This window comes from Syzygium oleosum, unplaced genomic scaffold (assembly GCF_021117445.2).
Source record: "Syzygium oleosum isolate NSW1041296 unplaced genomic scaffold, Sole_v2.1 Sole_v2.12, whole genome shotgun sequence".
NCBI classification, from domain to species: domain Eukaryota; kingdom Viridiplantae; phylum Streptophyta; class Magnoliopsida; order Myrtales; family Myrtaceae; genus Syzygium; species Syzygium oleosum.
Window position 1 is genome coordinate 6,991,297 of NW_026607496.1, and position 112,763 is coordinate 7,104,059.

The 112,763-nt window shown below is 39.3% G+C and overlaps 6 protein-coding genes and 1 non-coding gene across 9 annotated transcripts; 3 read left to right on the forward strand and 4 right to left on the reverse strand.

Annotated features, from left to right (window-relative positions):
• The first annotated feature begins 19,561 nt into the window (after nt 1–19,561).
• On the forward strand, nt 19,562–22,063 carry LOC115672256 (uncharacterized). Its single transcript, XM_030594026.2, has one exon. It carries the CDS (start codon nt 20,405–20,407, stop codon nt 21,914–21,916), a length of 1,512 nt encoding a protein of 503 aa, XP_030449886.1. The 5' UTR covers nt 19,562–20,404; the 3' UTR covers nt 21,917–22,063.
• Nucleotides 22,064–27,495: 5,432 nt separating this feature from the next.
• LOC115672255 (heat shock cognate 70 kDa protein 2-like) lies at nt 27,496–30,638 on the reverse strand. Its single transcript, XM_030594024.2, has 2 exons — nt 30,296–30,638; nt 27,496–29,389 (listed from the first exon to the last, which is right to left on the reverse strand). Exons 1-2 carry the CDS (start codon nt 30,507–30,509, stop codon nt 27,654–27,656), a joined length of 1,950 nt encoding a protein of 649 aa, XP_030449884.1. The 5' UTR covers nt 30,510–30,638; the 3' UTR covers nt 27,496–27,653.
• Nucleotides 30,639–37,139: 6,501 nt separating this feature from the next.
• Nucleotides 37,140–37,211, forward strand: TRNAH-GUG (transfer RNA histidin (anticodon GUG)). Its single transcript has one exon. It is a non-coding gene; the product is annotated as a tRNA-His (tRNA).
• A 1,288-nt stretch (nt 37,212–38,499) lies between these two features.
• LOC115672318 (uncharacterized) lies at nt 38,500–49,796 on the reverse strand. Its single transcript, XM_030594104.2, has 6 exons — nt 49,715–49,796; nt 43,202–43,514; nt 42,128–42,335; nt 40,857–41,196; nt 39,749–40,591; nt 38,500–38,993 (listed from the first exon to the last, which is right to left on the reverse strand). Exons 1-6 carry the CDS (start codon nt 49,794–49,796, stop codon nt 38,869–38,871), a joined length of 1,911 nt encoding a protein of 636 aa, XP_030449964.2. The 3' UTR covers nt 38,500–38,868.
• Nucleotides 49,797–58,724: 8,928 nt separating this feature from the next.
• Nucleotides 58,725–60,633, reverse strand: LOC130139426 (probable copper-transporting ATPase HMA5). Its single transcript, XM_056316378.1, has 4 exons — nt 60,583–60,633; nt 59,842–59,964; nt 59,265–59,744; nt 58,725–59,141 (listed from the first exon to the last, which is right to left on the reverse strand). The coding sequence occupies exons 1-4, from the start codon at nt 60,631–60,633 to the stop codon at nt 58,725–58,727; spliced, it is 1,071 nt and encodes a 356-aa protein (XP_056172353.1).
• An 18,774-nt stretch (nt 60,634–79,407) lies between these two features.
• LOC115672329 (copper-transporting ATPase HMA4-like) lies at nt 79,408–87,191 on the reverse strand. Of its 3 annotated transcripts, none has more exons than XM_030594115.2 (9): nt 86,839–87,191; nt 85,668–85,958; nt 84,170–84,915; nt 83,554–84,025; nt 83,252–83,419; nt 82,239–82,493; nt 81,437–81,559; nt 80,668–81,153; nt 79,408–79,974 (listed from the first exon to the last, which is right to left on the reverse strand). In XM_030594115.2, the coding sequence occupies exons 2-9, from the start codon at nt 85,923–85,925 to the stop codon at nt 79,552–79,554; spliced, it is 2,931 nt and encodes a 976-aa protein (XP_030449975.1). In that variant the 5' UTR covers nt 85,926–85,958; nt 86,839–87,191; the 3' UTR covers nt 79,408–79,551. The 3 variants fall into 3 exon arrangements, with proteins under 3 accessions (XP_030449975.1, XP_056172483.1, XP_056172484.1); XM_056316508.1 differs by having other exon boundaries at nt 85,668–85,952; nt 86,816–87,191; XM_056316509.1 differs by lacking the exon at nt 86,839–87,191 and adding an exon at nt 86,513–86,533.
• An 8,744-nt stretch (nt 87,192–95,935) lies between these two features.
• LOC130139419 (uncharacterized) lies at nt 95,936–99,417 on the forward strand. The gene is made up of 2 exons (XM_056316354.1): nt 95,936–96,317; nt 99,047–99,417. Exons 1-2 carry the CDS (start codon nt 96,108–96,110, stop codon nt 99,224–99,226), a joined length of 390 nt encoding a protein of 129 aa, XP_056172329.1. The 5' UTR covers nt 95,936–96,107; the 3' UTR covers nt 99,227–99,417.
• Nucleotides 99,418–112,763: the final 13,346 nt, after the last annotated feature.

Sequence of the window (112,763 nt, forward strand, 5' to 3'; positions counted from 1 at the left end):
CTTCGTGAACCTTCCCCGGTCTATTTAGCACGTGAAAATCGAGTTGGCCAGCTGGAGAATATCCAGCTGGCGCCAGAGAATCATCCCAACCGATTCAAGGTTGGTAAATAACAAACTTTGGGCAGGAAATCGAGCTACAAAAACAAAGAAAAACTGAACATTGACTGGAAGGTGCTCGGTGAAATGCTAGAGAGAGAAGAGAGAGAGAAAGGAGCGAAATCAAAGAGAATGATCTAGAGAGAGAGGGTCGAGGGTCCACTCACGAGTGTCCGGCGCCATCATAGACGGCGAAACGCCGTCGAATCGTGGATAGACCGCGACCCTCCCCTAGTCGTTCGAGTCGAACGAATTGATCGCGAAGCCCTGAAAACGAACTTTGTCCGGTATGCCGAGAGACACTCCGGCGAATTTGAAGCTACTAGGTTGAAGATCAAGTGTTAGGGAACAGTTCCACGGTCGTGGATCGTCTCAAAAACTCCATCTGATCATCGATCGAAGAAGGTAAACTTTGATCATGATCACTGTTTTCCAGAATTTCCAGAATGAGTTTTAGCTCAAACTTGTGTGTTTCTTCGTGATTTTGTTACGTTTGATGCTCAAAGCATGTTCTGATTTCATTTTTATCGTTTGTTTGCACTTTTGATGATTGAAAACGCATTAAAACCGAGTCGGCCACCTCATGAACCAACTCGCTGGAGCTCAAGGAACCTCACCGGAGCATTGCCGTGACCTTAGGTCACTCAAGTTGGTCTCTCTCAACCTTGCTTGATGTTTTTGTTCGTTATTAGAATCGACATAGACGGCTAGGATGGTTAGGATTAAGATTTGTATACTGGAAAAGCTTGCCAAAAACGGTTTGCAAGTTAAGGATTTTAGACCGACTTTTCGCCGGCCGGCGAACGTCCAGCGGCACTCTGGTTAGGCTGGATCAGTATTAGAACATATGAGCTTGGTTATGGATCAAAAGAAATGGCAAAACATTCGCCGGAGAAGGGCTTGAAGTGGCGGCCTTGAAAACATTAGGTTGGAATTCATGCACATTAGGTGCTCAACCAAATGCCCCAATGAAGAACGCATTAAACGGCGCCGTTTAAGCGTAGTGCCCGCCGGAGGAAGTGATCGGGGACCGGCGCAGGCGCGGCCCGGTTCGGCCAATCCGATTCATTTTCCCGGCGGGAAAATTCAAAAATATTAAAAAAAATCTAAAAAAATAAATAATCAATAAAAATTAGAAAATTCATAAAAATAAAAAAAATCAGAAAAATCTAAAAAAAAATTCAGAAATTCGGAAAATTCAAAAAAATAGAAAATTTAATAAAAATTCAAAAAAAATTTAGAAAATTCATAAAAAACCAGAAAATTCAGAAAATACAAATAAAAAAATGTAAAAAAATTCAGAAAACCTAAAAAAATTGGAAAATTCAAAAATTCATAAAAATTTTCAGAAAATCATATAAATCAATTCTCGGTTAATGAAATTCTCAGAAATTCAATTTCCAAAAAAAAAATCAAAAAATTTCAAAAATTCACAGAATGGTTCAAAAATATTTTGGCCAACCTTGAAAAGTGAAATTTGAATTTTTTGAAGTGTCCAAGTGGCATTTTTAGAAAATCTCAAATTCAGAGGTTATAACCCCTAAAAAAACCCTAAAACCCTAAAAAGACACAAATCATAAAATGAACAAGCCTTTAGGGCTTCATTAGGGTTTGGATGTTTTGATTGATTTTTAGTTTTAAAGACAATTTAGGATTGTTTGGTTTAATTTGCCTTGATTGCGTATTTAATTCTTGATTGATTTTCTCCGCGATTAGAATGGATAGAATTAGGGGGTAAGCCTCGAAAACTTACATGACACGTTAGACATCGTATCGTTCTTAGGTACCGAAAGGGCGCTAGGGATCTCAATTTGGGATCATTAGCATAACCAAGTCCTTGTACTAGGAATCTCTGGTTCGTAGAATCGTGGTATTTCTCCCATACCCCGATTAGGTTTCTAGTCAACCTATCAATAATGACTAGTGGCAACTCAAAATCAAAAACATAGATCAAATAGGAAATTACCATCCACTGTCACGTGAGATATGGTCTGGGAGAAACCCTTACACGGAAATACCTCCTTAGCACGCGAAGCCCGAAAAAAAAATGCGCGGCGCGACAGGCTTGGCAACTCTATTGGGGAGTTACCTTTTCTAAGTGGACTTAGGCCTAGATAGAACAATACGCTTGTGATTTGTGCTTGCAAAGATCCCAAGTACGTCCTGCTGACAATTGTGTTAAATGTTTTTGCAGACGGGAGGTAAAAGGGGTGCAGTCTGTGTTAACCTTTGTTTTGCAGGATGGTGTCGAGAATGAATATGAAATGATTATTTTAGAAGTGCTGTTTGATTACTAATTGCTATGCATGCATTTGAATAGCTTAGGCACTACACCATTAGCACACACCACCCGTGGCCCAACCCCGGCTACAATTAGGATTACCCTTTTTTTTTATCGGAAAATTAGGATGACCCTTAGGAGGTATGTGTTTAGGCGAAACTATAAGCCGATTGCTCATTGGATTGTTTAAATGCAATACCGATCACCGAGGTGGAATAATATTCCATTACTTTAGGCCGATTGCCTATTGGAATGGAATCCCTTGTCCATTAAGGTGGTGACCATGAGCCTTTAGCATATCCTACCCTTTTAGGCGTCAAAACTTCACTAGTTGCATTCGCTTGTCTTTGTGGTTAGTATACCGAAAACCAAACAAAAACGTTCTGGTAATCAAGTATCGTTCCATTCCATTCTTTTACAATTATGCAAGTTAGTTGGTACATTTTCAAAAAAAATGCCTAAATGACATTCAATGTTTGGTCTAAATACCCTTTCATATTATAATGCATGATTAGGATGTCATATTCCATTTGACCACTCTTTCATTTTTAGATGAAATGTATAGGTCCGTGACGGATTTTTCATGTAATTCAAGTGCTTATTCGTTCATTTCAATGTATTCGAAGTTGTAAACCATAGTTTAGGACTTTATGGTCTAAATGGAGTATGACAGAATGGGCATTTACATCACATATTGAATTTGTCCATGATTTCAAGTATATGCTCTTTTAAGGTCTAAACGGACTTAAAGTGACATTTGCATTACTTTCTAGACATGCAAGTGCATTTTACCTCCGTCTTACCTCAAAAGGACATATGATTAAAATTGAGGCATTAAGATTGATTCGTAATCCATGGTAATTAATAACAAATTTTTTTGCATGATTAAGCTCAATAGGAAAACTAGACATCCAAGTAATTCCCATTCCTCGGAAGGAGCTCGTTGCTTGGTGGAAAGGCATGTCCAAGGACAGCCAAACTTATGTACAAGAAAGGCTTGGATACCTTCTCAAGCTCATGAATGTAGAACATCAAGTCAGCTTAGTCCAAGCTTTGGCACATTTTTGGGGGGTTTCCACTGCCGCATTCCAACTTGGAGAACATGAATTGATACCAACATTAAAAGAATATCAAGTCGCCATTGGAATTAATTTTAAGCCTAGGGTCATAGAGCCACCTGTTGGACTTAATCCTGTGAGCCTTCTAGCTGAATTCCTTAACCTCAAAACTTCTAAAATCGAAAAGCTAATCAAGTCAAACACGAGTAGATTCCTATTATCCTTCCTAGTAGCCAACTTTTCAAAACTTCCTAGGGAAATGGGAAACACTTCAGCACGGGTATTCATTCTAGCTTTCTTCGACTTTATTATATTCCCTGTGTCTAAAACGGGATTAGACCCTTTAGTCGCTGTGATCGCGAGACAAGCCTGTCTTAAGTGGGACTTCTCCAATATGCTTCTTGCCCAAACTGTCATTTCCTTAAACACATACCAAAATCGTGGGAGGAGTATCTTTCAAGCTTCTACTGGTCTTTTGTCATTATGGTTCATCTCACACATTCGACCATGGTGTCGTTTCATGAACATTCGTGAAATTTGTTCAGCGATAAATCCAATTGAACGATATATTCGTTTCCAAAGCAAATTACCCAAACAATCTTTCTTAGATTGGGCCAATTTCATTAGAGCCCTAACTCCTGATCAAATTCAATGGCAGATCAATTGGCCAAAGATTGACAAGGTGAAGATTACAAGCCGAGAGGGGAATGCAGTACCATTGCTTGGTTTGAGTGGAGGAGCAGCTTATTGCCTTCTAAAGGTTATTAGACAATTCGGGATACTTCAGCAAGTTCCACCGACATGGAATCCCGAAGAGTTCACCTTTGATATCCCAAGTGGAACTATACCCGAAGAGGAGAAAAATAGCCTTCAAGCCAAAATTCACAAGAACATCCTATCTTTGGATAACCCACTTGAACAACTAATCAAAAGGCCAAAAAGCTTGGAAGAAGATATGAAGATTTGCATGGCCTCCAAAGAATACATCAAATGGATAGAAAATAAGCGTCCAATTGATGTCGAGCTATATGTCCCATTGAGCATTGTACCGGATCTTGTAGATGAATATGTTCCAGAATATATTATTACAAGCATGCCTGGAGTGGAACCCTACATCCCTGAAGAAGTCGTGATCGATGTCGAAGAATGGGAATCTCGAACCAAGGAATGGGAGGAATACCAAAAGGCGGAAGCTACCTTCGTTAGCAAGAAGCCTAGGATTGGATGATTTAAATTCCCATTTGAGTTTAAAATCACGATGTTAAACAATTTCAAATTTTATATGCAATGATGGGTTGATCACTTTCTAAACATGCATAGATAATTTCAGAGCATGCATTCAAAATATAAAGGAATCACCATGGATTACAATTCTTTGAATTGTATGATTCCTTGAGAAAGACATTGATGAAGAATTTTATACAAGGCTAAGACTTGTACGAAAATTTTTATCTTTGGCAATCTCATGAAACCATACAATTAAAAGAATGTAGGGTTTCATGATCATTTTACTATGCTAACATCGAGTTTTTTTGCATAGCAGGTTTTCTAACAACGAAAGGTAAAAGACCTCGAACTTGCTTGCAAATAAGAATGGTGAAAGAAGAAACTCGTACTCGACTAACTGAGGTTGAGAACTAAATGACCCAGATGGCCGCCATGATGGCAAAAATGAAGGCTCTTATTCTCGCATCTCGAGGATCTTTTCCTACTACTCCAAATGTGGGAACTTCAAATGCTACTGAAACACCGATTGAAGACCCAATCAGAAACAAAGAACCAGTTCAAGAAAATCCTCCAAAACCTACACCTGAGATAGTAAATTTGGAAAAAAACGATCCAACCAAGAAGGCATCCAAAACAAAGGATGAAGAAGAGGCCAAGAGATTGGCCAAAATTGAAGAGTGCTTAGCAAGTCAAGGTTATGAACTTCAAAGATTTGACAAGTTCTCGCCGTATACGAAGGTGGTTGTTCTAGAAAATTATAAAGAACTAGAGTTCGTGAGCAAGTATGATGGCACTGGTTGTCCCAAAAACCATTTGAAGTATTATCTCCGTAAGATGGCGAGATATTCAGATAACACGCCACTTCTTATTAGCACATTTCAAGACAGTTTGAGAGGAGCGGCCCTTGCATGGTATACAGCCCTCGACATAGAAGATTTCACTGAATGGGATCATTTGGCGGGAGAATTTCTTCACCAGTACAAGTTTAATGTTGAAGTACTCCCAACTAGAGAAGATCTCGTCAGAACCGAGAAACGGAAGAATGAAGGGTTAGAGCCTATGCTTAGAGATGGAAAGCTGTTGCCTCACAAGTAAAGTCCGCCATAAGTGAAGACGAGCTCATTGAGCTCTTTCTAAAATCATTGCCAATTGAGTATTATGATAAGCTTCATGTATCAGGCTGTCGAACATTCACCATGTTAGTAAAAGTGGGTGAGAGAATTGAATGGGGATTGAAAGAGAAGAAGGCTCAAGAAACAACAGCACGAATGCCTTACCCGGGAGAAAAGACAAAGAACCCATCCGAGAAGTGGCTGTGATGTCTAGCCCAAATACTCATCAAGCATCATTTCCTAAGCAATCAAATATCACTTGGAAAAACCCAAGGCAGTTCGAGCCAAAGAAAAGGTCCGTGAGGCAATATACACCGTTGCCCCGACCCCTGTCAAAGCTATTACCAATGCTTCTAAAAAGGCATTTGGTTGCCAAAGAGGTACCGAGGGACAATCCTGCAAGATTTTCTTGGTACGATGAATCAAAAACCTGCACCTATCACATGGGAGAAAGGGGACACGATGTAGATAATTGTCCCACTCTAAAGTACAAGGTTCAATAGCTCATTAACAAGAAGATATTGAACTTCCAAGAGCCCGAGCCAAATATACATCAGAATCATCTTCCTGAGCACAATACAGTAAACATGATCCAGGATGAAGAAACAATGATCAAGTCTGACGATAAAGATGAATATGAAGTCAAGATTAAAACTTCTCGATTAGGAGATGTCTGCTTTCGTCAAGAAGCGCTCCTTAGAAATGAGATTGTAGATAAATTGGGAGAAGACTCCGGAAGGTATAACTTCCAGGTGAAATATACCCTACCGCCATGGGCATTCAAAAATGAAGTAATTGTGCCTAATGGCTGGGGTGGTATGGATGACGAAATTGGTCCTGAGGAGAAAACTCCGTCTAAGAAGGAAATACTTCAAGATAAAACAGATGAGGATGTAAAGGAGAAAGGAAAAGTCCGATAGGGTGAAAGGCGTTTCATCCAGAAATCATCCAAGGAAGGCGAAACCGTAGACTTACTCGGTCAAGACAGCAGTAGATATAATTACCGTGTCAAATATCCTTCACCACCATGGGCATTTAAAAATGAAGACATTATACTTGATGGATGGGGTGGCATAGACAAGGTCCCGGTCAGCCAACTAAATCTCGAAGAGAATGAAGATCGAGAAGAGAAAAAGAAGAAAAAGACTCGCCGAGGTGATAGGCGATTTGTCTGTAAAGCACAAAGACAATGTGAAGTTGTTGATCTCCTGGGTCAAGATAGTGGCCGATATAATTACCGTGTCAAATATATACCCTCTCCGTGGGCATTCAAGAATGAAATGATCACACCTGATGACTAGAGTGGAATGAATGCTAACGAAGCCAATAGAAGCATGGTATCCATGATTACACCATTTCTGATCAAGCTGGATGAGGTAGATAAATATAAGGAGGAAGAAGGTCCTATCGAACCAATCACTATCCAACTTCCCATTGATCAACTAAAAATTGAAGGAGAAGAAATATAGCTTGTGATCATCACTCTCCCTCCAAAAGAAGAGTTTGATACTAGATATGTACCTTGGGATTACTCTCTTAAAGAAGTAGATGCCATAACCCGATCGAGGAGATGCTATGTCCCAAAAGAGGGTGAGCATGAAAAGAAAGGAGTAACCGAAGAAGATGTCAAACAATTGCTTTTAGTCATGAAGATAAGCGAATTTGAGGTAATTTGAATAGCTAAGAAAGATGCAGGCACAGATTTCTCTGTTAGATCTCTTCAAGACTTTAGAAAGCCATAAAATGGTGCTTCTAAAGCTTTTCAATGAAGTGCACGTCCTGGAGATAATTAATGAAGTACAATTGGAAGACTTTGTTGGCACTATTCTTCTGAAAGATCAAATTGCCTTCTCCGATGAAGATTTCCCAATCGACGGGCGTTCCCATAATAAGGCGCTATATATTGCCGTCAAATGTCGGGGCAAAGAGATATCACGTGTGCTAATCGATAATGGTTCCGCACTTAATTTGTGTCCACTAACCATATTGCATCGCTTGGGGATTAGCGAAGAGCTCATCAAACCGTCTAAAGTAACTGTGCGCTCGTTTGATGGAATGAAGAAAGACGTTATTGGCGATATCGAGCTCGAGGTAAACATAGGCCCTGTGCCTTCCCTAATTGATTTCCAAGTAGTGGATATTCCGAGAATTTTCAACTTGTTACTCGAAAGACCTTGGATTCATATGGCTGGTGCTATTCCTTCAAGTCTCCATCAGAAGGTCAGGTTCGTCATTAATGGCAAGATGATCACCGTGCATGGGGAGACGGATTTCACCACTTACAAAGAGAGGGTAATACCGCATGTCGAACCCGAAGTGAAAGAAGAACCAAGCTATCATTCCTTTGAAATGATCTCAATGGTGCAAATCCCTGCCGGTTGCATCATGAAATCGCCAAAATTCTCAACATCATCCATTATGTCTCGAAAGGTGCTATGCCGGTATGGATTTACTCCTAGTAATGGTCTTGGATTGAAATCCCAATGAATCAAGAAACCTATCACTCCGCTTGCCACAAGAATGAAACACGGAGTAGGTTATATTCCAGATAGCTCTAAAGATCACCATGGAGGCCAAGGCCGAGGTCAAAAGAATCATGGAGGCTATAAAAGCCAAGGTGATCGCATCATTAATCCATCCGTATGGAAGGGTAAAGCTAAAGAGCTTCCCTATCATCATATTCACATCAAGGAAACTTTTCCTAGACCTTCCAAGCTGCTTCAAGAAGAAAACTTACATGCAGAGGAAGAATCTATTCTGCCTGGTTTATTCGAAGAGAATACCATCAACGTCATCATAACTGATGCAGAAGATACTTACGCACTGGAGTAGGAAAATTTTCTTGAACTTTTGCTACTAGCCAATTTCATTGCATTTTATTGATTACAGTTTCAAATTTCTTGTGATTTCATTTGCAATTTTAGTTCGGTTGCAATTTACATTCCTGTTGATATAGATGTAATCACGTCTTTCAATTCAATAAAAGTGGTCAAATGTTTTGTTAAGGACATGTAAAAACAAAACCAAACCTTTGTTCCACATATCAAAGGGTAATGGTAACTTTGTTCCATGACATGATGCATAAAGAAATCGAAGTATATGTGGATGACATGATTGCAAAATCCAAACAAGGAGAAGATCATGTTGAAGTGCTTCGCAAGTTGTTCGAAAGACTCAGAAAATACAAGTTGCGACTGAACCCCAACAAGTGATATTTGGGGCAAATTCTAGCAAACTGCTAGGATTTGTGGTCAGTAGTAGAGGCATCGAAATAGATCCCTCTAAGATCAAGGCAATATACAACTTAAAGACTCATTCTACGGTAAAAGAAGTGAAAAGCCTATTGGGGCGATTAAACTACATTGCTCGTTTCGTATATCAGCTTTCTGAGACTGCTAAACCATTCTTCAAATTGTTGAAGAAAAATGCCAAAGTGAAGTGGGATGCGGAATGTCAATAAGCCTTTGACAAGATCAAAGAATATCCGGTATGCCTACTAGTGCTGGTACCACCAATCTATGGGGTTCCGCTGATCTTATATTTATTTTTTTTTTGCTAGAAGCTGATTTTATATTTGACGATTCACTATGAATCGTTAGGAGCAATGCTTGTACAAAGAAGACCAAATGATGGTAAAGAACAAGCCATTTATTACTTGAGCAAGAAGTTCACAACATCATAAATGAATTACTCGGTAGTCGAAAAGACGTGCGATGCATTGATTTGAGTATTACACAGATTAAGGCAATACACCTTCCATCATCAAATTTTGCTAATAACTGAGAATGATCCGATCAAGTACCTTCTTGAGAAATCCTCCTTGGTCGGGAAATTAGCAAATTGGCAAGTCTTGTTATCTGAATTTGACATCAGAAGTTCATCCCAAAAGTCAATCAAAGGACGAGCAATAGCAGACATGTTGGCGAAAAGTTCGCAGAATGTCGCCAATCCCGAAGAACAGCTTGATAGTCATATATTAACAATGGTCGACGATAAATGGACCATGTATTTCGATGGTGCAACCAACTTATCTGAATTAGGAACTGGAGCAGTACTGATCTCCCCAAAAGGCCAATACTATCTGGTATATGCGAAACTGGTATTTCCATGCACCAATAACATCGCTGAATACGAAGCATGCATTCTCGGCTTACAATTAGCCCTCTCAATGAAAGTAAAGAGGTTGCAAGTATATGGAGATTCTATGCTCATCATACTGCAAACAACTGGTGAATGGCAAACTCGAGATGCCAAACTAATTCCTTATCACAGATACTTAGAAGAGATGATAGAAAAATTCGAAGAAGCAACGTTCGATTATCTCCCAAGAGCTCAGAATCATTTTTACAGATACTCTTGCAACTTTTTCATCCTTACTACAAGCTGAAGATGGTATGGATATAAAACTATTGAGAATTAATATTCTTGAACAACCAGCTCATTGCATGATGGTCCGGGCACAGTTTGACAACGAACCATGGTTTCATGACATCAAAAGGTATCTTCAATAGGGAGAATTTCTTGAAGGAAGCCAACCAGGTGACAGAAAATTTATAAGGAAGATAGCCAATAAGTTCTTCCTTAGTGGTCAAACCCTCTACAAGAAATTATTTGATTCAACCCTACTAAGATGTGTGGATGCTGCAGAAGCTGAACAGATCATGAAAGAGATTCATGAGGGCGAATGTGGACCGCACATGAATGGACATCTTCTAGCCTGAAAGATTATGAGGTTGGGATATTATTAGATGACAATGGAAACAGATTGCATCCAGCATGTGAGATGTTGTCATCAATGTCAAGTTTATGAGGACAAAATCAATGCACCGCCAAATGAGCTACATCAAATGTCTGAGCCATAGCCATTTTCAATGTGGGGCATTGATATGATTGGTCTAATCAACCCCAATGCCTCAAATGGGCACCGGTTTATCCTGGTTGCTATTGACTATTTCACCAAATGGATTGAAGCAAACTCATATACAAATGTTACTGCCAAGAATGTTGCAAGATTCATTAGGCGGGATATCATTGCTAGGTATGGAGTTCTAGAAGCAATAATTACGGACAACGGCTCAAATCTAAATAACAAGATTGTGGATGATTTGCTTGAACACTTCCACATCCGATATCTGAACTCGTCCCCATATCGTCCACAAATGAATGGAGCAGTTGAAGCAACAAATAAGAATATCAAAAAGATATTGGCCAAGACAGCTGAAAATTACCGTGATTGGCACAAAAGGTTGTCGTATGCTTTAATGGTATACCGAACTTCAATTCGAACATCAACTGGAGCAACCCGTTTTCCTTGGTTTATGGAATAGAAGCAGTGCTACCTGTCGAAACAGAAATTCCTTCATTAAGGATACTATCCCAATTGAAGCTTTCAGAAGCTGAGTGGATTCAACAAAGATATGACCAACTCAACATGATCGATAAAAGGAGATTAAGAGTTATATACCATGGGCAAGCCTATCAGAAAAGAGTGGCCAAATCCTTTAACAGAAGGGTGAAACCAAGGCATTTCAAAACAGAGGATTTAGTAGTGAAGAAAGTCATCTTCAATAATTAAGAACCTCGTGGCAAATTCACTCCGAATTATGAAGGTCCATACATTGTCAAGATAGTCCTTCTTGGAGGAGCATTGATTCTTGTAGATATGGCTAGAACAGAATTGGCATATCCTATAAACACAGATGCTGTCAAGATTTTCTACCCATGAAATGAAGATGAACATTCAAGAAGAGATTTGGGTCACTTTAGAACATGTGCATATCATGCATATCGTGCATACCATGCATTTCATGAACATGTTTATCTATTTTGCAGAAGAAAGCAAAAGGAGTCCGAACCAGTCGATGGTTTCAGAATCCCCAACGAAGTTGTCAAATAATAGAGGGAAGTATTATTTCCAATTCAATTTTTCGTTGATATTCCCTAATGTGCTTTTCTTGTTATCATCTCCAGGGAGATAAAGAAAATGGAGCAACAAAAGAAGAATCTCCAGTGGAATCAAAGCAAAAACATGCAAACAAGAGGGATCTTGGTAAGTTGATCAGACAAGTATCCCTAAATCGTGAGTGCATCTGTTAAAGAAGTTGCCTTCCTAAGAGAAATCGAACTTTTTCTTCCCCAAGCGGAATGACACTAAGACTAAGCAAAACAAACAGATTGTTTTGAAAAGAAAATACCTCAGAAATGTTTCAAATCAAAAGTTTTGAAACACGCTTTCTTTGAAAATGGATTAAGTATCAAAATTCCCTAAAAAGGGATAATTTGACAAAAGGCTTTGAAAAATTTTAAAGAAAAAGTTTGGATCAAATCGAATGGAAAGACCTTCAAATGATGAAAGGTAAACCGTATCCAAACACGTTCCCTATACACTCAAAGTCAAAGTGAAGAAGTGAGTGAGAAAAAAAACTTATCCAAAGGAAATAGGGAATGTTCGCAATGATTACATGAATTGAAATGATGAAAGGCAGTCATTTCACTATCTCAAACACATACTCATCCCCTGTAAACTAGATTTGAGCTGAAACAGTGGAGAAGCTTTTCCAAAACAATCCTATTAAGAACCACCCCATATTGGGGCAAATCAGGAGGTTTATGGTTGACAGTTATGGAGAATAGGATCAAGAAAGATTTTATTGCATACTCTTGCATCAATCTTTCTATGATAACTTCGAATGAAGTCATATGGAAGCTCAAAACATCCCAAGAGGAAGAACAGCACTTCAATTTTTATACCCAAACACATTACCTTTGGCAAAATCCAATTGAGCCTGAATATTCATTTCAGAACCCTAAATTGATGATCATCTCTTCACACTGGAGTATGAGCATATGATCCACTTTGAATAAATAAGAAACAAAAGGGATAACACAGAGTCCTTAGAATTCAAAAAGGTCAAAGGCAAAAGAATCAGGGGCATAAAAAAAAGTAGTGTACCTGGTAAAAGCAAGGCCAAATGCCCAAGAAAAATGAAAAAAAACGAAAGAGAATTCAAAAGAAAGCTCAAAATGACAAAAAAAAATCATGACAAAGCAGAGCCAAGATTGTGAGAGATCATAAATCACAACAAGTGAGTCTAAGTGAAAAAAGAGAAATCCTGATAAACATTTAGAGGACTCTGATGTTCATAAAAAAGAAAAATCCCTAGTGAACAAAAGAGGAAAAGGGTGGTGATGCCAAGAAGATCACCAATTTCATAAAAACCCTGAATTCAAACAAATGAGCCTTTTGAACTTACCCAATACCAACAATACAACCTCTCCCCAAAGACTCTTCAGATTGGGATGTTAAGAGTAGAAACGTGACTTTATGACAAGAAGTCATCGCTCAAAGAAGTGTATGCAATAATATCTTGTCTTGTCATCGAGGTTCTTAACTTGTAGACCCGAAGTCAGATATGATGAAATCCTTTTTCTTGGCCTCAAAATGCCTATCCTTTGAACAGCCATTGACCAAGCCAACATTACAACCTTTTGAAAGACCTTATCGGATCAATTGGATTGTATACACTGCGAACATCTCCGAACACCTAAGGATTGATTAAGAGAGATAAAATTGAGGGATATCAGACAAGTTCCATTTCAATCAGATAAAGAAGAGACCAAGTTCATAAATTGAAACAAATCCTTTCTAATGAAGGTCTTCCAAACGATCATTTCAAGCATTTCTTGAAAGATTGCAAGCACTTTGTTCAAATAATTCCTTGAAAAGGAAATTTGATTGTCTGAAATGCATTAATATAAGGAATGCATGTTTCCAAACTAGGTTTCAAAAGTTTTTGGTCAACTTAAAATCAAGTTTTCAAACAGTTTGCAGTAAGCTAAAAAATCACACTTCAAACAATTTGTGGTAAACTAAAAAAAACCACGCTTCAAACAGTTTTGATTAATTTCAAAATCATTTTTTTCAAAATAGTTTTTGGTCAACTAAAAACCATACAAAGGTTAGTGAAACCTCAAAATCACATATCTCATGGTCAAGGCATTCATTGTTTAAAGCCTTCCCAAAGTCCTACTAACGAGGAGTCCCTAGGCAAATTCAAAGTCCTATAGGCGAGGAGCCCCTAGGCAAATTCAAGTCCTACAGGCGAGGAGCCCCTAAGCAATTTCCAAAGTCCTACAGGCGAGAAGCCCCTAGGTAAATTCAAGTCCTATAGGCAAAGAGCCCCTAGGCAATTTCCAAAGTCCTACATGCGAGGAGCCCCTAGGCAATTTCCAAAGTCCTACTGGTAAAGAATCACTAGGCAAATTACCAAAGTCCTAGAGGCGAGGAGCCCTTAGGCAAATTTCCAAAGTCCTACAGGCGAGGAGCCCCTAGGCAATTTCCAAAGTCCTACTGACGAGGAGTCACTAGGCAAATTTTAAAGTCCTACTGGTGAGGAACCACTAGGCAAATTTCCAAATCCTTAGGCGAAGAGCCTCAGGTGTTCATGGTTCGTGGGTTCATCCTTAAACCCCGAAATCATAATAATCATCATAATCATCACCGTCATTAATTCATACTCTTGGATAAGCAGCAAAGAGACGCTCACAAACAGGTAAGTTTCTCTCCCTCAATCATTAAGAACCTCTCAAAATGTGTTCAAAAAAGAAAACTTTTGGATTAGATCACGAATTTCAAATGTAGGATCCCTAATCAGTTGTTGTGAAATTTTCATTAAGTCAACTAAAAATTCAGGTGTCACCTTATCTTTGAGATCAACCTCTAACGAGCTCAATCTCAAAGAAGGGCAGTTGTTGACACCTGATTTTTAACTCATTTTTTTCTATTTTCAAAAATCTCAAAATTAGGACTAGGAATCTTGGCCAAGCCTAGAAACCTATTTCTAGACCAAAAATAAATTTTTTAACATTTTCCTGCATTTTTCCTTAATTTCTTTTAGTCAAAATAAGTGAGAAAATCAAGAAAAATAGCAAATGGAATCAAAAAATTCCATAAAAATAGTCATTAGTCTTATTTTAAATTCAATTTCATAAATACATCATCAATTTTGGAAAATATCAATCGGGTATGTGTTTTTCCTAAAATTGGGCAAAATTAAACCCGAATTGAACCAAAAATGCAATTAAATATTTTCTAGTCATTTTCAAGTTATAGTGTCCTCACAACAAATAATTCTGGGACCTTGAATTACATAATGGTTGGTCCAATTGTACAATTTGTCATAGAAATAAAAAAATCCCCAAAATTCAATTGAAAATTAGGAATTTTGAACCCAAATTGGGAATTGTGCCCAATTCGAAATTGTCGAACCATGAGACCATCATTTCTAGGGTTAATATGACGTGGGTAATTCAATTTTGGCACCAATTTTGCCTAATCAAGTCATTAAGGTATTGAATTGAACAAAACCCTATTAACCCGAATATAAAAATTTAAAAATTTCGAACATGATTATGACAAAATTGGGGAAAATCATATATTTGAGTTCAAAATGTGATGAGGAATTCAATTTTGAAAATTAGGTCAAAATCGAGCTCAATTTGAATTTTTAGTCGAAACCGGGATTACCGGGTCGACCGGGTCAACCCGACCCGACCCACCCGACAACCTATCTTCTTCGCCCGACTCACCCAAAATGCACAATAAACCCAGAAAATTACAGTTCAAACCCGCGACTTCGTGAACCTTCCCCGGTCTATTTAGCACGTGAAATTCGAGTTAGCCAGCTAGAGAATATCCAGCTGGCGCCAGGGAATCATCCCAACCGATTCAAGGTTGGTAAATAACAAACTTTGGACGGAAATCAAGCTACAAAAACGAAGAAAAAACTGAACATTGAGGGGAAGGTGCTCGGTGAAATGCTAGAGAGAGAAGAGAGAGAGAAAGGAGCGAAATCAAAAAGAATGATCTAGAGAGAGAGGGTCGAGGGTCCCTTCACGAGTGTCCGGTGCTGCCATAGATGGCGGAACTTCGGCGAATCGTGGATAGGTCGCGACCCTCCCCTAGTTATTCCAGTCGAACGAATTGATCGCGAAGTCTTGAAAACGAACTTCGTCCGGTGTGCCGAGAGACACTCCGGCGAATCCGAAGCTACTAGGTTGAAGATCAAGTGTTAGGGAACAGTTCCACGGTTGTGGATCGTCTCAGAAACTCCATCTAATCATCGAACGAAAAAGGTAAACTTTGATCATGATCACTGTTTTCCAGAATTTCCAGAATGAGTTTTAGCTCAAATTTGTGTGTTTCTTCGTGATTTTGTTACGTTTAATGCTCAAAACATGTTCTGATTTCATTTTTATCGTTTGTTTGCACTTTTGATGATTGAAAACGCATTAAAATCGAGTCGGCCACCCCATGAACCAACTCGCCGGAGCTCGAGGAACCTCGCCGGAGTATTGCCGTGACCTTAGGTCACTCAAGTTAGTCTCTCTCAACCTTGCTTGATGTTTTTGTTTGTTATTAGAATCGACATAGAAGGCTAGGACGGTTAGGATTAAGATTTGTATTCTGGAAAAGCTTACCAAAAACGGTTTGCAAGTTAAGGATTTTAGACCGGCGAACGTCCGGCGGCACTCTGGTTAGGCTGGATCAGTATTAGAACATATGAGCTTGGTAATGGATCAAAAGAAATGGCAAAACATTCGCCGGAAGGTCGCTGGAGAAGAGCTTGAAGTGGCGGCCTCGAAAACATTAGGTTGGAATTCATGCACAGTAGGTGCTCGACCAAATGCCCCAATGAAGAACGCATTAAACGGTGCCGTTTTGGCGTCATGCCCGCCGGAGGAAGTGATCGGCGACAGGCACCGGCGAGGCCCGGTTTGGCCAAGCCGAACCGGGTCGAACCAGGCCAGTTCGGTTCATTTTCCCAGCGGGAAAATTCAAAAATATTTAAAAAAATCTTAAAAAATCTTTAAAAAATTAATAAAAATTAGAAAAGTCATAAAAAATAAAAAAAATTCAGAAAAATCTAAAAAAAATTCAGAAATTCGGAAAATTCAAGAAAAAAATAGAAAATGTAATAAAAATTCAAAAAAAATTTAGAAAATTCATAAAAATCCAGAAAATTCAGAAAATACAAATAAAAAAATGTAAGAAAATTCAGAAAATCTAAAAAAATTGGAAAATTCAAAAATTCGTAAAAATTTTCAGAAAATCATATAAATCAATTCTCGGTTAATGAAATTCTCAGAAATTCAATTTCCAAAAAAAAATCAAAAATTTCAAAAATTCACAAAATGGTTCAAAAATACTGTGGCCAACCTTGGTTAGTGAACTTTGAATTTTTTGAAGTGTCCAAGTGGCATTTTTAGAAAATCTCAAATTCAGGGGTTATAACCCCTAAAAAACCTTAAAACCCTAAAAAGACACAAATCATAAAATGAACAAGCATTTATGGCTTCATTAGGATTTGGATGTTTTGATTGATTTTTAGTTTTAGAGACAATTTAGGATTGTTTGGTTTAATTTGCCTTGATTGCGTATTTAATTCTTGATTCATTTTCCCAGCAATTAGAATGGATAGAATTAGGGGTAAGACTCGGAAACTTGCATGACACGTTAGACATTGTATCGTTCTTAGGTACCGAAAGAGCTTTAGGGATCTCAATTTGGGATCATTAGCGTAACCAAGTCCCTGTACTCAGAATCTCTGGTTCGTAGAATCGTGGTATTTCTCCCATACCCCGATTAGATTTCTAGTCAACCTACCAATAATGACTAGTGGCGACTCCAAAATAAAAAACATAGATCAAATAGGAAACTACCATCCACCGTCACGTGAGGTATAGTCTGGGAGAAACCCTTACACGGAAATACCTCCTTAGCCCGCGAAGCCCGAAAAAAAAAAACGCAGCGCGATATTGTCGATAATGAAAATATTTTTCGTTGACTAATTATTTCAAATGATACAATCGATCATTTATTATTCACTTTTCACAAAATAAACAGAGCCCTAATTTCTTTTTTTGTTATTTTTATTCGTGCCCCTACTACTTTCATATTGCAATATAAGAGCAAAATGCAAGAGCCAACGATTGACTGGCCGATCAACGGCCGCCAAACACGGAAGAAACGCTTTCCATTGGAACTTGGAAGAGCCATGCAAAGGATCTATTGCTACTTGGATAAGAGGAGATCACATGGCCGTGTCATTGTTAATTAATATTTCTGCCGTTCCAGTAATATAGGAGTCACATACAAAGTATTTTGCTTTACATCAAACACCAAAGTAGTCGCATCATTTAGTATATAAACTTTCATAAAAATTATTTTTTTGTATATTTTAGCATTTCTCTTGATATGGTCATTGTATATGCGAGAACTAATCTGAAGTCTTCCACACTTTCATGTCATTAATTGACTGTATTTTTTTATCGAAAGTCGCTAACGCGTCAGTTTTTCAAGGTTTGCCCTCGTGACTAGTATTTGACACAATGCAGTGGAAGCAACAAAACAAACTAATTCACATGAAATAAATATTGGAACAATGAACACAAGTTTGCCAATTTCACCTAATCAAAACCTTTATTTTAACCTCTCATACCTCAGCCCCAAGTCCTAAATCTCAATATCTTTACCTCCTGCGCATCCTTCGACCCACCTTCCTAAACCCTAAATTATAATTGAACAAAGTCATCCGGGTGTCACTACCAATCCACGCCCAAGCTAGCTCTAACCTAGGGAGGCTTACTTCCATATTCTCTCTTTTATTTAATTCACTTTAATTCTATTGATCAAAGGAGGGAAAAGAAAAAAAAAGGAAGGAAAGAAGAGATCACTTTGAATAAATCTTTGGCACTGTTTAAGTCTGTCGCACGTCTTGAATAGTCCTCTGCCAGGCACGTTTCCTCTCTATTGGGAGGCCATGTGGGGGCACCTTGGATGCGTCCTGAACAAGAAACTGCTGGAGTAACTTTCAGAGAGATAAACATTTGAACCAAACAGGTTATATCTGGGACGTCTCTTGCTCCTTTCTGTTAAACTATTGGGGAACATATAATAATCTGCTTAATCAGTCAAACAAAGGTTTTCGCACATATTCTGCCTCAGTTCCCTTCTGAAATTTCTAATTCAGTGAACAGAAGCAATGACCCCTTCTTCAATTGGTAGTGGTGATTTCAATCGGAGCTTTTGAGTTCTTTGGATTTCACTGTGCGCACGCGATCTATTTGAAATTTCAACTTGTACAGATAATTAATGAGAGATCATATTCGATATGAGGAATGGGGGGTGGAATCAAATAGCGATTCGATCCCTTTTCATTCCAATGAGTCTATACAGAAGAAAAAAGTCCTCTGTTTGATTACGTTAAATTTCATTTCAATTATTATCGAAATAAAAATCTGCCAAGGGAGATCGAAGATATTGAATAAATTGATTGATTGGTCAATAAATCAATTAAAGGGACAATGATACAAATGCTCCATAAATTTTGGTCCAATATGTAATGTGGTCCATGGACTTTTAATTTGTTCAATGCGATCCATAAACTTAAGCTCAATATACAATGTGGTCCCTGAATTTTGGATATATGTTCAAACGAGTCCATAAATTATAGTTCAGGTATAAACTTTTAAAATTTATAGACCATTTATGTCATTTTTCCTCAATTAAATTAGTTGATATTCCAAATCCAACGTGAATACCCCCTCAGTTAAAAACTTGAAGAAAGCTTTTTCTTTTTGGCATTTTGACCTGAGACCCCACGCACATATTCACACGCACAGACAGTTCCACACGAAAATCAAAAACAACAAAAGTGCACCGTTTAGTTTACATTAACATCCGGAGCAACAGTAGCCCAACCCGGTCGGTATTATCTGGTGCAGGCCGCTTCTTCTACGCGATAATCTCTCTGCTACTAAATAAGAGGCCAAGAGCTCCTCTGTTCTCCCTTTCACACCCTCCCAACGCGGACACCCCCTTAAGCACACGCCCGTACGCATTGTTCCTCTTCGAATCCGCAGGAGAAAAAAGCAGCAATTCCTAGAGGCAGCAATAGCTCTGATTGCTTTGCTTCTGCTGCTGAAGCTGGGTGGTGTTGATGGTTTGGTGGTGATGGTTGTCGGCAGAACCCTTCATTCTCCTCTTCTTTCGCTCGCTTCCATGATGACCATCCCAAATGGTACTCTTCTCTGAGGATCCCCTTTTTTGGTTTTTGTTTGTTGGGTTCTTCTTTTTCGGGTTTTGATGTCTTGGTAGGTTTTGAGTTCTCTTTTTCTGGGTGGGTATTGGGGGTGGGGGCAGAATTAGGGCAAGAGAGGTTTGACTTTTGATGGATTTGATGCTACTGATTCAGTGTTTCAGGCCTTTGTTTGGGGGATTTCAGGAGATTCTTGGGCTAGGATTAGATATAGTGTTCCTTTAGCGTCTTTCCAATCCAATCTCTCTCTCCCCGTCTCTAGGTAGAGGTTCAATAGATTTTGTATTACCTCCAAAATCTTAGCTTTTCTCTGAGCAAAGTATTGGTTTTTTTGTCAGATTTTTTTATTTCGGAATATTGGTTTTCTGTTGGGTATAGTATAGATTGAGCTGGGGAATTATTCTGGGAATTGGTTTTTGAAGAAGGTGGTTGTACACGGATAGGTTGTTTGAATTTTGTTTTGAGGTGCAACTATGGAGCTTTTTAAATCCTGCCCAACTGCAAGAAGACCCACAAACAAAATGAATTGAAATGGGAGATTCTTCTCTCCTTACAACCTTATCAATGGAAAGTCATCACCCATCCACTCTGTTGTCCATGGATTCAAGCTCCTCCTCTCACGAAGAATCAGTTTTGGAGATGAATCGCCAAATGATTCTGCGGCCACCGGATATTAACCTACCCCTGTCTGTTGAACGGAGCCCACCTCCCCTGCAGTCCTGGAATCCCGATCCCTGCGATATCCTTGATGTGGGCCTTGGTCCCCAAGTTTACGAGACGGAGAGCTTGCTCAATATTCCTAAAGGCGGACGGAAATGTGCGAAGCGGGGGGATAGTATTTGGGGTGCTTGGTTTTTCTTTAGCTTTTATTTTAAGCCCGTGTTGAATGATAAATCCAAGGCAAAGATTGTAAGGGACAGCAACGGAGTATCGGGATTCGATAAATCTGATCTCAAGCTTGACATATTCATGGTTCAGCATGACATGGAGAACATGTACATGTGGGCATTCAAGGAGAGGCCCGACAATGCATTGGGCAAGATGCAGCTGAGGAGTTATATGAACGGGCATTCTCGACAAGGTGAGCGTCCCTTTCCCTTCAGCGTAGAAAAGGGTTTTGTTAGATCTCATAGGATGCAGCGGAAGCATTACAGGGGTCTCTCTAATCCGCAGTGTATCCACGGGATTGAAGTTGTTCCCTCACCCAATCTCATGGGTCTCGATGAGGAAGACCACAGGCGTTGGATGGAACTCACAGGCAGGGAGTCGAATTTCTCTATCCCATCTGAAGCGAGCGATTTTAGCTCTTGGAGAAATCTACCCAACATTGATTTTGAGCTCGAAAGGCCACCTCCACCTGTTAAGTGTGCCTCTAATTCCCAGTCCAAGAAGCTGCTTAATGGGTCTGGACTGAATTTGTCTACTCAACCATCAAGCAATGGTAATGGGGATGGTATGGATTTATCACCTGTGAGCAGCAAGAAGAGGAAAGACTTTTTCTCTCATGGACTTGAGGAGGATACATATTTGACTGTTAATCCTCCCTCGGATCGGACTATTGATATGGATCTCCACCTGAGTGAACCACAATGGTTAAATGAGTTCAGTGGGATCATGAAGAATGTTTATGGGCCTGTTACAGCTGCAAAAACAATTTACGAGGATGAGGAGGGTTATTTGATAATCATAAGTTTGCCCTTCGTGGATCTTCAGAAGGTTAAGGTTTCTTGGAGGAATTCTCCCACTCATGGGATCATCAAGATATCTGGAGTTAGCACATCTCGAACACAGTTCATCCGGAGGAACGACAGAACTTTCAAACTTACAGATCCATCCCCGGAGCATTGCCCTTCTGGGGAATTTGTGAGGGAGATTCCATTATCAACTCGAATTCCCGAAGATGCCAATATAGAAGCCTACTACAACGAGCAAGGCTCATTGCTAGAAATAATGGTGCCCAAACTCCGCACTGGCCCAGAAGAGCACGAGGTCCGTGTTTGCCTTCGCCCTCATCTTGGAGGCAGCGATCTCGTTCTGACCTAAGAGTTCTTTTGGTGTAATTTGGAAGGGTTGATAGCTGTTCTTGGTGCATCATTTGTTTACTAACATTGTACCACAGCATAGTCTATGAAAGGAAATTTGCATTTCCCTTAGCTGCTTAATGAATTTATCCTTTATTGGTTAGATCTACTTGGTTGGATGTGTTATATCTGTTTAATCGCTTTCCTCGCATTTAATTGTAAAGATGCTTGAAGTTGTCGGTCTTCCGTACCAAACGGAAGTGGGATTTTAATCCCGATCTGTTGCAGCCACTCGCAAGTAATCTTGTTCTAATAGTCAGTTCATTCTGTCGCTTTTTGGCTTTGGTACTTGAACCGCTGCGGCATGTTCTTCTAGCAGATTTAGCAGGCCTGGGGCTAGTTGAACAAGTTCAAGTAACCAGATTGGTTTTAGACGTTCTATAACGTTGTTCCTTACACTGCATCCCCCAGCTCCTCCCCCCCGCCGGATAGTTGCTGTGATTCCTATTAGGTTCTTCAATTGTTCATATCACGCCACTGGGGATTTGAGTTCTTTTCATTGGTCCAACACGCCTGAGAACCAGGTTTTTCCCCCATCCTTACACGGAACTTCTTCGCGAATGGTCGAAGACTCGGGTTTGCTTGTCATCCTCTGTGCATCTTCAACATTTTAGTTTCAATAGTCTCGCTTCTTTCTTTGATTGATCTAGCAGGTTGGATTTGGTTTTTGCTACCTGAGCATGTCACCGTAGACACATCATGCCTTTCTCATTTCGACGCGCAAGCATCCGGACTCCGGCGTCCGTAACAATCCTTCGCTCCCAATGCGCTGTAGCAATCTTTCGAGCTTCCCATTAATAATACACAAAGCATGTAGTTATCCATTCTGGGTGGCTTAGCTAGGGAAGAAAGATTGTCCGAAGTTAAAGACTGCTGCAGAGATGACCAAAGACCCGTTTCTGCTGTTGCAACGTGGTTGTTTCAGCATGCACAGCGGCCGTATGAGTCGAGTCACAGGTCAAAGCACGGATCGTGCCTCACACGTACACGACTTATCAGTCTCACAGTACTTATCGCTACCGATCTCGGCCTATCATGAAACGGGTCAATCACGGGAAGAACACGATAGATATCTAGCGTGCATAGGAACAGGGACCTGGTCCAAAATGGGGGGCTTGCTCCTAAGTCCTCGGCAAAGACCGCATGATGCATGCGGCCATAAAGCGCACCAGAACAACAGCCCCGCATTCATAATTCACACAGTGAATACTCCTGGTTCTTTCGAGGTTTCTCTGCCCACCTGATCTGGAAACGTTGACAAAACAGCCTGAATCATTGACTCTCTCTCTCTCTCTCTCTCATTCTCTCTCTAGGGTCTGAGTCGTGGGTCGTACGTGGGAGAAAGGTCAAGGAAGGCGTCTGGTGACTGTGAACGACGATGATGATGTCCCAGAAGGGGGGCCGAGGACTGGCATCGTGGGTGTCCTTGTCTTCCGCTCCCCTTTTCTCTTCCTCTTGTTTTCCTCGCTTCCCCTTTTCTTTGCCCCTTTCCGGGAGTTTTGTTGTGTTGCGATGTGTTGTCCATTTGACGAGTGGATTCCACTGAGGCTGAGAGGGACTCTCTGAAATTGAGAAAAAAAAAGAAAGAATAAACAAATTCAAAAGCCAAAAAGGGGGAAAAGTAAATTGGAATTTGCAGCTGATGTGCTCTCTCTTCTCTTCTTTTTTCTTCTTTGGTGGGGACGGGGGGGTGAAAACATGAGGAAAGCATTTAAAAAATACAAAAGTAAAGGAGGGAGGGGGGGTTGTTTGCTTTTTTGAATCTGATATGTGATTTGTCAAATCGTCGGTGTTGGTGGATAAGCACATCCGTTTTGGTGCAATTTTCCCACTTCTGTTGCTATTAAGAGGCCATTTCATCATCGTTCGTGTAAATATTTTCTTTTCTTTTTTTTATTGTCGGAGATGAGAAAACGGTCTTTTCGCGAAAACGCGGTTTAGATGGTTGCGTATAAAACAGTTTTTTTTTCCAAAAATGACGGTGAACATAATCTATTATTAAAGAAGTAGAGAGAGTATTACCAAAAACAAAAAAGCCATAAACCTATTGCACTTGTACCAATTCGGTCATAAATTTTTTAATTGTGCAAATTCAGTCCTAAACCTTTTGACGATTTGTCAATATAGTTATTCCAGCCAATTTTAACCGGAAAACACTAACTTGGCGATCCAGTCAGCTTCGGCCGTCATATGTGGCATGGCCAGTGCTGAAACGGCCGGCGCTGACGTGGACAATTTGTTAAAATTTTTCTAATTTTTTTTTCCATTTTTCATTTTTTTCATTTTTTCATTTTTTCTTTTATTTTAGCCGGCAGCCAGTTTGAGGCGATGTTCAACGAGGCTAGGCGAGGTCACCATCACTAAACGCAAGCGAGGACCGGCCTCACCTAGGTGAGAGTCACTCTCCCTGACTTGGCAAGGGCCTCCATCACCTCCAGATTTAGTGAGGGTCGTAGCCCTCACCACCAGCCGGCGAGGGTCATCAAGCCATCGTCGACCACAATAAAGAAAAAAGAAAAACGAAAAGAAAAAATTGCAAAAATTGTCCATGTCAACGTTGGCGGTGCCATGTAGAATGCCCGGCGTCCATGTCGGCGATTTTCGGTCAAAATTGACCAAATTGACTATATTGGCAAATTGTTGAAAGGTTTATAATTCAATTAACAAAATTAAAAAGTTTAGAACGAAATTAGCACAAATGCAACAAATAGGATTTTCTTGATATAAATCTTTGTATTAATAAAAAAAAAAGGGAAAAAAGCCACAAAAAACCTTGAACTATGCCTATTGTGTTACATTTACCCCAAATTTTTTTTGTGACACAAAAAATCCAAAACTATGACCAGTATGACACATTTATCTAGAATTTTTTTTTGTAACACAAAAAACCCCAAACTATGACCAGTATGACACATTTATCTCAAATTTTTTTTTGTGACACCAAAAACCCTAAACTATGCTCACTGTGACACATTTACCCTCCGTTTGGGTTCCGTTAAAATCTGACGTGGCTTCAACGTGTCGCTGATGTGGCACCAAAAAAGATAAAAATAAAAATTAAACCTAAAAAAGAAAATTATCGAAGCACTGTAATCGCTGTTACTGTTCATCGTCTTGGATGCTCTGTTCATCGTCTTCAAGTGCTCATCCGTGGACGACGACCTCGGTCGAGGTTGTCCATGCTTCCCGAGCTAGGATCGAGGACGTGGGGGCTCGCTCGGGCCACCTCGATTCTAAGGTCGTCGCAGCAGTCCGGTGACCATGAGCCTTACTCGATGTTCAAGAACAAGATCTCGCTCTCAAACCCAATTTTGTGTTTTACTTGGGGCCGAGCTCGCCGAGATATGGAGTAGCCGAGCTGTCCATGTCACTCTATTCCTCTTTCTCACGAGCTTCTGCACTACTGGGGCTACTCTCCATGTCTTTAACCCATTTCCAGTAAACATCAGGAGCTATTGAACCTTTTCCCTCTTGTTCTCGAAGTCGCGGAATTTGGCCGTATCATGGAATGTGCCTTGGAATCACGACGGTGCAAACATTGGCTATTATTTGCCAGTCTTCCAGTTCTGTTCCAAGGTTTGGAGATGCGGTGATCAAAGTGGCGAAGTCCATGGATTGATTTTGCCAGTATTTGACTATTGAAGTTAGAGGAAAAATGGCGGTATTTACCCAGAAAGATGAACCCTAAAGGAACAAGGAAGAAGATTACAACAAAAGAAAAAAAAAGTAAAGTAAAGAAAAAAAAAAGGATGAATTATACATAGCCGAATGTCCAGGCGGCTCTGGGCAGCGATGGACAAGCGCTTGAAGACGATGAACAGTGCATCGAAGATGATGAACAGTAACAGCGATTGGGTTTAACTTTTATTTTAATTTTTTCTGACTTTACGCTTACGTGGCGCCACATTAGCAACACATTGGAGCCACGTCAAATTTTAACAGGGATTTTTAACGGAATCAAAACGGAGGATAAATGCATCATAGTGAACATAGTTTAGAGTTTTTGGTGTCACAAAAAAAAATTTGAGGTAAATGTGTCACACTGGGTATAGTTTAGAGATTTTGGTGTCATAAAAAAAGTTTGGAGTAAATGTGTCACAACGGACATAGTTCAAGGTTTTTGATGACTTTTTCTCATAAAAAAAATGATTGTCTACGAAAAATTTTAGATTAATCAAAGGAAATTTTGGAACCAAAAGATCACAAATCTCTTCTATTTATGAACTTGTGTTTTCTTTTTTCCTTCGCAACGGAATTATTCGAGATTCTTTAAAACTATCTTCAAGTTCACTCATCAAAAAGTTATCTCGAAATTGCCTTTTTCCCTTTTAATTTAAAGTTCGTCTCGTAGGTAATAAGTTTATGCAATTACTAAAGTGTATTAAATTCCGACCAAAAAAAAAGTGTATTAATTAATACTGGTTTTAATATGCGTCTAGCTAAAATTTACACAATTGTACAACTTCCTTCAACTTTCTCCAATTATCTTGTCCTTTGTATGTTAGCGATGAATAGTCCCGATCCCTCTTCATCGAGGGATAGTGTCTCGAATCTATTTGAATTAACTAGCATTTCTGCACGTCGAAAACTGCGTGTGTTCGCTAATTAAATATCAAAAACTTAAAGATCCTTATTTAATTTCCAAATCTTAAAATATAAGTGTCGCGAAATATGAATTTATTGAGAAGAAATGAAAAACGAAAAACGAAAAGAGAGACAGAAGTAATGAAATAGCGATACATACGTGGTTTTTAGAAACTTTGAAGCTTACAGTAATATCCGTAGAGGTATTTAAGAAGAAAAAATAAGAGGGAATTGGTTACCTAAAAAATGGGGAAGCCCCTTCCCCTGTATAGTTGATAATTATGTCAACTATATGGTTTATGAATGAAAAGTATTATGAGAACAATGAAATGAAAAAATAAAATAAAATTAGAAGTGAGACATGACAAATTTTCTCATTAGGTGCAACCAAACATTTCTTTTAATTAAAGAACATTTAAATAAACTGTTAAAAAAGTCATGATTTTGCAATTTATAACTAGAAACAAAAATAAAATCATCTAACATTTAAATAAAGGTTGTATCTGGTGTCTCCGCCTCACTAGAGTGTGCAAAACAAACTGCTCGGACCGGACCGGACCGGCCAGTTTGATCCATTTCCTGAAAATATCGGTCCAATTCTCGATTCTTAAAAGTGAAATCAGTATCCAGGCGGTCCGGTTCCACCCTCGGACAACATTTTCCATTGGACCGGACCACCCCTACGCCTCACTGATGCTCAGCTTATAACTGTAACAATTTTTTTTCTAGCTAATCACGGCCTGTCTTACCATCCGTTATGATTGTGTTCTACTCGCACGTCTTCTTATGGACCGGCCCTTTTAGCTACCTCAGTAACATGGCTTGGTTTTTAGAGGGAGTGAGGCAAAGATAGAGGTAGGTATGTTAATGTCTCCAAACTAGGCCCGTTGGGAGATAATGAATCCAAACTTTGCACAACAACTGCACCCAAAGATTAAAGAATGGCGGCACCAACGATTGCACAAAAGATCTAGTATGAAGATGAACATCCAAGCGCTTTGGGAACAAACACTTACAAAGAAAAGCCAAGATAAACATCCAAGCGCTTGCAGATCCTAGACATAACAGAAAAGGGGCAAAAAGAAACACTAGATAAAGATAGCCATGGAGAATAATTAGTCGACCTCCTCGATCTTAGGACCAGCTCCGCTTCCACCGGCAGCAGGACCATCATCATCGTCCATCTCTGCGTCCATGTCAGCACCGGCACCTTGGTACATCTTGGCAATGATGGGGTTGCAGATGCTCTCCAACTCCTTCATCTTGTCCTCGAACTCGTCAGCCTCGGCCAGCTGGTTGCCGTCCAGCCATTGAATGGCCTGCTCGATGGTGTCCTCAATCTTCTTCTTATCGGCAGGCTGGAGCTTGGCGCCAATCTTCTCGTCCTTGACGGTGTTCCTCATGTTGTAGGCGTAATTCTCCAAGGCATTCTTGGCCTCGACCTTCTTCTTATGCTCTTCGTCCTCGGACTTGTACTTCTCTGCCTCTTGAACCATCTTCTCGATATCCTCCTTGGATAGCCTTCCCTTGTCATTGGTAATGGTGATCTTGTTCTTTTGACCGGTGGTCTTGTCCTCAGCAGACACATTTAAGATACCATTTGCGTCAATGTCGAAGCACACAGTAATTTGAGGGACGCCCCTAGGAGCCGGGGGAATGCCTGAGAGCTCAAATTTACCCAACAGGTTGTTGTCCCTGGTCCTCGTTCTCTCACCTTCGTAGACCTGAATGAGCACACCAGGCTGGTTGTCTGAGTAGGTAGAGAAAACTTGCTCCTTCTTTGTGGGGATGGTGGTGTTCCTAGGGATCAACACGGTCATGACACCGCCAGCAGTCTCGAGACCTTGGGAGAGTGGGGAGACATCCAACAGCAAGAGATCCTGCACTTTCTCATTGCCCTCACCGCTCAAGATGGCAGCTTGAACAGCAGCACCGTAGGCAACGGCCTCATCTGGGTTAATACTCTTGCAAAGTTCCTTGCCATTGAAGAAATCCTGCAGAAGCTGCTGAACTTTGGGAATCCTAGTTGAACCTCCAACAAGGACAACATCGTGGACAGTACTCTTATCCATCTTGGCATCCCTCAAACACTTCTCAACCGGCTCCATACACTTCCTGAAAAGGTCCATGTTGAGCTCCTCAAATCTAGCCCGGGTGATGGTTGAGTAGAAATCAACACCCTCATACAAGGAATCAATTTCGATGGTGGTCTGGGCCGTGGATGAGAGTGTCCTCTTGGCCCTTTCGCAAGATGTCCTCAACCTCCTGAGGGCTCTAGGGTTGCCACTGATGTCCTTCTTGTGCTTCCTCTTGAACTCTTGGACAAAATGGTTGACCATTCTATTGTCAAAGTCCTCTCCACCAAGGTGGGTATCACCAGCAGTGGCCTTCACCTCAAAGATACCCTCCTCAATGGTGAGGAGAGAGACATCGAATGTACCACCACCGAGGTCAAAGATCAAGACATTCTTCTCGCCGACACTGGTTGCTTTCTTGTCAAGACCATAAGCAATAGCAGCTGCTGTAGGCTCATTAATGATACGCATCACGTTTAGGCCTGCGATGACACCAGCATCCTTGGTGGCCTGACGCTGGGAGTCATTGAAGTATGCTGGGACAGTGACCACAGCGTTCTTCACATTGAATCCAAGATAAGCCTCAGCAATCTCACGCATCTTCATGAGGACCATGGAAGAGATCTCCTCAGCAGCAAACTGCTTCTCCTCACCCTTGTAGTTGACCACAATCATGGGCTTGTCCCCAGGCCCAGGAATGACCTTGAATGGCCACAATTTAATATCACTCTGTACAGAGGCATCACTGAATCTCCGGCCAATCAATCTCTTGGCATCTGTAGTGGAAAGGCAAGTGTAAATCACCCAAGCAACAAAAAACGTACAGCAGTATTCCATTGCACACAGAGTATCCCCACCTACAGAACCAAGCTGTCTAAAGCTAACTATAACTTTGAAACTAATAATCCACATTTCACAGCACCAACCCGTATTTGTGCAGAAAAGATTCGAAACATCAAGACCCAACACTTCATATTAAAGTTGAACAATGCGCAGACCCATCTGGAAGTATACCAAGTCAATTCCTTCTTAAGCACAAGAGGTCGAACCGATTACCCTCCTACGAAATTGCTCGGTTCTGAAACAGTAAATTCCAATATCACTGCCCGACAAAGTCGTCACGTTACAGATGGCGGACCATATATACGGTCCATGTACGTACAGCATGAGTAAATGCAATTATTCTTCCTACACCGTACTTTAATCTCAGTTAAATATCAGGCGAGTTTAACACGCGTGCTTGCAACTTAAAGGCTAGACCTCATAATACGAAAAAACCAATCGTTTTAAACCACATGCAGCAACAAATAGCGATTCGCCAGCAGGATAAGAGTACAAAAACCTAGTAAGCTAACCAGGAAACAAAAAGAGTCAACTTGCGAGCAACACCCAAAAACAAAAACAAAAAAAAAATACAGACAAGCCAAATCCGGAAAGAATAGACAGCGACTACTCAGAGCTACAGCAGATCACGAAGAAAAACCGCAACGAGCACTCCTAAACACGACGCGCGCGCGCCGTAACATCCCTAGATCTGCCAGGAAAACAACATGCACCGAGTCCAAGCAAAGCCCGAATATTAATACAACCATCTTTGGAAGAAGCCTCGATCCAACCACAAACCACTCTAGGGAACCCAATATTAATACATAAAGACCGGGTCCCTAGAACTCAGGTCTTACCGAAAACGGTGTTCGTCGGGTTCATCGCGACCTGGTTCTTGGCGGCGTCCCCGATGAGGCGCTCGGTGTCGGTGAACCCGACGTAGGACGGCGTCGTCCGGTTCCCCTGGTCGTTGGCGATGATCTCGACGCGGTCGTGCTGCCACACCCCGACGCAGGAGTAGGTCGTCCCGAGGTCGATCCCGATGGCCGGACCCTCGCCTTTGCCGCCCATTGTGGCCTTCCTCTCTCTCTCTCTCTCGCTCTCGCTCTCTAGCTTAAGGGTTGCGCCGACGACGGAGGACGCGTGAAGGAACGAGAATGGAAGGGAGGCGATCGAAGAAGGGCACGAAGCTTGAAGCTAGGAGGTCGGAGCACGAGGCTTTGTAGAGGTTCGGGGAGGAAAGAGAGCGCTTCCAGAATGTTCCGTGGCTCGAATCTCATTGGCTTGTGCCAGGCCCTTCCGGCGGCGTAGACTTCTCCCGGTCCGTGTCTGTTTTTTGGTCGGTCTCGATGGAAGTCGCTAAGACGCGTTAAGCATCGGAATCGAAAACAAAATTGCGTACTTTCACGCGTTCGTATTTATTAATTCGGAAAATGGCCCGAGTGGTCTCTGAATTTCGGCACAATGCAAGATGTCGATTTTTGACTTTTAATTTATTCAACATAATCCATAAATTATTAATAAATGTTGGATTTTCGAAAATAATGAGTTCCGTGTCCATCCATTTATCCATCTACTTTTGACGAGGAAAAAACATTTGATGATATTGATTATTTTATCCTGATTTGAGATGAATATCCTACGCGTAACTTTTTTTTTTTTTTGGTCCAGCGTTCAAACTTAATGGATTGAAAATCACATCAAACAGCTTCCATTAACTTGAATTAATGAAAGTACAGTATTAAACATTTTCATATAGTCTAAGGATTATATTGAACATTTATAGATAATTTAGAGACCACATTACATATTGAATCAAATTTCATAAATCATTTATGTCATTCGTCATTATTGATTTGTTACTCCACATATTTAATCTTTTAGAATTAAATTAAAATCAAAAAATTCAACAAATAACAGAATTTCGCCATACTTCACCATCTCCACTAGCTTATTATTTTCGCACTAGTGTTACTCTAGTAGATTTGAGCTCAATCTTTAGGTAAGTTGCACCGCTCTATCTCATATGATTTATATTAACCCGTCCCAACCTTTAGCTAAATGTAATTTAATTCAATTGAATTGATCCATTGACTTCTTTCAAATAAGTAGCGCCTATTTTTTCGATTGAATCTTTTATGAAGTTGAAATTAGAAGATACACGTGAAAAGAAAAATGGTCAACCTATATTTACTTAAGAAACTAGTTGCTAACTTGCACAGCAATCGGATTGATGTTTTTTTTTTTTGGTCGAATTTCAGATCGATGTTAAATCTGTTTGTTTCTTGCTGTATCTCACGAAGAGATCTCTATGATTAATATATATAGATATATATATATATATAGATATATATTCCTATCTAAAGTGTAAATGCAAGACTATTACCGAGTTATCGATTAAATTGAAAAGGCGGGCCTAAAGGAAGAAGAAGCGACATCAATGTCTTCCTTGGGCTTCGCCGCCGTGCAACTCCCTGGCGATTGGACGTGACCTCTAGACTCGGATATCGCCAACAATCTCATATTGTCACCCGCCGGAAGCGACCCGTCCCGCCACAGAATGGCCTGAGTTCAATAGAATCTAGGCCGGAGATCATCTTCGGCTGCGTTTAGTCGACCGGATAAAAGTCAGGATAGGATATGTTTTATCCTATCCTGTGTTTGGTGGTGATCCAGGATAGGATAAGGTCGGATATAGACCGGATATAGCCCGGATAAAAAAATCCGAGAGGAGGGGTGGGATAGACCTGGATAGGATTTCTAATGTCTATTTTTCCAGAAACCCTATGCTCGACTCGCCGTCATCTTCATCCCCACACCTTGTGCGCTTTCACCAAAAAAATTTCTCGGCTTTTTTTCCTTCACCGACTCCTCCGGACCCGTGAATAGCAAAAAAAAAAAAAATTTATCCTATCCGACTTTAAATCCGTAGTTCACCAAACAGTGGATAGGATATGAAGAAATCCCGGGATTTCTTATCCTATCCTATCCAGTCATATCCTGTTTGGAAATCCGGACGACCAAACGCAGCCTTCATTGCCAAGTTCGTGGACTATTCCTAAGCACCTTTCGTCATCCTACGCGGATTTCGTGACAAATGTAATATTTAACCCTGTTTTTCATGTTAGGCGGCTTTCCGGGCAATTTCGCTACGTTGTTAGCTTGTTCAACTTTTTATTATTTATTTAAATGTCCATCTAAAAGCACTTCTTGCACTTGACTTCTAGAAGTTACATTTTAATATGGATTATAATATTTTAAAGGTTGTCTGAAAAAGAGAAAATGACACAAATGGTTCATAAATTTTGGTTCAATGTGCAATGTGGTCCTTAAACTTTTAATTTGTTCGATGTGGGCCCTAAACTTTAACCTCAATGTGCAATGTGGTCTATGTACTTTCGGTTTATTCAATGTGGTCCTTAAAATTTTTGTACCTGTTCAACTTAATTCCCGAATTATATAAAAAATGTTCAATACCAAAGACTGGGCGAGGCTCAACCTCGTCGTTGCTGGGTAAGGAATGGCAAAGTTGAGCCTCGCCCAGCGACGATGAGGTCCTCGCCTAGCCGGTGGGGTCGACCACGCCGGCTAGAGGTTAAAGATGAAGGGAGGAAAAAAAAAAGAGAAGGAAAGAAAATAAAAAAAAAGGGAAAAAAAGAAAATAAATAATTGGAATCGAAAAACAAAATTGCATATTTTCACCGGTTTTTATTTATTAAGGGGTAATGTCACGAAAAACTTCAAAATAATACATGTGAAAAATTTACCCCAAATTGGTTATGATAAATTCATCATTTTTTAATTTCCGTTAAATTTTACTGTCAAATTACTGAGTTGGATTACACGTGACAATTAACAGATTTATAAATTTGGAGTTTTACCCTCCGTTTATCACAGATGTATCAATTTGTAATTTTTCGTGGTATTAATCCAATTGGATAAAGCTATCACAAGTGTGCCAGTTTGAGATTTTTTGTGTAGTTAATGGTTTTTCTTGGTATTGATTCATTTATAAATTGAAAAAAATGACGGGAGTGGTTCTTGAATTTTGGTCCAATGTACAATGTCATTTATGGACTTTTAATTTATTTAATGTAGTCTTTAAATTATTAATAAATGTAAGATTTTCAAAAATGATGTGTGAACATATCTGTCCAGTTAGCCATCTACTTTAGATGAGAAAAAAATATTTGATGGCATTGATTATTATATCCTGATTTGAGATAAATATCCTACGTAGATAATTCACGTGTAACTTTTTTTCCAACTTAATAGAGTGGAAATCATATCAACAGTTTTCATTATTTTGAATTAATGAAAGGATGACATTAAACATTTTCATATAATCACACATACTACCTCATCGACATACTTCACCATCTCCACCAGCTTATTATTTCACATTAGTCTTACTCCCGTAAATTTGTGCTCAATCTTTAGGTAAGTTGAACCGCTCCATCTCATATGATTTATATTAATCCGTCCCGACCTTTAGCTAAATGTAATTTAATTCAATTGAATTGATGCATCGACTTCTTTCAAATAAGTAGTGCATATTTCTTCGATTGAATCTTTTATGAAGTTGAAATTAGAAGATACACATGAAAAGAAAAATGTGCAACCTATATTTACTTAAGAAACTAGTTGCTAACTTGCACAGCAATCGGATTGATGTTTTTTTTTTGGGTCCAATTTCGGATCGATGTTTAATCTGTTTGTTTCTTGCTGCATCTCCCGAAGAGATTTCTTTGCTTAAAATATATATATATTTTTTCCTATCTAAAGTGTAAATGAAAGACTATTACCGAGTTATCGATTAAATTGAAAAGGCGGGCCTAAAGGAAGAAGAAGAGACATCAATGGCTTCCTTGGGCTTCACCGCCGTGCAACTCCCCGGCGATTGGACGTGACCTCTAGACTCGGATATCGCCAACAATCTCATATTTTCACCCGCCGGAAGCGACCCGTCCCACCACAGAATGGCCTGAGTTCAATAGAATCTAGGCCGGAGATCATCTTCATTGCCAAGTTCGTGGACTATTCCCAAGCACCTTTCGTCATCCTACGCGGATTTCGTTACAAATGTAATATTTAACCCTGTTTCTCATGTTAGGCGGCTTTCCGGGCAATTTCGCTGCGTTGTTAGCTTGTTCAACTTTTTTTTTTAATTATTTAAATGTCCATCTAAAAGGACTTCTTGTACTTAACTTCTAGAAGTTACATTTTAATATAGATTATAATATTTTAAAGGTTGTCTGAAAAAAAGAAAATGATACAAATAATCCATAAATTTTGATCCAATATGCAATGTGGTCATTGAACTTTTAATTTATTCGATGTGGGCCATAAACTTTAGCCCCAATGTGCAATATGGTCCATGTACTTTCAGTTTATTCAATGTGGTCTATAAAATTTTGTACGTGTTCAACTTAATTCCTGAATTATATAAAAAATGTTAAATATCAAAGACTAGGCGAGGCTTGACCTCGCCGTCGCTGGGCGAGGAATGGCAAGGTTGAGCCTCGCCCAGCGACGATGAGGTCCTCGCCCAGCCAGCGGAGTCAACCAGGCCGACTAGAGGTTAAAGATGAAGGGAGGAAAAAAACAAAAAAGAAAGAGAAGGAAAAAAACTAAAAAAAGGAAAATAAAAAAATAAAAAAAATCGAAAAATTATTAAAATTTTGTCCACCTCAGTGCCGGTCGCGCCATGTAAGACGGCTGGCGTCCATGTCAGCGCTATCCAGCTAAAATTGGCCAGATAGACTAAAATTGGTACAAATACAAAAGATTTAGAACTCAATTGATACACAAAAAAAAGGTTGAAGACTGAATTGACATAATTGCAATAAGTTTAGGACTACTTTGGTTATTCTCCCCAAATTTAGTGATTCGTACACAAACCAATCTATTCCCGACTCGATCCAAAATCCATTTTTAGAGACTTTTCTCCTTGAATAACCTTTGAAGAATGAGCTGCTCCTTGGATCTGACTCGTCAAGTTAGTGAGGGAGCTTGAGGGTTGGGTCATGGATGGGGGCGTGAAGATGATGGTGAAAGTTTGATTTCCTTAGAAGTGCAATTTGTCACAATAATGTGAAGTTGCAAGCCAGAGGTTGAAAAAAACCTACCGATAGCACAAGCAGAGCGAACGAAGGAAGAAGGTCACGAGTCATGAAATCGAAGACGGAGAAAGAAGAGACTAGCGAAGAAGGACCAATATAGGCTGAGCTTGACCTATTTGTTAATGGGTTGAAAGTGGATTTATATTAGACCCATTAAAACTTATTTATTTTAGGCTTTTGACTTTAAAACTCATTATGACCGATACTTTAAGTTTGGGGAAAAGTATCAAAAAAGTCATAAACCTATTGCATTAATACCAATTTAGTCCTAAACCTTCTAATTGAATTAATTTAGTTCTAAACACTTTTACATTGGTACCAATTCAGTCCATTTTGTCAATTTAAACCAGAAATCGCTGACACAGACGACTACCGTCCTACGTGGCACGACCGGTACTGACGTGGACATTTAAAAATAAATTTTAAATAAATTTTTGATTTTTTTGATTTTTTATTAGTTTTTTCTTTTATTTTTCATTTTCTTTATTTGTTCTCTTTTCTTTCTTTTCTTTTTTTCTTTCTTTTTTTTTTCTTCCCTTCCTCTTCCCTTCGCCAGTCGCCAGCCTCCACAATGACTGGCGGAGGCCGCTGGCAGCTAATGAGGGTGAGGGCCAGGATGCCCATGCTAGCCACAAGGGAGCTCGGCCCTTGGCGAGGGCCAGCAAGGGCCAGACGAAGCCGCCCATGCCCTTGCCGAATCTGGCGAGGGGTGGCCTCGCCCATATGGCAAGGGGCCTCGTGACAGCGAGGCCAACCCTCGCTAGATCTGGCGAGGGGACCCTCGCCTAGCCCTCGCCAAAGGCCGGTGAGGGCGTCCCGACCTTTGCCAGCCTCTAGCAAGGGCTAGGCGAGGGTCCCCTCACCGAATCTGGCGAGGGGCCTCTCAACGCGAGGCCGGCCCTCACTAGAGGTTGGTGAGGGCATCCCGGCCTTCGCAGGTAGGGCCGAGTTAGGGTCCCCTCACAAGATCTAGCAAAGTAATGAGGCGATAGGTACAAGCCGACGTCACAATTTCACTTCCATAACAAATCCAACCTAATAAAAATTATTGAAATTCTTCAAAATAAAACCGTTCTAGGATATTAAAATTAGGGATGATAACAAATCCACCCCCACATTTTTTTTAATTTAAAAAAAAACCCAATTTTTAGGTTCAGTTTAAATTTGCTCTGAACTTTTCTTTTTCTGAAAAAGCGCCTCATTACTTTGTTGATGTGAATTTATTATCGATGTGAAAGTGCCACGTCAAGTTGGAACTGGATCACGGAGGTATATTTTTGAAAATAAATTGAATTTCAGTGATTTTTTTACCCAAAACAAAATTTGGGGCAGATTTGTGACTAGACTTAAAGTATTTACCAAGTAAGTCTATTTTAATCCAATTATCGATTCATTTTAAAAGTTTATTATCATCCACTTTTCTCTAAATCCTGACTTTAAAGAAAAAGTAACAATTTTGACGGAAAATTTTTGATTGCTTAAAGAAGGTTTCACTTGCCTAGCCAAACAAATACTTTAAAGAAGGTTTCATTGTTTCATTTAAAAAAAATAGAATTGTAACCAAAAATGACTATGACATGTGGCTGTAGTTTAGTGGTAAGAATTCCACGTTGTGGCCGTGGAGACCTGGGCTCGAATCCCAGCAGCCACAATCATCAGTGACCTTTTGTTTAATTTTTTTATCCTTGTGGCAAGGATGTATTTCCAGCACTTACTTGCAAATCACACTTAGTCCGTTCCGCTTGCAGCAATTCAATCAATTCTTCCAGAAAAAGAAAACATTAAAAGTTTCATCGTCGAAAACCAACAGCTTTGATGTTATGTTGCCTACTTTTTTTTCCATAATCTTAATTCGTAGTGTAAAATTTGGTTTCCCATTCTTTCAATGCGCACTCAATCCGTTCTGCTTGCAACAATTCAATCAATTCTCCCAGTAAAAGAAAAAAAAAAACCATGAGACGTTCCATCGTCAAAGACCAACAGCTTTGACGTTATGTCACCTAATTTTTTTTTTCCATAAACTTAATCCGTAGTGTAAATTTGTTTTGTGTTAGGAAAACTGTCTCCTGACACCATCTTCAGTTGCATCTCATGTGAATGAACTGTTTCTTGGATTTTAGCTCCCTGCCTCACATTCTGTCCCTCTGTGGGGATCAAGAATCTTGCTCTGGAGACACTTAGAAAGATGACCTGAGCAAATCATTAGCCTGCTCGACCTGAAGCGCTGGTGGTGATAATAGTGAAAAGCAGGTTCCAAATTACAGCTCCATCCCGTCTACAAATGTATCTTTAGCTGCAGTACGAGTTCTAAACATTTTGGCGATCAGTCAGTTAAGTTCTAGTCGTTTACTTTAGCCCATTGAGTGATTTGAAATAGGTGCAATCAACTCCTAATCTCGTTGATGATGACATTACGTCATCGGAATATTGCACCATCACAAGTTTTAATAAAATTAAGCATAATGTTGATCATAATCAAGGAATAACATACATGAATATTGTTGAGTGGAGAAGTCGATTGTGCCAATCGATTTTATAATAAAACCTGGATTGCATGCAGTTAAAGGAGAAACTCCCATTGTTATTTTTTTAATTCTCAGTTCACTTAAAATTAAGAATTTTCAATTAATTCTCGTAATCAAGTTTACACTCGTTTATGAACATACCCCATATACCATAATCTTGATTATGATCAAAATCATACTTAATTTCACGAAAAAAAATCGAAAATGGCAGTATTTCCTAGAGACAAATGTTGTAGTCGGTGAGATTAAAACTTAGTTTTCTAAATTAATGTCTCGTCTAAAAGTCTGGACTTGAAACTGTCCTATTTGATCTTTTCCTGTCTTTAAATGTATCGATGAGAAGTCATGAGCAAAGTGTTCAGGTTTTACCCTCAAGCATTGAATAGAATACCCGAAGACAAGGATTTTAGTAGGTTTAAATGAAGCCTGGTCATGCCGACATCCCCATGAAAGCTCAGATTGACAAATTTGAAGTGTAAGATATGGCTCGATGCTTACAATAGATGCATATGATCTAGATATTTACATAGCATGCGGATTTGCTGCTGTTAAAGAGGTAGGGGACAGAAATTTTCTTACTATATCTCTGTCCCGGCAAACTAAATGAAAAGGCCATGAGCACTGCCGTTGCCCATCGGGTCCTCCCACAAATCCAGCGAGGTTTTGTAGTCCTTCACTTCCTGTTCAACTTGAACAGATGGAAGAACAGATCATGGAGAAAAAGCCGATAGGTTACACTATCACTTGGCCTTTTGCTTTGAATTGGAGATGTTTCATCAAAATTTACAGCTGAGACTTGTTCTGTGAACGAGTGCGCGGGAGAAATTTGAGCCGAGGAGAAAACCGTCGCTCTCGTTTTATGGAAGAGGCCAATTTCCTATTCTGACCATGGCTGCTCTCTCTGGAACCTGCAACTTAACCAGCAACTTATACTCTATTGAAGTATGCAGACATGATGCTAATGGGAGATCCGTGCAATATGTTGATACAAAATGTACAAATCATTGATCATGAACGAATTTCATCTAAGATATTGCCTCCTATTCCTATCTCAAATATGTTCAATTATTTTCACCTGTCATAATAAACCTCTCTAACTAGATTGCTCCAATTGTAATTGGTTTGTTCTGTTAGGAGTGTTCTCCACGCATTAAAAGTAGACTTTGTTTGTGCACATATATGATGCTAGAGAAGAAAGTATAATAACTGACAAATCAAGCAAGCAGATTAGCAAAATGACATGTTGTGAGCACACCTATTGGAAACCGTGTTAACAATTGTTTACTTTTTCAATGACGGAAACAAAATTGATGGTGATTGGGAGAGTGAGGAAGTATTAGCAACCTAAAGATAAACCACTGAACCCGCAAATGTACAATTGAACCACTGGGTATAAGTCATTTTCTTTCCCCTTTTGTGAATCATCAGATGTGAAGTTACAAGTACAGCCACTTCAAGCAAGCTTCATATGTTGAAATATAAATTGGCTTGGGCAAAAGAGCCAGGAGCAGAAATTAAGAGTATCATGCTTATCAAGGGAGATTTATCATCATGAGAAGGCAAAAGCCAGTAGCATTAAAGATCATGACCATGGGCCACAGCAGCATAATATCTACTCTAAATGACAAAACAAAATTCAAACTCAGAAGTTTAGAGGGATAACCTTCGTTTTGTTGAACATTCTTGAGGGCATCAGAAGTTTCCTCTCCATCCTTTTGCTCGGCATCAGAAGTTGTCTCTTCAATTTTTTTCTTGTTATCTATAGTTTTCTCAATCTTTTCTTTGGAAGGACCATGAAACTCAGCATCAACCGGTGATGAGACCTTTTCATTCTTTTGAGATACCTTCCTTTTGGTGGAACTTCTATTTGATGTTGTCATCTGGTTCAAATCATAGTTCAAACGCTGCTCGACTGTTATTACATTTTCTCTCTCTGCAAGCCAAGAAGAACGGGTAAACCTTCCAGTGTTTGCCAAGGTGCCTTTCTGTATCTCTTTATCACAGGATTTTATTTGATTTTCACAATTTGCGGCAGCAGAACCTCCTCGAGCTGTCGATCGAGTTATTCTAGCTATTTTTGTAGGTTCCCTCAACTTGGTTTCATTCATTGAACACGTCTCTGTTGCTCTAGAATCAATGGACTCTGAAGCAACTGGGATAGAAGGAGATGGCACTAGAAAAGATTTATCAGTCAGCGGAGACACACTACCAATGATACAGGAGTCACCTGCCTTAGTACCATTTGTTACTACACTGTGAGCAGCTGATACTATTGATGCCAGAGCCGCACGGGCGGCAAGAGGACTGAGTCGGGACTTGTTATTAGAAAGCTCAAAAATAGATGAACCGAAAGGTACGGGAACTTCAACCTCAACATCAAGTTGCAGTTTCACTGGATCCTGAGCGGATGCTTCCAATCGAATTTCTTCTTCAGGACCTTGAACAGGCAAACTACTTGCATCAAATTCATCAATAAGTGTGCGTTGTACTTGCCCCTTCTTCTCAACTGTACTTAAAACCAGCACATTTCAGCTTTATTAAATGTAAGTTATCGGAAATGACCTTAAATGTCTAATCTATCATTCGGAACAATTTGTATCAAATAAAACTCCAATCTCAAATGCTAAAAAACAAAAGGCTAAAAGTAAATATCAATCCAAAAAAATCCATAATGAATGGAGAAGCAAAATGTTCTTGTTATAAATTCTATCATTGCATCTTGGCCACACAAGATAAAAGGAAAAAAAAAAGTAACAACAAAAAGTTCTTACCTTTCATCCCAATGCCAAACAGAATGTCTCTTGAAATTCCATCTTTAGGATCGTCAAACATATTACAACCCTTTGGCTTTTCCAGCAGCCTGTCCACGTCCTCTTCAACACCATGCTCTTGATTAACAGGGAAGAATGGAGAAGCAGAATATATAGCTTGACTTTCCACAGATTTCAAGAATTCAGAAATAACAGGATGATCCTTTATACTTTTCTCGGCTAATCTCATGATTGAACTAGACGATACAGTGAAGGTTTCTCCCTTAACATCTTTTTGAAGCAATTTAACAGTGAAAGTGCATCTACAATTGATCCTCTTCGAGTGTCTTACTCTGAGCACCTGACAATTATAGATTTTAGCAGAGAACTGAACAAATAGGCAATACAAATTTTATGCATTATTATATACAGTTTTCTACTGCAGAGAAGGAACAGTAGGACCTAAATGACTGAATCTGAGCTAGGTTTAAAGAATGACAGCATAAACCATCAGCATCTAAGAACTCAAATTGTAATACTATCTAAAAGAATCTAGCTTATGGATGCTCTTGATAATACTCTACATCGAGAAAAAGCTAATAACCCCATAACTAACTTACTTAAGGCAGAGCATACATCAAATCCACAGTGCAGAAAGTAGAAAGGACCAGGATATAATAGATAATTAAGTTATCCACTTAATAGAGAAACCAAAGCGCATGTCACACCCATCGAATTATATCTTCAGAAAGAGATTCTTGCTTGAATGTCTGAAGCAGTTGCACATTGCTGTTGAGGCTGATGAGTAGACGAGTTTTGTTTTCCAATCAACTACAACAGGACAATGGAATGCATCAACTCTAATATTTTTATAAGTCTAATAGCCTTATTATTGGGTTGACTGGGTGTGGCAATGTAACAGATCAACCAAAGTCAAATTGATATGCTAATTGAATTGCTGACTCAATTACATTAGGTAGTGGAGCAACCCGAGTCAAGTGGATCACGCTTAAGCTCAACAATATAGCTGTTAAACTAAACAAAAGATGGTGAAGCTTGGTTAGTTCAGCTAAACTGAACTCCTGACATGGAGGAAGGTACACTTTTAAATTATAAAACAATCTTTGTTAATCGAGTCTCATTTTAGGCCATTCTGCATATAAATGGTTGGATATCACCAAGGGGCTGTTAATTACTCAATGACAAGAAATCCCCCATTGCACTTTGTTGATTGCACTAACGGGAGATTAACCATGCTGTTCCCCTGAGTCTAGGAATGCATTAGCGCGCACCTTTTCCACTTCGGCATCATAGAAGCAGTCTGGGAACTGCGATTTGCAGGCAGCAAGGACATGTTTGCCTTGCTCAATGTGAGAGCAATCGTCACCTTGAAGAGGAATTGATCGAAAGCGGAGACGCTTCAGCACTTCCGGCTCATTTAATATCATGTCTTCTGGCTCTTGGCTTCCAAAGTCTATAAGAAGACCTCTTCCGAAAGAGCTGGGAAATTCACGGATATCGCATTAGCTTCAGATCGAATGGAAGTATTCCTACATTATTCTGCTAGACAAATTACAATCCACTCCCTCAAGTCTTATATAGGTACTAACAACCATACAGATTTTCCATCATGCACATCTTTATAAGGGAGAAGTTGAGTGAGTTTGGGATACATCTCAGCAAAGTGCAAATTCCCAAATTTCGATTGGGGGGAAGCCTAAGGAATCATCTATAGGTATGCCACAGACTACAAGGTTCTATCTTCAAAAGCTAAGTGATCTCTAGTAGTGTAAGATTCCACACGATACATTTGAGACAACTGAAATGAAAGAAGATAGTAGCCTTGATATCACCAAGCATAGTTGAAAAAAACAAAGAAAACGATGAGTGCAATTTAACAGAGATTGCAAGAGCCATTAATGGACTCCATAAATTAGATTCCAAAATCTTATACCAAACATCAGCAAACAAAACGTTATACCATATACAGTGCATGCATTGCCAAGTTCAACTGCATACACACACGCCACATGCAAAGAATATCATCCCCCTTTTCGCTCCCGTCACAGCACAACCAGTTCTCCTTCCCATCACCGAGCCGGCATCAACTTCAACCCTCAAAGCGACGAGCTAAAGGTCCCGATCAAGTCCTCATTTTCCGCGGGCGAAGATCCAAGCCCAACAGAGGCTAAAAAATTGAGATACCCAGCAAGCGATTTCGATTTGGTTCGAGTCTATATGCTCAATCTACAGTAGAATAGAGCTTACGATTGTGCATACGCGATCGAGTTTTTACAGTGGCAACAAAGTGCTCGAGCTCGATGGAGGGAGGGAGAGGAGGGGGGGGAGGGGAGACACTTTTTTACCTGAGAGAGACCGTACAGGGAAGCCAGGAGGAGTCGAGCGTGCGCATGGCTTCGAGCTCGAGTCCATCGCAAGCCTCTGCATCGACTGGAGCGGCCATCTGAGCCAATGCAGGTCTCGCCTGAATTTTGCTCGTGAAAGGTTGAACATGGAGAGCGAGTACCAGAAAAGAAATACCATGGATCAAAAACCCCTTTCGCAGAAGGAGGACGATGGGCGGGCTGGGCTGGGCTGGGCGGGTCGGGTCGAGTACAGCAAGATGATCCGACTTCAACCGTGTTCTTGATTCGGGGGAGTTTCTTCTGGTTCTAGTACCTCGTGAGAGTATACTTAATATTAGAGGTGAGTATGGTTCAAGGTTCTACCCTGAAATCTGAGAACCTGACCGATGAGAACCTACAGATTTTAGGTTTTAAGATATGCAGGGTAAGTTCTAAGTTTCAAAAATTAGGAAATTTGTTTCGACAAGTAGGTTCCAAGTTGTAGGTAAGTGGAACATGGAACTTGGAACCTGGAACCTGTAACCTGTAACCTAAACAAGTTTTTTGTGTTTTTTCTTGGTCTATGTCTTCACATGATCATGTGGTCTTTCATGACGTTAGATGATGAGTGTATAATCTAGAATCACTAGTCTGAGCTTTCATTTTATGACTTGTTAATGCTTTATATTCTTTGTGTGTCTAAATATAAGTTGTGGTTAGTGGATAATAGTAGCAAGTGGTGGTCATTACATATGATGATTCATTACAATTGTTCAATTAATAATACAAATGGAACTTGGATAGACCTTGGAACTAACCTGGAACCTATGACAGGGTAGGTTCCAAATTTCAAAAAATGAGAAACCTATTCTCATGGGTATATTCCAGGTGGAACCTGTACGGAACATGGAACCATTCACCCCTAGTATCGATCCACGTAATAACTTATTCTTTTAATTGTATTTATTTGAACCATAATGCTAGGAAAACTAGTCTTTTATATTCTCTTTGGTGAATGACAAGCTTGTTAAGTATTGTTACGTTCATTTTCATTTTGTTTAACTAAAAATGAAATAAAAAAAGAAGAACCTATTAGACCCTGAAACCTATCCGAGAACCTGTGACAGGGTAGGTTCCAAGTTTCAAGTTTTGACGGATAGATTCCAGGTTCTAAATAATGAGGAACTTGTACCCGAGGGTAGGTTCCAAGTTCTATGTGGAACCTGTAAGGAACCTACCCCTGAAACTGCTCACCCCTAGTTAATATGACAAATATGATGGTCTTAGTTACTTGCGATGATTGGAAATTTAATCCCGTTATATAATCGAAGGTTAATAGCATGAAAAACCCCAAATTGGTACGCCAGTGACAATTTTACCCCGAACTAATTTTTTGACCACAAAAAACGTAAATCAGTACACCTGTGATAAATTTATCCAAAATTATTTTTTTGACCACCAAAAATCCCGCACTGGTATACATGTGTTAATTTTACCCCGAACGAATTTTTTAACCATCAAAAACCCCAAACTGGTACACCTGTGACAATTTTACCCCAACTAATTTTTTGATCACTAAAAACCTCAAACTGGTACATTTGTAACAAATTTATCCTCCATTAGTGTCCGTTAAATTGGATTAATATCACGAAAAATCATAAATTGGTAAACTTGTGACAAACAGAGGGGTAAAACCCCAAACTGGTACACACGTCAACTATTACATGTCATCAAATTTAGCAATTTGATAGTAAAATTTAACGGAAACTAACGGAGGGTAAATTTGTCACAGGTGTACCAGTTTAGGATTTTTGTTGGTAAAAAAATTAGTTTGAGGTAAAATTGTCACAAGTATACCATTGTGGGGTTTTTTGTAGTCAAAAAAATAGTTCGGAGGTAAAATTATCACAGGTGTACCAGTTTGGGGTTTTTTGTGATAAATAAAATAGTTTGAAGTAAAATCGTCACAGATGTATCATTTTGAGGTTTTTCGTGGTATTAATCCTATAATCGATCGTGTTATGTGTATTATCACATCGTTTAGAAATACGTGATTATAATGCGAGTATACATGCTGTACTTTTCACCTGATAATTTAAATATTTTAGTTTGACATTCTAACATAATATCATAATGCGAGTCGAAAATTCCGATCTTAACGATCTCATTTCAAACTCACTAATCGTTATGGGTTCACGATAGTTTGCTGACGAGTCATGGTTATTAATTCTTTTCTTGGCCAGCTGGGCAAACTTTTGGAGAATCTAATGATCTTTACATAGATAGGCATAAGTAGGAATATTTAGGTCTGTGTGATCAGGTCCAGTAACGGTGTTTCCTTTATCTCTCTTCTTTAGGACTATGTGCCACCTCAACCATCTAACGGTGGAAGTAATAACGTTTGACAAAACAACTTGATTGTACAAATTAAAAAGTAAATATCGCAAAAAAATCTCAAATTGATACATTTATAATAAATTTATCATAAATTAATTTTTTGACAATCAAAAATCCCAAATTGGTTCACTTATGACAAATTTACCCTCCGTTAATTTCTGTTAAGTTTTATCATGAAATTGCCGAGTTGAATGACATGTGACAGTTGATGGGTGTACCGATTTAGGGTTTTACCCCTCTGTTTGTTACAAATTTACCCATTTGTGATTTTTCGCTATATTAATCCAATTTAACGAAAGCTAAATTTATCACAAGTTTATCAGTTTGGGGTTTTTTGTGGTTAAAAAATTAGTTTTTGGTAAATTTGTCACAGGTATACTGGTTTGGGATTTTTCGTTGTATTAACCCTAAATTAAAAGAGGTAGAGAATTTGATAGTACCAAAAAATAAATAGAAAATCAAATGAAAATTAGAGTCTTAATAAATAGATAAGAGTATTTTTTAGACTTATTAAATCTCAAACTCATCTCAAACTTTATGTAATGTTATAAGCCAGATTCTGAATTCAGCCCTCATCGTAAAAGCACTTTTTTAATAATCAATATGGATTGATATTGAAACCTAATCAAATTCGACCTTCTCCTATTCCGAACACGAATAAGATCAGATACCACCTTTTATCATTGCACAATTAATGATATAGAGATCACACTTTCTTTTATGAAATCTAAGTCCTGCAAGAATTTTTGGTCAGCTTATGTCTTAGGGATCTACTATCGTAGGAGAGGCTTCATGGCTTTTGCTACGTGGGTGGTCTGTGGTGACCGCTCATAGACTTACAGATAGATTGAGTAGTTATGGCCCAAATTCGATCCTTCATCGCAAATGTAGACTCCTGTGGTAAGGCTCAAAGGGGTAGCTGTGTTATTTTAGCCAAAAAAAAAGGGGTAGCTGTGTTGACCGAGTCTTCTCCACTTATTCACTTACAAAAAAAAAAAGATTTTTTTATTTAAAATAGATCTCTCGAGAAAAACATTAATTCCCAAAATGAATCTCTCTCAAAACTATTACCCAAACTATACTTCTTATAGCCACATCATACCTAAAGGTTGCCAAGTTATCATTCTGCTTATCCTAGTAACATCTACCTCTCTCCTAAAATTATTACAATAACTTTAAACATTTCCACAAAATGAAGTTGTGCACATTCAAGCACTAAGTTTTTTAATGGCATAGTACCCTGGAAGTCCTAAAACTTGTCACAAAAGTGTAATTAAGTCCTAAAACTTTCAAATAGTTCAATCAAGCCATAAAACTTATTACGAATGTGCAATCCAGTCCTAAAACTTTAAAAAAGTGCAATTAAGTCCCAAAATTTATCCCGAAAGTACAGTCGAGTTCTTAAATTTTTAAAAAGTGCAATCAACGGAAAGATTTGATTGGATCAATTTCACAAGTTTCAAGACTTGATTGCACTTTTTGAAAGTCTTAAGACTTAATTGCACTTTCATGACAAATTTTATGACTACCAATGCACTTTTTTTATTTTAATTTACTAATGTGTTAATCCGCATGCTTAATTTCTTTTGCCTTTAACTTTAATTTTGAACTATTTAAAATGATATAGCCTTGAATATAAGAAATACCTTAAAGGTGCTTCTTTTTTAAATTTATAAATTAAATTAAAATCTAAAACATAAATAATATTAATGTATTTTACAAATAAATAGCATTTACAACTTGAAACGGGGAATTCTTTCCTTATTAGGTTCAAATTTATATAATGGCTAAAAGGAAAAAAATATAGTAAAAGTAATTTTAAATATACCATTGTATTGTAAATTGAAATTAAAGGACTAATAATATATTTTATCGGCAAGATAATATTTTTATAATTTTAATCGTAACATTATTTTGATTAAACAAATTCCTCTTAAAGTATCAATTCCTAATTGAATCGTTAAAAATTTCTAATCGAGAAATGGAAAAAACTTTTATTATTTTATATGTAACTCATCCTTATAGTCTATATATATTTAAAAAGTTGAAAAATAAAAACATAATAAGAAAATGAACCGTGTTCCATCAAATATGAAAAACTTTTGGATAATTTGAAAAATAAGAGAATAGCTGATTTAACGGCTTTATGGATGGAAGATACTTTTGGGCCATTGGTACAAGTTGGGCTATTGGTGAGACGAAGAAATGAGCTTGGGATATTGGTGTTCCACGGGACAAAGTTTAGAATCGTTTATATGAAATTATCCCTTGACTATGGAAACTGTAATCAAATGAGATGCTAAATAACAAACAAACAATGCAAAAGATAAGTGATAATTATCGGAAAGACTCGACACTAATTTTATAAAATCAATGGCTGTCTTAATACCTATTTCAGTAGGTAAAATAAACCGCAGATAACTATTTAGGTTTGACACAAGTAAGAATAGAAAATCAACATGAAAGAAAATTAATAAGAAATTAAGCGCGCTACATGCCACCGTGGTCTGCTAAGCTCAAGCGCAAGTGCTGAGAACTAAGTACTAAGCCACACATGCTAAATGCACACATGCTAAGTGCAATCTTGCTAAGCACCAACTCAACGCTTTTGTCTCCCTAATTTCATCTCTTCTAATGCTCCGTTTGTTTTGCAAAAAATGAATAGTTTGAAAAATATTTTCCTAAAAATGATTGCTTGTATTGCATACAAAAAATGAACAAACGAAAAATAATTTCATAGTCCAAGATGAAACAAACGTATGTTTTGATTGTATGTTTCAACTCCGAATAGGATATAACTCTTCATACAAATTTATTCATTATTTATTTCTCCTAACATTTTATTTCTACGTTTAACATTTCCTATGAAAAATTCGGGGATATTCTTTTCTCATATCAAGTTTTTTAAGTCGATCTACTAGTAATTAGCTCAATGCCTCTCACTTCGAAACTCTTCTTCATATTTTCAAGCGACATGTCTAGTATTATTATACCAAACCATTACTGTTTCATTAGGCAAGTTCACTCTCCTTGCCAACCTCTCAAATATGTATTTGCTTCCTATGTATAAATATTAAATGCCTCTGCATTATTTCTTTCTTTCTTTGTTCTTTCTTATCCTCTAAATAAAAGGACTGCCTTAAAAGATCTCTTCCCATACTAGGCAATACCAAATTAATACCATATTCTTCTTCTAATTTAGTTCTATTCAACATACACAATCAAATCTATGCTGGATTCCTTATTTGATCTTGCTATTAGCTTACCTCTATCGTTTCATCTAAAGTTAATTTTTTTTCTTTTTCTGCTAATGACTCGCGGACAAGCTTTCTCCCTTATTTCCTTCATTTAAATATTCAAATTCGAGACATTGCAGCTACTTTTATCATCCAATTTTGTACTTACAAAAAATGCGGCAAAGATTTTATCTTGTTAGTTCAATTTATACGGTCTTATTATTATAATAATCGTTTCTTTTTTACGCGAATAATGACTATTCTTCTTCATAATAATTTTACTATGGACTTCACACATCTATTTTTGTTAAATTGCAACATGCTCATCGTCCCACCAATAAAAGGAATTATCTTGATAATTATTCTTTTTATGCATTCTTCTTTTTTCATGACAATCCTTTTCGCATGCTTCAAAGAATTCTCATGCAGGAGGCAAAATGTAGATGCATAACTTTTTCCTTTCATTTGTATGAAAATTACATATATTGTTCATTATTTATAAAATTTCTTAATTTACTAACAAACACCGTTATCAGGGGTTTGTTGCAAATTTGCTTTATGTGAGCATTGCTACATACAAGCATGACTTGAGATAGGTGGCATGATCCTAGGTCATCCTTGTTCAATTGAGATGTTTTAGGGACATTTAGTTTTGAGGGCTTAGACCGGGGCTCGTTAGGGATGGTTCGGCCTATTCCCTAACAATTTCCAATGGATTAGTGTCGGCCCGTTTTTTCTTGACGCGTGATTGTCTATGATTTGCATTTGTTCTCGTGACGTGTGGCAGCCTATCCACGGTCAGTTTCTTATGTCATGATTGCCACATTTTTTAATCCTGTCAACCTATCCTTTCGATCGCTCGCACAAATAAATACTCCATCACCTCACTTATTGAGGAAACCTTTGAACTTCTGAACTTCAACACTCCTGTTGACCTCAGCAACGAGCCAACTAAGAAAACTCTCCAACAATTGACTTGTCATCCCTCATCTGCCACCTAGTATCCAGGTCCACTAGATTGCCCGCTCCTCCTCTCACACCCTTTCAATTTCATCCCGCCTATGGTCTTGCATCTGCGTGAATGTAACCCTTTTACAAGCTTAAGGGATTCCGGGGCAAACCTCCTCGACAATCACTTCGCAAGTAATGATAATGATCAATTTACCTTTTTCTTTTCAATTTGGTTAAGAATTGTATGTTGTTTATATGAAATTACACATAGCTTTTATATATTTTGTGTTGTATGCCCATATCACCAAAATGAATGTTTTCAATGAGTGAATCATTAAAATTCATGCATCAGAGGGGCGTCCATTAACCATTGACATAAACCCCGAGTTTTTGCTTGCAATATGTGATAGTGAACGCCATGTCAAGCTCACTAACAAACACTAAACTAAGTATTAGATTTGAATTTGGCATCTCCAATATCAGTTTCGAAATTAGGTCCTAAGATGGATAGCGAACGCTTAAAACTGGGCTTCTTATATAAAAGAAGAAAAAATAGGAGAATAGCTAATTTATTAAAAAAGAAGAAGAAGAAGAAGAAGAAGAAGAAGTTGTCCTCATTAATGAGTTTCCTCTTCGTGGCGAGATTTTCTTTTCGCGCTATAAAAGCAAGCTCCGTTGTCTTGCCTCATTTCTTTTTGATCGTTTGTGACTCATGACCATGGCCAAGACTCACTCCAACTCTTCCGCACAGGACAGCCTCACTCCTCCTCCTCCTCCTCCCCCTCCTGAAACCCAAACCCTGGATCATCCTTCAGAATCAGACACCAATCCTTTGTTCCGCCAATCCATTGAAGACTCCCTCGCGGGCTTATCCATGGAGGACCGCCATCCCGACAAGAGGGACAGCATCAGAGCCTGGGTTGCGGAGCAAGAGTGCAGAATCGAGAATGAGATCATCAGGGCTATCTACTCCGGTAAGACCGACTCGCTCAAGCCCAATTCTTACGACTCCATCACCATTGGCGACCATTACGTCTGCGTCTTTGTCCGCGACGATGAGATCGATCCGAAGTATCGGACGTGGGAGTGGCATGGGCACGTCATGAGGTATGATGAGGAAGACGGGTACACGTCCGAGCACATTTACGGGCATCATCACGAGAAGCTGAGTTGGTACGACGACGAATACGAAGAGGAATACGAAGAGTGGACAGAGGATTTTGTGTTCCCGTGGTCCTTCAGAAGAACGTGAACCCGAGCTTCTTGAGGTTTGTGTAACTGAAGCTACCTTTTTTCGTATATAAAAATGAAATCTTTTTCTCTCTCATGTTCTTTCGTCGTGGTTTTGTTTTCTAGAGCTTATTGTACGGCCTAAATGTCATGTCGCTGTTTCGTTTTTTTATGTCTATGGCTTTCTTTCTGCCATCGGTATAGTTGTTTGGTCGATGGTGTGCTGTTTGTTGATATGGCTATGTGAATTCTTGGGGTTCTTTAGCTGTTGGAATACTCCAAGTCCACGCCAAAGTTTCTGACATCAACTCACATTCACATACTGTTCTGATATGAAATGTACTCGATGACATGACCTGCTACTCTGACTCGGACACGATTGCGGAATTCAGAGCCTCTAAACGTTTCTCAGTCCTGTTTAGAATGCTTCCCTATGGGAACTGGAAGGCTTATGGCTCAGATATTTCTTGTAATCTTATGGGTGTGTGAAAGATGCGATGCTTTAATTGCTTTCGGAGTGGTATTAGAATAGCATATGTTCAAAAAGAGCTAGCTTTGTGTATAAACTTCAGTTTACCATGACTGATGACGCGAGAGATTATGGTTGTGTTTCCTAAGTACACGTGACATGAGGCTTGCTTCGTCAAGTAACGATTTTCCGTAGTACTTATTAGTCTCGGTGGATGATCGTAAGTCAGACCCGTTATAAGTATCCGTTTATGCTATGTCTCATTCTTATCGTAATATGGAAAGTAATGATGATACGATTGATATAATACCAGGGTCGTGATTCATTTGGACCGACATTTAATACTAATTAAATTATAAACTCTAAGAACTCACCGATTTGGTGAATTCGTTCTTTGCAAAATTTCGAACTCTTAAAACTTTTTTTCTGCCTGTCTTACTCCAACTCTCATTTCTCTCAGATTTTTACTCAGCATTTTTGCAAAATGTGAGAGTCGAACCCCAAACTTTAAACTAAAAGTCCCCACCACCCTCAATTCCCTTACCACTGGCCGTGTGCCTAGTAGGTGGACTCTTAAAACTTGAAAGGGCCATGCTCTCGTTTCCAATCACCGAATTTTAAAGAATCGGAGAATGCACTGCTGTTAAAATTAGTTCATTCTCCTTTGCAATGTAAAAGAGAGTTGGAAAGTTGAACTTGGCAAATTTTGTTGTTGTTTCTGAAAAGAATCTCTCATCTCTCTTCGGAACCATTCGATTGTGTGTGCCTTTGTGTGTGTTATGTGAATGTGCATACTTTTGTAGGGCTGGGGAAGGGTGTTGTTTAGGCATATGTGGTCGGGTCTATATTTCATTTTCCCTTACAAACTAAATTCATGAAGAATCTATACCTTCCATTTTTTATAACTTAGCTATTTAGGTTTCTCCTAGTCATCCTCATTCTTTTTAATTTTTTATCAATGTCGCGCGAGAGTGTAACAAATATCTCGAGTTAGGATGTTATTCACTTTAGCATTTGATGTGGTTCCTCGTTACAATGATAAATTTACTAAATTTAGGCATAAGTTCTTGAAAACGCGTTACGATAAATAAATTTTAATGTTCCAATTAAAAGCCAATTAAGTGTGAAAAATATTTATATACTCCATCTATGTACTCCCTCCTCTCCCTAGTGGTTCCTATATGTTAGATGTATGTAAACGTTTCTCATCACATGTACATCCTTTAATAATCAAGATGCTATGCGTCATTTGACGTTCAAGATGTTATGTGACATTTGAGTGCTAGTCTTCATATGTCAAATATATCTTCTTTTCTCACACAAACCTGCTTGTAGAACTGTTTGCTAAAGAGAGTCGGCTTTGGTACACATGTAGTTTGTCCTTTCAGCACCATGTATATCCATAGATACATATGTTCATGGCAACACGAGATGAGGTGGATTAGTAAATATAAAGGTAGAGATTTTTGAAGCTTGTAGCTGGATTTTGGCCTAGAATTCATGTGTACTTGATTTGGAAAGCAAGATATCAAGCTGTTTTACACGTTACTTTTTAGAAGTTTTGATTAGATTAGACATCCTATAAAGTTACTTGGCATGTGTCATACCGAAGGGTGTATATGTTTATGAGAATATTTTGCTGATTTGCATCGATCTGCTATCATAGGTGGGGAATCGATGTGAATTTACAACTGCACTTTATTGATTCCCTGAACTATTAGAGGGCTGGTAGCTGGACTTTGTCGACATGTTTGGATAATTTGTAGAGATATAATTGATTCCTTATCACAAAAGAGGAAAGAATAAGAAGAAAGATTGCAATGGAGGATTAAGATTAAGTGGAAGCACTAGCAGGATGGTGTTAATGTGAATGTTATTATTAGTATTGTGACTTGAGATCATAATGCAGAAGTGATTGATCTAAGCTAAAAGAGTAGCAAAAGCACTTGTCATTAGAAGTGAGATAGATCTAAGCTAAAAAAGTTAATTGGTAGAGTGATAGTGAAGATGTATTCAAAGGTTAAGTGAAGAAGAATTGAACTGACAGAAGTGGGAGAACTGGAAAACTGAGTAGATATTACATGATATTTTTCTTAAAACAGGTCTTTGATAATCGGTAGAATGAATTCTAACTAGTAGAGAGGCTAATGCACGCGCAAGTTAGGTGGTGAGCCAACTGAAATGAAAGATGTGTTTGTTTATTGGAGGGTTTTCCTATTAATGCATTTAATGTTCAAATCTCATTATTGAGATGCAAGTGCTTAGGGTTGTGACTTGTGACTATCATTGTTAAAAACAACGTTCTATTCTTCCAATGTCGTATCTGCTGCACTACATATCAACGTTTCTTTGGCAAATTTTTGTGACTCCTATTTTGTACATCCCTATTCTTCCTATGTCATCTGACAATTCACAATTCTTGATGTTCTAAGAATGACTTGATGATTTTAGTTACGCTTTCCTTTGTTGAATTGAGTTTAACAGGTTCAACGGGTTCAACTGACAAGTTTGTTCAGAGTTGTGACGTGGTCCAGAAGTTGTAAAACTGTATTCCAGAATTGCCGGCCATTCTTTTCTTTTTGCAAGATCTGCATGATGGAACTATTGGTTTGGATTTCTCCCTCCAATGCAAGTTCAACACATAGAGGAAAACAAATAAAAATATCGCATTTGCTATATCATTGTTTCGGTATTGTATTTCTCTTAGACATTACCAATAAAAAAAACTTTTAGCGTTCATCCTCTATGATGTAATTCTTATGTAACTTTGAAGCTATCTGGTTTACAGTTAATTGTAACTTGTTTGAAGTTTTCCTATTGAATTAGACTTGGTAATTGGATTTTTTTTGTCTTTAACATTATCTGTCCATAATTTTTTTTGACCACCGTGTTTCCTATCTCCTTTAGCCAGACATTGCCATATGATGCTTGGCTACATGAACACTGATTCTGTTAGCTTTATTGGGAGAAAGCCTTGCTTTGGGCTTTTGTTACCTTTTCGTATAGAAACTATGTGACTGAACAAATGTAGGGATGCTATTGTGCATGAATTTTGGCTGCGTTTTGAATTGGAATTGCCAATATCCAAAGCCCCTTAGGCTAAAATTTGATGTTTGGGAACAATTTTAGAAACTCCCATCAAGCAAAAGTGAGCCTTGTGATGGTTGAAAGCCCAAGGCAAGTCCTAGGTTGCCTTGGGCTTTCAGCTTTTTCGTCATGCAAGTCTCTGGGTAAGTAAAAACAAATTTCTTTCGAAACTACCCTCATTTATTTTTTGATTTTCCGGTTTTGGCCTCGTCTGTCACTGTTCATCATCTTCTTCACTTACACCTCGGCCGGCGTGGCTGTGAGGGGACGGTGACCGGCCGGAGGGGTCCGACATGGTCGCGCAACCCAGCAACCGTCGCCTGGGCTTGCACAACCGCCGCGAGGGGCCACGCGACCCAGATTTGGCCCCGCGAGGCCGTCGTCTGAGGTCGAACGACCTCAGGCAGCCCCCGGTGACCGCCAACGAGGGCCACTTGGGGTCAAGCGACGGGGTCGCACGACCGCCTGAGGTGGTGCTACCCAGACGACCCTCAAGGGCCGCCGACGACCTAGATCTGGCGCCGCGCGGCCATCGTCTGAGGTCGAATGACCTTAGGCAGCCCCCGGCGACCGCCGACGAGGGCCGCGTGTGGCGCTAGATCTGGGTCGCCGGCGGCCGCCTGCCCTTCGCCGGCTCCGGCGAAGGGTTTCAACTTTTCTTTAATAAAAAAATAAAAAAAGTGCTTTGCAAATATAATTTTTCCAAATGCTATTTTATTCAAAGTTGTTTTGTAATGAACTTTTAAGTTACAACTTACCAAACACAATTTGCATTTTGGAAAACTCCTTCAACTTAAAGGCTCAGTTAGTTTGGCGGAAAATATTCTCCTTTTGGAAAATATTTTCCCGGAAGTCATTTTCTTGGAAATGTTTTCCCGGAACATAATTTTCCGGTGTTCGGTGATCAATATGAAAAAGTTTCGAAAAATATTTTTCGCCGAGCGCGGCGGCGGCCGGCGACGAGCGGCGACGGGCGGCGGCGCGGCGACGGGCGGCGGCCGGCGACGGGCGGCGGGCGGCGACCGCGGCGACCGGGCGGTAGGCGGCGCGCGGCGGCGACCGGCGGCAGCGGCGGGCCGCCGGCGGCGACCGGCGGCCGCCGGCGGCGACCGGCGGCGGCCGGCAACCTTAGTGAAGAAGAAGAAGAAGAAGCTCCGGAAAATGATTTCCGTTTTTGAAGAAGTGGAAGTCATTTTCCATAGACTTAGGCTATTTTGTGAGGGGGGAAGGAAAATATTTTCCCACGGAAAACGTTTTCCGCCCCCCGAACACCGGAAAACCCGGAAAATATTTTCCGGAAGAATATTTTCCGTCAAACGAACGGAGCCTAGAGTTCTTTGCATTTTCCCAAAGACTTTCCCCTAAAGTGTTCCCAAACGCAATCTTTAAGGTTGTTTAACTTTCTTCTCTCTGTCAGGAAAGCCAACAGTTAGTGAAAGTGCCGAATTGATATTTTTTTTTCCTTTCTTTTTTCAACCCACTAAGCTTACTGCTTACAAATTTGAAGCCAATATGATAATAATACTTAAGCAAAGTCCAACAATCAACCTTTCTCAATCTTTGGCTGTTGACTGTACAAACATTTATTTTCTACATAAGTATTTATCTGTGTAAATATTTAAAAAGACTAAGCACGTATCACAAACAATAACCTTGGCCTCCTACGCATATTTGTCCATAGTTGTAGATAAAGTCCCAACGCTCTAACGCTGAGACATGCATAATTGTTGTTACAAACATGAAACATGAAACATGAATACCCTATAGAGAATAAAAAATAAGTTCCAGCTGCGCATACACACTTGTTTTTGTGTGCTTTGATTGAATCTCATATAGCGATATTTCACTTGCATGCAAGTCCTAGCAAATATAGGAAATAATTGTGTGCAAACTTGTCAAGATCAAGCCTGGATCTTGGATTGTTATGTAATTGACATTCTCATTCCCAGAGATGATGAAGACAACGAATGTCAAAGTGTGAATATGCAATAGTGTCCTCTCTCTGTCGAGGAAATAACAGCTTGTGGAACCAACATGAAGCAAATAAGATCATTTTTCCTCAAAAAGCAGAAGTCCAGATCTGAATGGTCAAGGAAGACCAGTAATAGTCGACATTACTTTCTTAATCGTTTAGATCAGTTTAATTCAGAATCTATTTAAATATATGAGAATGGAAACAGGCGAGCTCAATAGCGATAATGGAGCTACACATTTGCACGAGTATATTTCATTTTGGCTAAGTTTGATTGTTGATTTAAACATGCGCAAAAACAAAAGCTCCTCTTGTTCCTTACAACATCCACATGTATTTAGTTTATTTGTGGAGGCCATCTTTATCGACTGGCGAAACGATGTCTATAGTATCTCTCAGTCTGGTGCAGCATCACTTCCAAAAGGGCCGAAAGCAAAATCTTCCTCTTCAGGGGCTTTATGTTTATCTAGTCAATGACCTCCACTGATCTCTCCATAAGAGTCAATCATCCGTTCTTTTTTTCAGTTTGTTTTGGCTTGGAAGTAGGCAATTGAATGAATAGAGAACTCAGACTAAATTTTTTTACTTATTTGAAAAAATTGGTTGGTCGGGTCTCCTGGAATACCTGAGTAAGAAATCGCGTTAGCTCACGGCAGCTCTCGTCCCATCGCCTCATTATCTAGTGGGGGCAGGAGCCCTTAAAGTGGCTCCAATAGAATCATCTTTTATAAGATTCAAAATCAAGACCACGCTTCCCATGGCGTGTTAAACCAACTCGGTAACCACTCATTGCTAGGTCTAAAATTTGAAGGCTCTTAGCTGGGAGAATGTTCTAATTATATCATCTATAATGTGATCCCACATTCAGTTTATTATTGCCCACATTAATTAATTTCGTCAACGTTTATTGAGCGCATTCAAATACGTGATAACTATGATCGCCCAATATTAAGATAACTATCTTGATGGAAAAAGTTATTTATAAGGATATGAATTGAGATATAAATAGGTCATCTAAGCCAAACCCTCTCATAATCTTAAGATCGATCTCTCATTCATTTATCTAAGATATCGGAAAACACACCATCGACGTTGAGAGGATAATTGGCTAGAAGCACCTATCGATAATCGTCAAGGCTCCGCGTATTAGGTTCTTGTTCTCATCAATGGCTGGATGTTAGTACAGAATTTTCCACGTTTCCGCACTCAATTCTGATTATGCATGGTTACTGTTTATACGTGAATAATCAAAATCTTTAGTCTTCCGCTATAGTTAAATTTCTAACAGATAATTCAATTAAGCTTAAAGCATCCCTGCTCAAGTTAGTCCAATCTTAATGCAATTTATGCGGGCTTATTACTACTAAATGATAATGCTTATAATATGTAAATTAATAATATTTTTATTTAAGGGTCGGAATCAACTCCTAATTTTCCATGCAATGAATGATTGAAAGGGGTTGTCAAAATTTAGTTGTCAACCTCAGTGGAATCGCGAAGGGAGGGGGTTTATAATATTACAGGGAAAGATGATCCAATATCATTAGTCCCTTTGTTACCAAGTAGTACATACCCTGGTCCGAATCAAGCTTTCCGTGCCTCGCGTGTTGTGTGGCACCCAGATCGAACTTCTTCTTCTGTTGCTAAGGCCACTCGCAATTTTTGTGGACCGAAAAGTGCTTGAGATGCCGATTCGACCGTCATAATGCTGGGTTTGGCTAGTCTATCCATCAACACATTTCATAATGCAAATGGGTGAACCACGTCCCTCGAAACTGCTGAGTTATGACTAACTACTGTACCGTTAGATTCTTCACATTTCAAACACTTGTTCTTGAGAGAGCATGGGTCTAAAACTTTCCCTTAGCCCCGACCCCTCTTTCCTCTTTCACTTATTTGCTCTGCATGATTGATGCTTTTTAAAATTTTCAAGGTTGTGTAGATAGTTTTAATTTTTGTAGAACTACGGTAAGAATCAGAAGCAGAAGAGGCCAACAACAAAGGACTCATTTATTCTCATAGATTTCACAAAGATGACAATTTCGATACTCGATACTCACTGAACATTCATTGAAATCCCAAACAACATTACCTATTTAATGACATACAGCTAACTAATTCCACCCAAACAAACTGTCTGCAAATTTATTCTTGAACAGATTCATCCCTCGATATGCATCAACCAGACAATTACGTGCATCATCAGTTCACTGTTATACCATGTATCTGAAGGTTGTCGAGACACTTCGGCCTCCTGTACTTCTTCAGCAAGAGTGAAGAGCAGACGACACTGACCGATGACGCGGCCATCGCTGCCCCCGCGACCCAGGGAGGCAGGCGGAACCCCGTGGAAGGGAAGAGAGCCCCGGCAGCAATCGGGATTCCCAAGACATTGTAGCCCAGTGCCCAGACGTAGTTCATCCGGATCCTGGAGAGCGTCTTCCTAGAGAGGTCGATCGCAGCTATAACGTCCTCCAAGTTGCTCTTCATGAGCACGATGTCTGCCGCCTCTATGGCGATGTCCGTGCGAGCACCAATTGCCATCCCCACGTCCGCGGCCACGAGTGCTGGTGAGTCGTTGATGCCATCTCCCACCATCGCTACAATGTATCTCGAAGCCTGTGAATATGAAAGATTGGGGTTCAAAGCTAACAATATTACTCTCCATGCCTGCTTGGAAAAATATTCCAAGTTACTTTATTGAATTCTTCCTTTATGGGATTAAATAGAATGTTCAGCGACCTGCAAATCCTTCACTTTCTCTGCCTTCTGCCCAGGCTTGGCCTCCGCAATCACAGTGTCGATGCCGACGTCTTTGGCTATGGAATTTGCAGTCCCCCAATTATCGCCGGTCACCATGATGCTCTTCACTTTCATCGACTTCAGGATCGATATCACCTCATGAGCGCCCGGTTTCAGAGGGTCTGAAATCGCGATGACTCCCATCAGTTCCCGGTCTACGGACACCAATATCCCGGTCTGCGCCATCTCTTCGGTCTCAGCCAGGATCTCTTCGGTTTCGATAGGAATGGCAATGTTGTGCTCTAACATTAGGCCCTTATTTCCCACAATTATCTCCTTGTTACAAACCACAGCTTTCACTCCGTGACCAGGGATCGAGATGAAGTCGAGGGCTTTAGGCCAGGCAGGATTCTCCTCATCATCCCTGAACTTTTTGGCATACTCGATGACGGCCTTGGCCAATGGATGTTCGCTATTCACCTAATACACATCCGTTACTTTGAGGGGTCTTTGACAGCTCAGTTAACACAAAACGGCCTTCGAGAAAAAGAGAACCGAAAAAATGGGAGGGTCATACCTCTGTTGCAGCAACCAATTCATAGAAGTCTCTCAGCACCACGTTTTTTAGGAGTCTCGTATTGACCACCTCGGGCTTTCCGACCGTGAGCGTCCCTGTCTTGTCGAACACTATGCAATTAACCTGCCATTTCGAGGAAGAAGAAACGTAAAGAAAAGGGTTTGAGAGGTAAATTGCCTCAAAAGACAATAGACACTACAAAAAAACATGATTATTGCGACGGAAATTTGCGAAGGATTATTTTCGTCGCTAATTTGCGACGGAAAGTTGCTCGCTAGTTCCGTCGCAAATTTGCGACGGATTTATTTTCCGTCGCGACGGCAGTAGCGACGAATATTTTATCCATCGCAATTTGCGACGGATTTTGCGACGAAAAAGGGTTCGTCGCTAATTTGTGACGGAAAATTAATTTTTTGATATGCACCCCACCCCACCCGTCAATTTCTCTCTCTCTCAGTAGTGATTCGTCAGGTCGCCCGCTTTTCTCTCACCTTCTCCTTCTATCATTTCTCTCAATAATCCGTGCGTCCAGAAATCAATCTCGGTGAAGCTTTTCCACCGGTAAGTATCGTAGCTAATTTCGTGACTAAACATGCAACTAATATGATCCTGTCCTTCTGATTCATCGTTGGATGCGAATTTTTTTTTATTGACATTTTTTTCTGTTTTTGTTGTACCGGCGATCGGCCACCAATTTGCGACGGACGGTCTTTGTCCGTCGCAAATTTGTGACAGACACACCTGGGCAAGGTGCCGGTCGACCCCGCCGCCATGGCGGCCTCCTCGACCCATGGCCGGCTGGGCGACGGCGAGGTCGACCCGCAGCCCTGGCGAGGCCGCTCGGCCTCCCCCAGATCTGGGTGAGGCCGAGCGACCTCGCCGGGGCCGCCGGTCGACCTCGTCGTTGCCCAGTTGGGCGACGGCGAGGTCGACCGGCGGCCATGGCCAGGCCACTCGGCCTCGCCCAGATCAGCCGGACCGGCGGCCTCGCTGACGCCAGCCGGTCGCCGGACCGGCGAACGGAGAAAATTGTAAGAATTTTTTTTTTTAAATTCAGAAAAAATAAAAAATTATTTAAAATTGAATGTTAAGTGATTTTGCTTTTATTTAGGTACGTGTCTAATTGAAGGTCTCGCAATCCAAGTGAACTTTGCAATTCTCTTCAAATTGACCACTTTCTGCTACCAAGATTTCAGTCAAATATCTGGGCAAGTCTTCTTTACATGGTAATTTTTTCATTTTTTAAAATTTCAAAGTAATTGTTGCGTGAAAAAAAAAATTTTAATTTTCATAATTTTTTTTAATTAACAACAGTAGATATGATATTTTAAATATTTTACAAGATTTTTTTATTTTAATACAGACACAATGCAAAGAAACAGGACTTGGATGTATAATAAGAACTTACCTGGACGTCAAGGATTGACCGATGAGTTTCTTACTGGGTTGGAACTATTTTTAGACTTTGCTAGTAGTAAATATGAGTTCATGGATGGAAATAAGTTAAGGTGTCCGTGTGGAAAGTGCAGTAATGGTAAATTTCATGTGCGTGATACAGTTGGAGAACATCTTTGTAAATTTAGGTTTACTCCGAATTATTATAATTGGACTTGCCATGGTGAACCATTTATATCTGATGAAGGATATCGAAGAAGTGACCAATTTTTAGTTAGGGAAGAATGTAGCTATTATGACCAATTGAACCCATACGAGAGGATGGTGATTGATGCAGCTAGTCAGAATTTTGTTTCAGATTCGAACTATGCAAGTACTAGTTTTACTCCTACACATGAACAAGTGGGTACTAGTCATGCATCACAAATGGAAGATATAGGAGTAACGGGTTTTGATGAGAATGTGTGTAATGGAGCTTTTTCATCTAATCAGTTCTGGGAAGTGTTGAAAGCAGCAGATGAACAACAACCATACTAAGTTATTAGTGACAGCAAGACTGTTAAATATCAAAGCAGAGCATAATGTGTCGCAAGATTGCTTCAACTCTTTTGTTGAAGTAATGCGGGAAACAATGCCTCGTGATAACAGCATGCCAAGTGATTGTTACGATATGAAAAAGCTAGTGGATAATTTAGGTCTTCCGGTTGTAAGGATTGATGTATATAGTAGGGGTTGTATGTTATATTGGAGAGATGATGAAAATGCAGAATCTTGCAAATTCTGTAGCCAACCTAGGTACAAGATTAACAGGAGGCAGGGTTGTAATCAGAAGCGTAGACCATGCAAGCAAATGTTTTATCTGCCCTTAATCCCCATATTGCAAAGGCTTTATGCGTCTCAAGCCACAGCTGAACACATGACTTGGCACGCAAATCATGAAACAGAAGAGGATCTAATATGTCATCCTTCAGATGTAGAGGCATGGAAGCATTTTGATAGAACGTACCCTGAGTTTGCGATAGAGCCTCAAAACATCAGGTTAGGTCTCTGTGCTGATGGATTTGCCCCATTTGGGAAATCAGAAAAAAGTTATTCATGTTGGTCAGTTATCTTAACGCCGTACAATCTTCCACCTGGTATGTGCATGAAGACACCTTATATGTTTTTGACATTGATCGTGCCTAGCCCGCAAAATCCGAAAAAGTTAATAGATATTTATATGCAACCATTGATTGAAGAGTTACAACGGCTATGGGAGGAAGGTGTCCTTACATATGATGTTTCTACCGATCAAACATTTGTAATGAATGTTGCTCTTCTTTGGACGATAAATGACTTTCCAGCTTACGGAATATTATCTGGATGGAGTACAGTTGGGATCTTAGGATGTTCGATATGTTTGGAGAGATCAAAGTCATTTAGATTAAAACATGGAAAGAAGCCCAGCTATTTTGACTGTCACAGACAATTTTTACCGATAAATCATACATTCAGAAGGAATAAAAAAGAGTTCATGAAGAATAGGACTGAAAGAACACGTCCACCATTGAGGTTGACCGGCGATCAAATTTGGGAGCGGGTGCAGGACTTTCCAATTGTTGTTCAGAACCCTCACGACACGACTTTTGCGTACGGAAGCACACATAAGTGGACAAAACGCAATATATTTTGGAATCTACCATATTGGAAGGCCCATCTTATTCATCATAATCTTGACGTCATGCACATAGAAAAGAATGTTTTCGACAATGTCATAAATACTGTGATGGATGTCACCGGAAAAACAAAAGACAACTTGAATGCAAGAAAAGATACGAGAGATATTTGTGATCGACCAACACTAAATGTGGATGCAAGCAGCAGGGGACCAAAACCAAAAACAGTTTATACATTGGATAAGGAGCAGAGGCGAGTTGTTCGTCAATGGTTGAAATCTGTGCGGTTTCCTGATGGATATGCTTCGAACCTCGGAAGATGTGTTGATTTGAATGAATGCAAGTTGACAGGTTTGAAGAGTCATGATTGTCACATATTGATGGAAAGACTAATTCCAATAGCTTTCAAGGAAGTTCTACCGAATTTTGTTTGGGGCTCCATTACAGAGTTAAGCAATTTCCTACATGATATTTGTTCGATAGTGTTAAAAGCATCGCACATGGACAAACTAGAGAGAGATATTCCAATTATTCTTTGCAACTTAGAAAGGATATTTCCTCCATCATTTTTTGATTCGATGGAGCATCTCTTAGTTCACTTGCCTTTTGAGGCCAAAGTTGCAGGTCCCGTATAATTTCAATGAATGTATCCATTTGAGAGGTAAATTTTTTTTTTAAATAAAGTTCAAATTACTTTATTATATATTATGTTCCGATAAACTTCTTTCTATTGCAACTAGATTCTTATATCATTTGAAGAAAAAAGTGAAGAATAAGGCACGTGTTGAAGCTTCAATTTATAATGCATATATTGTGGAAGAAGTGACAACATTTGCATCATATTATTTTGAGCCGCACGTACAGTGCAAGAGGCGGAGAGCAGGCAGAAATGATGAGGGCCCCATTGATCCCAATTGCAAAGCATTCTCTATTTTCAATTATCTGGGTCGACCAAGCGGCGCATGTCGGTCTCGTTACTTAACAGCGAAGAATTGCATGCAGCCCATACATATATTTTTTATCAACCGCCCGAAGTCGAGCCATACTTCGAGTAAGTGTAAATTTGCAAATATATGTATTGTGTGTCAAATATTTGCTAATATATAAATGGTATTTATTACTAGGATTTTCCAAACTTCAATGTATGGACTACCACAAAATGAGTTTGATCGTATGTGCGACGAACAATTTGCAGCATGGTTCAAAACATATGTAAGTTGCCTATGGACCGTTCACTTGCCTTATTAAAATTTTATACATCATTTATTGAAATATATATTATTGACTTTGCGTGTGTAACCTTAGGTTCACAATAATCATGATGAACTTGGAGAGCAAGGATTGCTATATTATCTGTCATGGGGTCCACAGTTAAGAGTGCGGAGTTGGCCAGCATATTTCATAAATGGATATAATTTTCACACTAAAAAATATGGAATGGGAAAAGCCACAATGAATAGTGGTGTATCTGTTCGGTCATCCAATGGTGACAGTTCAAAAGATGATTTTTATGGATTGTTGGATGAAATCATAGAGATAGAGTACCCTGGACCATTAATGATGCAGGTTGTGTTATTTAAGTGCAAGTGGTTCGACCCCGTCAAAGGAATGAAGGTGCATACGAAGTTTAATTTGGTTGAAATAAATCACAAGAAAATGTATATGAAATATGAACCATTTGTCTTGGCACAACAAGCAATTCAAGTATGTTATGCATCATATCCTAGTTTGAAACGTGATAAAGCTGATTGGTAGGCTGTATGTAAAATCAAAGCACGGAGAAAAATCGAGGAACACTGGAAGGATAGAGCCTATCAACAAGAGGAAGTTTGTAATACGGTTGAAACTGAGGAATATAACATTCCAACTTTACGAGATCCATGTGGAGCTATGATAGATGTGGATCCAACAGAAATTTGCGAATTAAATGTACAAGACTGTTCAGAATCTGATTTTGAGACATATGATGAAGACGAAGAGCAAGACGAAGACGAATTGGAAGATGAAGACGAAGACGAAGATGCAGACGAAGACGCAGACGAAGATTAAAATTTTTGTGACAAAACACTAATGATGTGTAATTATTATTGCGACAAGTGTTATTTTGGTTGTCATAATAATAATTATTATTCTTGTTATTATTGTTATTGTTATTAACATTATTGTTGTTGTTATTACTATTGTTGTCGCTTATTCTTCTTAATTTAATTGATCGTCGGAAAATTTGTCGATAAATGACGACAAGTCAAATATTATTCGTGCGATGACATTTGCGATATTATATTTTCCATTGGATTTGGATCGTCGCTCATTTTACGACAACAACTTATTCGTGGTTACTGTACATCGAAGAATTATTGACGGACCAAAAAATTCACGGCAATTGTTCGAATCCGTCGCAAAATTTGCGATGGATTCGAAAATGTCCTTTATTTTTGGAATCCGAAATAAATCCGTCGGAAATTTGCGACGGAAAAATATTGTCTGTCGCAAAATTGTGGATGGGAAAAAAGTCCGTCGCAAATTTGCGACGGACACAACAAAGTCAGTCGCAAATTTGCGACGGACCAACATAATGTCCGTCGCAAATTTGCGACGGACACAACAAAGTCCATCGCAAATTTGGGACGGGAAAAAATTCCCGACGGAAATTTGCGACGGACAAAAAAGTCCGTTGCAAATTTGCGACCAACATAATGTCCGTCGCAAATTTGCGACGGACACAACAAAGTCCGTGGCAAATTTGCGACCGAAAAAAAAATTCCGTCGCAAATTTGCGACGGACCAAAATAATGTCCGTTGCAAATTTGCGAAGGACCAAAAAAAGTCTGTCGCAAATTTGGGAAGGGAAAAAAAAATTCCCTCGCAAATTTGCGACGGACAAAAAAAGTCCGTCGCAAATTTGGAACGGGAAAAAATTCCCCCCAAATTTGCGACGGAAAAAAGGTCCGTCGCAAATTTGGGACGGGAAAAAAAGTCCGTTGCAAATTTGCGACACAGGAGTTGTCCGTCGCAAATTTGCTTTCTCGCCTGCACACGCACGTGCCCCCGTCAGCTTTTCTTTTCTGCCAATTTTTGTTGTCTTCCTCCTCTTCTTCTTCTTCTTCTTCTTCGTCTTCCTCCGGGTTGTCTTCGCCGAGTGCACTGATCCGCCACCGCCGTCGCCGCAGCCGCAGCCACCGTCGCCCCCGGCGCCATCGCCTCCGTCCCCGTCGTCGTCTGCCAGCGTGTGGGGTCGCCGCTCGCCGCCTCCTCGCTCGCCGCGCGCCTTGCTGGCTCTGCCTCGCGGCCGCCCGAGGCCGTCGTCACCCGGCCTCGCCCGAGCTCGCCGTCGCCGCCGCCCAACCGCGTCGCCCGGCCTCGCCGTTGCCGCCCGGCCGCCGCCCAACCGTCGCCGCCCAGCAGCCGCCTGGCCTCGCCGAGCTCGCCGTCACCGCCCGGCCGCCACCCGAGGCCGTCGCCGCCCAGCTCGCCGCCGTCCGGCCGCCGCCCAACCGCCGCCTTGATCAGTCGCCGCCCGGCAGCCGCCCGACCTCGCTGAGCTCACCGTTGCCGCCCGGCCACCGCCCGAGGCCGTCATCGCCCGGCTCGCCGCCATTGTCGCCCTTGCCGCTTGCCAGCCTCCCCGGCGCCTCGCCGCGCCATCGCCGCCACCCAGCCGCCGGCCGACGCCCGTGCCGAGCCCGCCACTATTAACCAGGCCAAAATCTAATTATTGTTGTGTTTTTCTTGGCCTTGAACCAAGTAAGCAACTCTCTAAATCCTACCTACTATAATGAGTATTAATCGGACTTGTTTACAGATTGTTTAGTGTCTGATTGGTTGGCTAAGTTAGGGATCGATTTCAGGATTGCATGTGGCTTTGATCGATGTTCGACCGGTTAATTTGTCCATTATATCGCCGATTAAGCGTTTAATGATCATCGGATGATTGATTAAGCGTTTATTCAGAAAATGCATTAAAATTGAACAATTCTGGAAAAATTCCAAAAAATTTCGTGAAAATTTAATAAAGTCATATTTTGGGAAAATATTAAATTTGGTGAATTTTTTTTTTAAATTAAAAAAACCAAAATTTCAAAACATCACAAAATGGCAAAAAATAACTGTGGCCACCCAATTTGAGTTAAATTTAATTTTTTTTAGGTGCCCGAAAAAGTAATAATAATAAAAAATTCAAAATTTTCAAAATATTATAAAATGGCTTAAAATACCTGTGGCCATCCATTTTGAGAGAAATTGTAAATTTTTTAGGTGCACAAAAAATGTAAAAATAAAAATAAAATAAATAACTGCAAAACTTCACAGAATGGCTTAGAATACATGTGGCTATCGACTTTGAGTGAAAAATAATTTTTTTTAGGTGGCCAAAAAAAAATTAAATATTTAAAAAATTTGAAAACTTCACAGAATTGCTTATAATACGTGTGGCCACCCACTTTGAGTGAAATTTAAATTTTTTTTACGTCGCCAAAAAAATTAAAAAATACAAAAAAAAATATTTCAAAACTTTACAGAATGGCTTAGAATACTCGTGGCCACACACATAAGTGACATTTAAATTTTTTTAGGTGCCCAAAAAATTGCAAAAATAATAAAATTAATTTTATTATAAAACTTCACGAAATGGCTTAGAATACTTGTGGCCAGCCACTTTGAGTGAAATTTCAATTTTTTTAGGTGCCCAAAAAAAATTTAAAAAATCAAAAATTTGAAAACTTCACAGAATGGCTTATAATACATGTGGCCACCCACTTTTAGTGAAATTTACATTTTTTTAGGTGCCCAAAAAAATTAAAAAATAATGAAATAACAAAATTTCAAAACTTTACATAATGGCTTAGAATACCTGTGGCCACCCACTTTGAGTGAAATTTTAATTTTTTTAGATGCCCAAAAAAATTAATGGCTTATAATGCCTGTAGCCAGCCACTTTGATTGATGATCGTGTGGCCGAGAACGAAGATCATGTGGCTGAAATTGATGTTTCATGGTTGTTCTTGTACTTGATGAATTATCGTGTGGTTTGAAAGTGGATCGTGTGGTTAATTATGGCTAATGTCGGCTTACCGTGACATATCGTGCTCATATATTGATGTTTGATATCAAATTGAGTGCGATTCATAGTATATTTGTTCGTAGGTAATTGAACGTCATAAACACTCGGCATTGCCTAATTAAGAGGGAACATTTTATGCTTGTCAACCAAAATGGTAAGCTTCGTCATGTACGTCATTATGTGTCCGTAATATGTGTTCATATTTTTTTACATATTTGTCTAACCTTCCTACTTGTCAGTATAAACATGGAGGTCACATGCATAGAAGACCAGCCTCTTCAACGGGGTCGTCCCCGACCCTTTCCTCGTCTCCTGTCCTTTCATCTAACCCACAACCACAATATGCTGATGGGCAATATAGACACGTTGGTCCTTCCTCCAATGCTCAAGAATATGTTATGGGACTTGACCACATGCCAACTCAATCTCCTCCAATTCCATCTCCTTTGGCTCCTTCTCCTTCCGTTCCACCTTATTATTCAGCGCAATATTCGCATAATGACAGAAACGAAGGTGAAGAAGATAATTGATTCCTGATATGCCCATTTGGAGATTCGTAAGTACTTCAAATTTTTTTTTTAGTATATGTAATATTTATGGCTTTCGATATGGATGTCAACTGAATTGTCGATGTTGCACAATATCTGTATGTTTGCAGATTCACGGATGCTACGTTTGTTGTGAGGGAACTGAATAAAACAGTCAAAAACTATTGGATTGGGGAGTATGTTAATTACAGAAGTGTTCCACAAGAGGTGAAAGATTTGTGGTGGAATGAATTCAAGGTAAGTTTTGATATTCTATTTTCTTACCAACTAAGTTCGGTGTAGTATATTGATGGTCAAGAATGATGTAAAGGGACCAGAACAGCTCTTTACTTTTCGGTACTAAAGGGACCAGATATTTTCCCCGATATGAACTTAACAAAGTCTATCGCCGAATTGTCTGGTGCATGGTAATGGATATGTGACCATCATAATAACTTTCAGTTTTGCTTGTAATGATTGCAGCGGAAGTTCAGGTGGGATGACCAGCAAGAGAATGAAGTGAGAAGAATTTTTCAGAAGAAAGTCAGTGATCACATATGAAATGTGATGAATAGAGCGAAGAACAGGAAAGTGAAGCCGGCTTTCATTACAGCTGACAATTGGGCGAAAATTAACAGAATTTGGGAAACTGAGAAGAGTCAGCAAATCAGTCAGCAGAATAAAAAGAATCGATCTTCCAGTTCTAGTGAAGGGTCTGCCACATATGCTGGGGGCTGTATCAACATTGGGGAGCATCGCAAACGACTGGTAAGTCTGTTAAATAAGTTATAAGTTAATTTAATTCAATTACTCATGTTTACATTTTGTAGGCACAAGAATTGGGGACGGAACCGACATTTGCAGCTACATTTGAACGCACATTTCAAAAGAAAGATAAGACGTGGATTGGCGATCGAGCAAAAGCTATTAAGGTATGTAAGGTTATACTTTGGGCTTTATGGAAACTAGAATGAAAACCGTGAATGCTTTTAATATTTATGGTAGATATATATGAAGTTATTTTATTTTCATCTATATTGTTAATGTAGGAAAAATATGATGAACTTTTAATGGGCAATGCTAGTGGTAGTGATGGTTCTGCAAGTGCGTCTGAGCCATCAGTTGACAGTATGGCATTATGGGTGGAGGCAACGGGTCAGGTGAAAAAAGGAAAAATATTTGGATGGGATCCTTGTCAAGGATGTTCATGCCGAATCAAGCTGGAACTCCATCATCCAATGCGACTGGTCGAAGGAGGACACAACATGACGAGCAATTGACCCAAGAAGTGAACCAACTGAAAAATATAATTGTAGAGAGGGACGAAGAATTAAATGACTTGAAACAGCAAATGCAAAATCGTTATGCGTCACCTCAATATCAATCGCGGTGAGGTTCCTCCTGTACCCCCTGCCAATCCAATAGGTGATGAGCACAATGATAAGCGACACAATGATGCTGACATTGATGATGATGCTGATGATTTTCTCGGTCATTTCTAGTTAAAATTGCCAAAATCGGGGGTAAGCTTGCTTCACAATCTTATATGACATAAGTGCAGTTTCACCCAATTTGTTCCTGCCCTACAATTACTTTTTGTGCACAACTTTCTTACTGACAGGTTCAACGATCTAATTTTTCCTATGTGACAGAAATACGATTTACAAGGGTGAAAAAACTACAGTGGATGTCAAAGTTGACTCATACTCATATGTAAGAACATTGATGTTCGTCCTGAAACGTTTTTTTGTTAACCCTCTTACTTGTTTTTTTATACCTAGTTCCACATCCATGCATAAGCACTTCTTTTATATTCTTGACTGATTGAATATCGTTATTTATGTATCTACATTCATCAGGTGTCGACAAAAGTGATTGCTTTTGGTGTCCTGCCGAGTACCACAGCTGCCTAATCTTGTGTCTAGTTTGTCGATTTTTCGTTTTCTAAGCAGAATCTATGGTTGTCCCGCCTCCTATGAATGTTTTGAATGTATTATAAGATTTGATATCAAATATCATCGTGTCAGGCTTTGCAACTTTGCATATATCATTATTTTTTGCGAACTAGCATCTTTCCTTCAGTTACATTTTTCAATTATATGACATTGTGTCTGGTTTGTTCGTTTTCTGTTTCTGAAGCGGAATTTATGGTTTTCTCGTGTCCTTTGATTGTTTTCAATGTATTACATGATGTTCATTAATGCGTAGCAATTGATATGGACAAGATTTGATGGCCGAAATGCTGTAAAATTTGCGACGAATATTTACATACGAATTTTGCGACCATTACAGTTCGTGGCTAATTTGCGACGAATAAGTAGAGACGAATCAAGTTCGTGCCTAATTTCCGTCCAATACATTTTGCGACAAATTTTGCGACGAATTTTGCAACGGATTTTGCGACAAATTTTGCGACGGATTTTGCTACGGATTTTGCGACGAATTTCGCGACGAATTTCGCGACGAATAAAGTTCGTGGCTAATTTGCGACGAATTTTGCGACGAATTTTGCAACTGATTTTGTGACGAAATTTGCGACGAATTTTGCCACGAATTTTGCGACGAAATATTTGCGCCGAACTTTGCGACGGATAGTGTTCGTGGCTAGTTTGCGACGAATTTTTTTTCCGTCACAAATTTGCGACGACCTAGTAGAGACGGAATTTTTTCCGTCGCTAAATTCGTCGCAAAAACGATTTGCGATGGATTTTTGCGATTTTTTCGTCGCAAAATCCGTCGAAAAAAACATGTTTTTTTGTAGTGAGACACAATTGACCAATTCAAACGACTTCCAGAAAAATGTAATGTATGACATAAAATTTGCAACATCTTGCTAAGATTGTTACTGAGGGAGTTCATCTTTTTGCACCATCACAGGAGAGATGACTTGATAGAAGATAGATTTCATATCTTGCAATGATCACTAATAACGTGCTGCTAAAAACTACACAAAAATCATTAAAAGGACGTAAAGTTAGTTAGCATCCTCGAGGTGTATGGTCGGTATTTGAATACTTAAGGTTGTTTAGATTATGAATGATTGTGGTCGGAACTTGAAAGTGCGAAAGAGGTTATTGTTGGGGAACCTTGTGTGCCCTTTCCAGTGCTTGGCCTCCTTTAATGAGGACTCCTTGAGATGCGCCAACACAACGTTAGCGACTAACCTCTTTTTCCTCGAGACTTGGACATGCGCTGCCATTAAGACCACATTAGCGAACAATTAACCAAGTCTAGGCCTAAGTTCATTTAAGTTTTAGAACCAATTCGCCAATGAAGTCGCCAAACTGTCGCGACCCAACTTTTTCAACGTGGTCCTGGGAAGAGGGATGAGTTCAGAGGTATTACCCAAAGGCTAGCCAACAACCCTCGATTAGGCGTGAACTCTCCCAAGTCCATACCTTGCGCAACATTGGATTTTAAGTTTTAATTTAACCTAAGGGATTCTAGGAATCGCCACTAACCTTTCAGAGTCAGCTAAAAACCAAACAAGACATGAAGTTTTGTCTCATTTTCTACGCAGCCGGATATTAATTAGGTTTGGGGACTTGATTATGTTAATCTTCTAATTTATCACCCTTTTGATACTATTGACACATGATTTTTTGCCAATGCATTTTTTTGTAATAAAAAATAATCAATAACAAAATGAAAAGGCTTCATCCCATTGAAATCTGTTCAGGCCTACTAATGCGGTTGGGCTCAATCTAATTTCAAGCACAAGCCTAAATCATTTTTGGAGAACATCTCAGCCCATGGATGTTGGCACCTGAATTTTTGTCGACAATTCAAGTGTTCATTCTTGTAAAAGTTTAATTAAAAGTAGCGAGCTAATGATAAACGGACAACAAGCAAGTCAACAAATAGGAGGGGTCTAATTCGGCTTTGATCAAATTGGTAAAATCCATAAAAAGAGCCCGGTCCAATTAGTTCTAAGCCCGTGACAGTTCGTGCTGCCATATCCATTTAAGATTCTCTTCTCTGACCCAAATTAACCCATGCAAAGGCCCATAAAGAGACTCAGCTCGCTAGAAAGAGACAAGATACTCAACCCATTATGATTCAGTCCAGGACCATTCAAGCGTTAACTCACGAAGTGTCAGCAGGCAGCCCCTTTTCACAGGGAAAACGGAGAACGGAGGAGAAGAGCTTCCCGCTCTCTTTCTTATCCTCTCTCCATGAACGAAGCTCGATAAGCTTCTCCTGAGCCTCACCGAATGCGACCTCGTTATACTCTGTTTCTAATCCGATTACTGGAAGAGCTCGGCTCCCGGTGGATGATATGCCTTCGTCAGCTCCAATTAACAGCCTCGTCGTCCTTGACGATTTCTCCCGTCCGTCTAATCACTATTCACGGTCGACGATTGTGATGATATGGAATGAAACGCAGCTCTGATTTCTGCATATTTGAAAGGCTCTCTACTTGTTCGACGATTTGGTTCTCAGATTTTAGTGTAATTTTGACCCGCATTAGTCGAATCTGAGTATGCTCTTGCACAATTTAGATGAATGGCTCTCTGAGCCGTTTGCTAGCTAAATCTATGTCTAGCCGAAATCTCCACGAAGTTGCGATGACTTCTTGATTGTTCAAATCCTGGTGTAAATGTTGCCTCTGGTCCTGATACGCTCTTGTTAATATCTTTGCCATACATAAATTCATATTAACTAATGCTCGGAATGGACAAAATGTGTGCGAATCTTTGTTGTGAGTAATCAAGGGCCGTTAATATGAATTCATATTAACTAATACTCTGTCTTTAGTGGTTTCTTCTCAGTGGAGCATATGGAAATCCCGAAATAACTTCGTTTTATTGATATTCCATTCCTCTCTGAACCTGTTCGTGAGTTTTCGAAAGTAATAAGTCTCTATCTGAGTTAGTTTTACTCATAGTTGGGAGGCTTCTCTGTGGAGCATCTGGAAATCCGTTGTTTCTTAGGCATTCGGATGTATACCCTGAAAAACGAAGTTATTTCGGGATTTCCAAATGCTCCACAGAGAAGAAGCCACTAAAGACAGAGGAGGTAAATCAGCCCCTTTTCCAGCAAATTGCATTAACCATATATCAATTCTTGTGATCTCCCGGTAGTTGATTTGAATCTTCTTGTTAGGGTCAGCACAGACGCATTGAGTCCAGAGACAAAGCAGAAAGATGTGCTTAATTGTCTCATTCTCCCGTTGACATATGGGGCACAACAGGTCAGACATAATATTTCTCTTCCATTAATTCTCTTTTGAAGAGATTGCATTAGTACAGAGAGACCATAGAAAAACTTTTACCTTATGCACAGTTTGCATGTCCCAAATAGCTCTCCAAAGTGTTTTGGGAATTTGGTAAGAAGAGGAAGCTCGTTCAGTGTTGCGCTTCTATTGAATCAATCTCTATTCTGATTATGTCATAGCCATTTTTAACAGTATAGTTGCCTAATTTAGTACCCAACCACACTAATTTATAAACTTGAGCGTAGAAAGGTCTAATTGGAATTGTTTGAATCTCCTACACTAACTGCTCATCAAAAAGCTCCTCTAGTTTTCGAGTATTCCACTTTCCTTCCTTAGCTAAGATCAATTCTAACTCCATGACAAGGTCCTTCCTGTTTGCTGGTCCCCCAAGTAATCCTCTTTTTAACTACTTCTGCTCCATGATTTTCTGATTTTTTGTTCCCAATCAAGCACATAACAGAATTGGCAATAGAATCCCTCCCTAATAACAAACTCTGCCATCCCAAGATGGTCAGGAACCTCTCTTGGCTTGCCAAAAATCTCCCTAATGAAAGTAAATACCTTTGAACAACTTGAGCTCAGCAAATTTGGTGGTTGTTACATAAAAGAATCTGTCATCTCTCTTCGGAAAGTAGGTGTTTTGTGAGAATGCATGCTTTTGTAGGGACTGGGGAAGGGTGGTGTTTAGGAATATGCGGTCTAGTTATTCATGAAGAATCAATTCCTTCCAATTTTAAAACTTAGCTATTTGGATTTCATTTAGTCCTGCCCATTCGTTTAAATTTTTTTTACCAATGTCGAGTGTTATAAATATCCGGAGGTAAGGATCTTATCCGGTTTGGCAATTGAATGTGGTCCCTCATTATGACGTCAAATTTTATTGAACCTAGGCATAAGTTCTTAAATACGCCTTACAATATACAATGAACCAAGCTAATGTTTTAATTAAGCCAATTTTAAGTGTGAAAAGTATTTACGTACTGTAGGTTTGTACTCCCTCCTCTCACCAATGGGTCTCATACATAGGATGTATGTACACGGTTCTCGTCAAATGTACACCATTTCATATTCAAAATGGGCTTAATACCTTAAAAAAACCCCAATTTTAGCTGTAGTCTTAATTCTATCCTAAAAAAGTTTTTCTTCTCACAAAAAACCTCCAACTTTTGGCACAGTCCTAATTCTATCCTAATATGCTTTTTGTCTCATAAAAAACCAGCAACTTTAGATCTAGTCTCAATTCTACTTTGAACTTTTTTTTGTCTCATAAAAAATTATTAACTTTTATTTGAGTCATCTATTTTTCCCGTTAATTCTCCGTTCAAAATTGCCCTTAGTGACGTGGCATTTTCACGTCATTGCTAATTTTTCTCCAAATTTCATATCTGAAAGGACGTCATTTGGAGACGAATTTCCACGTCGGCACAACCACGTCTTCTTCCATTTGTATTTTGGGGAAAAACTAGAGCAAATAGGGTTTGCTTGCTTCAATTGTTCTTACTCTTAAGAGAGTCTTCCTTCCATCTCGCTCAAAGATCTTCGATTTTACGCTCAGTCTTCAATCCCTCGTGCTCAGGAGCCTTCCATCTCTTGCAATTGGAAAGCTCACGCTCGGGATACTCAGCTCGAGATGTTGGTATGGCTAACGCTCGGGAGTCTTCCATCTCTCGGTTCTCAAGAGAAATTGTGTATGGAGAGTTAACGGGGGGAGAAGAACAGTAAAAGTGTCAAAAGTTGTGTACGGCGCTCACTTTAGTGCCAAATTTTTTTTTTGAATCACTTAAGTGCCACTTTTTTGAAAAAATGATCACTTAAGTGTCAACTTCGATCCAGGTTACCGGAAATCCGATGTGGCCATATATTTATTAATTTGTCAATCCTACGTGGCTCGGCGGCGTGCGAAGTCCGCATATAACCCTTAAATGACGTTATCTAAAAGTTGTAAACAGTAATCATTTAAGTGCCAAATTTTTTTTTTAAATGATCACTTCAGTATCAGTTGTTGTTAAAAATCAATCGTTTTATTGCCAATCATTGTTAAAAAGTTATCATTTCGGTGTCAAGTACGCACCAGCATAAATAAGTGCTGGTGTAGTTTTGTGCTTGCATCAGCTGCACAAATACGTGCTGTCGCAAGCACAAACCAGCAACATCAACTAGCTGCACCTTCTCGTGTATCTTGACCAGTAAGCACAATTGCGAACCCCTCTTCAACAAGATAATTTCATTCCTCTCTTTCCTACGTTGTTTTGGATAAGTGTGAGACTAATTTCCGTCCATGAAATCCATGCGTAAATCATTGAAAATCTGAGTTGTTAGTTGATGATTGGTGATGACATTGTTGTTTTAAATATTGATTTTAGATGGAAAACAATTTCAATTTCATAACTAGATCTACTAATCTCTTTGCACGCAGGCTGTTTGTTGAAATGTCTCCATGAAGTTGTGAAGCATACTTGAGAGAGTTACTTAAATCTGTTGGCTGAAGTGTTCATCATATGTTCAAATCATAATAGAAACCTTAGATTCATTTACATCGCTTTTGTTTGGTGAGACTTGAATATTAAATCGAGAACAACACAAAGGAATAGATTTGAGCGAAGACGGACGAAGCTTGGCCATGGACAAGGGGGGGAGAGAGAGAGTGAGGGACAAAGTCGACAAACAAGTGCCAGTTCAATATCTGCCCGAGCAAGTAGCATGTTAATATGATATGAAAACAAAATCAAGAAATGGATCATAATGTCTACGATCAGAGCACAGCCTGAGAGATCGATGCTTTATTCACTAAATGCCCACAAGTTATGACGAAATAGTAAAAATTTATTGCCAGGAAGTTCGCTGAAGATTCACATGCTTGGTCTGACATGAATGTGTCTGCTTTTTATATGAACATAAGAATATTTACACCAAAGCAATGGCTAAGAAAGCAATATCAACAACTGACGGGCCATGCATCTTTCTTCTTCTTCAGCTAGTGCCATTGCCATCACAGTAGTGGACACCGTTGGGGCGTGCACCCTTGCGCCTCGGGTTTAGCTCATTAAAGCTCCATATCCGGACCGTATGATCTTCACTGGCCGACGCCAACATGTGTCGGTTTACTGGGTTCCAGCTCATGCAATTCACAGCTCCCGAGTGACCCGACAATGGCTCGATCAGCTTCCTTGAGCCTTTGTTTTCTGCCAGTTTTGTTTCTCACCGTCTATTGCAATTTCACCTATCAAAACAAGAAACCAACCAAAGAACCGAACCAACAACAGAACGAAAGTCCCCAGCTACAAATCACCCAAACTCATGAACCAAATCAATTGACCAGGGCCCACATGCAGGAAGAACCAAAAGGGGTCAGACCTGACGGCTGCCGCGATTTCTCCGCCTCGCACGCATCCGCAGCCTTCTCCGCATCCGAGCCCCGCCGATCAGAGGATATGAGCCCGAAATCTCGAGATTCCGACCCGGGTTTTGCCCCCACATCAGCTTTCTCGGGCAAATTACCCTCCGCGACCTGCGCAAAACAGGGAAAACCCCAAATCACCCCCACGAATCCAAGAGGAAACCCACGAATCTGGGGTCCTGAGGAGACCCCGAGGCCTCAAGAAAGCGCCAATTCGAGCGAAAAAGCACCGACCTTGGAGCAGCTTGCTGCCGGAAGAGGACGAGTTTTGGGGCGAGAGGGGCCACTAGCTGGCGGAGGCGCTGCGCCTGGTATCGACCATGGTATTCGAGGGTTCCTTGGAGTAGCGTCTTGGAGCTCCCGGGTTCTCTCTCTTTTTCAGCTCTCTCTCGATCGCCATGAGAACTTGAATGAGAGAGAAAGAGGGAGCGAAAGAGAACGACGGAGAAAGAGAGAGCAATAGAGAACGACGGTGAGAGGGGGAGAGTGTGGCGTCGTTTTATGATTAATGCCACCTCATTGTCCACGTGGACTTTCCCTTTTTAATGAAAAATCCACCTAAATTTAACATTTAATAATAATAAAAATCGCGTATTAATTTTGGCCGGAATATCTCGCCGTTAGCACTTAATGATCGTTTTCTTTCTGATTTGACACTTAAGTGATCCGACGAAAACTTTCGACACTAAAGTGAGTACTGTACACAACTTTTGACACTTTTAGTGTTCTTTTCCCTTTAACGGGAATAGATTTAGGCCTCAAGTAAAAACTAATAGTTTTTTTACAAGACAAAGAAAAGTTTAGAGTAGATTAGGACTGGATCTAAAGTTGGAGAATTTTTATGAGATAACAAAAAGTTTATGGTGAAATTAAGACTGAATTTAACGTTAGATGCTTTTTACGGGAAAAAAAAAAGTTTAGAAGAGGGTTGGTATGTGATTTTTTAAGGTATTGGGCCGTTCAAAATGTTGTGCGACATTTAAGTGCCATGTGTCAGATGGATATTTTTTTCCCTTGCAGCCATGCCAGTAGACATGTTTGCTAAAGAGAGTCAACCTTTGGTACACGTGTAGATAGTGCATGCCTGTAGAGATGTTTGCCAAAGAGAGTGGCCCTCGGTAAACGTGTAGTTTGTGCTTTTAGCTAGGTAATATTCATAGATGCATCACTTTGCGGCAATTAGACATGACCACGGGCCGGTTTCGGCCCGGAACCGGCCCGTGTCAAACCCGGGACCGGCCTGTTGATCGGGCCCGCGGTTCGAAATCGAAACCGGCCCGTGGCCTACTGGCCCGGTTTCGGTTCCGACAATTTTGGAACCGGCCCGAAACAGCCAGTTCTAGCCTCGGCTCCAAAAAAAAATTGCAAATTTATTTTTTTCTCTTTTTTTCCCTAAATTTAATTACAATGTACATTTTGATTATTCATTATTTCATAATTTGATAATTCATTATTTTTTTATTTCATAATTTATTTTTTTAATTTTTACCGGCCGGTTCCAGAACCGGCGGTTCCAAAACCGGCCCGGAACTGCCGGTTCCAGTTCATACATGGCAACGAACTGGAACCAGCTGGTTCCGAACCGTGGCCATGCCTAGTGGCAATACGAGCTGGAGTAAATTAGTACATATAAAGGTAGAGAATTTTAAGCTTGTAGCTGGATTTTGGCCTATGATTTATTTGTACTTGATTTAGAAAGTAAGAAATAAAGCTGTTCTACCTGGATTTTTCAGAAAACTTGATCAGATTGTACACGCTATAATGTTTCCTATCAAGTGTCATTAAAAAAGGATGTATATGTTAATGAGCATATTGTTATTGATTTGCATCAAGCGAATCAATGAGAATTCGTATGTGTACTTTATTACATTGCCTGAACTGTTAAGAGGGCTGGTAATTGGAGTTTGCGGACCTGCTCGTTTAATTTGTAGAGATACAATTGCTTTCCTCATCACCAAAGAAAAAAGAATAAGGAGAAGGATATGCAATGGAGTGCCAACCAGCAGGTTGCTGTTGATGTGAATATTGGCATTGGTATTGTGACTTGAGATCATAATGCAGAATTGATTGATCTAAGCTAAAAAGTATAGTAAAAGCACTTGTCATTGGAAGTGAAATAGTTCTAAGCTAAAAAAAGTAAAAGAGTGATTGTGGCATTCAAAGGTCAAGTGAAGAAGAATTGAACTAAAGGAAGCCGTGTCGCAATCCTCCCGACGGGCATTTCAGAAAAAAGATAGGTTTAGAGGTAATGTCAAGTTGAGGACTAACAGTCCTCAATCGGCGCAAGTTCTTCCAAACCCTTCCCTCACGCGACGTTGGGCAACTAAAATTAGGATATAGATCTATCTATGAAGTTCAACTTAACCAGGAGTCGCCGCAAACATCGGCTAGAAATCAAGTGATTAGAAATTATCACATTAGCAGACGAAAAGATGGAAATGACGCAACCTGGGCACGTCTCAAGCGGATTTGGGGTAATAATTCTGCCCTTGAGTGTCGTGGACGTTCAAAGGCTTCTTGTAAGACTGCAATAGTAAAGAGGAACAGACCACACTGAGGGAGGAAGCAGCCATGCAGGCGCCAGCGAGCCAAGGCGGTAGACGGATGCCGGTGAATGGGTACAGGATGCCGGAGGCAATCGGCATGCTGAGAATGTTATAGCCGAGGGCCCACACGTAATTGAGTCGGATGCGCGACATCGTCTTCCGGGACAGATGGATGGCAGTTATCACATCCTCCAGGTTGCTTTTGATGAGAACTATGTCAGCCGCTTCTATGGCAACGTCGGTGCCTGCACCGATCGCCATGCCGACATCTGCCGCAACCAAGGCCGGTGAGTCATTGATTCCATCTCCCACCATTGCCACTGTCATCCCATTCATCTGCATCGGATAAATTCAGTCATCAAACCAATTTGTTTTTTACAAGATTCGTAGCAGGACAATTTCATCAAACAGAATTTGAGGCACATGAGCAGTAAATTAGTAGCATGAGACAAAATAGACAGAAGAAGAAGCCTTAAGAATCAAACTCGAGACCTATGCTCAAGTAACGTTAGACAGTTGTAAATGCTAAAGTTTGTGGAAAAGTGGATTCTGAGATACGACAAAAGTCTCTCAATTGCCCGTTTGCCTCCTCAATTATGATCAAATGTCATGCGTCGTGCTTAAGCCAAAACCAACCTATGAGGGAGTGTCGAAGTATTTGAATGTTTAGATTACACATTTATCTATCGACTTAAGTTTAAGATGAGTTGGCAGTCATCGCACAAAAATTCTACGCTACACGATCCGACTCTATTAATCCCAATATGATGCACAAATCTGCCATCAAAACTGATGCATCAAGATGCAAATTTTGTAAAACTCTAGAAGGAATAGAATCACCTATGAAATCATGTTCATATTCATAGTATGAAATGAGTCCACTCATAACTAGGACCCTACTTCCGATCTAAAGAATCCTTAGCAACGCGAAATGCTTGCTCAAGCCAACTAATTAACCTTGGACCATAAAATGATAAACGATTTAAGATTGATGTAGTCCACTTAAGAACCAAAGCAAGACAAGATTACCTGCAGATCTTTGATCCTATCAGCCTTTCCTACTGGGTCTGTCTCAGCAAAAACCTTCTGGATACCGACTTGCTTTGATATGGCCCTCGCTGTGGCCCAGTTGTCACCTGTCACCATGATACTTGAGATGCCCATAGAGTGAAGAAAGGATATGACACGCCCAGCCTCTGGCTTTACTGGATCAGTTACAGCAAAAGCTCCGGCAATCTTTCCATCAATGGCAACAAGCACACAACTACGAGCCATTTGCTCATTTTCTGAAATGTAGTCCTGAACCTCACGACCAATAGCCACATTAAAGGCCTGCATGAGCTTCCTATTGCCGACTAGAACCACTTTTTCTCCCACTTTTCCGCTCACCCCAGCTCCTGGGTGTACCTCAAAATCCTTGACCTCTGCATTATGGTCAGTGCTGGATCCGAAATTCTTGCGCAGCCTCTTTGCGTGTTCGATGACAGCTTTTGCTATTGGGTGTTCACTGTTCACCTGAATATTACAGACAGTCAAAAATATCACATAAAGAGCACTGCATAAATCCAATCTACTATCAAACGAATACAATCTACTTTAAAAAAATAACCTGAGATCACTTCTTTGAATATAAACAATTTCCACTAGACGAGTAAAATATTGAGATTTAATTGCAGCATGTGAGACGAACTACTGAATTATACCCACTTCATGGGTTTTTTCATTAGCACTTCAACATATATCTGCTAGACAATCCAACTCTCATACTAGGACACTATACAACAATACAGAGACGCACCTCTGCAGCAGTAGCCAGGTCACAGAACTCCTCCATTGAGTAAGAGGAGAAGAGAACAGCACTAACCACCGCAGGTTTTCCAATCGTCAATGTCCCTGTCTTGTCAAACACTACTGTTTTCACCTGTTAGACAGAAAAATGTAAATATATTGCGTACAACAGGAGTTAATATTAGTAAAAGAAAGTTGGAAAAGAGCTCATGACAGATTCAAGCCATCTACAACTATAGATTTATCCGAACATGTCTAACATCAGCAGCATGCTCTTACGATCATTCCCAAGGAGATTGCAATTTGCAAATTAATAAAAGGATTTGCAATCAATGGAACACTGTCCTCTATCTGTGGGACAGGACAAAGAAAAAAATGGTTGGTGGCTTTCACGTCTTAACAGAATATGTGGCTTGGAATACAACATCTGAACTATGAGGCAAATAAACAGAATATGAAAATTTGTCCAAAAAAAAAACTATTGAGGCAATTATTTAATAACTAATGTAACCACCAGTGGAAAGAAAAAAAGTGAAAGTACTTTCTTTAGCATACTTAAGACATTCAAAGTGACAATGTGGTAGGTGTCTACAGATCTGGTCAATCCTCCCTTGAAACAACCCCAGCAGGATAAAGAGAACCAACTATGAAAACGAATAATAAAATGTAAGACGACCAAAAAAAAAGCAAGAAAGGCTTGTCTGGAAGAGTAATACAGTGAACAAAGCAGCACACATTCTTCAGGAGTAAATGAATGTCTGCATTTCCAAGTAATAATATCGCTTGGTTTCAATGATGGTTCCAAATCCTACCTTGTGTGCCTTTTCAAGTGCATCTCCGCCTTTAATAAGCACACCTTGTGAAGCACCCTTGCCAGTGGCAACCATGACAGCCGTGGGAGTTGCTAGTCCCAGGGCACAAGGACAGGCAACCACAAGTACGGAAATACCAAACTGCAGAGCAAGTTCAAATCCATCCATTGCTTTTGGTATTAACCATTTAGGATAGAGACCAACTTCTCCAGGAATAAACCACGCCAGCCACGTTAAAAAAGCCGCCACAACAACCTGTATATAGAAGAGAAGAAATCATAATTAAAAAATTCATCATCCTTAAAAAGAAAAGCAATAGTAAACACTAAAAAGATTGCCACCATTAAGCATTTTATTATCCTCGGTAGTAAATTTTGTGCTTCTACTATGCCCGGTAATTAGAAAAGAGCAGTGGCTGTTCTGAAAAACCGAAGTCTATGAACATTGCTCAGCCTTGAACAAACTGATTTCACTGAACGTGTGACTTCGATGCATTAAGATCGACCGTGGCCAGGTATTGCATGAGCTATCATAATATACAATCTGTCAGTCTACATCGACTTCATTGTACCTCAACTTTTCTCACTTCTACCTAGCGTTATTCCCATCAAAACTAAGGTTCAAAGTTAAGTGAATTGTTTTGGCAAAGGAATGCCAGGTATACAAAGTCAAGTGAAATATCAACAACTCTAAGGTGGAATGAATGAAGGATGACAAAATGAAATAAGGCACGAACAGATCTCCAAAGAGCAATGATGTGAAAACAGCAACTCTAGTAAAGAACTCAGTCTGCTAGCTTTACATGCTTCCAGATCGGGAAAATGCCTTTCTTGTGTATCATATCTCCAAAGAGTGAACTTGACCTGGTCTTCACAACAGTAAAATGAGAGAAGAAAACGAACTATGCCTTGAAAATGAACAAACCGATTTGAAATCACAAAGCAATATTATTGATCGATATTATTGATCGACAAGGTAACTACATAAAGCAGGACCAAAGAAAAGAGACTCACTGTTGGCACGAAAAATCTTGAAATTTGGTCTGCTAGTTTCTGCACAGGTGCTCTTGCAAGCTGAGCAGCTTCAACCAGTTGAACTATTTGAGAAAGTGCTGTCTCCGACCCGACATGCGTAGCCTTTACTAGTAAGCATCCATTCTCATTCATGGTTCCACCAATGACCTATGCATCCAAATAAAGGACAGGTGGGGTGCCAGTTAAAATTGCAGTGCAATAATATAACTCTGGTGTTCCGACCAAAAAATATATATAAAACTCCAGTGTATGAGATGCCAAGCAAGAACACAAGGCAATACCTTGTCACCTGATCTTTTAGCAACTGGCGTAGCCTCCCCGGTGATCATACTTTCATTGACATGGCTTTGGCCAGTGATGACAATCCCATCGACAGGAACCTTTGAGCCAGGAATAATCTTGAATACGTCATTCCTTTGTATGAGTTGAGTGCTAATTTCCTCCTCTGAAATAAGATTCCCATCATTATCCAACTTAACCAAACAAGCCGCATCAGGTGCCAGATCAGTCAACTTGGCTAAAGCATCTGAGGTTTTCCTTTTAGCTACAACCTCCAAATATTTTCCCAAAAGAATAAAGGATATCAACATGGAACTTGTTTCAAAAAAGTCTTGCCCTTCAAATTTATCAGAAGTCAATGCCTTTATCATGATATATACAGAATAAAAGTAAGCAGCATTGGTGCCCAGTGCAACCAGAACATCCATATTAGCTGATTTTCGTCTCAACGCATGGTACGCCCCCACATAAAACCTAGAAAATATCCAAAATCAGACAAGTTAGCTGATTCTCGGAGGTGACCTGGAAATCATACACCATCCAACATACAGCTTCTGAAGTGTGAAAACTCAACACAACACAATCAATAATTATAACTTTGGAAAAACATTTTCTTACCTTCGGCCAATGACAAACTGCACCGGAGTGCAAAGTATCCATCTCAGGAGCATCCCAGTGCTGAGCATGTTGTATATCTTATACTCTAACCAGTTCCCATAAGGATGAAGCATCGGAAGTACCATAGAGAATACGAAAACTGGAACTGAAAAGAGGCAGCTCAACAAAAATTGGTTTCTATACATCCGTACTTCCTCCTGTTGCTCAGATTCTCTACGTCTTGGAGCAATATAGAGGCTTGCATTGTAAGATTTTGACCCGTCGCTAGCTTCCTTTATGCAATTTATTAGGGACCTTGGACCAGTAAGGTCTGGGTCATAGGCGATAACGACCTTTTCTTCTGTCAAATTCATCTCAACTTCATTCACACCTTCAGCAGACTCAAGGGTGGTCTGAATAACAGCTGCATCTTCTGGGTAATTCACTCCTTCAACTTTCAACTGCACTTTGTTCAGATCATTACCCATTGTGATGAGATCAGCCCCAAAACCAGCATCTTCTACAGCTTCAATGATGCGGTTGGTATCAATTATGTTTTTATCATAGTGGACCTTTGCTTCTTCTAGAGCTAGACCAACCACAGCTTTTTTTACTCCATCAACCATTGAAAGGGCATGTTCAACAGACTCGGAGCAGCTAGTGCATGCCATTCCTTTGATTCTAAGACGACATACCACAATATCTCGTTCTGGAAATTCCAAAACTGCAAAACCTGCTTCCTCGATGCATTCCTTAATCTTTCTTGCCTAATAATAGAGCCATAAACTCGTCGTTTCTCATTAAAAAGGCAGAATGGATCACAAGCAAAATAGAGAGCACATCTTATAAAAGTACAATCAGAGAGAAGAGAGACAGACAGAAAGACAGATAGACGGACAAACAGACGGGCAGAGAGACAGACGGACAGACAGACAGATAGATAGATAGATAGATAGATAGATAGATAGATACTTTCTTTTCACTATGCACCTTTCTCTGGCGTCTATAAGGTTTTGTGAAAATTCGCAAAGAGATCAAAAAGTTCATGTCTTCTCACCACAAATCCATCTCCAGAACTTGTTACCATAAAATTGAAACACACATGTTAAACTAAAAACATTCTCAAAGAAATGTCATTACACACGCACACGCACATGCATGGGGCACGCACACACACATGCACATTCTTTGGGTGTGCATTGCCATCAACTTGATCCGAAAAACTCTTGATAGATGAACTCAAAATCTGCAATTTCTTCCTCTTCAAAATTATTTCGGCGTTAAAAATGGGGATGACCTAGACTTACTATACCAAGTCACATAAGAGGAGAAACAATGCTGCCGTTTCTAGTGAAACTTAGATCATGTTCAAGTTAATAATTTTAAAAAACAACAATGAGAGAAGCGATTGCAAATAACTCACACATAATCTAACTGGAGAAAGGAAGGTAAAAAAGACTATGCCCTAATGTCCCACTGTATGGCAAACAGCACGGATTAATTGTCATGGCTGACTTACATTTATTAGCTCGGGAATATATGTCACTGCAGCGTTGCCTTGAAGTGGCGACACCAACACACTCTCAACCCCATTAAGCTTTCCAACAGCTGATTCTATAGAAACTGCGCAGGATGCGCACTTGATACCACTTACTCTGAATGAAATACTCCGTACTCTGTCATCTTTTCTATTATCTGTAGTGCTTGAAGAGGCAATCACACCATCAGTAGGTTGCAACAGAGGCACCTTGAGGTCAAGCTTCCCATTTAATTCCATTTTAATTTTTCAGAGAGTTAAGTTTGCCTAATCCTGCAAAACCAAATTAACAAAATAGTGGAGTTACACAATCTAGCGTTTCTATAGCTAAATGAAATTGCAGTACGTCCATGCAGTGATTACAAGGGTGTGAAAGAATATTGCTAATAGATTTATCTGTCGCCATTGCTAATTATAGCAAAAATGCTGTTGCACAGAACTCCAATTTCGGTCCTCTTCAAAAATAAATCAGCGACAGACATGCGGTTTATCGCTGTTGAGATGTATTCGACAACAACACAACCCTGGAACATGCATATTTTCGCCTTCAGTACTAAGTCATGAAACAAATTGCAGCGCATTGACTCTATAAAGCAGAATGAGCAAACAGAAGTTCAATTAGGTGGATGGAATTGTATTGGCAATTAAAACAGCCTGAGCACAAAGGATAATGAAGCCAAACAGAGCAGAAGAATGCTGCGTAAGGTCAATTTCGCAAGCGAAAATCAAAAGAACTAATTAAAGCACAACGTGACTTCGCAAATGATCAGAGTGTGAATCAAGGGAGCTCTCATGATCTCATCATACGAAGCAAACAACAGTGCTACCAAAAATAGGGAACCAGCAAAAGATTGTCGCGGAGCTCAGGTGAATACGTAGACATTATCACCATGCACCTCTGCGGAGCAACAAAGAGCGATTACATGGAGCGCATATCACGAAGCTGCTGCAAACCCGCAACTACACAGAAACCCACTAAATGATCACGCGAAATTTAAACAAAAAAAAAAAAAAGTATGAGTCCGCTTAATGCTTTGAGAAAAGGAGGACACAAAGAAAGAGGCAGAATTCAAAGCAGTAGGACATTTGTATCAGCAAGTAATGATCAGGTCAAACAGATCTCAGCAAACATGTATCCGTGTTAAGACTCGACCTCGCCACACGATCAGGCTAGAAAACCAGGAGTCTCATCACCCGAGGATCTCAACAAAGCAAACACCGACACCAACAGACAGCGGAAATCAGCAAGCAGAACAGAGCACCGGGCGGCAATCAAACAGGGGCTTTATATATAACACCAAAAGGTGGAGCGAGCGAGCAAAACACGAGTACCGAAACGATCCCGTGTCGCGAGAGAGGGCAAAAAGCGAAAGCTAAAAGAGAGGCGTTCTGCCAATGGATCTGGCGATAGGGATTGATCGCCTTAAAGTTCGACTCGGTGAATTCTAGGGTTTTTGCGCACACAGAGGGGGGGGACGAAATGGACAGCAAGGGCGCCAAAGAGATGTCGCGTTTATGCTCGGTGATCGCTCGCTCCAAAAGTCTTATATTGACTTTTTAAAATTTTTGAATCTTTAACGTCTTCTTGTCGTTCGAAAGTTGGAAAAATTACCAAAACAGTCCTAAACCTATTACAATTACGCCAATTCAGTCCATCCGGCCAATTTTGGATGGCCAGTGCTGACGTGGACACCGGCCGGCGCCGGCCGTCCGGCCAACTCTGACGTGGCAAAAAAAAAAATTAAAATTTTTTTTTCTTTTTTTCTATTCTCTTTTTTTTCTCTTTCATCTTCTTCAGTGGCGACCGACAACCGGCCAGAGGTTGGGGCCGGCGAGGTCTCGTCCTCACCGGTCGCTTCGAGCGAGGCCGACCTCGCCAATTGTCGGCGAGGACGAGCCCTCACCAGCAACTGCGAGGATGGTCGTACCCGACCTGGCCAATGACGACAAGGACAAGACCTCGCCAGATCTGGTGAGGCTTGTCCTCGCCCAGCAACGTCGCTGGCAAGGCTCACTCGAAGCGACCAACAAGGACGAGACCTCACCAGATCTGGCGAGGTCGGCCTCGCCCAGCAACGGCGAGGTCGGCCTCGCCGGCCCCATCCTCTGGCCGATCACTAGTCTGGCGACCGACTAGAGGTTGAAGAAGATGAAAGAGAAAAAAAAAAGTGATAAAAAATTCAAAAAAATAATTTTTTTGCCATGTCAGCGTTGGCCAGACAGCCGATGTCCACGTCAGCACCAACTGGCCAAAATTGACCGGATAGATTGAATTGGCATAAATGCAAAAGTTTTAGGATTAAATTGACACAAAATGATTGAAGTTTGTATCAGGAGCACTGAAGAACTCATAGCAGTTATGGAAATTCTGACAGCAGATAGACACATGCATGAGCAGTCTAACTGTTTTGGGAAAACTGCCACAATCAATAGTCGTTCTAACCCTGGTGATGATAAAAGCAACGCTACTTCATGAAGTTGAGTAGGAAACATTCAGGCTATATACATTCAATCCAATAGTAGTGAAGTTGAGCGGAAACAAACAAACCAAGTCTATAGCATTTGAGTGTTCTTCTTCATTATGTTTTTGTTGATAGCAGTTGTGTTGCTGATAATGTCTCTGTGTGGTACCACTGAGTTGTAATAGCAAACAGTCAAGTGTACAATTGTAACAATAGTGGTTATATCCTGATAGTGTAATATATCGTGTGAAAAGAACAACATTTCCTAGTTGTAACTTGCAGTGCTGATTATTAGTGAATTCCAGCCTCGTTAGTCTAGAGAGTGGACGTAGGTTTAGGGGTAAAGTCAAACCATTATAAATATCAGTGTGCTATCTTCTATCTCTTTATTATCAACATTACATGTTTGTTATCTGTTCATCAACAGCACACCCAATTATGCTATATTATTTCTACTGCTAGTGAAGTTTAACTTGTTTTAATCCGCAAAAGTTTCTTCATAGTTTTCATTCAACCTATATTAACCCCCACTTTGGATTGTATCATTAGCCCCAACAATAAAAAGTCATACGGTTACTATATCAAAAATTTCATTTCACCTAGGAAAGCTGAAAACTAACATACGAAGGTTATTCAAGCCATGCACTCGTATTCCTATCAATTAATCAAAAAACAATATTAAAAACTAAGTAATACGCTACTTTAACGAACGATACGACTAAACTACGCTTATCATCGATAAAACGACTTCTGCAGGCTGACGAAGAAACTCATTTATAACGAGCATTGATCTTTATCCGTTACGCATAACTCACACGCAAACTTCATAAATCCATTCCGATCAAACCATATTTGGGAATCAATTTTCGTCAAACCCCACAGCTCCACAATGCCTTTATCTACCATTTCCATATAAATATAATGCTCAATTGCTCCTCAATCGAACGTCGTAGTTTAATTTTCACATAACTCCAAATATAAAACCTAACTTTGAAAATTACTCCAATTAGATTAATAATGGGCTTGAATACTTACCAGGAGTTGCAATCCATAGTTGATACAGCTTGTCGGGGTGGTTGGATCGTGTATACGCCAAAATTTTTTCCTCTTTTCTTCTTTTCGTCCTCTCCATCCACGAACTAGCTCACTCTGTTTTTCCTTCTTTCTATCACCGCTTCACTACTTCATCCATTGGAGAAGAAATAAGGGAAAATGACACAAACAGTCCCTGAACTTTGATTCAACGTGCAATTTGGTCCCTGAACTTTTAATTTGTTCAATATAGTCCGTGAACTTTATTCTAATGTTCAATTTGGTCCTTAAACTTTTAATTTGTCCAATGTGATCCCTTAACTTTTAGTATATGTTCAATTTAGTCCTTGAACTATTTGAAAATGTCCTATGCAGTCCTTCCATTAATTCAAGTTCAGGGACTACATTGAATATTTTCATATAGTTCAGGGACTAAATTGAACATATACTAAAAATTTAAGGATCACATTGAACAAATTAAAAGTTCAGGGATCAAATTAAACATTAGGCTAAAGTTCAGGAACTACAATGAACAAATTAAAAGTTCGGGGATCAAATTGCACATTGAACCAAAGTTCAGGAACTGTTTGTGTGATTATCCCAAGAAATAAATCAGTTGGGGCTTGGGCTTGGCTTTGAAAGACATGAGTTGGGTTTGAGGCCCATTATTACACCCTTGACACCCAGCATCTCAAGTCTAACCACGAGGTTCTAGGCTTGACCTCGAGGTTTTGGGCTCAGGCATCCAGGTCTCAGCTCTGGCTCGCATACGGTCCTCAACCCTTAGAGTGTTAGGCCTGTTTCCCAAGACGTCTGGTCATGGGTCCAATTGGATTCAAGGATCCAACCCTACAAGAGGAATCGGCCTTTCATGCACCTTGCTCGCATGCATCATCAGTTCTTATGAGTCTTATATGGACATCTCATCCAATGGTGAATGTGAAAATAATTTTTCCTGACATAAGTTCTTGGGCTGGACTCGAAGTACCAAGTTAGGTATTGCGTCTAAATTGGCTTTGAGGTCACAACAACCATGAGTGATCGCAAGAAATGATGCGCTCACTTAATTTCATGGTTTTAGTTAATGAACCCTTCACTAATTTAACTATGTGTAGTCAACAAGGCAGTGGAAATCGAAATTGGTCATCTACCATGAACAATTAATTGGTAAATTAAAAAAATAAACAGATGATACGATTAATGACATAAATTTGAATACTTCATTACAGAAACTGAGTATCTATTTCACAGCTTCATTTAATCTACAACTATTGAATAACAAGTGATGCTCCAATCATTGTGATTGATTTTTAAATACATTTATTGAAACCTACTCCACGGGGAAAACCATCCACCAAAAAATTCACTATGAATCCAAAGAATATAGAGTTTACAGTGAGCGTCAGTTGGCCCTAAACTACAGTCAAAGTAGAATACAATAGTTTACCGAGAACTCACTTAGAAAAATCAAAGAAAAAATCCTAATACTCATGTGTTGTTTTAGCATGTAATAACACAGTAAAATTTCATCTTTTATATGCATGTTGACACCTGAGTTTCAGCTGACGAGTCATGTCAAGGTAAAAACTCGAGATTATGGTTCATAATCGCGACATGGCTCATTTCTTGGCCAAAAAGAGTAGTTTTTCAAGTTCCATAGTATTTTGTCTAAACCAAAACATTAATTTCACCAATAATCCAAGTAAATCTTTGTAGTTAACTTTTTAGTCAACCCTAAAGTCAACCCCCAGTCAACATTTTTCAAAAATTTTAAAAAAAAAAAGCAATCGTTAATTCAACTCCTTTTTGTGCTTAATTACACTTCTAATTCATCAATTTTTCAAAAATCGATCGAGAATTGACTTTTCGACCACCCCGAGAATTTCAAAATTGATCGACCAAATTCAAAATTATTGATTTCTAGTCAATTTTTAGAGTGATTTCCTTCACGGCATTTGACCTTGGAGTCGTAACATATTCAGTCAAAGCCAATTTTGAGAATCCAAGCTTGAGACGAGTTGGCCGATTCTCGAGCGTCAATTAGGGGTCCCTATAGATCCTTCATGAGTAATGTGATTAGCCTAATTTGAGTCCAATTAAGTTCAATTAACTCAATTCCAATGTCAGTTTTGACGATATCACAACAAATTGACTTACTTGACCAAACTAGTAGGTTAATGATCGACAAAATCATCGAAGGTCAATCCAATTGACTAAATTTGGTTTGACCCATGTTGAGCTAACGCTCAATTTGAGCAATTGAAGCCTAATTTGCCAATTGAATCTCAATTGTGCGTAACAGCCAAATGTATAATACAATTCAAGGAGGATTGAAACAATTGGAATGTCACAAGTGAATCCAGTCAAGCCAGGCCAATCTGGTATGAGCCAGGCCGATATGATTGGAACAAATTGAACCCGAGCCATTCGGTCGAAGCTCAATAAAATTTTAATCAACCAAATTAATCATACAAGTCAGCCCATAAAGTAGAATAGGCAAAAATTAGACAATCGAGAGGTTCCGAGTCAACCTAGTTTGACCAAGGTTGACCCAACCCAAACCATTTGGCCAATTGGGCCGAACCCACTCAGCTCAGCTCATGGTTTGGCCGCCTCTCTCTCTCTCTCTAAAATTACAAAATTGTCACTTGGAAAAATTACCAAAATGCCTTTCTTCCATGTCACCTATCCAAGTGAAATATAATCAAAACCATTCATTAGCCATTCAATCAAGACCATCCAAATTGACATGTCATCAATCATTGTGAACAAAATGTAGCCAATAGGAGCTTTTCTTAGGGGGTAAGGGATCATTGTGAGCCATTAGATTGATCTAATTTCAAAATTTTCTCCAAAAATGGGGTATGTAAACCATCTCTCTCTCTCTCTCTCTCTCTCTCTCTCTCTCTCTCTCTCTCTCTCTCTCTCTCTCTCTCTCTCTCTCTCTCTCTCTCTCTCTCTCTCTCATCGAGAATCGGTAGCCGATTCCGGCACTCCGACAACCGCCTCTTGCCGGCATTTCCATAATGGTCTTTTCCTACGCATCCTTGAAATCTCCATGGTCGGCACATCCTTGGATCATCGTCGGAAATTCTCCATCTGAGTCGATCTCGTTCATAGCTTACCAATTCAATTATCAAGGTAGAAGTTCAATAAACTTTCATTGATTAATTTTGAATGATCATCCAAGGATGTAAGGATGAACATAGTTCCAAATTGGAGCAAAATCTTCGATCTATGTTCAATACCAAACTAGGATGTGACAAAATTTGATAACTAGAAGTAGAAAACCTTTAGAGTATAGGATAATTCCGTCAATTCTCAAATTGATTGCATGTTAGGAAGATTCTAGAAACTTGATTCCTCATGTGGCCGAGACACTCAATGATGACTTTCAAGTTGATTTTAGTACTTGCATGTTAATCAAGTCTAGAACTTGCAAATTTAGGTTGATTTTCCTAGAATCTAGGGGTGTCAATGGGTCGGGTCGGGTCGGGTTTTCATTATACCCGACCCGGCCCGAAACTAATAGGGTCGCGTTTGACCTGACCCGACCCGACCCAAGACCCTATTCAGCATATACCCCAAGGGTAGGGTCGAGTCGGGTCGGGTTTGAGTTTTTTAAAAAAAATATATTTTCGAAATTTTTGTATTTTAGAGAAAAAAATCAGCTCAAGGTGGTTTTGTTCGATCCCAAACCCTCATTTAGACGACCACATCCAGCTCCTCGAGTTACGCGAGGACAAATTGCAGAGCTCAAGGTGGTGATGGACAGAGTCCATCATCTTCTTCAATTGGGGTGAGAATTGGAAACCCTAATTGGACCTCGCTTCTCCAAAATCACCGAGACTCTCCATCACCATCATCTGCCAGAAATCCTCCAAAACCAGTTTCGAAATCCCCCAGAAAGCTCCGATCTTGCTCTCGCAACGATGCTTCTCTCTCCCAGCCATTCTCCTCGTCATCTCCCGTCCCCATCCCCATCCCCATCTCCGCCTCTCCGACCCCCAGCGATTCCTCCCTACAGCCCCCGAAGGCTGCCCCTCCGTCGACTGCCGCCCCTCCTCCGATGAATCCTCGGAAGTGGCCCACGGTCCTCGATGAGGACACCTACATATCGGCGATCAAGAAGATCATCGAGCGCGACTTCTGCCCCGGCATGTCGAAGCTCTGCGATCGCCTCGACTGGCTCGAGGCCATCAGGACCAGCGACCCATCCAAATCCGGGATGCCTAGCTGAAGATCGCACTTGTCGAAGCAACTTGTCGCCAGAATCTCCCGACCTACATTCCTTGCAAGGCACGTCGCCATAGCAGCCATCTCCGCCGGGCCCACTGCCGTCCTCAAACGGGGGTCGAGAGAGCGGCTTCGGCGCTCGGGTCCTGCGACCCCGTCTTGGTCTTTGTCGTCGAAGAAGACATAATTGTTGGTTAGTTGAACGCGAGAGAGAGGGGGACGGCCGTACAGATGAGAGCACCTATCGGTGGTCGAGGCAACGATTGGGAAGTGGCGGTGACTAGCGGCGAAGGTGGCCAAGGGATAGGAACTCATGAGAAGAGAGCACCACCCTTTTTCGATCGAGATCCAGAGAGCCCCCCACACCCTTTTTGCTCTCTGGCACCAGTATAGTACCAAGGGTATCAAAACAACCCGGCCCAACCCGGTCCGGCCCGACCCTAACTATACCCATACTTAAAAACCCTTACCCAGAGAAAACTAATGCCTGACCCCAAAATACCCAAAATTTTGGGGTAGGGCTGGGCCGGGTCGAGTCGGGTCGGGCCAGCTCGGGCTTTTTTGACACCCCTACTAGAATCTTAGTCAATTGAAGTAGATAATCAAAGTTGCACGGTTGATACTCCATTAGCATGTCTCGACCGAAAATTCTAGATAGATAATCGAGCATGTTTTTTATGTTGATTATGCTTAGATTGATCACTAGTTGAAGACACGTTGATTTGAGCTAGTTTCGTAGTAATTCGACAATGTTCAAAGCATGTTTAGATGAATGCTTTAGGTAATTGTTGAAGAGCATGACGAATGTTGTTGAATGATGACGAATGTAGCTTGAATGTGCTCATGCATAAAGGCTAATAAGGCTCTACTTTCTGAACCTATTATGTAGGAGAAGACCTGGAGCATTATGGGAGTTCATGTAGTAGCTGCTGTCAAAGATTTCTTTCAAACTTCAAAGCTCCTTGGTGTTGTAAATTTTACATTAATTGCGTTGGTGCCAAAGGTGCCAAATCCTTCAAAGATGGGTGACTTTAGGCCCATATCTTTTTGCAGCATTATCTACAAGTGGTAGGACGATTGTTGATAATGTCTTGTGAGCTTATGAGCTAGCAAATAAGTATCATAGGTCAGGTTTGAGTCCGAGAATTGCTATAAAGGCTAATATAATGAAAGCCTTTGATTCATTGGATTGGAGATTTGTACATAATATTTTGGGTTAATACCACGAAAAACCCCAAACTGGTACACCTGTGATAATTTTATCCCAAATTAATTTTTTGACCACCAAAAATCTCAAATCGGTACACTTGTGATAAATTTACCCTCAGTTTATTTCCATTAAATTTTATTGTCAAATTGCTTTGTTAAATGACACGCGACAATTAACAGATGTACCAATTTTATGTTTTACCCTTCATTTGTCACAGATGTACCAGTTTGTGATTTTTTGTGGTATTAATTCAATTTAACGAAAACTAACGGAGGGTAAATTTGTCATAAACATACCAGTTTGGGATTTTTAGCGGTCAAAATATTAGTATGAGGCAAATTCATCACAAGTGTATCAGTTTGGGGTTTTTTGTGGTCAAAAAAATAGTTTTTGGTAAAATTGTCATAGATGTACCAGTTTGGGATTTTTCGTGGTATTAACACTAATATTTTTCAAGCAATTGGGACATCTCCTCGACTTGTTGACTAGCTCATTGGTACTTAAGAGGATTTAGTGCTAGAAGAAGGCAGGCATGATGAAGTGTATTTGGCAAATTTTTGCTCAAAAAGGATGGGTTACTTAGCTTAAGTACTACTAGATACAAGATAAATCATTTGGGATTCTGTCCGTGACGGCTTGTTCCCCTTTTATTTGGAGGAAATTGTTAAAGCTTCGAGATGCTGTGAGGCCTCATATCAAACACCTTCTCGGAGATGAGACAACTACTTATCTCTGGCATGGTGATTGGCATGTCTGGGGACCTCTGCTAAGAAGATTTACAAGTAGGGCGGTTTATGATTTTGCTTTGTCTTACCATTCAAAGATTGCAGATGTTATTCAAGGCCATCGTTGGCATTGGCCTGCAGCTATATTTGAGGATTTAGTTGAAATTCAAGCTACTCTTTATTGTTCTCTAGTTCCTAAACCTTTCATACCTGCTCTTAGGCCTAAGGGTTTTGCAAGTTGCTTGGAACAAACTTATTTGGTTTAATGCAAGCATTTTAAAACACTACATCATTGCTTGGTTAGCTATGCAAGTTATAATTGAAATTGTTTATGCCTATTTCTCCGAGAAAAGGATACTAACAGTATCATATTTTTCATAAGGCACTAATTTTGGTGCCATAATTTAAATCGATCACTTAATTGTCTAACATTCAGTGAAGTTACTCATGTAGCATATCTTCAACTACTAATACAATTAGGGGTGTCAAAAGAACCCGATCAAACACGACACGACCCGACCCGACCCGAATAGGAAATTTTCGTATTGGGTCAGGTTGGGCCTCATCTTGTTTGGGTAATAGTAAAAACAAGACCTTAGCTTGTTTTGGACCTACCCGAGCCCGTCCGAAACAAGCCCACTCGAAACAAATAAAAACCATTTGTTCTTCTTGCACCCGAGCCCACCCGAAACCCTATCTTCTTCTTCCATCGCGACAAGAGCTCCGGATCTGCAAGTGCCTGACCTTCGGTCACGCAATGGTGCAGTCGCACTCTCAAGCACCTAATCTCCGGTCGCGCAACCCAGACCACCCACGGAACCATCTCTTCCTCCAACTCCTTTGCGAAGCTCGCCAAGAGCTCCGGATCTACAAGCAGTTCGAGGTCTTCCCCTTCAACCTCTCGACCCAAGCTCGCTGCGACATCTCATCCCTCAAGCTCAAGCCTCAAAAAGGGAAGGAGTTCGAGGTGTGTTTTTTTGTGTGTTATGTGCGATTATACAGCTTTTCTAGAATGGAAGACATTCTCTTTGGATGTTTATTTTCGCATCTAAATAATCTGACAAAAATATGGAAAATAGGAACTTCGCATTGTGGTTAGGTGGGTAGGCCAGGTTCCATATCTTATTTCTTTTGTAGATTTTACGAATTTGATTGGTGGGCATGCTATCTTCATCTGCAGCTAGTGGCCGATGGAGTTTTATCACGACATTCGAGTAATCTGATCAAACTTTTGTACTCATTTCAGTCATCTTAGCATTGATCTAGGTATGTAGTCAATGAGCCTCTTCTATGCATTGCTGATTCTGGAATGTTAATCAATTTTGTAGATAGCACATAGCCATTATTGGGCAATGATGGTTTTTGTTGATTCTGGAATGTTAATCATTTTTGCTGATTGCTAGATGTCTTCATTAACATATTCTAGCCTCACAAATAGAAGGAAGACATCCATTATGTGGGATCACTTTAAAAGGATTCCATGTACAGACAAGAACCAAGAAAAGGCTAAATGTTTATATTATGGGGTCCACATTAGTTGTTCTAGTACTCAAGGGACTAGTTCAATGCATCATCATTTAGATAGATGTAAAGAATATCCATATGCAAACATCGAGAAAAGGCAAAAAAATGCCTCGGGTCAACCTATTGGGGTCGGTAGTTCATTTGGTCTGTGGAAATTTGACCAAGATGCTAGTAGAAAAAAAATAACGACCATGTTCATTCTTAGTGAATTGCCCTTTAAGTTTGTAGAAAATGAGGGTTTTCGGCGATTTGTGTATAGAATCCGGCCAAAGTTCTCAATCCCTACACGTAACACGTTGAGGAGTGATTGTTATGCGTTATATGTGGAGGAAAGAAGAAAATTGATGAAATATTTTTCCGACACATGTCCTAGAGTTTGTTTGACGACTGACACATGGACCTCTTGTCAAAATTTGACTTATATGTCTCTCACTGCTCATTTTGTTGATGCTGATTGGAAGTTGCAGAAGAAAATCCTAAGTTTTTGTCAAATCCCGGGTCATTCTACTGAGATAATAGGAAAGGCGGTTGAGAAATGTTTGACTAATTAGGGGATTCAAAGTATTTTTTCATCACCGTGGATAATGCAAGTTCAAATGATTTAGGAATTCAATACTTGAAAAAAAGACTTAACTCTTGGAACTCTCTAGTATTGAAAGGTGAGTTACTCCACATGAGGTGTTTGACTCATATATTGAGTTTGATTATGAAAGAAGGGTTAAAAGACATAAATGATTTCATTGTTAGAATACATTCGGCTGTACATTATGTGAGGTCTTCTCCTGGGAGGTTGAGGCGATTTAAGAATTGTGTTAAACTAGAGAATATTGAGTCCACGAGTCTTGTATGTTTGGATGTGGAGACTCGTTGGAACTCGACATATATGATGTTGGAGGCGACTTTGAAGTTTCAAAAAGCTTTTTTCTTATTGGAAATTCAAGATAGCAAATTTGTTGAAGAACTATCCAAGGCAAAAGGGTTGCCTACTAGTGATGATTGGGATTATGCCCGTCACCTTCTTCCTTGCCTGAAGTTGTTCTTTGATACAACTTCAAAAGTTTCGGGTTCTTCTTATGTCACTAGTAATGATTTGGCAAAGGATGTCTATGGGCTTTTTGGGATGATTAATGAATATTGTGAGAATGAGGATAAAAGTTTGCAGGAAATGGCTAAAAGAATGAAGACCAAATTCAGTAAATATTATGGCAATGTGAATAACATCAATATTAATTTGTTCATTGCTTGCATACTTGACCCTCGACATAACTGGGACTATGTGAAATTGTTGATTAATGATGTTTATGAAAGCAAGCAAGCAGAAATTTTACATGATAAAGTAACATCATCGCTGACATCATTGTACAAGCAATACCGCACTGGTAAATGCCCCCAAAGCAACTTGAGATTAAAGGGTACAAGGACGGTAAATATGTCAAAGTCTCCCGTGGTTGGTGCGGACTTTATGACTACAAAGTATCTTAGCCAAATGGGACAACAAATTTTGGAAGAAAAATATGAATTAGATAAATATTTGGAGGAAGGATGTGAACATTATAACCCCAACTTTGATATCTTAACTTGATGGAAAGTTAATTCTTCGAGATATCCTATCCTCTCTTCTATCGCTCGAGATATTTTGGCCGTACCCGTCTTGACTGTAGCATCGAAGGCCGCATTCAACACAGGAGGTCGTGTACTCGATGTCTTTCGTAGCTCCTTGACCCCAAGCTTGGTGGAGGGTCTTATATGTGCTCAAGATTGGCTACGATCCTCGCCACTTTCACTTTCAATTGAGGATGACTTAGAAGAACAAGAAAATTTTGAGTCAGGTCAGAAAACATAATTGTGGAATATTTTTTCTTTTCTATATTACAATTGATACTTAAGTTCTCATTTTGATTGTGAATTTAATACGGAGTGTTCAACTACAATTATGGAGCCGAACTCGATATCGGTTTCTCTTGATGATTAACGAAGTTGGAAATTGATACTTGTTAAACCATTTTGTTTATTGCAAATTTACTTTTTCATATTCAAATTAGGCATTTAGTAATTGTTGTCTTCTTCATTTCTTACTTGCAGGTTGACCTTACTGGAGAATGGTTTCCTTTCTTTCTAAATCTCAGATGTGGAGTTATTATCATCTGCTTTACTTTTTTATCATTGCCCTAGTTTGTGAATTGGTCCCAATATGCATGTAGACAAGGTTGTATAACATCGGAGCTGCTTTGGTGGAGTTGCTTTAGTGGAGTTGCTTTGGTTTGTTTAAATTTTAGTCGCTTTGGTTTGGTTTGCTTTGGAGTAGATTTGATCCACTTTTGTCTCATTGAGGGGATGAGATGGGGTCACTGAACTGAATTCGAAGGTCAATAGGGTCATGCTAGTTCTATCAGTATTGGTTTCTAAATGGAATGCACTTCTATTTTAGTTGTTTACATGTGCTGACTCTTGTGGGTAAAAGAGAAACTTAGCCATGAACCTCTACTCATGCATTTGTTGTCCAACAATCTTCCTTTAACATTAAAGACTTTTAACATTTGACTGGATGGGTCTTTTTGCATCTGTGGATGACATATTGCAGTGATATAATAGAAAGAGAGAATGTGAGTTTATGCATGTTGAAATAGAAAGATGGTTCTTGGTGAAATCATGTAATGCTTTGGTGAGATCCAATTAAGGTTCTGAGCAGGAAGTGAAGTAACTTGTGAATTTTGGGTTTCAGGAAATAGAGTATGGGTTTGCAATTGGGGTAATTACATGAAGGGCGAAAAGAAAATTATATTTTTCATTAGGGTCATTTTAGATGCTGAAGTTTTGAATTTTTATCTTTTTGTTATGATCTTTGAGGAGTGAAAGGAACTGATCAGGAGTTAGCTTATTTGCTAGACCACCATGGGTCTTCATTTAGCTCAGAATTAAGATATTGTACTATTGTAGCCGTTTCATATGGGCTTATTGCTCTTGCCGGCCGAATGCAATCCAATTTTTTTCTCTGATTCTCTCCTGTGTTTTAAGCATCTATCGAATGTTAATATGATAAAAACCAAATGAAGCAATTGCCAAAAGTGCCCTGAGCTTCACATGGATCGTGAATGCAGGTGTTTCATATTGATATTATCCTCGTTCTAGCAGCGATCTTAGCTTTCTTTTGCATACACACGTGCATACAGGTGTTTCATATGTTTCTTCTAGTTTCTTTGATTAGAAAACAGGAAGATTGTTAGCTAGCTTCTCACGTTTGTCGTTCATGTCAGAGTTGGACTACAATGCATTCCCCAGAATTCACGATTTCACTTTTGACATGCTCTTTTGTGTTGGTTTTGTCTCAATGTATGAAAAGCACGGGAAGAAATATACCCACTAGCTTAGATGTTCAAATTGTCTAAAGACTTGGCTACGTTCTTTGGAATGATTTGGTTTTGTCTCAACTATTCTTCCATTGACCAGAAGTATAAGTTCTTTCTGATTCAGGTGCGAAAAAGGAAAAGAAATGAATGACAATTGGCAAGACAACATAAATTAAATCACCAAAATTAGAAAGCCCATGAGGTATGCCGCATCATGAATGTTCGAGGTCTTTGGAGATGTGGGACTCCTAAGCGATTGTGGGAAACATATGTAACTTAACCTTAATTTAAAATAAAATATAAAACACGACCCGACCCGAACCCAACCCAACCTGATTGTGCGGCTATATTCTGTTCGGGTCTTGTTTCAAGTCAGGCCAAGCATACATATTCAGTTTTTTGGGTCAGGTCGGGTATCATGAAGACTCGACCCGACCTGACCCAGTAACACCTCTACTATGTGTATTTTTATAATAATAACATATCAAATGTGGCTTTCTATAAACAGAGTTACAATCCAAAGTGAAGATAGGCCTTAAAACGACCATCGAAGATCAATTAATGGAGGTTTGAAAGAATTGATTCTCTCTCTCTCTCTCTCTCTCTCTCTCTCTCTCTCTCTCTCTCTCTCTCTCTCTCTCTCTCTCTCTCTCTCTCTCTCTCTCTGTGTGTACAGACTAAGTAGAACCGACACTGACACGCGACACGTCATTTACCAAAAAATAAAGAATTTCAATACGTTGGAACACATTGTATATTAAATGTATATATACATGATAAATTATCATTTTTATGATTATTTCAATCAAATTAATTTGATTCGAAGCTACAAATAAATAAAAAGAGCCTAGAATGAATTTACACTAAAAATATTAATCCACCATTTGTTAATATCATTCAATGTTTCAATTTGAGAAATTCAACTATATTTCATTCCAATAATTCATAAAACTTGGAGAAAGAAAACAATCCACATTCCACCATTAAATTTAACATTTAACAATAAGTTAAAAAAAAACAATCATCATTTCACCATCAATTATAAGAGGAAGTGATTCATCTACATTATCCACTTCATATGAAAAAACAACAGCTTCTATTTCCGGCTCATCAAGTGAAAGACTCGCAAAGTACTCCAACATCTTCAAACGTGTCAAATGCATCTCCGCCAATATCCCACATCTTGATCTCTCCTTCCGCATATTGTGGGATTTTTCATGATAAAAGATGAAGATTGCTGTGAATGAAAACCAATTCTTCTACACGCTTTGAGGTCATTTTATTTTTTCTCACCGAGTGCACAAAGGAGTAAGTTCTCCAATTCCTCTCGGCACATGACGAAGAAGAAGGTTGTGCACGAAGTTTTAAGGCTATGTTTTGAAGTATAGGTGCACATCCACCATGATTAATCCATCAAGCCTTAGATCCATATCATACCGATTTTGAATGGAATCAAATTCTTTAAAATCCCCATTTTTGCTCGCAAAATTTACATACTCCATATTCACCTTGTTGCACTCATCCAAGTTAGGAAAGTATTTCCTTAGGCATTTTAGTCTTTCTTAGTTGATCTCTTCATCCTTGTATGGAGAAACTCAAGTAAGATCTTCACTGAGCCATTAATCAATTTAGTATCTTATTTAATAAAATAAAATAAAAATAGAAAACCATAATAAGTAAGAGGAGTATTATATATCATGTCAAAGAAAGAATAACTAATTAAGTAATAATCTCAAATAATTTTAGAACTTACTAAGGATTCAAGGCATATGCCAAGCAATGAAATGGAGTGTTGTTCCTAGTCCAATGATCTACAAGAATTGTATGAACAACCTCATAAAATGTAGACTCCTCATTTGGCCTTTTCACTTCATGCTCATAAAATGTAGGCTCCTCATCTAGCCTCTTCACTTTTTCAATCATTGAACCCTACGTGTCATAAACTAAGTGAAGACAAGGCTTGTTGGTGTCACAAATTCTAAACATGTCATAAGTAGGAGCCGTGAAGGAAAGTATATAATAGTTGAATCCCACCAAAAATCATCCAATACCTCGTCCTTGACAAACTTGGCCCTCCCTTGATTATTGTCTCAATAGATATTCCATTTGTCACAAATAATCATGCTTTGAACGTGTATCCGCTAAGGAAAACGTGTATCCGCTACAGAAAGCAACTTCAAGTTAACAAACTCATTGTATATTGCTAATATCATGAAATGGTTCATATGATGAAATGTTTGATTTGCACAACTTCCCAAACAATCTCTGAAATTCAATTACATTCCTCATAAATTTCTTGACTGGTCTCCATATTCTTTGTGGCATAAATGTTCTTCAAATCTAGATTAAGGGTGTGCATCACACAAGGCGTCCAAACAATGGATGGAAATTCTTGCTCAATAAGTTGTCCCGTGCCCTTACAATTTGAAGCATTATCCATAATTACTTTAACCACATTCTCATGCTCAATTTCGTTGATTACTTCTCTTAATAAGTTAAAAATAAAATGCATATCATTTGTTTCTCCCAAACAATCAATTGATTTTATAAACATAGGTTCTCTATTCGACACCGCCATATAAATAATAAGTGGTCTCCTATGTGAGTCACTTCATCTATCACTCACAATACTTACATCATTCCCCCTCCACATATTTCTAATAGGTGCACACAACCTATCAATATTTGACTTCTCTTTTGCAATAAAGTGGACCTATATTTCGGTGGTACAATGGCAAAAATGAGAGCGAGTTAAAAGTAAGGGTTCTTTGCTAGGTTAAACAGCAAGCCCACCGAATAGAACATTTAGCAATCTCATAATCTAAACGTTCCCATTGAGACATGTTGAATGCCTTCTCAATTGATCCTCCACTCCCACTTCCAATCTTCCCTTTTTAGGAAGTAAAGGATAATCCATCTTATAGCCACCACCACCACTAACTAAAAAACTAAAAGGGGGCAAAGGTATATTTTTAGGTGCAATACTCGTTAATCTAGTATTAACATCTTCATCTAATCTATCCATCTCTAAAAGATCATTTTTTTCTACTTTTCCACCTATCATCAACAAAGGAGCCCTAACTCTCGTATATGAACTCCTAAAATCTTTTTAGCATCATTTCCAAGACAAATTTCCTCCTGCATCGCTATGAGTAGCTCACTTAGTAATATACCTCCATAGTGATTTATTTAAATCTTCACTTGTATATGTAGGCGCTTGTGTACTAGAAGTGCTATTATCCATGCTTGAAGTCATTTTACAAAAAATACGATTACAAGAACTATAAATTTAATATGTACTACAAATAAATGTGATAGCAAAAAAGCAATAATAAATATATAATAATAAGCACATTCATAGAAATCATCCGTAGAATCCTCTATCTCTATCCTTTTTCAAATTGTCTTATCAAAGTTGGAATGGTGAAGGTTTGTCACTCTATCTCTATCCTTTGGAACATAAACATTAACTAAAATGAGTTATAATATGGTGAATATTCATCCTCGATAGTCTAAAACCTCAAACGAAGCAATGCAGGATACGGGGGCTTTATCCACAAAACGAAAACTAAATTACAACAATGAGTTTAAAGGAAAAGAAGAGATTCCGCTACAGTAATCAACTCCACTGCATGATAATGCACAGAGACAAACCAATCATCAGATTCATCACTAAAGGCCGCTTCCAACGGATTAAGGAACAAAAGGAAACTGAAGCTATAGCTTCTACACAAATTGACAAACTTCCAATATTCGACGACTACCCATGAAATTAGCCTCAAATAATCGTGTAATCAACAATAATTAAGGAGATTCTCGAAGCCTACCGATGGTATTGCCGTCAACCCAAGGGAAGTGTCGTCGCCGAGGATTGTGGCGGAGATGGACAACAACGGAGAGAAAGTTGCCGACTAACACCAATCGACTGCGAGAACAAGGCCAAGGCTGTGAGAGGGAGGCGAGGTTGATTGTGACCAAGGGCTGGAGGCAAGGCACAACCAAGTTGAAGGCATGGAGTGATGGAGGACTGGAGGCGAGGCACGAGCCGCACGACAGAGTTGAAGCTTGAAGGTGCGGAGTGACTAGTGAGGGAGGGGTCAGTAAATCACAATGCGTTTTAACCTGTAGGGCGACGAACTAGCGAAGAAGAGAAAATCGCGAATCAAGAGCAGGTGGGAGTACAGAAATTAGAGACGTCGGCGATGTAGATGTAAAGCGCAATAGTGAAGGCACAACAGAAGATGAGAACATTGAGAAGACTAAGGTAGCGAATGATAATCATTCTGTTCCGGAATGAGTTCCTGAAACAGAAATAGATTTTTCTATTTCTGATTCTAGGATGAGTTTTTGAGAAAAGAAACCCGTTTGATAACAACAAAAAATTTCTATTTCTGGAACAGAAACCCGTTTGATAACAGCACAAAATTTCTATTTCCTGAAACAAAAACTCGTTTGATAAACAACACAAAATTCTATTTCTAGGAAAAAAAATCCATTTTTTAAATGGAATAAAAATAATTAAAAAATCCAAAAATTTCCTAAAAATCTCAAAAAAAATTCAAAAAAATCCAAAAAAATTGAAAAATTCTAGAAAAATTCATCACAATTTCCAAAAAATAAAAAAAAATTCAGATTTTTCTAGAAAATAGGAAATTTGTTGAATTTTTTCAAAAAAAATCAAAAATTTCAAAACTTTATAGAATGACTTAAAATACCTGTAGCCACCTACTTTTAATGAAACTTAAATTTTTTTAAGTGCCCAAAAAAAATCGAAAATTCCAAAAATTTTAAAAATTCACAGAATAGTTTAGAATACATGTGGCCACCCACTTTGAGTGAAATTTAAATTTTTTAAGGTGCCTAAAAAAATTCAAAAACTCAAAAATTTCAAAACTTCACTGAATAGCTTAAAATACCTGTGGCCACCCACTTTGAGTGAAATTTTAATTTTTTTAGGTGAAAAAAAGTAAAAAATAAAAAATTTCAAAACTTCATAGAATGACTTAAAATATCTGTGGCCACCCACTTTGAGTGAAATTTAAATTTTTTTAGGTGCCGAAAAAAAAATCAAAAAATCAACAATTTTAAAACTTCACAGAATGACTTAGAATCCCTCTAACCACCCACTTTGAGTGCAATTTAATTTTTTTAGGTGCCCAAATGGTATTTTTGATTTTTAAATATTTTTCGGCACCTAAAAAAAATTAAATTTCACTCAAAGTGGATGGCAACATGTATTCAAAGCCATTCTGTGAAGTTTTGAAATTTTTGATTTTTTTTCTTTTTTTCGGCACCTAAAAAAAATAAAATTTCATTCAAAGTTGGTGGCAACAGGTATTCTAAGCCATTCTATGAAGTTTTGAAATTTTTGCTTTTTTGCTTATTTTTATTTTTTTCGGCACCTAAAAAAATTAAACTTCGCTCAAAGTGGGTGGCCATAGGTATTCTAAGCAATTCTGTGAATTTTTGAAATTTTTTATTTTTTTCGGCATCTAAAAAAATTTAAATTTTGCTCAAAGTGGATGGCCACAGATATTCGAAGCCATTATGTGAAGTTTTAAAATTTTTAATTTTTTGCTTTTTTTTATTTTTTTAGGCACCTAAAAAAATAAAATTTCGTTCAAAGTGGGTGGCCACAGGTATTTTAAGCCATTCTATGAAGTTTTGAAATTTTTTCTTTTTTGCTTATTTTTATTTTTTTGGCATTTAAAAAAAATTAAATTTCGCTCAAAGTGGGTGGCCATAGGTATTCTAAGCCATTCTGTAAAGTTTTGAAATTTTTGATTTTTTTATTTTTTTCGACACATAAAAATATTAAAATTTCGCTCAAAGTGGATGGCCACATATATTCTAAGCCATTCTGTGCAATTTTGAAATTTTTTATTTTTTTATTTTTTTAATTTTTTTCGGTATCTAAAAAAAATTAAATTTCGCTCAAATTGGGTGGCCACATATATTCTAAGACATTCTGTGAAGTTTTTAAATTTTAGATTTTTTTATTATTTTTTATTTTTTTGGCATCTAAAAAAAATTAAATTTCGCTCAAAGTGGGTGGCCATAGGTATTCTAAGCCATTTTGTGAAATTTTGAAATTTTTGATTTTTTGACTTTTTTTTATTTTTTTCCGCACCTAAAAAAATTTAAATTTCGCTCAAAGTGGGTAGCCACAGATTTTAAACCATTATGTGAAGTTTTGAAATTTTTGATTTTTTGCTTTTTTTTTCCCACTTCAAAGATCGTGACTTCCAGATAAACATGTGTTTTAAAGAAAGAGTTCTCTCAGAAATGATTCTCATTTTTTGTCTAGAAATAGAAAACCAACTTTTTTTTTGTTCTGATTTCTGGTTCAGAATCGGTTCTGGAACAAAAACTTGTCCCAGAAATAGAAAAATGAAATTGCGTTAACAAACGGGGTTCTGGTCCAAAACTGATTCTGGGAACAAAAAACCAGTTCTAGACAGAACCAAAATGGTTATCATGCGGTACCTAAGGTTTTTCTTTCACCATTTCTTTCTTTCTTTTTTAAAAATTAACATTTTGACTCTTAAATTGTTGAAAATTTATAGAATTGACCCCGTGCATGTCGGAATCGCGTGTCGGGATTCTAGACTCCCGTGTCTGGCGTGTCTGGCACGTTGACCACATGTCGGATGTTCGACACCTGTTGACCGCTTGTTAAAGTGTGTCAAACACCAACATGCGTCCGACACCGACACGGCGGCCCCCAGAGAGTGTCCATGCTTCCTGGTGTACAAATAAACTGAATGTGGGAAAAAAGGCCACACCTTAGTGGAAAAATTAGGGCTTGGATGACGAGCGAGGAATCTTGCAACAGGGAAAAGGTGAGTGATTGATTGTGTTTCGTGTGGTAGATTGTTACTTTTTCTTCACTCACTGACAAAATCAGTTATTGTTTATTCAATTTGGTGCGATTGAGGGGACCGATTGCTCTATTTGTTGTCTCTTTGTGTCTTGTGGTCCTTGAGACAATTTTTTATATAGCTTTGACATCGTAATGCCATAGCACCCATTAATGTTTAGTATGGTGGGGAGTTTGTTATTAGTGATGAATAGGAATAAATTGATGGAAATGTCGATATCATTCTAATCAATGTGAGGTAGATATTGTTATATATAGAATACGCGATCAATATAGTGGTATAGCTTGGGTGCAAAATAGAGAAATTGCATTATAGGGTACCTGGTAAAAGCTTAAAAGAGGCTCTGAGATTTCTACATGATAATAATGATTTTAGGGATTTTATTTACCATTATCTTCATAATGTCGAGGTTAATGTGTATGTTGAGTATAATAGTAACGAAGATGAGGACAATGTAGGTAATAGATATGATTTAGGAGGAGTGGAATATGGTATTGAATAAAAGATGAGGACATTGAGTTAGGTAATAGATATGATTTAGGAGAAGTGGAATCTGGTATTGAATGGAATACCTAAGTAGGTAATGGATAAAGTTTAGGAGGAACAAAATAGAGAGTAGAAGAGATTGGGGTAAGGCATAGACCTAGTATTGAAGAGAGAGTTGAGCAAATTTGGATATGTAACAAAGTTGGAGGTTAAGACACTTGATGAAGAAAAGATTGGAGTGGGGCGAGATTGGAAAGTTGTACAGAAAATAGATGAAGATAGAGACCCTTTAATGCTAGCAAATTGCTAAGTGATAACGATGATGAGGAACTTACACATGCAAGGGAATAAGTTAGGGAGTATGAGTAGAGGAGGAATGCACCACTTGTGGAACTCAATGGAGATATAAATATGGATCAAAGAGCTACAATTGCTAAAGGTTATACACGATATAACCAAAGTGGTGATGATGAGAGTGTTAGATTACGAGATGAAAACAAAGTGTGCATAAGAGAATTGTCCATGGAAGATATATAGAGCACTAATTAAGAACAGTGGCTCAATCCGCATCACGTCATTCCAAGAGGAACATAATTGTGGCATTATATTTGATAATAAAAGGGTAACTAGCGTGGGGTTGGTCAAATACTTATTTAACACCATCAAGGCTATGCTAGAAATCAAGAGTTTTCAATTGAAGGAGTTAGTAAAGAAGCAACTAAAGTTTGATGTGGCAGAAGGGCTAAGTATAAGGTGATGAGTACATTGATGGGTAGAGGTTGTTATGAGGCCAAGAAGTAAAGTTCATGTAGAGATTGTTGAGAGATCACTACTTGATAACTAAGTTTGATAATATGTAGTTTGCTTTAATTCATGCAAAATAGGTTTCTTGACTAGTAGTTATACATTACCTTTTGTTGGTCACTCATACAATGTCCAACTCCCATCAATTATGCTAGGGTCAACCATCAGATTTTTTTAGTAACTAGGACAAAGTGTTTGTATTCTTTACCTTCACAACAGCTCAAGCTAGTGGGAACATCTTGTTATTTCCATCTTTTCCAATGGTAGCCAATACCTCCCATTTGCATAAACCCTTCCAAAAACATCCATTTTAACGCTATCACTCTTCCATCACCAAAAAGCCCATTTTGCATGCATCAAAACAAAAATTCATCTTGTTAAACTTAATCCTAGAATTAGCCAATGGCATCGACAACATCCACATAAACTCCACTGCACAGGTTTCTTTCCCTTCATAGCACCACATGTACATATTATTCCTTGTAACTATCCATCAACATACTCTCCACTTGGGATTTGGTTCTTTTTCACTGATTTCCAAACAAATAAACCCTCAATTGTTCCTTCACTAACTCTTTCAATTGAAGACTCTTGATTTATGGCATGACCTTGATAATATTGAAGAAGCGCACTACCAATCGCACACTAGTTACCTTTTTATTGTCACAATGCCATAGTTATGTTCTTCCCGAAACGACACGATGTGGAATGAGTTAGTGCTTACTCAATGCCCCTTGTATCTTTCATGTACAATTCTCGTATGCACACTTTGTTTGAGTATATGCCTTGGTATTTTTAATGAATTCAATATTTCTCTGTTGAATAATTGAGTATTTCACAATAGTATTTTTGAATTATTTTGCATCATAAAATCTCACAGAAATGCAAAACACAAGATTTCTAGCATTTACATCATTAAAAGGGTACTTGTTGTTCCTTGTACACAAAATTACTTGATCTTCAATCTTATCCTATAATCTAACATTCTCATCATCGCTACCTTGGTCATAATCAATCATAACTATTTGCGATTGGAGCTCCTCGGTCCTTATTTATATTTCATCAAGTTCCAAAAGTGGTGCATTCCTTGTTTGTTCATATTCCCCAACTTATTCATTTGTTTGTGCAAATTCCTCACAATCATAATTACTTAGGCAATTTGCATGTACTAAAGGGTCCTAATCTTTATCAATTAACTAAACGACTTTCTAACCCTATCCTGCTCCAATCCAAGTGTGTCTTCATCACCAGTTATGTTGCCTATCTTAATTTCCTCAACTCTATATTCAACGCCAGCTCTATGTCATGCCTCAATCTCCTCAACTCTCTGTTCAATACTAGTTATATCTACGGTTTCTAAACCATATTCATCACTACCTCGACACTCTGTTCAATATCAATTTTACTCCTCCTAAATCATATCCATCACCAACCTAGTGTCCTCATCTTCATCGCAATAATACTTAACTTATACATAAACCTTGGCACTAAGTAGATAATGGTAAACAAGATCCATGACACCATTATCATCATAAGCAATCTCAAACACTCCTCAAATATCCCATAATACAATTTTTCTATTTTACCCCAAGCTGTTTGATTATATGCCTCACAAATTTTTTATATGGTAATCTACTTGCATTGACTAAGGTAATATCGACATTTCTACCAATATATCCCTATTCATCGTCAATAACAAACTCACTTCCATAACAAACGTTAATGGGTATTGATGTGTTATCCATATCGACGCTGCAAAAGAAAATTGTCTCAAGGACCATAAGACACAAAGAGACCACAAATTGATCAATTGATGCCCACAACCACACCAAATAGAATAAATAATAACTAATTGTGTTGGTCAGGGGACAAAAAATAACAATCTACCTCAAAAAACTCAATAAAATCGTTCACAGTTTCCCTATTGCAACATTCCTCTTTAGCCCTAATTTTTTATATGGCCTTTTTCCTGCTTTTAGTCTATGTGGAGTGTGTGTGTGTGTGTGTGTGTGTGTGTGTGTGTGTGAGAGAGAGAGAGAGAGAGAGAGAGAGAGAGAGAGAGTCGGTTATTTCGAACCTCCATTTATTCATCATCATTTGGCTGTCGGTCCGCCATATCATTTGGCTATTTTTCCGCTTTGAATTTAACTCTCTTGAAATAGTCAAATTGATACATTATTGTTAAAATAAACCCACATAGGGTTCGTCGGAGGAGATATGTACACAAGTGGATGTTTTTTAAAAGTTATCACACCTAGAAGTGATCAATTGAAAAACTATGGTATCAAAGTGAATACTGTACAAAAGTTACTTTTATGTCTTTTCTCATTTCCCCTGTTTCTCTTATGTGATGTTTCGCCATTCTAGTAATGAAGACATGAGTCATTTGTTTTTTGTTTGGCTTGTTTCTTGCAGAATATGGAGTGTCATTTTGGAGCGGCATCTTATCTCTTAAAGTGCTAGTAGCATGGATCATGAAGTTGCTCGGGCATTTCTAGCTTTAAGGGGAAGTCATATCCAAGTTTGCTTTTTAAACTTCCTTGGAATGTCTATGTCTACAAAATTTGGTTGGCTAGGATTATTTGTTTACATGATTCAGTTTTCTGTAAATGTGAATTAGATTGTAGTAAAGATAAAGAAAGCCCAATGTGCAATTTGCTCCTTGAAATTTTAATTTGTTCAATATAGTCCCTGAACTTTATTCTAATATTCAATATGGTCTCTTAACTTTTAATTTATTCAATGTGATCCCTAGACTTTTGGTACATGTTCAATTTAATCCCTAAACTATATAAAAATATCCAATGTAGTTCTTCAATTAAGGAAAAGATTCTTACTTGTACAGATGTTAGGAGGGAAGTGTTGACACTCATAGGGCACTTTGCTGTAAACGGGACTTCCATGAGCTTGAGTAGTTTTGAGCATGTAGTAGGATATTGCTCTCCTACATTTGGTTGTTTGTTGTAAATGGGACGCATGCTGCCACATCAACCAAGGGTGTAACCACGCAAGCTACACTATCATTGTCGGATCTTTAACAATAATATGGATGGAAGTCTAACAAAATATATTCTTTGATCATTGGTACAGATTTGAGGTATTGGAGAAAGGTAAAAATAATTTGAGGCATCGATGTCCATAGAAAAAAAGCTTATGATTTTTTTTGCACATTATCCTATATTTTGTAGAATGAACAAGCTTATCTATTTTAGATATGTTAAATTATAAATCAAATTTATCAAGCACATCAAGCAACTAAAAGCACGGGCATGATTTGAAGACGGGGATTTGGGCAGAGAATCGAGTCCTCGCACCATGCGCCATCTCTACAAAAGGTTCTCGCAAGACGATAATCTCTCTACTATCCATGCGCACTGCGTCTCTCTCTTCGTCATTAATCATTTACTTCTGCTCATGCTCGTCTCTACCATCGTCTCGGCTTGCATTTGTTTGGAGTGTGTGTGAGTAAATTGGAAAATCAACACGATAAGGGAGAGTATACTTGTCCTTTAAGGTAAAAAGCTGTGCCCGAATCAATCTTAATTTTTTTCATTTACTAAACATATTTTACTTTCACGCGAGTGGATTGAAGCAATTGTATAAAATAGCAAGTTGTAAAAAGTGAAAAATATAATATAGGGTAAATATTACGAAAAACCCAAAACTGGTACACCTAAGATAAATTACCCCGAACTAATTTTTTGACCACAAACTAGTACACCTGACATACCTGTCAATTGCAACGTGTTATCCAACTTAACAATTTGACAGTAAAATTTAACGAAAATTAATATAAATTAAATTAGTCACAGATATATCGGTTTGGATTTTTTATGATTAAAAAATTAGTTTTTAGTAAATATGTCACAAGTATATCAGTTAGAATTTTTCGTGGTATTAACTTAAAAATATAATATATAAAAAAAGAAAAGAAATCTGTATCCTGTGTGGTAGTCATGGCCACGGGCCGGTTTTGGCCCGGAACCGGCCCGGTCAAACCCGGGCCCGGCCCATTGACCGGGCCCGCGGTTTGGAACCGGAACCGGCCCGTGCCCTACGGGCCCGGTTCCGGTTCCAGAAATTTTTGAACCGGTTCCACAAAAAAAAAAAGAAGAAGAAAGCTGCAGACCTCTGGCGAGGCTTGACCTCACCCGACGCCGGCGAGGTCGAGCCTCGCCAGATCTGGCGAGGGTTCGACCTCGCCCAGCCTCAGGGGAGGCCAGGCCTCGCCGGGTTGCCGGCAAGGTCGAGCCTCGCCAGATCTGGCAAGGGTTCGACCTTGCCGGCCTCGCCAGTTGCCGGCGAGGTCGAGCCTCGCCGGCGTCGGGCGAGGCCGGCCTCGCCAGTTGCAGGCGAGGTCGGCCTCTCCCG

Bases quoted from the DNA above. Each gene is read 5' to 3' on its own strand.
- LOC115672318 (XM_030594104.2), bottom strand. From the start codon at position 49,796: ATGACAAGTCAATTGTTGGAGAGTTTTCTTAGTTGGCTCGTTGCTGAG. The intron at 42,336-43,201 runs GTAAAAAAGTGT...TGAATTTCCCAG, and splicing joins CCCTGTACGGTCTCTCTCAG to CTCTTTCGGAAGAGGTCTTC. The intron at 41,197-42,127 runs GTGCGCGCTAAT...TATAATTGTCAG, and splicing joins ATGATGCCGAAGTGGAAAAG to GTGCTCAGAGTAAGACACTC.
- LOC115672329 (XM_030594115.2), bottom strand. From the start codon at position 85,925: ATGGAATTAAATGGGAAGCTTGACCTCAAGGTGCCTCTGTTGCAACCT. The intron at 83,420-83,553 runs GTATTGCCTTGT...TTGGATGCATAG, and splicing joins CTAAAAGATCAGGTGACAAG to GTCATTGGTGGAACCATGAA. The intron at 81,154-81,436 runs GTGCGTCTCTGT...TGTAATATTCAG, and splicing joins ACCTGGCTACTGCTGCAGAG to GTGAACAGTGAACACCCAAT.
- LOC115672256 (XM_030594026.2), top strand. From the start codon at position 20,405: ATGGGAGATTCTTCTCTCCTTACAACCTTATCAATGGAAAGTCATCAC.
- LOC115672255 (XM_030594024.2), bottom strand. From the start codon at position 30,509: ATGGGCGGCAAAGGCGAGGGTCCGGCCATCGGGATCGACCTCGGGACG. The intron at 29,390-30,295 runs GTAAGACCTGAG...TTTCCACTACAG, and splicing joins CCCGACGAACACCGTTTTCG to ATGCCAAGAGATTGATTGGC.
- LOC130139426 (XM_056316378.1), bottom strand. From the start codon at position 60,633: ATGGGTCGAGGAGGCCGCCATGGCGGCGGGGTCGACCGGCACCTTGCC. The intron at 59,745-59,841 runs GTATGACCCTCC...GATGTGTATTAG, and splicing joins AATTGGTTGCTGCAACAGAG to GTGAATAGCGAACATCCATT. The intron at 59,142-59,264 runs GTCGCTGAACAT...TCATATTCACAG, and splicing joins AGAAAGTGAAGGATTTGCAG to GCTTCGAGATACATTGTAGC.
- LOC130139419 (XM_056316354.1), top strand. From the start codon at position 96,108: ATGGTGCAGTCGCACTCTCAAGCACCTAATCTCCGGTCGCGCAACCCA. The intron at 96,318-99,046 runs GTGTGTTTTTTT...TCATTGCCCTAG, and splicing joins AAAAAGGGAAGGAGTTCGAG to TTTGTGAATTGGTCCCAATA.